The sequence below is a fragment of the Carassius gibelio genome, chromosome A14, assembly GCF_023724105.1.
Source record: "Carassius gibelio isolate Cgi1373 ecotype wild population from Czech Republic chromosome A14, carGib1.2-hapl.c, whole genome shotgun sequence".
Lineage (NCBI taxonomy): Eukaryota > Metazoa > Chordata > Actinopteri > Cypriniformes > Cyprinidae > Carassius > Carassius gibelio.
The window spans coordinates 19,061,718-19,190,397 of record NC_068384.1 but is presented as its reverse complement, the minus strand read 5'-3'; the positions used below and the strand labels follow the sequence as shown (position 1 = coordinate 19,190,397).

Sequence of the window (128,680 nt, the reverse complement as noted above, 5' to 3'; positions counted from 1 at the left end):
AATAGTCCAGAAGTTTAATACGTCTATTTGCTTATCTCAGATACAAGAGCTTTATTTTTATGTTTACACATGCAAGGAATTTGACTTCCAGTGCAGAATAAAGAACAGAAATTGTGCAGACATAGGCTACATTGGAATTAGACAATAACATGGAATATAGCACAATAATATGACCTGGAAGATTCAAACTAAATATATAATTTCATACATTTCAGAGTTTAAGCTGGCATTATATGTATTTTAAACCATATTTAATCAACATATGTATTGTTTCATTTATTTTTAAAAAATGTTGTCTTTTTAGGTGTCCTTCAGGGAAACTCCAAATGTCTATCTGTGTCTCAGTACAGCTGGGCCTCTGACCGGATCTCACATTTGTTTGAGTTTGAAAATGTGTGCACTGCAAGATATTGCTTTAGCAAAAGTAAAGTACTAATCTTTACTCCTTTCTCTTCTTCCCTCTTTTTTTGTTTTGTTATTGTGCTCTCCCTGCATATGCTGTGTCCGCAGAGCACACTCAAGGTAAGACCATGACATTTTTTTTTTTTTTGAAGTCAGTAAAAAGATAGCTAAAGTTGTTTTAAAAGAATTAGGATATGAAGTTCTTGATAATGCATGAGACCAAGTGTGTGTGTGTGTGTGTGTGTGTGTGAGAGAGAGAGAGAGAAAGAGAGAGACAGAGGGCTGAATATAGAATAGAACTTTCGGAACACTGGGTTCTGTTTCTGTCCTCTTGAAGTGTCCCGTAAGCATTCTTGCTGATGTCATTCTGCAGTATCCCAACACACACGCCTGCGGCACTACTCCATCTATCCATTCTCTCTCGTTAACCTTTACTTTGAAATCTGCATATTGCGGTTTACACATCCACAGATCCATAAAACTTCAACCACTGAGGATATACATAGATTATATTTAAGCAATTAGGTCACAGGTGTAGGGAGCAGGTGGATTATATTTTCTGTGAGAATTTTGCAGGTTAACGGATTATAGAGAGAATAGGGGTCAAATAGGTTTATCACAACAGCAGGTCACTAGATTACTTCAATGTGTGTGGGGTTACTTACACGTTTATATCGTTTGGTGACAACATTGAACAAAATAAAATAAAATATACAGAAGTCAGTATACAATAGTATATGGTATTGTATGCCATCATATACATCTCTCTCTCTCTCTCTGCCCCTGTTTATATACAAATGTGTGTGTGTGACTACAAATGGATTCTGTGAAATTATTCCTAAATCTGAGATGAATTTAAATAAAATGTTTATTAATACAACACAAAATAGGCAGCTGAATAACACTCTAATAATGTACAAATCATGCACCATATAATAAATATTACTGCCTAGTTTCTTGTGTGTGTGTGTGTGTGTGTGTGTGTGTGTGTGTGTGTGTGTGTATGTGTGTGTGTTATCAGATCGCTCTGCCCTTGCTGAGTGGATTGTCTCCTGTCTTAACATTATGCCAGCTGCATTTTCATTTCCTCTTACATGGATTGTGTGAGAGATGTGTGTGTTAGTGCATGAGAGAGCCATGGTTTCTTTGTTTCACAACTGACTCGTAAATGAAAATCTCCACCTGGTGGCAGATCAGTGTAATGTTTTATTGTGTGTATTTAACTGTGCTTGCACTAGCTTTTTACATTGCCACCAGTTCACACTTAAGCAGTGTTTGTCAATAAGATATTTTTTTTTTTCTGATGCAGTATGTTAGTGTGTCAGAATTGATTTGGTTTAATAGGTGATGACCTATTTACAGCAGTGTGTGAGTGTGTGTGTGTGTGAGAGAGAGATTTATGCTTCAACTGTCCTATGTGAAACACCCTCTCCTCATTGCTGGTTTCTCTGAGGGTGTGGCCCATACATCTGTGAACAAAACCAGGCCAAATGTAAATCAATACTCGTACCTCATTGGACGATTATTCTCTTGAGAGTCTGATAGACATAAATCTGCTTAAATCACCACACTCACCAGCAGAGCTGTGCACGGCAACACCTCGGCCAATCAAATAGCCGGGAGCATCAAACAGAATTGTGCTTAACCAATCAGCTAATGACATAGCTGTAGCTAAGCCAATCAGAGCTTTTGGTCAGTGTGAGCAGCTGGTGCATCTTTCAGCAGAGGCTGTTTCAACAATAGCTGCTTTAGCCTTATTACCTAAAAAGCCTATTTATGGGATTGTAAGGGGTTTTATTTTTTTATGCACAAACAAAAACACATTTTATATGTTTCAGTTTCTTTGTTTTTGTTCCGAACTCACAAACTTTGAAATACACTGTTGCTGTTCATTCTTTTAAACTGTGTAAATGCATATATTAAATCTCTTTTTATTGTTGTCTATATGGTGATTTAATACACACATACTTTTAAGTTATTTATTTATTTTATTGTTATTTGTTTCTAAGCAGATATAAGAATTTGTCAGTTCCATATTTTTGTTTATCTTTTTTTTTTCCCTTATAAGAAGTTTTTCACTGTTATGTTTTAATAATATGCTTTGTCTACACGTGTATCAGCCCTTAGGTTTTGACGGCACTCCTCTTTTCTCTAACTCAGTTCGAAAGACTTGAATGATTGTTGTTGTTGCTGACCTGTGCATTCTGACAGATAAAAGGGGTTTTTTTTCTAAAGAGAATGGGACTTTCATAAGTCTTATTTGAATGTCTAACATTAACAAGTGAGATAGAAATGACTGAATTTTCATGCAGCTGTCCGAAGTCACCTCTGATCCTTAATTAGAGTTTCAGACTTTGAGCTGTGTTTTGTTGTGGTGTGCAACACATATCTATGGGCATCATTATTGTTAATTAAATGTATCACTATTTATTAAAGTGAAGCTTAGGTAGTGTGCATGTACAGTACTGTATGTGTCTGGACTGGTTACTGTCTCTTTGACGTGTCCTGCCCTTTCACATTTCCATCAGAACAACTGTGTAAAGCAATCTGAGCACAGATTTTGAAACAAATGATTAAACTCTAGTTGGAATAAAATTCTCTCCGAGTTTAATCTTTCTCAAGATGTCATTCGAGCTTGCCTGTGTGTGTGTTTGTGTGTGTGTGCTCAGTTAATATTAACACGGTGGAATTAATTTGCTTTCGATTAAAAATTTATCAAAACCAGAATTTAATCTGAAATATTCTATTGATTTCATTGCATTAGGATGTGAAAGAAGAACAGAAAGACAGTGAGGGAAAAATGCATGAAATGGATTGTAAGATATGTGTATTGTCTGTGGGATGGATGTTTTTTTTTAGAATGAATTTTTTTCATGGACATAAAACTTAACTTATGGCTTGTACCAATTCTAAGTGTTGGTCACAATTTCATCCAGCTTGTCTGCTTCTTACAAAAGACGACCAAAACTGAATTATTTCCATCTCCTCACAGATCTGTATATGACATTAAGAGAAAGCAGCTGTTTCTCTCTCTCTCTCTCTCTCTCTCTCTCTCTCTCTCTCTCTCTCTCTTTCTAAGACCCTGCAGTTTAATCATATATTCTGTGCCTCCATCAGTACTAGATTTTTAAATGAAAGTTTAGATCCTCTTAAAGTCACTCTCTTGATCAGGAGAAAAGCATAATTTTGCAGTAGCTCCTCAACATAGTACATACTGTAAGTGTCCTGTGGGAGTATGTGTGCTCTCTTCTATAGAAACGACTCTGTTTCAATGTACAGCTAGCTCATATACCCATCTTCCGTAATGTGACACATTTACATTAAAACAGAATATTCAACTAGAAATAAAATGTAGGATGAGAAACCTTTCCTTTTGTTCTTCCGTAGAAAAAAGAATTGTTACATTTTGATAAACAATTACAGAGAGAAATATTTTGTTTCTTAGAAATAATGTGCACCAATGAATAATTCACATTAGCACCAGGAGTGTAAACTGGGTTAATTGTGAATCCATACTGGAGTACTGTAATCTGTTGAATGTTTAATATTCAGTAGGGTGTGTTAGCAGTGTTTTTGGCTCACAGCAGAAGCGTGCTTGTGGGGGAGGTGACAGAAGTCAGCAGGAACATGTCTCTCTGCTGCAGTAGCTACACATCACTGCTTGAGCTGACCGGCTCTCCAGAATGTACAGTGTGTGTGTGTGTGAGAGAGAGAGAGAGAGAGAGAGAGAGAGAGAGAGAGAGAGAGATGCAGGGAGACTCATTATAATTTCCTCATCCTGACTGTCATATTAATGACTCCCTTTTAATGTTAATATTCATAAGATGAAACACTGTGATTTATAGCTCATTTGATCAATTGTCCCTAGTATCGCCCCTCTGCCTCACTCTCACTCAAAGTGGAATGGGGTCTCGGAAAAAGCCCCATCCTGCTGTAATGCAGTTTCCGTGACAACAGGCATACTCTGCAGAGTGGGTTCTCCACTGCCTGACATCATCACCCCTCCCCCTTTCTCCTCTCTGTCTTTCCCAGGCACAAGCATACATATAATGTATGTGCATATATAAACATAACTGCCTTTTTCTCTTACAGAATCCTGATTATATGATAAATAAGATGGTTTATACACCAACTTCTGTCTCTATTTTTAATTCATCAGATTACACTACCACATTCAGATGTGGAAGACCCTCCCTCACACATGCACACACAGGCACACACATCTAACCCCAGCCCCACCCTTGATGAAATCACACTATCCAACCACCCCCTCTGGTGTTCACATTGCTTCCACGCATCCTTGGGGATTTATTAATGTATTATTAATTTATGTATGTATGTACGTATTTATGTATGCATCTATTTATGTATTCATTTTTATGTATGTACACACAGACACAGAAAGGTCAGAATTAGCCTCTGGTTAATGAATACTCCATAGTATGATTAAACTCTGTATTATGCATTCAATATGCTTAATTTCAATAATGTTTATACACATACAGTTTTAATTCTCTGTTATTAAACACTGAGAATCGATCCAAGGTTAATTTTACTTCAATGTAAACAAAGGTTAATGAACCTATTAACTCAGTGCACCTCAGTTTATGCTCTGTTGCATGAACCATGTTTGAGTAATATAAATATTAACTGTAAGTAAAAGCTTATTTTCTTCTTCTTCCTCTTTTTTTTCCTGGTTTCATTATCAACATACCTGTTTATTCTTCCTAATAAGTGTCTTCCACTATATTTAATCGAAGTGAAAGTAAAAACAAACAAACAAAAAAAAATACCTTAAGTCGAAATTTGTTAGGACCTGCATATAGAACTGAAAATTACACATTTCATTCATTAATTTTCAAGTATTTCATATAAAATTTGTTCATTTTCAGTTATGTTTATCATCCTTTTTTTGTGACTTTCACTTATTCTTATGAGACTTATTCTAATATATTTGTATATCTTTTCAGGACTTGATAATTATTTAATAAAAATTAAGAAAATTGAAGTTAGTTTTCAGAAAAGACTCTGCAACAAGACTTGCTGTTTCTGTGGCCTAGTGTCATGTGCATTTGTATTTTTGTTGCCAGTGAAGGAGATTATGATTATTAATTTTTGAAATCATTTTTGATGGAATAGAAATAGGGCATAGGAGTCTGCAAGCAGAACCTAATCCCTGGATTACACAGAAACTGAACATAAATTTCATCTCTACTTATCTCTCTCTTCCTCTGTCTCATTCACACACATCTTTAGGAATCATGCTGTGAGATATTTAGCAAGGATGCCCCACTTTTACATGATTTATTTTTTCTCACATGCACACTTGTTTATAAATTGGCTCGTTCATATAGAAAAATATGAAAAAAAATGAGATAAGATTATTTGTGTGTGTACAATAGTGACTATTCTACTGGTATTATGACTTTCTATGTGTATGTATATATTTGCATGGTGGCTGCAAAAAGAGCAGGAGCACATAATGTGAGTGAAAACATTAAGTGGTTTAAGAGAGGAGAGTCAACATGCGTGCTTTGGTTTGATTCTTAGTTTAACCTTAATGCACACGCATTATGTAAGTTTAATTCTTTAAAAAGAAATATTGTGCAGTATACAGACTTTTATATTTTGTAATTAAATTAAATGAATATATATATATATATATATATATATATATATATATATATATATATATATATATATATATATATATATATATATATATATATATTAAAGCATTACTGTCCAAATAATGCATAACTGAAACACACACATACAACATTTTGCTCTGCACTATTCAAATGTTGTTGAAAAAAAAAAAAAAAAACTTTTAATATTGTTTTTGTTTGTTTGTTTTTGGTCTCCATAAGTCTGACCAGTCTGACTCCATCCTCCACGCTGCAGTAATTTAATTTAAATAACGGAAGAGGATAATTAATTAATAACCATTTATATGAATTTTATTTCTTTCTTTTTTTCTTTTTCTTTTTTTTACTTTCTCCTATCATAGTTTAATGTGTGGTAACAAATATTAGTAAGGGCAGTGTCTCTTCTCTACAGGAAAGCTCATTTATTACTAGTAAATATGTATCTGCTACACTACATTTATTATTATTATTATAAATATTATTTATTATATACATTTATGTATTTATTTATTCATTGTAAACTGTAATATATCTATCTATCTATATAGTGTCTTAAGACAGCAAGAGCTAACTTTTGTAGTAACATTTTATGTTTATTAATTGTTCATCCTTATAATAGAAGAAATAACCTTGTATACTACACAGCAGGTACTGCTGTTTAATTAGGCAGGAACCCTATTTCTCTCGCAATGCATTAGGTGCATTTGGTGACGTTTGGGTTGCAGAAAATACATACTTTTTTTTTCTTTTTTTTTTCTTTGTGTGTGTGTGTGTTCCTGCCATTAGTTATTCAGCTATTGTTCAATGGAGTATGTTACAGAATACCAGAAGTAAACAAAATGCAAGAAAAGTACTGATCTTTAAAATTTTCACATTAGATTTAAAGTTTCAGGTGACAGCTTTTCACAAGTAACTTGCAAATGTTATGTCTAATTGAATTATATTTTGTTTTATGTAAGGCACCCAAATTTCAGATGTTTAACTGAACATCCTGAAACTTGACATTGAAAATCAGAATCAACAGTAAATATATAGTTTTTAATTTAAAATAGACTGATCATAGACCATGTTCAGCAATGTTATAAGTGTTTTGCTCACAATTTGTTGTAATTAAAACGTCTTTATAAGGACACATGGTTATTGTAATGTTTTATGCTGAAATGTATTTGCCTGACGTGGGTAAAAACGGGTGCAATTTGTTGTTAGACCATACTTTGTCTACATGAAATAAAGAGAAGTAAATTAAGTAAAAAGTAAAACAAATTATTTGGTCTTGGTAATATAAAAGGTAAGAAAAAAGTATTCAGTGTCAGTAGTACTCTATTAAAGTGCAAATTCCTCAAATTAATACTTAAGTCGAATATATCAGTGCAATTTCTCAAGTGTTTTACACTCATGTAACTTTTAAATTGAATCATTACCTGCAGTTAATGTGGAGGCCACTATGTGTCACTCTTGTTCCACTGGCTGTGTTAAAGGCGTGTCTCTTCTCCTCCTCCTCATCATGACCAGCCCCCTCTCTCTGTCTCTGCTCTCTCTGATTCTCTCACCCTCTCCTTCGTATATCTCTTGTATTTAACCTCTAGAACGTCGGGCTCGGATGTGAAAAGCCATCTAGAAATATTTGGAATATTATTTGCGGTTTTGAACCAGCTTTGAGGATTTTTGACGGATGCAAAACTTCCATAATTTTGGATTTATTGTCGCTATGGTTTTATCCTGAACACAGAAGTGGAGCTTTGGTTGTTTCCTTTTGTCTCTGGTGCCCCGAAACGGATCCTATATTCAATTGAAATTAAACTCAATTTTCATTAATTTTGATGGCAATTTTCAGGATTATTGGGGAGAATAAATAAGCAAACATGTTTGTATCTACACAGAGGCATTTACTCGCCTGCTTCTCATTTGCTTTGACCTGTCAATTATTGGAGGCTGCAACCGGACAGATCTCATACAGTGTGTCGGAGGAGGTGAAAAAGGGAACCACAGTCGGTAATATAGCTAAAGACATTAACCTTTCAGTAAAAGATCTGCAATCCAGGGACTTCCGTATTGTGTCAGGCTCTAAAAAGCAGTATTTTAGTGTAAATATAGAGACGGGCGTTTTGCAGGTGAGCGAAAGAATCGATCGAGAGGAGCTTTGCGCAGGCGCAATCTCGTGCTCCGTTAATCTGGAAGCCCTAGTGAACAGTCCATTACAGCTCTACCGGGTAAGAATAAACATTCTCGATATTAATGACAACTCTCCAGTGTTTCCAATGAGCTCTGTAGTGATTAATGTCAGTGAAAGCACCGCACCTGGTGTGGTCTTTCCACTGGAGAGCGCGCATGACGCAGACATTGGAGTGAATTCAGTAAAAACGTACAAGCTTACATCTAATGATTACTTCACCTTAGATGTACAAACTCAAGCTGATAAAACGATCTTCGCAGAGTTAGTGCTTCAAAAAATTTTGGACAGAGAGAAGACTCCACGGCTTGAGCTCACAGTGACTGCGGTTGATGGCGGATCGCCTGCCAGGACCGGAATCGTTGTGATCGAAGTTAATGTGATAGACACAAATGACAACGCTCCAGTTTTTAGTAAACCATTATATAAAGTTTCCATTGCCGAGCACGCGCCAATTGGCACCACTGTAACTAGACTACAGGCTCGAGATCTAGATGAAGGATTCAATGCGGAGATAGTTTACTCCTTTATCAGTCGAACACCCCAACATATTTTGGAGATGTTTGAAATTGACGCGCAAAGTGGAGATGTTAGAATTAAGGGTGATGTTGATTATGAGGAGAAGGCCGCTTTTGAAATCAGAGTTCAAGCCACCGATAAAGGTCCAGTGACTATGGCAGGTCATACTAAGCTTTTAATAGAGGTCCTAGACATTAATGATAACCCCCCAGATGTGACTGTAACATCACTTCTTAGCCCGGTAGAGGAAAACGCGGGAAGGGGAACAGTAATTGCCCTAATGATGGTATCAGATCCAGACTCAGGTAAAAACGGAGCAGTACGCGTTCGCCTTGCCAGCTCCAGTCCATTTAAATTACAGTCATCCTTTCAGAACTACTATTCATTAGTTTTAGACGGCGTTCTGGATCGGGAAAACGTTACAGAGTATAGCATTAAAGTTATTGCTGAAGACGAAGGGTCACCGCCATTGTCCAGAGTTAAAGTAATACAGGTTCAGGTCTCTGATGTGAATGACAATCCGCCTCGCTTCCCAAATTCTGTAGTTTATGCATATCTGCGCGAAAACAGCAAAGTGGGCTCCATTATATCCACAGTAAGGGCCTCTGATGCTGATATCATGGAAAACGCACACATAACATACTCTTTACTACAAAGCTCTGTCACTGGTACTCCTGTTACAGCGCTCCTTAAATTAAACTCATTGACGGGAGAGATTGAGAGCATGAAGTCGTTTAACTATGAGGAGATAAAAACGTTTGAGTTTAAAGTTCAGGCCACAGACTCTGGTGTTCCTCCGCTCAGCAGTAACGTGACTGTAAATGTTTTTATCCTGGATGAGAATGACAACAGTCCCGGGATTCTCGCGCCCTATTCCGAGCTCGGTTCCGTTAACACGGAGAACGTTCCCTATTCTGCTGATGCGGGCTACTTTGTGGCCAAGATCAGGGCTGTAGATGCAGATTCTGGTTACAATGCGCTGCTGTCTTACCACATCTCTGAACCCAAAGGAAACAATCTGTTCCGAGTCGGAACCAGCAGCGGGGAGATCAGGACTAAGAGGAGAATGAGTGACAATGACCTGAAAACTCACCCGCTGGTCATTTTGGTTTGTGATAACGGAGAGCCCTCACTGTCAGCGACTGTGTCTATCGATGTTGTGGTTGTTGAAAGCGCAGGTGACGTCAAGACCACATTCAGACATGCGCCGATAAAGGAGGAGAGTTTCTCGGATTTAAATCTGTATTTGCTGATCGCCATTGTGTGCGTGTCCGTCATCTTTTTACTGAGTCTCATCAGTTTGATGGCTGTAAAATGCCACAGGACAGACAGGAGTTTGGGCAGGTACAGCACCCCGATGATCACCACTCATCCTGACGGGAGCTGGTCTTACTCCAAATCTGCTCAGCAGTATGACGTGTGTTTTAGCTCGGATACACTGAAGAGTGACGTAGTGGTTTTCCCTGCGCCATTTCCGCCTGCAGATGCAGAACTGATCAGTATTAATGGAGGAGACACTTTTACCAGAACACAAACACTCCCTAATAAAGAAAAGGTAAGAGATTAAAGTATTTCCATTGAGATTCTTTATTTTCGTTTTGTAAAATTTGTGTTTTCCTTCATTGTCCTGGTTTTATTGACAGACAGTTACATTAGTTTCTGAGACTTAAAATGTTAAAAGTGGCTTAATGGTTAATAGTTTTTTTTTTTTTTTTTTTTTTCAGCTGAAGTGAGTAGACTTGATTTAATAAAATTTAAATTTTGCGCTTTTGTGGAGCTGTCCGTGGTTCTGAATTGGTCCTGACTTTTTTGATGAACATCACTGCAACTACTTGTTCCTCCTTTTACTATTATGTATGTGTTTTCAATCTTTTTAAATGTGAGCTGATGTTAGCGATGCTGTAAGAATGAGTTATTGTAATGTGCATCTTTTTAAATTAATTTAGGATGATTTTAATATGTTTATTAGTCTAATAGTATAGTTATATAAAGTAATCCTTGCTGTAATCTAGTGGAATTTGATAATAATAAAACTATATGTTGCTCTAGTGAAATCTAATTAAGTATTTTTAAAATATCGGTGTAACTTTCTATGAAGCCCATATTAATATTACATTAAAAGGGCATTCTTAAGGAATTACAATGAATGCATAATGCAATATAAAAATAAAAAACCTTATAACATGTTGTATCATCTCATACATAATCATAACAACACTTAAAAAAACATTGCAATACTTACGCATCTGTGGTTATAACTTTTAAGAGAATGAATGATTATTTAGAACACATAACTGAAATCAACTTAATTTATAATGTATTATCTCATACTGTAACATTATTTAAGATCCTACATCTTGTGAGAGGTAATGTGTATTTAAGTATTTTAGAATGTTTCCTGTGAGGTTAATATTCATTTTGCTGTGAAATAGTTTAAGATCAGTTGTTGTACTTTCAAATAATAAAAAAAGCAGTTTTTTTTTTTTTTTTTTTTTTTTCAAATAGTTCCCTTAGTTTATTGACTATAAGATGATTTTACAACTACATGCCAACTAACTCTCATTTAGATTATTGGTAGATTTAGGTTAAGGTTAGGTTTGGTAGAATAAGTTGACTTATTTGCAATTTTGCTTATAGTCAGTTGATTGTCTGTTGGGGAACCATCAAAATAAAGTGTTAGCAGATATTTAGCCGGCTTACTACTGATACTCAATTGACTGCAAGTTGACATGCAGTTGTCTAAAAGTACCATCAAAATAACCATACTAAGTTTACAATAAAAAATGGTTCAAAGCAATTGTGTTCACATTAATCTGATCTGATGTCTGATTTTCTCGCTGTTTTAGAAACAATTATTATTATTATTATTATTATTATTATTATTATTATTATTATATTATTATTATTATTATTATTATTATTGTTATTTATGAGTGGTAATTATTTATGATTATTATTATCTATGACCACTTATACATAATAAGACCACGTAATAAAGCATTTTGGATGTTTTCATGAAAACTTTGTTCTTGTCATTTTACAGTAAAAACACTAATATTCTGTATATAAGTTATTGTGCAGATCTTAAAGGCAAGATATGACACTTGTAATACATTATAACTATGGGAAAGATAATTTGTTGTAATTTAAGTGGATGCAACATGTTCATTGTGTTATAAATAATTATACTCGTAACATCTATAACCACAAATAAGTATTATAAAACACTAAAACTGTCCTTATGATTATTTATGAATGATACAACATATTATATAAATGTATGTATTATTCATTCATTATAATGCCTTAAGAATAGGCTTATGATATATTATAAATACGGGCTTCATAGGTGTTTCCAACATATCTCTTAATATGAAAAATGTATAGAGAATATGCAAATGCAAACTAGTTCGTGTTTTGATGACGAAAATGTCCCCATATCCTCTCATATATTGGACACACCAATAATAATAATAATAATAATAATAATAATAATAATAATAATAAATAAAATAATGTATTAAATTATCAGTTTAAACAATACAAATAACTTCATTTTTTATATGATGATCTGTTTGTGGTATTATGGTTTTTGCTGGATATTAATTCATTAATCCGCGTGGTGTCACTATAGCCCGTTGAATTTCGAGCTGTCTCCAGTGTCTGGAAGCCCCTCCCGGTTTAAATTGGGAGGAGATTTCACACGGCTTTGTTTCAGACAGACTGGACGTTTAACAGAGTGTACGAAGGACTCCTGTTTTCTCTTCGCTAAAATGGAATATTGTCTAATATTTCTTTATTCGCATTGATGAACTTGGAATACGGTATTTTATTTCGTGGATACTGCACGGGATTCACTGAATGTAATGATGTTTGCGCCGTACAGAAGGAAATCTATTGTGGCCTGTATCGTGCTCGTTGTTTTAGAGTGTTGTTGGGACGCGGTATCAGGGCAGCTCTCTTATTCTGTATCAGAGGAGGTGAATCTGGGAACATCAGTGGGAAATATCGCTAAGGATCTCAACCTAAATGTTCAGGAACTGGAGTCGCGCATGTTTCAGATTGTCACGGGATCCAAGAAAAAATATTTCGAGGTAAATCTAAAAACTGGGTTTCTTTATGTGAGTGAAAGAATAGACAGAGAGGAGCTTTGTGCCAAAGCACCAAAATGTACAGTCAATGCAGAAGCGGTTATCAACAATCCACTGAAGCTTTATCAAATAGAAATTAATATTGTGGATGTAAATGACAATTCTCCGTCTTTCAGCGAGAAATCACAAACGCTAGAAATAGCTGAGACCACCACTTTGCCTGGTGTTAGATTTCCTCTCCATCACGCTACAGACGCAGATGTTGGGAAAAATTCAATAAATACTTACAAGCTTAGCGTAAACGACTATTTTTCTTTAGCTGTGCACAAAGGAGGGGAACAGAGTTTGTCTGCTGAATTAGTGTTGCAGAAAGCTTTAGATCGAGAGAAACAGCCTGTGATCACGCTCACATTGATCGCTGTAGACGGAGGAACCCCATCTAAAACAGGCACATCTCTTATAATTATCAAAGTTTTAGATATTAATGATAATGCTCCTGCTTTCAGTAAGCCCTTGTATAAAACAACCGTCTTTGAAAATGTGGCTATTGGAACGACAATTGTGGTGTTAAATGCGACAGACTTTGACGAAGGTACTAACAGTGATATTATTTATTCAATAATTAAAAGAGATCAGAATAAAATCCTGCAGATTTTTGAAATTGAGCCGAATACTGGTGCCATCACAGTTAAAGGCAATATAGATTTTGAGGAGAACAATGCATTTGAGATCCGCGCACAGGCCAGTGACAAAGGACAGCCTCCGATGTCCACTCACTGCAAAGTCCTGGTGGAGGTGATGGATTTTAACGACAACGAGCCAGAGATAATCGTGACGTCACTCCTCAGTACAGTGAAAGAAGACTCCAGTATTGGCACTGCTGTCGCTCTCGTGTCAGTGATTGACAGGGACGGCGGCAAAAACGGTGTAGTTAATTGTGTTGTGTCTAACAAGGTGCCTTTTAGACTTGAGACGAATTACAAAAATTCTTATTCTCTAGTGGTAGATAAACCTTTAGATAGAGAGCGCGCATCTGAGTATAACGTGACTATCACAGCTACAGATGAAGGGACTCCGCCTCTCTCTAGCACCAGTGTCATTACTATACACGTTTCTGATGTGAATGACAACGCGCCGCGCTTTCCAGAGCCCGTCATTAATGTTTATGTGAAAGAGAACAGTCAGATTGGAGCTGTTATTCATACAGTATCTGCATTTGATCCTGATGTAGGTGATAATGCCCGAATAACATATTCTTTATTAGAAAGCTCGAAAAGCGGCCCGGTAACATCCATGATCAACATAAACTCTGATAGTGGAGATATACACAGTTTACAATCGTTTAACTATGAGGAGATAAAAACGTTTGAGTTTAAAGTTCAGGCCACAGACTCTGGTGTTCCTCCGCTCAGCAGTAACGTGACTGTAACTGTTTTTATCCTGGATGAGAATGACAACAGTCCCGGGATTCTCGCGCCCTATTCCGAGCTCGGTTCCGTTAACACGGAGAACGTTCCCTATTCTGCTGATGCGGGCTACTTTGTGGCCAAGATCAGGGCTGTAGATGCAGATTCTGGTTACAATGCGCTGCTGTCTTACCACATCTCTGAACCCAAAGGAAACAATCTGTTCCGAGTCGGAACCAGCAGCGGGGAGATCAGGACTAAGAGGAGAATGAGTGACAATGACCTGAAAACTCACCCGCTGGTCATTTTGGTTTGTGATAACGGGGAGCCCTCACTGTCAGCGACTGTGTCTATCGATGTTGTGGTTGTTGAAAGCGCAGGTGACGTCAAGACCACATTCAGACATGCGCCGATAAAGGAGGAGAGTTTCTCGGATTTAAATCTGTATTTGCTGATCGCCATTGTGTGCGTGTCCGTCATCTTTTTACTGAGTCTCATCGGTTTGATGGCTGTAAAATGCCACAGGACAGACGGGAATTTGGGCAGGTACAGCACCCCGATGATCACCACTCATCCTGACGGGAGCTGGTCCTACTCCAAATCTGCTCAGCAGTATGACGTGTGTTTTAGCTCGGACACACTAAAGAGTGACGTAGTGGTTTTCCCTGCGCCATTTCCGCCTGCAGATGAAGAACTGATCAGTATTAATGGAGGAGACACTTTTACTAGAACACAAACACTCCCTAATAAAGAAAAGGTAAGAGATTAAAGTATTTCCACTGCGCTTCTTTTTTTTCGTTTTGTAAAATTTGTGTTTTCCTTCATTGTCCTGGTTTTATTGACAGACAATTACATTAGCTTCTGAGACTTAAAATGTTAAAAGTGGCTTAACGGTTAATATATATATATATATTTTTTCACCTGAAGTGAATATACTTAGATGAATGGCTTATTGTGATTATTTTTGCATAAAACCAAAATGTTGCGCTTTTGTGGAGCTGTCCGTGGTTCTGAATTGGTCCTGACTTTTTTGTTGAACAGCACTGCAACTACTTGTTCCTCCTTTTACTATGATGTATGTGTTTGAAAACAGGCTGCTTTGTATTTTCAAACTTTTTAAATGTGAGCTTATGATAGCGAATGAGTTATTGTAATGTGCATCATTTTACATTAATTTAGGATGATTTTAATATGTTTATTAGTCGAATAGTATAGTTATATAAAGCAATCCTTGCTGTAATCTAGGGGAATTTGATATTATAGAGCTGCATGTTGTTCATAGTAAAATCTAATTAAGTCTTTTAAAAATATCGGTGTAACTTTCTATGAAGCCCATATTAATATTACATTAAAAGGTTATTCTTAAGGAATTACAATGAATGCATAATGCATTATAAAAATAAAAAAACATAATAACATGTTGTATCATCTCATACATAATCATAACCACAATTAAAATAAATTGTAATACTTACGCATCTGTGGTTATAACTTTTAAGAGAATGATTATTTAGAACACATAACTGATACCGTATTAAATCCACTTAATTTATAATGGATTATCTCATACCATGACATTATTTAAGATCTTACTACATCTTGTGAGAGGTAATGTGTCTTTAAGTATTTAAGAACGTTTCCTGTGAGGTTAATATTAATTTTGCTGTGAAATAGTTTACTTTCAAATGAAAAAAAAAAACAGTGTTTTTTTTTCTTTTCTTTTCAATAGTTCCCTTAATGTATTGACCATAAGCTATTTTCCAACTATATGCCAACTAACTCTCATTCAGATTATTGGTAGATTTAGGTTAAGGTTAGGTTTGGTAGAATAAGTTGACTTATTTGGAATGTTGCTTATAGTCAGTTGATTGTCTGTTGGGGAACCATCAAAATAAAGTGTTAGCAGATATTTAGCAGGCTTACTACTGATACTCAATTGACTGCTAGTTAAAAGTGAAGTGACATTCAGCCAAGTATGGTGACCCATACTCAGAATTTGTGCTCTGCATTTAACCCATCCGAAATGCACACACACAGAGCAGTGAACACACACACACACACTGTGAGCACACACCCGGAGCAGTGGGCAGCCATTTATGCTGCAGTGCCCGGGGAGCAGTTGGGGGTTCGATGCCTTGCTCAAAGGCACCTTAGTCGTGGTATTGAAGGTGGAGAGAGAGCTGTTCATGCACTCCCCCCACCCACAATTCCGTCCGGCCTGAGACTAGAACTCACAACCCTTCGATTGGGAGTCCAACCCTCTAACCATTAGGCCACGACTTCCCATGCAGTTGTCTAAAGAGTACCATCAAAATAACCATACTAAGTTTACAATAAAAAATAGTTCAAAGCAACTGTGTTCACATTAATCTGATCTGATGTCTGATTTTCTCGCTGTTTTAGAAACAATTATTATTATTATTATTCATGAGTGTTAATCATTTATGATTATTATTATCTATGGCCACTTATACATAATAAGACCACGTAATAAAGCATTTTGGATGTTTTAATGAAAACTTTGTACTTGTAATTTTACAGTAAAAATACTAATAAGATGTATCTAAGTTATTGTGCAGATCTTAAAGGCAAGATATGACACTTGCAATGCATTATAACTATGGGAAATATAATTCATCGAGTTTATGTGCAACATATTCATTGTATGTTATAAATAATTATACTCTTAACATCTATAACCACAAATAAGTATTATAATACACTAAAATTGTCGTTATGATTATTTATGAATGATACAACATATTATATAAATGTATGTATTATTCATTCATTATAATGCCTTAAGAATAGGCTTATGATTTATTATAAATACGGGCTTCGTAGGTGTTTCCAACATATCTCTTAATATGAAAAATGTATAGAGAATATGCAAATGCAAATTAGTTCGTGTTTTGATGACGAAAATGTCCCCATATCCTCTCATATATTGGACACATCAATAATAATAATAATAATAATAATAATAATATTAATAATAATAATAATTTATTAAATTATCAGTTTAAACATTACAAATAACTGCGATTTTTATATGATGATCTGTTTGTGGTATTATGTTTTTTGCTGGATATTAATTCATTAATCCGCGTGGTGTCACTATAGCCCGTTGAATTTCGAGCTGTCTCCAGTGTCTGGAAGCCCCTCCCGGTTTAAGTTGGGAGGAGATTTCACACGGCTTTGTTTCAGACAGACTGGACGTTTAAGAGAGTGTACGAAGGACTCCTGTTTTCTCTTCGCTAAAATGGAATATCGTCTAATATTTCTTTATTCGCATTGATTAACTTGGAATACGGTCTTTTATTTCGTGGATACTGCACGGGATTCACTGGATGTAATGATGTTTGCGCCGTACAGAAGGAAATCTATTGTGGCCTGTATCGTGCTCGTTGTTTTAGAGTGTTGTTGGGACGCGGTATCAGGGCAGCTCTCTTATTCTGTATCAGAGGAGGTGAATCTGGGAACATCGGTGGGAAATATCGCTAAGGATCTCAACCTTAATGTTCAGGAACTGGAGTCGCGCATGTTTCAGATTGTCACGGGATCCAAGAAAAAATATTTCGAGGTAAATCTAAAAACTGGGTTTCTTTATGTGAGCGAAAGAATAGACAGAGAGGAGCTTTGTGCCAAAGCACCAAAATGTACAGTCAATGCAGAAGCGGTTATCAACAATCCACTGAAGCTTTATCAAATAGAAATTAATATTGTGGATGTAAATGACAATGCCCCAACTTTTAGTGACAAAACTCAGTATTTAGACATCGCAGAGAACACTTCACCAGGCGTAAAATTCCCTCTTTCTTATGCGTCTGATGCGGATGTAGGAAAAAATGCAGTGAACACATATAAACTAAGCCAAAATGAATATTTTTCTTTAGCTGTGCACAAAGGAGGAGAGCAGAGTGTCTCTGCCGAGCTAGTTCTACAAAAATCGCTAGATCGAGAGAAACAGCCTGTGATCACGCTCACACTGACCGCTGCAGATGGAGGAAATCCACCGAGATCAGGCACATCTCAAATAATTATTAAAGTTTTAGATATTAATGATAATGCCCCTGAGTTCAGTCGCCCTTTATATAAAGCTAGTCTTGTTGAAAACTTGCCAATTGGTACCACTGTGATCATTTTAAACGCAACAGACAAAGATGAGGGTACCAATAGGGAGATCGTTTACTCACTTAGAAAGAAAGATCAAGATCACATTTTAGACATTTTTGAAATTGAGCCGAATACTGGTGCCATCACAGTTAAAGGCAATATAGATTTCGAGGAGAACAATGCATTTGAGATCCGCGCACAGGCCAGTGACAAAGGACAGCCTCCGATGTCCACTCACTGCAAAGTCCTGGTGGAGGTGATGGATATTAACGACAATGAGCCAGACATAATCGTGACGTCACTCCTCAGCACAGTGAAAGAGGACTCCAGTATTGGCACTGCTGTCGCTCTCGTGTCAGTGATTGACAGGGACGGCGGCAAAAACGGTGTAGTTAATTGTGTTGTGTCTAACAAGGTGCCTTTTAGACTTGAGACGAATTACAAAAATTCTTATTCTCTAGTGGTAGATAAACCTTTGGACAGAGAGCGCGCATCTGAGTATAACGTGACTATCACAGCTACAGATGAAGGGACTCCGCCTCTCTCTAGCACCAGTGTCATTACTATACACGTTTCTGATGTGAATGACAACGCACCGCGCTTTCCAGAGCCCGTCATTAATGTTTATGTGAAAGAGAACAGTCAGATTGGAGCTGTTATTCATACAGTATCTGCTTTTGATCCAGATGTAGGTGATAATGCCCGAATAACATATTCTTTATTAGAAAGCTCGAAAAGCGGCCCGGTAACATCCATGATCAACATAAACTCTGATAGTGGAGATATACACAGTTTACAGTCGTTTAACTATGAGGAGATAAAAACGTTTGAGTTTAAAGTTCAGGCCACAGACTCTGGTGTTCCTCCGCTCAGCAGTAACGTGACTGTAAATGTTTTTATCCTGGATGAGAATGACAACAGTCCCGGGATTCTCGCGCCCTATTCCGAGCTCGGTTCCGTTAACACGGAGAACATTCCCTATTCTGCTGATGCGGGCTACTTTGTGGCCAAGATCAGGGCTGTAGATGCAGATTCTGGTTACAATGCGCTGCTGTCTTACCACATCTCTGAACCCAAAGGAAACAATCTGTTCCGAGTCGGAACCAGCAGCGGGGAGATCAGGACTAAGAGGAGAATGAGTGACAATGACCTGAAAACTCACCCGCTGGTCATTTTGGTTTGTGATAACGGAGAGCCCTCACTGTCAGTGACTGTGTCTATCGATGTTGTGGTTGTTGAAAGCGCAGGTGACGTCAAGACCACATTCAGACATGCGCCGATAAAGGAGGAGAGTTTCTCGGATTTAAATCTGTATTTGCTGATCGCCATTGTGTGCGTGTCCGTCATCTTTTTACTGAGTCTCATCGGTTTGATGGCTGTAAAATGCCACAGGACAGACAAGGGTTTGGGCAGGTACAGCACCCCGATGATCACCACTCATCCTGACGGGAGCTGGTCTTACTCCAAATCTGCTCAGCAGTATGACGTGTGTTTTAGCTCGGACACACTGAAGAGTGACGTAGTGGTTTTCCCTGCGCCATTTCCGCCTGCAGATGCAGAACTGATCAGTATTAATGGAGGAGACACTTTTACCAGAACACAAACACTTCCTAACAAAGAAAAGGTAAGAGATTAAAGTATTTCCACTGCGCTTCTTTGTTTTCGTTTTGTAAAATGTGTGTTTTCCTTCATTGTCCTGGTTTTATTGACAGACAATTACATTAGTTTCTGAGACTTAAAATGTTAAAAGTGGCTTAATGGTTAATAGTTTTTTTTTTTTTTTTTTTTTTTCACCTGAAGTGAGTAGACTTGATTTAATAAAATCTAAATTTTGCGCTTTTGTGGAGCTGTCCATGGTTCTGAATTGGTCCTGACTTTTTTGATGAACATCACTGCAACTACTTGTTCCTCCTTTTACTATGATGTATGTGTTTTCAATCTTTTTAAATGTGAGCTGATGTTAGCGATGCTGTAAGAATGAGTTATTGTAATGTGCATCTTTTTAAATTAATTTAGGATGATTTTAATATGTTTATTAGTCTAATAGTATAGTTATATAAAGTAATCATTGCTGTAATCTAGTGGAATTTGATATTATAAAACTATATGTTGCTCTAGTGAAATGTAATTAAGTATTTTAAAAATATCGGTGTAACTTTCTATGAAGCCCATATTAATATTACATTAAAAGGGCATTCTTAAGGCATTACAATGAATGCATAATGCAATATAAAAATAAAAAACCTTATAACATGTTGTATCATCTCCTACATAATCATAACAACACTTAAAAAAACATTGTAATACTTACGCATCTGTGGTTATAACTTTTAAGAGAATGATAGTAGTTATTATAATGCAGCTTCTGTCAAGATGATTTATGACTTTGACCTTTGACCTTTTGACAGGTTGAACTTCCGGTAACCTTATGATGGATGGGCGGAACTTTCCGACTTCAAGGGTTAACCTATGACCTTCCCACGCATCGATCATGCGGTTTTGACAGAAAGTTTTACCCTATTGACCTAATTAGTTCTAAATCATGGTTTTGACGGCTAGTTTAAACGGAAGATGAAAGACTCCTCACGCATCGATCATGCGGTTTTGACAGAAAGTTTTACCCTATTGACCTGTTAGTTCTAAATTAAAACGGTATATGAAAGACTCCCCAATCATCGATCATGCGGTTTTGACAGAAGTTGTTTGAAGTTGTGTCAGTTAGCTTGTTTGAACTTTATCCCAGTTTGTTTGAACTCTGTGTCAGTTAGCTTGTTTGAACTTTATCCCAGTTATAAGGTTATGTGTCTGTGTGTGTGTGTGTGTGTGTGTGTGTGTGTGGATATACGGCTTCTCCCCCTCCCATTACGTTTATGAGCGGTGTATAAATGGGGTCGGTGTGTTCTACATTTATATATATATATATATATATATATATATATATATATATATATATATATATATATATATATATATATATATATATATATATAAAAAACATCCTATAATTTATATATATAAAACAATTAAAGGTTGAAAACACATTTTAATTATTTCACATTTATATATATATATATATATATATATATATATATATATATATATATATATATATATATATATAAAACATTATATAGTTTATATAATATACATAATCTAAAAACAATTTAACTAAGGTTGAAAAAACATTCTGTTCTTTTAAAAAAGGTTATAAATTAAACTGTATAAAAAAATATACTGAAACCGACTGTTTCAGATAAACAAGATCCAATGTTTTTTTTTTTTTTAGAGAGCAGAAAGGAGGTATTTTCACACACCTTTGATCCAGCGTCTGTGTTTGCACGCCACAGTGCACACTCGTCGGAATTTACTACAAAATCATAATATCTTCAAAGCCATTTTTTAATTAAAACCAAACATATCTCACGCGGGAGTACCATGTTTTTGACAGTTTTCTGACGGTTCACCTATGAATTACGGTTGGTGCACGGCTAGCATCTCTTGTACCCCTCTCTCTCTCTCCCTCTCTCTCCCTCTAATGCCTGTGTACACACATTCGTCTCCAAGTCTTATTTTCTTCTTTTAATGAATATAAACACATTATACATTCACAAACAATATAAAACAAAACATTTAGATTAGTTTTGTTCATCACTAAAAATATACATTTTACCAGGATCGGGGAAAAATATATAACTGAACAGAATGAAGAATATGGTCTATTGAGGAACCCGGACGTGTCATTGACACAATTCAGTTAAATTCATTTCACATTATTTGTTGCAAGACATTTTCTATATTATATTTAAAACCTTTTATATCCATCTTTATATCATATCTTTTTCAAAAAGCTGTTTAATTTATTTATTTTAACCGTACACCTACAGTACCACCATACAATAAAATGCTGCATGCACGTACACTTTTAAGCGATCTGAATTATGACTAGCCTATAAATTTCATCATAAGCCACACGTACCTTGTTATATCACTATAATATCCACGGCGCTATACAAATTTGTATTCTGATAAACCATATAAACAAGCGGACATACGCATGGACATATCAAGTTAAAAAGAGACTTATCTCTATTTTAAACAGTATTAAATTATATATGACGACATGTTACTAAACCAAAACAAATAATTTTATCATACATTTTTTTAATCATATATTCAATCAATACTTATACAACATATTCAAACACATTTTAAACATATTTTAAACAAAAACTAATCATAAACGCAGCCTTCTCAAAATTACAGACATGTACAATCATGCTGATCACATATTATGGGATATTCAGACTTTTAGCCACTAATACGTTTTAGGATAATGAAAAACACCAACGTCTGAGGGGTGTCAAAATATCTCCTGTCCCCAAAACCCACTCAGACTCCAGGGGTTAAAGAATATGAAAATAAATTATTATATAATGACATCAGGCTACTAAAGCAATTCATTAAACAAAAAAAGGTATTCAACATTTAAGATAATCAAACTTATAAAACACACCATACTCTTCTTTTTTTTAAGAGATAACTTATTTTAAATGTGATAGCATAGTATATATACAATAAACATTTCTGATGATACATATAAAAAATTATCCCTTACATTTTTAGACCAGTGAGAGATGTCCAAACATGAATGAAATATCCCCAAAATAAAATAATACGACTTAAAAAATAAAATAAAAATGATTAAATCATAAACAGAATCTCACAGGTCCTCGTAGTGAAATGTATGTGAGACCTGAGGGGCTGCTTCACACACACCCCGCGCAGGCGAGGGTGGAGTTCCAGACCGCATGATCAAAGTGTACATTAGAATGGATAGAATGGTGTACATTATTTCAAAGCTAACATTAATGTAATTTTTTTTAATAATCAGTACCCCCAGTACATCTGATGTAATTTATTACATCTGTTTAAATGTTTCTTAATTCAACAAAATGATGATATATATTACCTAAAATATTTTATATTTTTATATAATATTATATAATAAAAAATTATTTATATCATATTATATCATATCATATATATGATCATATTATATCAGATGCGTCATGCATTAATCACTTTAGATTCTTTAAAGTTCTTATTTTTAGCACCATCTTCAAAGTTTTCATACTCTCTCTCTCCCTCTCTCTCCCCCTCACACACACACACACACACACACACACACACACTCACTCTCTCCCCCTCTCTCTCACACACACACACACTCTCTCCCTCTCTCTCTCTCTCTCTCTCTCTATCTCTCTCTCTCTCTCTCTCTCACTCTCTCTCACACACACACACACACACACACACACACACAATGAAACATGAAGCCAAAGTCTTTCTGTATGTTTTAAAAATAAAACTTAAAATATTGATTTTGCTTTAAATCTATGCTGAGGAGCTCGTTTGTTTGTCACAGTATAGACTGTGAAGTTTAGATGAAGTTGCTTTATCTTTTAGAAGAAAGACCCTCGATCGTATTCAACCATTAAAGATGGTTCAGGAAAGACCCACGCGTCCTAGAGATGTAATTTATGTGCGTTGCTACGGTCGTAAACCTTTCACATATCCACGGTACTTTCAGACACAGAGCAGGAAAGACATTCGCAGGCCCTCTGCTTAGCCGTCCCAAAATGCCTCCATTTAAAAGCAAAAATATTAAAATGACCGCCTGTACGTCTAACAGGCTGTAGTTCTATTTTATATGTTTTGTATTAAAAGTACTTACTTTTGTATTTAAATCCTTATTTAAAACAATATATTTAACCGACAGTATCCCCCCAACGTGTGTTTTCCATCAGTTGTTTGCCCTTCAGCCTTATTACGTTGTGCTTTTCATTTACTGTAAGATCGCTTTACAATAGTGTAATGAAAGTTAACTTTTCTTAAAGTTTATAGTTGTATTTTACTGTATCCCCATCCTTCTATCCTGTAGATTGTATGCGTAGTGTAAAATAACAAATATGCATCTTGCTTAAAGTCAATAAAATAATTACACCTACAATTGTAAACGTGTTTAAACATATTGTGTGTCACTAAAGCAAGGCACAGCGTCTATCGTCTTATTTTTAAATAACCCGATGACCGGCATAGTTTCTTCATATAATTTATACACCCGACTGCTTTTCTTACACGAGTAGAAAACTCTGTCTCTTTGGATGTGTTTGGCAGAAACATAATTTCTACATCAGAATTTTTTTTAATGTACGACTGAACTTTTCTCATTCGACAGAAATACTATTTTCAAATTATTTACCCGGCCTCTAACACTCGGTGTAAATGTTCTTACCTAGAGCATAAAACATACGCTTTGACTATTTTGTAGGCATCGTGTGATGTTAAATGGTTTACTAAAAAAAAAAAAAAAAACTGTAATCACCGGCAGCTGTGATTTTCAAAATGAAAGAAATGTACGAGCTGAGGACGTTTCAACTATTATCATCATTTCCTTTTGACCCAGATAAACCGGTAATTAATTTTCTACGCGAGTGTCACAATATACAGTTCTCATACTATTGGTGTAAATAACCGTGCTAAAACATTTCTGACTGTTTTTGCAGGCCAGCAGATCATGTGAAGGGTGTTTCACATCTAAGAATCACAATGTTTTGTAAATGACATTTTTCTTACACCTCGATATTTAGCCGTATCAAGATTTTGGAGGTCCGTTCACAATTTGTTTGTCGGATCCTACGTTTTTATGCGATCTTTGTGCGGCGTCATCGTAATAGGAATAAATGAAAATTAAGAAATTAAGTTACAGTTTCTCTCTTCGAGATATTTATTTTAGCTCAACTTTGTGTCTGTCCAAAAGTGTGATCGCATGAAGCATCGAAGCAAAAATGAAGTCTAGCTGTTTTACACTTAAAACTATTACAACCTAAACAAATCAAACGGTACACTCGTTTAAGTTTGAGCGCGTTAAAGTTTCCACACTCTTGTGAGATACATTTTATCCATAACCTTTTGTGTATTCGAGCGACCAAACCACTAAGATAGATAGTGTAGCAAGAAAACTAACGTTTACAACGCATATTGAATTCAGAATACAATTGTTAAAGTATTTTTTTTTTTTGTTAACTGTTGATTTGTAAATTATATTTTTATTACTCCGTTAGATTAAGTCATCGGGTTCGGATAGCCGATGACACAATTCACATTTTTATTTTTAAGACTCCTGTAAGTTCATGCTAAATCTCGCGTGGGAAAGAGAGCGGGGTGAGCGTATTCTATTCATTTAAGAAAAATTGCCCAAACTTTTTTATTATTTTGACAAAACAAAACACGACGACATTAAACAATGTAATCAGTTCCTACGGCCATCTTCTTCGATTCAAATAAAGCAACATCTCTAGTGTACGTGTGTATGTGCTAAACATCTTTGCTTCTCCACTTCTCCAGATTTGTTAGATGGGCTACCGTTGTAATACAAACACATTTGAGAACTACGACGTTCTCACTTTTGTAACGGTTATAGAAAAATGCCGTACACACTTTTGCATTTCATAATTCAGTGATTTTAGCTGTAATGGTCACATAAGACAAAAAATTGTCAATGTGTGACTCGTAAACATGTATAATTTTATTTATTTATTTATTTTTACCAGAGATAGTCGACCGATCTGTTGACACGTTGTTTTGCAGTTTTCTGATGAAGAGTTTTCCCTGACTGCGGTCAAACATACACTGCCTGTGCATAGGAATTTTACAGCATGACAATATTGCCCCTACATCTAGAGTTCTTGTTCATATAGCGATGACCACATTCACATTGTTTCAGCATTTGCCGCTTTACATTAAAGAGTAGGCCTATGCGTACTCCCCTTTGGTCATAAGCATTATCATCTACCGTGCGCTGAGATGTTTCTGCTTTGTCCACTTTTGACGGATTTGCTAGAGGGACTATATCACCTTGTTGTAACGTGATTACGTTTAAGATCCATAAGATTGCACTACATTCAGCTGAAAAGGTTATAGATATAGTCTTTTATACAGGAAATGTGTATCAGAATAACAATGACCTAATAGTGAAATCCACTCTTCTAAACTATTGTGAAACTTTTAATGTTGATCCGGCCCACCAGCCGTGTATCTTTTTCATTGTTTTTTAGATAAAGACTGTTCTCAGAGTTTGGTCAAACAGACAAAAACATGAACAAAATAGAGTACAAGATGATTAAATGATTGTCAAGAGAGTGTTTAAACTGAGATTGTGATACACTTTAGAGCTTCTTCTGGTCTACCTGTGTCACAAAGACAAATAATAGCCACTACGTCGACTTTTAAAATGAGCCTTACCATCTTCTGTTATGACTCTTATACTTAATACAAACCCATCTACTACACTAAAGTTAGACATTAAAAGTCATGGATGTCATGGATGTGGTATTTTCATCGTATGCATCTCTAAACAGTACTTCAATAAATAAACCGCTGTTGATAAGTCGTTCATTTAAGTGAGAGGCGGGATGATTTTGACCGTTTTAGTCATTGATCGTGCTTAAGGTCTGATCCGGAAAACGCGCTACAACTGTAACTGCGCTGTCACGTCTAAATAACCCGCTCTTCTTTAAGAAAACCGCGAGGCGAGCAGTTTCTGACATCCATTAATTCACTTCATTTTTTTCACCATCGCAAATGTTTTGTTTAGCATACATGTTAGTTTTAGTCAGTTACATAGGCGTCACGCATGAAGTTTATAGTTATTTTAAATAATTATGATAGAGTTACAGGTTTAGGTTAGTGGGGTGCCTGTAAGCGGTGACCACTTTGAGCATCGGAGACGACGGTGCTACTCAAACAGCCCATATCTTTATCTTTTAACAAAAACTATCGTATTACGCGTTACTAAGACAAAATCTGTAACGGCGTTCATTAATATGTTGAAATGAAAATAAACATACAAAACTTTATAATGACCGTATAGCCTAACACCGCATTGACAAATGTTTGTTCTAACGCTTTCGCCCAAAAATTGCTAAATTTCTTAACGGACGCTAGAGCGAACTGTAAACCGCACACTTTCTCATCGCATTACGCTAAGAAACTGCACATGGTTAAAGCTATTACACCATAAACTGTCTAAAGTTGTTAATGTACAAGTACAGTAAACTATTTCTACAAAAAATATCATTGCACTACTGTTTTTGCATATAATACATCGTTCAACAATACTTTTGCACACTCATTCGACTGTATTTATTACCGCCGTTCTCGCATTCCTGCTGTTCATAATGTATATATAATCCTTCATTGCTCCGTTCATAATGTACATACGATCCCTACATTGCATTCATATTTATATTCTGTATATACTCTGATCAATATCGTATATAGCAACTACACTGTATATTCTGTATAGCTTTACTTACTCTGCACTTTTATGTATATAAAACACTATATTCTTGCACTTCTGGTGAGATGCTAACTGCACTTTATTAGCTCTGCATAATGACAATAAAGTTGAATCTAATCTAATCTAAACAAGTACAGAGCTAATAAAGTGCAGTTAGCATCTCACCAGAAGTGCAAGAATATAGTGTTTTATATACATAAAAGTGCAGAGTAAGTAAAGCTATACAGAATATACAGTGTAGTTGCTATATACGATATTGATCAGAGTATATACAGAATATAAATATGAATGCAATGTAGGGATCGTATGTACATTATGAACGGAGCAATGAAGGATTATATATACATTATGAACAGCAGGAATGCGAGAACGGCGGTAATAAATACAGTCGAATGAGTGTGCAAAAGTATTGTTGAACGATGTATTATATGCAAAAACAGTAGTGCAATGATATTTTTTGTAGAAATAGTTTACTGTACTTGTACATTAACAACTTTAGACAGTTTATGGTGTAATAGCTTTAACCATGTGCAGTTTCTTAGCGTAATGCGATGAGAAAGTGTGCGGTTTACAGTTCGCTCTAGCGTCCGTTAAGAAATTTAGCAATTTTTGGGCGAAAGCGTTAGAACAAACATTTGTCAATGCAGTGTTAGGCTATACGGTCATTATAAAGTTTTGTATGTTTATTTTCATTTCAACATATTAATGAACGCCGTTACAGATTTTGTCTTAGTAACGCGTAATACGATAGTTTTTGTTAAAAGATAAAGATATGGGCTGTTTGAGTAGCACCGTCGTCTCCGATGCTCAAAGTGGTCACCGCTTACAGGCACCCCACTAACCTAAACCTGTAACTCTATCATAATTATTTAAAATAACTATAAACTTCATGCGTGACGCCTATGTAACTGACTAAAACTAACATGTATGCTAAACAAAACATTTGCGATGGTGAAAAAAATGAAGTGAATTAATGGATGTCAGAAACTGCTCGCCTCGCGGTTTTCTTAAAGAAGAGCGGGTTATTTAGACGTGACAGCGCAGTTACAGTTGTAGCGCGTTTTCCGGATCAGACCTTAAGCACGATCAATGACTAAAACGGTCAAAATCATCCCGCCTCTCACTTAAATGAACGACTTATCAACAGCGGTTTATTTATTGAAGTACTGTTTAGAGATGCATACGATGAAAATGCGGTGTTAGGCTATACGGTCATTATAAAGTTTTGTATGTTTATTTTCATTTCAACATATTAATGAACGCCGTTACAGATTTTGTCTTAGTAACGCGTAATACGATAGTTTTTGTTAAAAGATAAAGATATGGGCTGTTTGAGTAGCACCGTCGTCTCCGATGCTCAAAGTGGTCACCGCTTACAGGCACCCCACTAACCTAAACCTGTAACTCTATCATAATTATTTAAAATAACTATAAACTTCATGCGTGACGCCTATGTAACTGACTAAAACTAACATGTATGCTAAACAAAACATTTGCGATGGTGAAAAAAATGAAGTGAATTAATGGATGTCAGAAACTGCTCGCCTCGCGGTTTTCTTAAAGAAGAGCGGGTTATTTAGACGTGACAGCGCAGTTACAGTTGTAGCGCGTTTTCCGGATCAGACCTTAAGCACGATCAATGACTAAAACGGTCAAAATCATCCCGCCTCTCACTTAAATGAACGACTTATCAACAGCGGTTTATTTATTGAAGTACTGTTTAGAGATGCATACGATGAAAATACCACATCCATGACATCCATGACTTTTAATGTCTAACTTTAGTGTAGTAGATGGGTTTGTATTAAGTATAAGAGTCATAACAGAAGATGGTAAGGCTCATTTTAAAAGTCGACGTAGTGGCTATTATTTGTCTTTGTGACACAGGTAGACCAGAAGAAGCTCTAAAGTGTATCACAATCTCAGTTTAAACACTCTCTTGACAATCATTTAATCATCTTGTACTCTATTTTGTTCATGTTTTTGTCTGTTTGACCAAACTCTGAGAACAGTCTTTATCTAAAAAACAATGAAAAAGATACACGGCTGGTGGGCCGGATCAACATTAAAAGTTTCACAATAGTTTAGAAGAGTGGATTTCACTATTAGGTCATTGTTATTCTGATACACATTTCCTGTATAAAAGACTATATCTATAACCTTTTCAGCTGAATGTAGTGCAATCTTATGGATCTTAAACGTAATCACGTTACAACAAGGTGATATAGTCCCTCTAGCAAATCCGTCAAAAGTGGACAAAGCAGAAACATCTCAGCGCACGGTAGATGATAATGCTTATGACCAAAGGGGAGTACGCATAGGCCTACTCTTTAATGTAAAGCGGCAAATGCTGAAACAATGTGAATGTGGTCATCGCTATATGAACAAGAACTCTAGATGTAGGGGCAATATTGTCATGCTGTAAAATTCCTATGCACAGGCAGTGTATGTTTGACCGCAGTCAGGGAAAACTCTTCATCAGAAAACTGCAAAACAACGTGTCAACAGATCGGTCGACTATCTCTGGTAAAAATAAATAAATAAATAAAATTATACATGTTTACGAGTCACACATTGACAATTTTTTGTCTTATGTGACCATTACAGCTAAAATCACTGAATTATGAAATGCAAAAGTGTGTACGGCATTTTTCTATAACCGTTACAAAAGTGAGAACGTCGTAGTTCTCAAATGTGTTTGTATTACAACGGTAGCCCATCTAACAAATCTGGAGAAGTGGAGAAGCAAAGATGTTTAGCACATACACACGTACACTAGAGATGTTGCTTTATTTGAATCGAAGAAGATGGCCGTAGGAACTGATTACATTGTTTAATGTCGTCGTGTTTTGTTTTGTCAAAATAATAAAAAAGTTTGGGCAATTTTTCTTAAATGAATAGAATACGCTCACCCCGCTCTCTTTCCCACGCGAGATTTAGCATGAACTTACAGGAGTCTTAAAAATAAAAATGTGAATTGTGTCATCGGCTATCCGAACCCGATGACTTAATCTAACGGAGTAATAAAAATATAATTTACAAATCAACAGTTAACAAAAAAAAAAAATACTTTAACAATTGTATTCTGAATTCAATATGCGTTGTAAACGTTAGTTTTCTTGCTACACTATCTATCTTAGTGGTTTGGTCGCTCGAATACACAAAAGGTTATGGATAAAATGTATCTCACAAGAGTGTGGAAACTTTAACGCGCTCAAACTTAAACGAGTGTACCGTTTGATTTGTTTAGGTTGTAATAGTTTTAAGTGTAAAACAGCTAGACTTCATTTTTGCTTCGATGCTTCATGCGATCACACTTTTGGACAGACACAAAGTTGAGCTAAAATAAATATCTCGAAGAGAGAAACTGTAACTTAATTTCTTAATTTTCATTTATTCCTATTACGATGACGCCGCACAAAGATCGCATAAAAACGTAGGATCCGACAAACAAATTGTGAACGGACCTCCAAAATCTTGATACGGCTAAATATCGAGGTGTAAGAAAAATGTCATTTACAAAACATTGTGATTCTTAGATGTGAAACACCCTTCACATGATCTGCTGGCCTGCAAAAACAGTCAGAAATGTTTTAGCACGGTTATTTACACCAATAGTATGAGAACTGTATATTGTGACACTCGCGTAGAAAATTAATTACCGGTTTATCTGGGTCAAAAGGAAATGATGATAATAGTTGAAACGTCCTCAGCTCGTACATTTCTTTCATTTTGAAAATCACAGCTGCCGGTGATTACAGTTTTTTTTTTTTTTTTTTAGTAAACCATTTAACATCACACGATGCCTACAAAATAGTCAAAGCGTATGTTTTATGCTCTAGGTAAGAACATTTACACCGAGTGTTAGAGGCCGGGTAAATAATTTGAAAATAGTATTTCTGTCGAATGAGAAAAGTTCAGTCGTACATTAAAAAAAATTCTGATGTAGAAATTATGTTTCTGCCAAACACATCCAAAGAGACAGAGTTTTCTACTCGTGTAAGAAAAGCAGTCGGGTGTATAAATTATATGAAGAAACTATGCCGGTCATCGGGTTATTTAAAAATAAGACGATAGACGCTGTGCCTTGCTTTAGTGACACACAATATGTTTAAACACGTTTACAATTGTAGGTGTAATTATTTTATTGACTTTAAGCAAGATGCATATTTGTTATTTTACACTACGCATACAATCTACAGGATAGAAGGATGGGGATACAGTAAAATACAACTATAAACTTTAAGAAAAGTTAACTTTCATTACACTATTGTAAAGCGATCTTACAGTAAATGAAAAGCACAACGTAATAAGGCTGAAGGGCAAACAACTGATGGAAAACACACGTTGGGGGGATACTGTCGGTTAAATATATTGTTTTAAATAAGGATTTAAATACAAAAGTAAGTACTTTTAATACAAAACATATAAAATAGAACTACAGCCTGTTAGACGTACAGGCGGTCATTTTAATATTTTTGCTTTTAAATGGAGGCATTTTGGGACGGCTAAGCAGAGGGCCTGCGAATGTCTTTCCTGCTCTGTGTCTGAAAGTACCGTGGATATGTGAAAGGTTTACGACCGTAGCAACGCACATAAATTACATCTCTAGGACGCGTGGGTCTTTCCTGAACCATCTTTAATGGTTGAATACGATCGAGGGTCTTTCTTCTAAAAGATAAAGCAACTTCATCTAAACTTCACAGTCTATACTGTGACAAACAAACGAGCTCCTCAGCATAGATTTAAAGCAAAATCAATATTTTAAGTTTTATTTTTAAAACATACAGAAAGACTTTGGCTTCATGTTTCATTGTGTGTGTGTGTGTGTGTGTGTGTGTGTGTGAGAGAGAGTGAGAGAGAGAGAGAGAGATAGAGAGAGAGAGAGAGAGAGAGGGAGAGAGTGTGTGTGTGTGTGAGAGAGAGGGGGAGAGAGTGAGTGTGTGTGTGTGTGTGTGTGTGTGTGTGAGGGGGAGAGAGAGGGAGAGAGAGAGTATGAAAACTTTGAAGATGGTGCTAAAAATAAGAACTTTAAAGAATCTAAAGTGATTAATGCATGACGCATCTGATATAATATGATCATATATATGATATGATATAATATGATATAAATAATTTTTTATTATATAATATTATATAAAAATATAAAATATTTTAGGTAATATATATCATCATTTTGTTGAATTAAGAAACATTTAAACAGATGTAATAAATTACATCAGATGTACTGGGGGTACTGATTATTAAAAAAAATTACATTAATGTTAGCTTTGAAATAATGTACACCATTCTATCCATTCTAATGTACACTTTGATCATGCGGTCTGGAACTCCACCCTCGCCTGCGCGGGGTGTGTGTGAAGCAGCCCCTCAGGTCTCACATACATTTCACTACGAGGACCTGTGAGATTCTGTTTATGATTTAATCATTTTTATTTTATTTTTTAAGTCGTATTATTTTATTTTGGGGATATTTCATTCATGTTTGGACATCTCTCACTGGTCTAAAAATGTAAGGGATAATTTTTTATATGTATCATCAGAAATGTTTATTGTATATATACTATGCTATCACATTTAAAATAAGTTATCTCTTAAAAAAAAAGAAGAGTATGGTGTGTTTTATAAGTTTGATTATCTTAAATGTTGAATACCTTTTTTTGTTTAATGAATTGCTTTAGTAGCCTGATGTCATTATATAATAATTTATTTTCATATTCTTTAACCCCTGGAGTCTGAGTGGGTTTTGGGGACAGGAGATATTTTGACACCCCTCAGACGTTGGTGTTTTTCATTATCCTAAAACGTATTAGTGGCTAAAAGTCTGAATATCCCATAATATGTGATCAGCATGATTGTACATGTCTGTAATTTTGAGAAGGCTGCGTTTATGATTAGTTTTTGTTTAAAATATGTTTAAAATGTGTTTGAATATGTTGTATAAGTATTGATTGAATATATGATTAAAAAAATGTATGATAAAATTATTTGTTTTGGTTTAGTAACATGTCGTCATATATAATTTAATACTGTTTAAAATAGAGATAAGTCTCTTTTTAACTTGATATGTCCATGCGTATGTCCGCTTGTTTATATGGTTTATCAGAATACAAATTTGTATAGCGCCGTGGATATTATAGTGATATAACAAGGTACGTGTGGCTTATGATGAAATTTATAGGCTAGTCATAATTCAGATCGCTTAAAAGTGTACGTGCATGCAGCATTTTATTGTATGGTGGTACTGTAGGTGTACGGTTAAAATAAATAAATTAAACAGCTTTTTGAAAAAGATATGATATAAAGATGGATATAAAAGGTTTTAAATATAATATAGAAAATGTCTTGCAACAAATAATGTGAAATGAATTTAACTGAATTGTGTCAATGACACGTCCGGGTTCCTCAATAGACCATATTCTTCATTCTGTTCAGTTATATATTTTTCCCCGATCCTGGTAAAATGTATATTTTTAGTGATGAACAAAACTAATCTAAATGTTTTGTTTTATATTGTTTGTGAATGTATAATGTGTTTATATTCATTAAAAGAAGAAAATAAGACTTGGAGACGAATGTGTGTACACAGGCATTAGAGGGAGAGAGAGGGAGAGAGAGAGAGGGGTACAAGAGATGCTAGCCGTGCACCAACCGTAATTCATAGGTGAACCGTCAGAAAACTGTCAAAAACATGGTACTCCCGCGTGAGATATGTTTGGTTTTAATTAAAAAATGGCTTTGAAGATATTATGATTTTGTAGTAAATTCCGACGAGTGTGCACTGTGGCGTGCAAACACAGACGCTGGATCAAAGGTGTGTGAAAATACCTCCTTTCTGCTCTCTAAAAAAAAAAAAAACATTGGATCTTGTTTATCTGAAACAGTCGGTTTCAGTATATTTTTTTATACAGTTTAATTTATAACCTTTTTTAAAAGAACAGAATGTTTTTTCAACCTTAGTTAAATTGTTTTTAGATTATGTATATTATATAAACTATATAATGTTTATATATATATATATATATATATATATATATATATATATATATATATATATATATATATATATATATATATATATATAAATGTGAAATAATTAAAATGTGTTTTCAACCTTTAATTGTTTTATATATATAAATTATAGGATGTTTTTTATATATATATATATATATATATATATATATATATATATATATATATATATATATATATATATATATATATATATATATATATAAATGTAGAACACACCGACCCCATTTATACACCGCTCATAAACGTAATGGGAGGGGGAGAAGCCGTATATCCACACACACACACACACACACACACACACACAGACACATAACCTTATAACTGGGATAAAGTTCAAACAAGCTAACTGACACAGAGTTCAAACAAACTGGGATAAAGTTCAAACAAGCTAACTGACACAACTTCAAACAACTTCTGTCAAAACCGCATGATCGATGATTGGGGAGTCTTTCATATACCGTTTTAATTTAGAACTAACAGGTCAATAGGGTAAAACTTTCTGTCAAAACCGCATGATCGATGCGTGAGGAGTCTTTCATCTTCCGTTTAAACTAGCCGTCAAAACCATGATTTAGAACTAATTAGGTCAATAGGGTAAAACTTTCTGTCAAAACCGCATGATCGATGCGTGGGAAGGTCATAGGTTAACCCTTGAAGTCGGAAAGTTCCGCCCATCCATCATAAGGTTACCGGAAGTTCAACCTGTCAAAAGGTCAAAGGTCAAAGTCATAAATCATCTTGACAGAAGCTGCATTATAATAACTACTAATGATTATTTAGAACACATAACTTAAATCAACTTAATTTATAATGTATTATCTCATGCTGTAACATTATTTAAGATCCTACATCTTGTGAGAGGTTATGTGTATTTAAGTATTTTAGAATGTTTCCTGTGAGGTTAATATTCATTTTGCTGTGAAATAGTTTAAGATCAGTTGTTGTACTTTCAAATAATAAAAAAAAGCAGTAGTTTTTTTTTTCTTTTTTTTTCTCGATAGTTCCCTTAGTTTATTGACTATAAGATGATTTTGCAACTACATGCCAACTAACTCTCATTCAGATTATTGGTAGATTTAGGTTAAGGTTAGGTTTGGTAGAATAAATTGACTTATTTGCAATGTTGCTTATAGTCAGTTGATTGTCTGTTGGGGAACCATCAAAATAAAGTGTTAGCAGATATTTAGCCGGCTTACTACTGATACTCAATTGACTGCTAGTTGACATGCAGTTGTCTAAAAGTACCATCAAAATAACCATACCAAGTTTACAATAAAAAATGGTTCAAAGCAATTGTGTTCACATTAATCTGATCTGATGTCTGATTTTCTCGCTGTTTTAGAAACAATTATTATTATATTATTATTATTATCCCTTTAACTGCCCCACCAAGAAAAAAGCATTTGAATTTTTTTTTGTTTGCATTTCTTATCTCCTTATGTCATTAGTTACCACACTCAATGTATTTTTTTTCAACACGTCCCATAATTTTTTAAATATCGGCCTCTACCAAATGGTTGATATGTCACTTTATGGCAAAAGTACCGGAATTCATACACATACTATGGAAATCAGAAAATATGAACTATAATGAATGATCAGAAAGTTATATTTCTCAGCAAATAGTACATTCTGACAGCAGAAAGGATTATCTGAAAACATTAGCTTAGCTTTTCTACGTTTACCATAAAGTGACAAATCAACCATTTGGTTGAGGAGGCAGTTAAAGGGTTATTATTATTATTATTATTATTATTATTATTATTATTATTATTATTATTATTATTATTATTATTATTATTATTGTTGTTTTTGTTATTTATGAGTGGTAATTATTTATGATTATTATTATCTATGACCACTTATACATAATAAGACCACGTAATAAAGCATTTTGGATGTTTTCATGAAAACTTTGTTCTTGTCATTTTACAGTAAAAACACTAATATTCTGTATATAAGTTATTGTGCAGATCTTAAAGGCAAGATATGACACTTGTAATACATTATAACTATGGGAAAGATCATTTATTGTAATTTAAGTGGATGCAACATGTTCATTGTGTTATAAATAATTATACTCTTAACATCTATAACCACAAATAAGTATTATAATACACTAAAACTGTCCTTATGATTATTTATAAATGATACAACATATTATATAAATGTATGTATTATTCATTCATTATAATGCCTTAAGAATAGGCTTATGATATATTATAAATACGGTCTTCATAGGTGTTTCTAACATATCTCTTAATATGAAAAATGTATAGAGAATATGCAAATGCAAACTAGTTCGTGTTTTGGTGACGAAAATGTCCCCATATCCTCTCATATATTGGACACACCAATAATAATAATAATAATAATAATAATAATATTAATAATAAATAAAATAATGTATTAAATTATCAGTTTAAACATTACAAATAACTGCATTTTTTATATGATGATCTGTTTGTGGTATTATGTTTTTTGCTGGATATTTATTCATTAATCCGCGTGGTGTCACTATAGCCCGTTGAATTTCGAGCTGTCTCCGGTGTCTGGAAGCCCCTCCCGGTTTAAGTTGGGAGGAGATTTCACACGGCTTTGTTTCAGACAGACTGGACGTTTAACAGAGTGTACGAAGGACTCCTGTTTTCTCTTCGCTAAAATGGAATATCGTCTAATATTTCTTTATTCGCATTGATGAACTTGGAATACGGTCTTTTATTTCGTGGATACTGCACGGGATTCACTGGATGTAATGATGTTTGCGCCGTACAGAAGGAAATCTATTGTGGCCTGTATCGTGCTCGTTGTTTTAGAGTGTTGTTGGGACGCGGTATCAGGGCAGCTCTCTTATTCTGTATCAGAGGAGGTGAATCTGGGAACATCGGTGGGAAATATCGCTAAGGATCTCAACCTTAATGTTCAGGAACTGGAGTCGCGCATGTTTCAGATTGTCACGGGATCCAAGAAAAAATATTTCGAGGTAAATCTAAAAACTGGGTTTCTTTATGTGAGCGAAAGAATAGACAGAGAGGAGCTTTGTGCCAAAGCACCAAAATGTACAGTCAATGCAGAAGCGGTTATCAACAATCCACTGAAGCTTTATCAGATAGAAATTAATATTGTGGATGTAAATGACAATTCTCCTTCTTTCAGCGAGAAATCACAAACGCTAGAAATAGCTGAGACCACTTTGCCTGGTGTTAGATTTCCTCTCCATCACGCTACAGACGCAGATGTTGGGAAAAATTCAATAAATACTTACAAGCTTAGCGCAAACGACTATTTTTCTTTAGCTGTGCACAAAGGAGGAGAGCAGAGTGTGTCTGCTGAATTAGTGTTGCAGAAAGCTTTAGATCGAGAGAAACAGCCTGTGATCACGCTCACATTGATCGCTGTAGACGGAGGAACCCCATCTAAAACAGGCACATCTCTTATAATTATCAAAGTTTTAGATATTAATGATAATGCTCCTGCCTTCAGTAAGCCCTTGTATAAAACAACCGTCTTTGAAAATGTGGCTATTGGAACGACAATTGTGGTGTTAAATGCGACAGACTTTGATGAAGGTATTAACAGTGATATTATTTATTCTATAATTAAAAGAGATCAGAATAAAATCCTGCAGATTTTTGAAATTGAGCCGAATACCGGTACCATCACAGTTAAAGGCAATATAGATTTCGAGAAGAACAATGCATTTGAGATCCGCGCACAGGCCAGTGACAAAGGACAGCCTCCGATGTCCACACACTGCAAAGTCCTGGTGGAGGTGATGGATATTAACGACAACGAGCCAGAGATAATCGTGACGTCACTCCTCAGTACAGTGAAAGAAGACTCCAGTATTGGCACTGCTGTCGCTCTCGTGTCAGTGATTGACAGGGACGGCGGCAAAAACGGTGTAGTTAATTGTGTTGTGTCTAACAAAGTGCCTTTTAGACTTGAGACGAATTACAAAAATTCTTATTCTCTAGTGGTAGATAAACCTTTGGATAGAGAGCGCGCATCTGAGTATAACGTGACTATCACAGCTACAGATGAAGGGACTCCGCCTCTCTCTAGCACCAGTGTCATTACTATACACGTTTCTGATGTGAATGACAACGCGCCGCGCTTTCCAGAGCCCGTCATTAATGTTTATGTGAAAGAGAACAGTCAGATTGGAGCTGTTATTCATACAGTATCTGCTTTTGATCCTGATGTAGGTGATAATGCCCGAATAACATATTCTTTAGTAGAAAGCTCGAAAAGCGGCCCGGTAACATCCATGATCAACATAAACTCTGATAGTGGAGATATACACAGTTTACAATCGTTTAACTATGAAGAGACAAAAACGTTTGAGTTTAAAGTTCAGGCCACAGACTCTGGTGTTCCTCCGCTCAGCAGTAACGTGACTGTAACTGTTTTTATCCTGGATGAGAATGACAACAGTCCCGGGATTCTCGCGCCCTATTCCGAGCTCGGTTCCGTTAACACGGAGAACGTTCCCTATTCTGCTGATGCGGGCTACTTTGTGGCCAAGATCAGGGCTGTAGATGCAGATTCTGGTTACAATGCGCTGCTGTCTTACCACATCTCTGAACCCAAAGGAAACAATCTGTTCCGAGTCGGAACCAGCAGCGGGGAGATCAGGACTAAGAGGAGAATGAGTGACAATGACCTGAAAACTCACCCGCTGGTCATTTTGGTTTGTGATAACGGAGAGCCCTCACTGTCAGCGACTGTGTCTATCGATGTTGTGGTTGTTGAAAGCGCAGGTGACGTCAAGACCACATTCAGACATGCGCCGATAAGGGAGGAGAGTTTCTCGGATTTAAATCTGTATTTGCTGATCGCCATTGTGTGCGTGTCCGTCATCTTTTTACTGAGTCTCATCAGTTTGATGGCTGTAAAATGCCACAGGACAGACAAGAGTTTGGGCAGGTACAGCACCCCGATGATCACCACTCATCCTGACGGGAGCTGGTCTTACTCCAAATATGCTCAGCAGTATGACGTGTGTTTTAGCTCGGATACACTGAAGAGTGACGTAGTGGTTTTCCCTGCGCCATTTCCGCCTGCAGATGCAGAACTGATCAGTATTAATGGAGGAGACACTTTTACCAGAACACAAACACTTCCTAATAAAGAAAAGGTAAGGCTAGTTTCTTGAAGCGCATATATTTACATTGAGTAAATATCAGATAAGTTTTTATTTCATCATTATTATTATTATTATTATTATTATTATTATTATTATTATTATTATTATTATTATTATTTCTTATATAATTTAGCATTTGCTCACGTTTAAGGTCATAGGCATAATGAAGTTTAGAACTTTTATTATTATTATTATGTCTAATTTCTTATTCTATTGTCTTTCTAATGTATTGTTTTTTATGCTATTATTCAACTTTTCATCAACAATATGTATTGCATTATGTTTCTATATGGGTATAAATCCAGTTTTGATCTATTGTATAGGCCTAACATGTTTTCACAATGTTTATTATTATTATTATTATTATTATTATTATTATTATTAATTTATTTATTTATGAGTTTATAATATGACAATACAATATTTTACTGAATTTGTATTGTGCCAATTTGAATTATTGACAAGTGTCATTTAACAAAACTTGAATATTATGTGGCATTAATCATAGTTCTGATTTAGATTTTTTTGTTGATGTTGTTGAATATTAAACATTTGAGATTTAACTCAAAAAATAATGTCTGCAGTCTGACAAAGAACAGCAGAACCTATTCACTATAATCAATACTGTCTACACTGAATGTGAAATTCCCAACAGCAAACTGTTTCCCCCTTATTCCTGACATAGTCCAATCTCTTGCAACGGGCGCTTTGTCTCTTCAAGCTGTCGTGTCCGTATATATACACGGTGTTGTGCCGCGCAAAATCCAGTGTAGGAAATATCACTGATTATAATCAATGGGCTCTGCTGTCTTTTTTGCTCTCATTCGCGTTCTTTGTAGACATGGTGGCATGCTAATCACTTTCACACCAAATGTACTTCACACTTTCACACCAAATAAAAAAAAACAAAAACCAGAGTCTGTTTAGACAAATGTTTCACATGGTAAGAATGCTAACCTAGCATATAAGTATATAAACCATAATTTGATTCGAACACTCACCAGAAAACTACGAATTGGCCAAAATGCTTCCTTTGACTTTTCGGAGATCATCTCTTCCCTGTGGATTACCTCTGACCTACTTTCTCTAAGATCAGAATTTCTACTTATTGGATTTTAGAATATTGAATTTAATTTTACAAATTTCCTCTTCATCTTGAAAACTTGAACGTTTTATATATAAAAAAAGGATATTTGCAGAGTAAGATTTCAGAACAAACAATTAGGTTTTTGAAAATACATGTCTACAACTCTGCCATCAAAAATATTAAGTTGTGTTAAATAAAAAAAATAATAATATTCAAGTTAAAAAAAATCAGATTCAGAACTATGTTAAATGCCACATCATCTCCAGTTTTGTTAAATGACACTTGTCAATGATTAAAATTTACACAATACGATTTAAATTTGTTTTGTCATATTTTACGCTCCATAGTTTAGCTGGTGGCAATCAGTAACATCTTATTTTTATCAATATCTGATTAATTTTCTACGTTATCCTATTAAAATGATATTTGTAATTTTGAGATCAGAAAATGTTGGGTATTTTCAAGCATTGAGCATGTTTGTCCACATGGTGTCAGTGGCAACCCGTGTAAATTATTTTGTGTCTTTGTAAAGCTCCTCCTTTGTTTGGGCAGGGATCCTCGCCTCGTCAGAGGTCTTTGTTCGAGAGGACAAGGCTGCCTTAGAGTTGCTATGTCGGTGTCTTTGCGAAAGCAGTAAGCCTATGGAATATATGAATGATATATTTTTTGTTTAATCGACAGTTTTAATAACAAGAGGAAATATGGACCTAACGGATGATAGCTGGAGCTTTAAATGGATTATTGTTGTGTTTTTCTTTAATAACTGGAATAACGCAAACGGGCAGATCATGTATTCTGTGTCGGAAGAGGTGAACACAGGGACCACGGTAGGAAATTTAGCAAAGGATCTAAACTTGAATATACAAGACCTTGAGAGGAGAGGATTCCAGGTCGTCACAGGACCTAACAGAAGATATTTTGATCTAAATGCAAAGAATGGTATTCTCTTCGTTAGAGAAAGAATAGACCGAGAGGAGCTGTGCGGTCGGAGCTCTAAATGCGCATTAGAGTTGGAGGCCATTGTTAGTTCGCCGATGAACATATACAGATTTGAGGTAAATATTTTAGACGTTAACGACAATGCACCGACATTTCGCACCTCAAATTTGTATCTTAATATTTCTGAACAGACATTTCCAGGGCAGAGATTTACATTACCGAGTGCATTCGATCTCGATGTTGGAGTTAATTCAATAAAAAGCTATAAACTGACTCCTAATGAGCACTTTTCTTTGGATGTGCAAAGCGGAGGAGATCAGAGTGTATCTGCTGAATTAGTGCTGCAGAAAGCTTTAGACCGAGAGAAACAGTCGGTGGTCCAGCTCACACTGACCGCTGTCGACGGAGGAAAGCCTCCAAAATCTGGTACGACGCAGATCATAGTTAATGTAGTAGATGTGAATGATAATATTCCTGTGTTTGACAAGCCACTTTATAAAGCGAGGATACCAGAAAATTCACCGCAAGGTGCTTCTGTGATCACAGTGAACGCGAAAGATGCAGACGAGGGGCTTAATGGTGAAGTAATTTACTCCTTTATAAATCATGATAATGATAACACTGTAAATGCTTTCTCTATCAGTCCAGTTACTGGTGAGATAACCATAAAGGGCCCTATAGATTATGAAGAAACTGCTGCAATTGAAATTCGTGTTCAGGCCGAGGATAAAGGCCAAAATCCGCGAGCATCCCATTGTAAGGTCTTGGTGGAAGTAATTGACTTAAATGATAACGTACCAGAAATAAGCGTAATGTCTTTGGCTAATGAAGTGAGAGAGGATTCGTCTCCAGGTACAATGGTGGGATTAATCACAGTAAAAGATGGCGACGCTGGTAAAAATGGTGTGGTGAAGCTCAAAATAAAGGAAGCTGTGCAATTTAGATTAGAGAATACTTACAAAAACAGATATTCGGTAATGGTTAACGGTCCGCTGGACAGAGAGCGCGCATCTGAGTATAACGTGACTATCACAGCTACAGATGAAGGGACTCCGCCTCTCTCTAGCACCAGTGTCATTACTATACACGTTTCTGATGTGAATGACAACGCGCCGCGCTTTCCAGAGCCCATCATTAATGTTTATGTGAAAGAGAACAGTCAGATTGGAGCTGTTATTCATACAGTATCTGCTTTTGATCCTGATGTAGGTGATAATGCCCGAATAACATATTCTTTATTAGAAAGCTCGAAAAGCGGTCCGGTAACATCCATGATCAACATAAACTCTGATAGTGGAGATATACACAGTTTACAGTCGTTTAACTATGAAGAAACAAAAACGTTTGAGTTTAAAGTTCAGGCCACAGACTCTGGTGTTCCTCCGCTCAGCAGTAACGTGACTGTAAATGTTTTTATCCTGGATGAGAATGACAACAGTCCCGGGATTCTCGCGCCCTATTCCGAGCTCGGTTCCGTTAACACGGAGAACATTCCCTATTCTGCTGATGCGGGCTACTTTGTGGCCAAGATCAGGGCTGTAGATGCAGATTCTGGTTACAATGCGCTGCTGTCTTACCACATCTCTGAACCCAAAGGAAACAATCTGTTCCGAGTCGGAACCAGCAGCGGGGAGATCAGGACTAAGAGGAGAATGAGTGACAATGACCTGAAAACTCACCCGCTGGTCATTTTGGTTTGTGATAACGGAGAGCCCTCACTGTCAGCGACTGTGTCTATCGATGTTGTGGTTGTTGAAAGCGCAGGTGACGTCAAGACCACATTCAGACATGCGCCGATAAAGGAGGAGAGTTTCTCGGATTTAAATCTGTATTTGCTGATCGCCATTGTGTGCGTGTCCGTCATCTTTTTACTGAGTCTCATCAGTTTGATGGCTGTAAAATGCCACAGGACAGACAGGAGTTTGGGCAGGTACAGCACCCCGATGATCACCACTCATCCTGACGGGAGCTGGTCTTACTCCAAATCTGCTCAGCAGTATGACGTGTGTTTTAGCTCGGACACACTGAAGAGTGACGTAGTGGTTTTCCCTGCGCAATTTCCGCTTGCAGATGCAGAACTGATCAGTATTAATGGAGGAGACACTTTTACCAGAACACAAACACTTCCTAATAAAGAAAAGGTAAGAGAGCAAACACGTTATTCTGTTTGCTGTGTTTTAGAGCTGCTGTTTTATTTTCTTGCATTATTCTTGCTGTATATGGATTACACACACGTGTGTGTGTGTGTTTGTGAAAAGTGGGGACATCCCATAGACGTTATGGTTTTTATACTGTACAAACTATATATTCTTTCGCCCTACCCTACACCTAACCCTAACCCTCACAGGAAACTTTGTGCATTCTCAAAAAAATAAAAATAAAATAAAAATAAATAAAAAATAAAAAATGGGGACATGGGTTGTGTACTCATACGTCACACTCTCCTTTTTTATACCTGTGTTATACCCATGTCATTATACAAAGTTGTGTCCTGATATGTCACAAAAAAAAATGTCCCCACATATATGTATAACGTGTGTTTTTGTGTGTCAAACTGAGGGAAATTTACTTATTAACCATTATTTTTATATAATTTAAATGTTTCTGTTGCTCAAAAGCTTAAAATGTTATTATTATTATTATTATTATTATTATTATTATTATTATTATTATTATTATTATTATTATTATCGTCTTTTCCACTTACGCATTCTGTCCGTGTTGCTGAAAACGTTAAAGCAAAAATACTATTGACCTATTGTTGGCAATTAGTAGGCTTATTTGCTATTTGATTCTCATTTGCATTCACAATATGATCTAAATATTTTAATTTGCATGTGACTTCTGCCCAGTCTCCTCCTCCTAAATAATTTGTGCTGTCCATGGTGCTGATAGCGTTGACCATAAATGACATCATGATCATGCATTTCACACCGTTGGCTTGATTTATTTGACCCTTTCCAATGTTGCTTTTGTTTAAAAATTTCGTTTGGCTGTTTTTAATTGTAGCATGTCAAGAACATGAGCGTTTGTGTTTATGGACTTTTTAAAACTCACTTCACGCTGATTAAGCCATGAATAAATATAATGTTAGTAATGAAATATATATCAATTTTAAATAATTTTATTTTAAAATAATTTTATTAATTAATTTATAATGAAGTCGTGCGATTTCATTAGTTTGTCCAGAGACATTTTTGCTGATGTTCAGCAAAATGGAGACAGACTTTGTCCAATTCACTTCAAACATATTTACCCTCTCAATATTTCATTGTAATTTCCATACTACCTAGGTATAACCACAAGGTGTCATCAGCGACCTGAGTAAAATTATCTATTTTCTTTCTCTTTCTCTCTCTCTCTCTCTCTTTGCGAGACTCCTCCCCGTTTTGGGGGCAGGACGTTTGAGCTTCAGAGGTCTTTGTTCGTGACAAGCCACAATATAGATTTTCTGGATCGCAGTGCAGAACAGTTATTTATTTTACTACAGCGGTTTGTGGATGTTTTAATGTTTTTAGTTTTTCTGTGGATGTGCTGCTGACTGATCATGGCGAATTCACTAAAGGAACGAAATATATTGTGGATATATATGACTGTATTTTATTTTCTTTCGAGGATATCTTCCGGGCAGATTGTGTATTCTGTGTTGGAGGAGGCCAGTCTGGGGACTACAGTAGGCAATATAGTAAAAGATTTAAACCTTAATTTGCAAGAACTGGAAAACCGTGGATTTCAGATCGCTTCTGGACCCAACAAGAGGTATTTCGATGTAAATATGAAATCGGGAATACTTCAAATTAAAGACAAAGTAGACAGAGAGGAGCTATGTGATCGTAGCTTAAAATGTTCCTTAGAATTGGAGGCCATTATTAATTCGCCATTGAACATGTACCGATTTGAAGTAAATGTATTGGATATAAACGACAATTCTCCAACATTTCACTCTTCATCGTTACAATTAAATGTATCTGAAGCGGCATTTATAGGGGAAAGGTATGCATTACCAAACGCTTTTGACGCGGATGTGGGCAGTAATTCGGTAAAGAGCTACAAACTCAGTCCAAATGAACACTTTTCTATTGATGTTCAAAGCGAAGGGGAACAGAGTGTGTCTGCTGAATTAGTGCTGCAGAAAGCTTTAGACCGAGAAAAACAGCCGGTGATCCAGCTCACACTGACCGCTGTAGACGGAGGAAAACCTCCGAGATCAGGTGCAATAAGTATAATTGTTAATATCATAGATGCAAACGACAATATTCCTGTCTTTACAAAGTCTCTTTACAAAACACGAATTCCAGAAAATGCTCCCATTGGAACTTCCGTTATCACAGTACACGCGAGTGACGCGGACGATGGACTAAATGGAGAGATTGTATATTCATTCACTAAACACGCCAATGATAAAAATATCAAGTCATTCGCAATCGATCAAGTTTCTGGTGAAATAACAGTTCATGGTAAATTAGACCACGAATCAAATAATGCTTTTGAAATACGCGTGCAAGCGAGAGATAGAGGTCCGCTTCCAAGAGCAGCTCATTGTAAAGTACTGGTCGAAATAATGGACATTAACGACAATGTTCCTGAAATATCTGTAACGTCTCTTGTTAATGTTGTGAAGGAGGATTCACAAAAAGGGACAATGGTTGGTCTGATTACGGTAAAAGATGATGATTCTGGCGAAAATGGATCTGTAAAATTGAAAATAGTCGATTCTCTTCCGTTTGTATTACAGAACACTTATAAGAATAAATATTCTATGGTTGTTAACGGGCCTTTAGACAGAGAGCGCGCATCTGAGTATAACGTGACTATCACAGCTACAGATGAAGGGACTCCGCCTCTCTCTAGCACCAGTGTCATTACTATACACGTTTCTGATGTGAATGACAACGCGCCGCGCTTTCCAGAGCCCATCATTAATGTTTATGTGAAAGAGAACAGTCAGATTGGAGCTGTTATTCATACAGTATCTGCTTTTGATCCTGATGTAGGTGATAATGCCCGAATAACATATTCTTTACTAGAAAGCTCTAAAAGCGGTCCGGTAACATCCATGATCAACATAAACTCTGATAGTGGAGATATACACAGTTTACAGTCGTTTAATTATGAAGAGATAAAAACGTTTGAGTTTAAAGTTCAGGCCACAGACTCTGGTGTTCCTCCGCTCAGCAGTAACGTGACTGTAAATGTTTTTATCCTGGATGAGAATGACAACAGTCCCGGGATTCTCGCGCCCTATTCCGAGCTCGGTTCCGTTAACACGGAGAACGTTCCCTATTCTGCTGATGCGGGCTACTTTGTGGCCAAGATCAGGGCTGTAGATGCAGATTCTGGTTACAATGCGCTGCTGTCTTACCACATCTCTGAACCCAAAGGAAACAATCTGTTCCGAGTCGGAACCAGCAGCGGGGAGATCAGGACTAAGAGGAGAATGAGTGACAATGACCTGAAAACTCACCCGCTGGTCATTTTGGTTTGTGATAACGGAGAGCCTTCACTGTCAGCGACTGTGTCTATCGATGTTGTGGTTGTTGAAAGCGCAGGTGACGTCAAGACCACATTCAGACATGCGCCGATAAAGGAGGAGAGTTTCTCGGATTTAAATCTGTATTTGCTGATCGCCATTGTGTGCGTGTCCGTTATCTTTTTACTGAGTCTCATCAGTTTGATGGCTGTAAAATGCCACAGGACAGAAAGGAGTTTGGGCAGGTACAGCACCCCGATGATCACCACTCATCCTGACGGGAGCTGGTCTTACTCCAAATCTGCTCAGCAGTATGACGTCTGTTTTAGCTCGGATACACTGAAGAGTGACGTAGTGGTTTTCCCTGCGCAATTTCCGCCTGCAGATGCAGAACTGATCAGTATTAATGGAGGAGACACTTTTACCAGAACACAAACACTTCCTAATAAAGAAAAGGTAAGATCATTTTTATAAAAATTGAGGAAAACACATTATTCCCTTCGCTGTGGTTTAGAACTGATGCTTCTTTTCTTGAAATTTTAGTGCTGGTTATCATTTTTTTCATATCAAGATTGAGGGGAAGACATATTTTATTTATATTGAGCATATGTTTAGAATGTAGTTTTGGCGTGGTCGTCTATTGCGCTAAGGTCCTCTGTCCGTGGTGCTGAAAACGCAAACATGAAATCCGATGTTCTTTCATCCTAGATTGTCGTGCATAAATTTGAGCGAATTTAGCCTTTGTTTCGTTTGCGAGCTATATATCTAACTGCTGTCCTCTCTGTTGTCTTGGCTGTTTATTGTTTTGCTGTGATTACAAAATATTGTAATTATTCATTTAGAGTGCACATATAGATTAGTGTTTACTCTTACAGTAATATGTATTTGGACCTGTTTGTAGTACTGAAGACTTGGCGCCCAAACATCAAGATAGCAGATTTTGTCACATCCGATTATAAGACCTAATTTTTCTTGTCGTCAGAATCACATCATTTATTTGTTGCAATACAGAACAAATAATAATAATTTAAAAAAAAAAGAACAGTAGAGAGATCAGTATATTTGGTAAGTTTGGTATAGTATTTTTTAATGAAACTTAATTTTCCCTGATTGTTATTGTATTTAAATGCAGTGTGAACTGACAAAACTTACAAACATAAAACAGTATGCAGTTTTGTTTTTTGTGAGTTTTCATTTTCCACTAATAACACTGTTCAACAATATAAGTCAATATTTTGAATTTATTCTATTGTGATTTTAAAGATATTGGCTCCCTTCTTACTGAATTATCTTTGCCTCAATTTGTCCGCGCGGTGTCGTTAGAGACCGAGATTTTATCTTACCTCAGCAATGCAAAGCTCCTCCTCAGTTAGGGAGGATTCAGTTTATCATGTGGGGCTTTTGTTCGAGAAAGGGCCCAGTACAGTCTCTGTTTTTGCAAGAGCTGTGAGGAATTACGGCGTTGTTTGGTTAATACCGAATGGATGAGACCGATTTATTGAAGGAATTATGAAAATGCCGAAACACGGATTTAAATGGTGGATTTATTTTATTGCAACGTTTTCAATTTGGAATATTGCCGATGGGCAGATTGTGTATTCGGTATCGGAGGAGGCTGATCCGGGAACCACAATGGGAAATATAGCGAAAGATCTGAACCTAAATCTTCAAGAATTAGAGCATCGTGGATTTCAAATCGTTTCAGGCCCAAATAAGAGGTATTTCAGTGTTGATTTAAAAACTGGTGTTGTTCTCGTCAAAGAGAGAATAGACAGGGAACAGTTATGCGGAAGGAGCAAAAAATGCTCTCTGGAATTAGAAGCCATTGTTAACTCCCCCTTAAACATGTATCGACTGGAGGTGAATGTTTTAGACATAAACGATAATTTTCCTACCTTTAAGTCCCCAAAGACGGAACTAAATATTGTAGAATCAGCCTTCCCGGGAGAGAGATTTACATTACCAAGTGCGTTTGACGCGGATGTGGGCAGTAGTTCGGTAAAGAGCTATAAACTGAGTCCGAATGAGCATTTTTCTCTGGATGTTCAGAGCGGAGGAGAACAGAGTGTGTCTGCTGAATTGGTGCTACAGAAAGCTTTGGACCGAGAGAAACAGCCGGTGATCCAGCTCACACTGACCGCTGTAGACGGAGGAAAACCTCCCAAATCAGGAACATCGCAAATCATTATTAATGTTGAGGATGTTAATGATAATATTCCCGTTTTTAGTAAATCTCTCTACAAAACACGAATTACGGAAAATGCGCCCCAGGGCACATCTGTTGTCACGGTCCATGCTAGTGATGCTGATGAGGGTTTAAATGGAGAAATAATATATTCATTTATAAGCCATGATGAGGATAGTGTGGTAAACGCTTTTACCATTGATTCTGTCAGTGGTCTAATCTCAGTTAAAGGGATTATTGATTACGAATCTAGCAATGCTGTAGAAATTCGTGTCCAAGCAAAAGATAAAGGCCAGAAACCAAGGGCTGCTCATTGTAAAGTTTTAGTTGAAATTGTTGATGTTAATGATAATGCACCTGAAATTTCCGTGACATCTCTTGCTGAAACAGTGAGAGAAGACGCTGCTGCTGGTACAATGGTGGGATTGATCACTGTTAAAGATGAAGACGTAGGAAAAAATGGCGCAGTGGTTCTTAAGTTATGCGATTCTGCATATTTTCGTATACAGAACACTTATAAAAATAAATATTCTCTGGTTGTGGATGGATCTCTAGACAGAGAGCGCGCGTCTGAGTATAACGTGACTATCACAGCTACAGATGAAGGGACTCCGCCTCTCTCTAGCACCAGTGTCATTACTATACACGTTTCTGATGTGAATGACAACGCACCGCGCTTTCCAGAGCCCATCATTAATGTTTATGTGAAAGAGAACAGTCAGATTGGAGCTGTTATTCATACAGTATCTGCTTTTGATCCTGATGTAGGTGATAATGCCCGAATAACATATTCTTTATTAGAAAGCTCGAAAAGCGGTCCGGTAACATCCATGATCAACATAAACTCTGATAGTGGAGATATACACAGTTTACAGTCGTTTAACTATGAAGAGATAAAAACGTTTGAGTTTAAAGTTCAAGCCACAGACTCTGGTGTTCCTCCGCTCAGCAGTAACGTGACTGTAAATGTTTTTATCCTGGATGAGAATGACAACAGTCCCGGGATTCTCGCGCCCTATTCCGAGCTCGGTTCCGTTAACACGGAGAACGTTCCCTATTCTGCTGATGCGGGCTACTTTGTGGCCAAGATCAGGGCTGTAGATGCAGATTCTGGTTACAACGCGCTGCTGTCTTACCACATCTCTGAACCCAAAGGAAACAATCTGTTCCGAGTCGGAACCAGCAGCGGGGAGATCAGGACTAAGAGGAGAATGAGTGACAATGACCTGAAAACTCACCCGCTGGTCATTTTGGTTTGTGATAACGGAGAGCCCTCAATGTCAGCGACTGTGTCTATCGATGTTGTGGTTGTTGAAAGCGCAGGTGACGTCAAGACCACATTCAGACATGCGCCGATAAAGGAGGAGAGTTTCTCGGATTTAAATCTGTATTTGCTGATCGCCATTGTGTGCGTGTCCGTCATCTTTTTACTGAGTCTCATCAGTTTGATGGCTGTAAAATGCCACAGGACAGACAGGAGTTTGGGCAGGTACAGCACCCCGATGATCACCACTCATCCTGACGGGAGCTGGTCCTACTCCAAATCTGCTCAGCAGTATGACGTGTGTTTTAGCTCGGACACACTGAAGAGTGACGTAGTGGTTTTCCCTGCGCCATTTCCGCCTGCAGATGCAGAACTTATCAGTATAAATGGAGGAGACACTTTTACCAGAACACAAACACTCCCTAATAAAGAAAAGGTAAGAATGTAAATATGTAGCTAAATACGATGATTTTTCTTTTTTTCTTGTCTTTTTTATTTATTTATTTGTTTTTATTTTGTTAGCCGCTGCTGCTTTTTGCTGTCCATGGTACTGAAACTCTTTACTGTTATTGATCATGCGTGGCTTTGCGTACCATCTAGGTGTTTCAACTGATTTCAGTCTTCTCTTTCATCTTCATTTTCCTGTTCTTCATCCTAATGTTGTTTTTGTCTTGTTGGATTTTTAAAGAAAATAAAAATAAATAATACATTTAGATAAAAAAATAAATAAGTTCCCAGAGTTTAATGGTTAAGAGATTTTTTTTTTTACTCTTTTACTGCTAAAACACATTTTTAGTAGCCTACATCTGTCTACAAAACAGTTGAATATCAAGTTTCCTTTTAAACTGATTTTTATTTATTATTAGTTGCCTTTTCTGGAAAAACCTGTCATAATCATACAACGTTTACCGCGCCCATTCAGCAGTTTATATACATGATTTGAGTTGTATATTATTTCTGCTCTTCCACTAGAGGTCCTCATCAGTCCATGGTTAATCTTTTTACATTTGTGTTCGCGTGTCTCCGCCTTGTTTTTCGCAGAGGGTGTAGCTTCAATGGCTTTGTTCGGACAATGCTACAGCTCTCAGTCTCCTCTCTGCTTTAGTGGATACAAATACGAAACTAGAACGAAATGCTGATATCTTGATGAATATTCCGTTTAAAAACAAAGACAATATGGCAATAGCTTTGGTCCATGATTGTCTTCCAAGGATTATTTTATATGTGTTGTTTTTCTTTGGGAGTATAGCCGACGGGCAGGTTGTGTATTCAGTGTCGGAGGAGGCAAACCCGGGAACAACAGTCGGTAACCTTGCAAAGGATTTTAACCTGAATTTACAGGATTTACATAATCGAGGATTTCAACTAGTAACTGGAACAAATACGAGGTATTTCGATTTAAATACAAAAACTGGAATTCTTCATATTAAAGACAGAATCGATAGAGACGAACTGTGCGGACGGAGCTTGAAATGCTGTCTCCCTTTGGAAGCTATTATTAATGTGCCATTAAACGTTTACCGTTTTGAAGTAAACATTATAGATATAAATGATAATACACCTACATTTCGCTCTCCTGTGAAATATTTTAATATATCAGAGTCGGCATTTCCAGGGGAAAGATTTCCATTGCCGAATGCGTTTGACGCGGATGTGGGCAGTAATTCGGTAAAGAGCTACAAACTGAGTGCGAATGAACACTTTTCTCTGGATGTTCAGAGCGGAGGAGAGCACAGTGTGTCTGCTGAATTAGTGCTGCAGAAAGCTTTAGATCGAGAAAAACAACCAGAGATCCAGCTCACAGTGACCGCTGTAGACGGAGGAAAACCTCCAAGGTCAGGGACGATAAATCTAATTGTTAATATTGAGGATGTGAATGATAACATTCCAGTGTTCAGTAAACCACTATTGAAAGCTCGAGTCGTAGAAAACGCACCGCTTGGCACCTCCGTAATTCAAGTTCACGCCAGTGACCCAGATGAAGGACTAAACGGTGAAATCGCATATTCATTAGTGAGCCAAGATAGCGATAGTAATGTAGATGCATTCTCGATAGATTCTGAAACCGGGCTTATAACAGTGAAAGGCACTGTAGACTACGAAAGAGGTGCTGCTGTTGAAATTAGAGTACAAGCTAAAGACAAGGGCCTTAAACCACGAGCCGCATACTGCAAAGTGTTGGTGGAGATAATGGACATAAATGACAATACACCTGAAATTTCTGTTACCTCCTTAGTAAATACTGTTAAGGAGGACGCAGCTAATGGTACAGTGGTTGGTATGATAACTGTACTGGATACTGATGCGGGAAAGAATGGGGACATTCAGCTTAAGGTTCACGATATGTTGCCATTCAAAGTTCAGAACTCGTACAATAATTATTATACTTTAGTTGTTAACGGGCCTTTAGACAGAGAGCGCGCATCTGAGTATAACGTGACTATCACAGCTACAGATGAAGGGACTCCGCCTCTCTCTAGCACCAGTGTCATTACTATACACGTTTCTGATGTGAATGACAACGCGCCGCGCTTTCCAGAGCCCATCATTAATGTTTATGTGAAAGAGAACAGTCAGATTGGAGCTGTTATTTATACAGTATCTGCTTTTGATCCAGATGTAGGTGATAATGCCCGAATAACATATTCTTTACTAGAAAGCTCGAAAAGCGGTCCGGTAACATCCATGATTAACATAAACTCTCATAGTGGAGATATACACAGTTTACAGTCGTTTAACTATGAGGAGATAAAAAAGTTTGCGTTCAAAGTTCAGGCCACAGACTCTGGTGTTCCTCCGCTCAGCAGTAACGTGACTGTAAATGTTTTTATCCTGGATGAGAATGACAACAGTCCCGGGATTCTCGCGCCCTATTCCGAGCTCGGTTCCGTTAACACGGAGAACGTTCCCTATTCTGCTGATGCGGGCTACTTTGTGGCCAAGATCAGGGCTGTAGATGCAGATTCTGGTTACAATGCGCTGCTGTCTTACCACATCTCTGAACCCAAAGGAAACAATCTGTTCCGAGTCGGAACCAGCAGCGGGGAGATCAGGACTAAGAGGAGAATGAGTGACAATGACCTGAAAACTCACCCGCTGGTCATTTTGGTTTGTGATAACGGAGAGCCCTCACTGTCAGCGACTGTGTCTATCGATGTTGTGGTTGTTGAAAGCGCAGGTGACGTCAAGACCACATTCAGACATGCGCCGATAAAGGAGGAGAGTTTCTCGGATTTAAATCTGTATTTGCTGATCGCCATTGTGTGCGTGTCCGTCATCTTTTTACTGAGTCTCATCGGTTTGATGGCTGTAAAATGCCACAGGACAGAAAGGAGTTTGGGCAGGTACAGCACCCCGATGATCACCACTCATCCTGACGGGAGCTGGTCTTACTCCAAATCTGCTCAGCAGTATGACGTGTGTTTTAGCTCGGACACACTGAAGAGTGACGTAGTGGTTTTTCCTGCCCAATTTCCCCCTGCAGATGCAGAACTGATCAGTATTAATGGAGGAGACACTTTTACCAGAACACAAACACTTCCTAATAAAGAAAAGGTAAGATAACTTAATACAGTATTTATTTTACTGGTAAATTAAGTCTTTTGATTTCGAGCTACATATCTAATCGACATCCTCTGTTTTGTCTTGGTTATTTGATATTTCGTTTATGGTTACTAAATATTGTAGTTTTTAGTTAAGAGTGCACATTAAACACGATAGACATGGTAAACATTACATTGCTCGATATTTGTTTATCGTTGGTGTAATTGGATCTCTTCGTGGTGCTGAACACTTTGCATCCAAACTTATTGGTAACAGTTATTTTTTCCCGTCGTATTACACATATAATGCGTTTTTATCTTGGGAATTAAGATTTTATATTATTATGCAATACAGGTCATCAATCAATCAATTCAAATTTTTATTTTTTTGTACAAGGTGATACATTTAGCTGAATGCAGAGCAAACTTCTTTAAAGCACAATTTGTGTCTCTTTGTGTTTTTTAAGCAAATATATTTCAGATATATTACATATTTTGTTTATCGACCGTTCAATTGAAATAAAACGTGAAAATATATATCAAATTGTTTTATTCTGGTTAGCTAGTTAGTTATTTGGTTGGTTAAAAAACGTTTTGCTTTCTTGGTGAATTTTCTATTTTATCCGCGCGATGTCAGCATCTGCCTGTTGTTTGAGCGTTCCTGACAAGATGAGGCTCCTCCTATTTTTCTTTTTTTATCTTCCTGGATAAGGGCTTTGTTCGTCATACGCCATTGTCCTCGGGCGCAGTCCACTCGCTGATTTTGCACAAAAAAAAGGGTTTACAGACATGCTGGAGAGTTTCTGTGATTTAGCATACACGGAAATGGTTTGGTAAAATGGCTTTAAAAGACGGGCATATTTTGAAAGTGTGGATATTTTCTCGTATCTTTCTTCTATTTGGGATATTTGCAGATGGACAGATTGTGTATTCTATAACGGAGGAGGCAAATCCAGGCACGACAGTTGGAAATTTAGCTAAGGATTTTAACTTGAATTTACAGGACATCGAAAGACGTGGATTTCATATCGTGTCAGAGACCAACAGAAGGTATTTCGATTTGAATTTAAAGACTGGTGTTCTTCACGTTAAGGAGAGAATAGACCGAGAGGATCTATGTGAACAGAATGCGAAGTGTTCTTTACCTCTTGAAGCAATTGTTAACGCTCCTATGAATATGTATAGATTTGAGGTGAACGTACTAGATATTAATGATAATCCACCAGTATTTCTTACCTCAAAGACAACACTAAATATTTCAGAATTAGCTTTTCCAGGGGAGCAGTTCGCTCTGCCGAGCGCGTTTGACGCTGATGTGGGCAGTAATTCGGTAAAGAGCTACAAACTGAGTCCAAATGAACACTTTTCTCTCGATGTTCAGAGCGGAGGAGAGCAGAGTGTGTCTGCTGAATTAGTGCTGCAGAAAGCTTTAGATCGAGAAAAAGAGCCATTAATTCAGCTCAAACTCATCGCTGTAGATGGAGGAAAACCTCCAAGATCTGGAACAATGCAAATAATCGTAAATGTGGATGACGTCAACGATAACATTCCTGTTTTCAGTCAATCATTGTATAAAGCGCGTGTAAATGAAAACTCGCCACCTGGTACTTCTGTTGTTACAATTCAGGCCAGCGACCCAGATGAGGGTGTAAATGGTCAGATTGTCTATACTTTAGTTAACCACGGTAATGATAAAAATGTAGAATCGTTTTCAATAAATCCTGAAACTGGAGAGATTACTGTGAAAGGTGACGTAGATTACGAAAGAAAAAATGCTGTGGAGCTCCGCGTGCAGGCAAAAGATAAAGGGCAGAAGCCTAGAGCTGCTCTTTGTAAAGTGCTACTGGAAATTGTTGACATTAACGATAATGTTCCAAAAATCTCTGTAACATCTTTGGTTAATAATGTCAAAGAAGATGCTCCGATTGACACAATGGTTGGCATGATAACCGTCACTGATAATGATGCTGGTAAAAACGGACAGGTAACGTTAAAAATACAGGGCTCTGCTCCTTTTAAAGTTCAGAACTCGTACAAGAATTATTATACTTTAGTTGTTAACGGGCCTTTAGACAGAGAGCGCGCATCTGAGTATAACGTGACTATCACAGCTACAGATGAAGGGACTCCGCCTCTCTCTAGCACCAGTGTCATTACTATACACGTTTCTGATGTGAATGACAACGCGCCGCGCTTTCCAGAGCCCATCATTAATGTTTATGTGAAAGAGAACAGTCAGATTGGAGCTGTTATTCATAAAGTATCTGCTTTTGATCCTGATGTAGGTGATAATGCCCGAATAACATATTCTTTAGTAGAAAGCTCGAAAAGGGGTCCGGTAACATCCATGATCAACATAAACTCTGATAGTGGAGATATACACAGTTTACAGTCGTTTAACTATGAAGAGATAAAAACGTTTGAGTTTAAAGTTCAGGCCACAGACTCTGGTGTTCCTCCGCTCAGCAGTAACGTGACTGTAAATGTTTTTATCCTGGATGAGAATGACAACAGTCCCGGGATTCTCGCGCCCTATTCCGAGCTCGGTTCCGTTAACACGGAGAACATTCCCTATTCTGCTGATGCGGGCTACTTTGTGGCCAAGATCAGGGCTGTAGATGCAGATTCTGGTTACAATGCGCTGCTGTCTTACCACATCTCTGAACCCAAAGGAAACAATCTGTTCCGAGTCGGAACCAGCAGCGGGGAGATCAGGACTAAGAGGAGAATGAGTGACAATGACCTGAAAACTCACCCGCTGGTCATTTTGGTTTGTGATAACGGAGAGCCCTCACTGTCAGCGACTGTGTCTATCGATGTTGTGGTTGTTGAAAGCGCAGGTGACGTCAAGACCACATTCAGACATGCGCCGATAAAGGAGGAGAGTTTCTCGGAATTAAATCTGTATTTGCTGATCGCCATTGTGTGCGTGTCCGTCATCTTTTTACTGAGTCTCATCAGTTTGATGGCTGTAAAATGCCACAGGACAGACAGGAGTTTGGGCAGGTACAGCACCCCGATGATCACCACTCATCCTGACGGGAGCTGGTCTTACTCCAAATCTGCTCAGCAGTATGACGTGTGTTTTAGCTCGGACACACTGAAGAGTGACGTAGTGGTTTTCCCTGCGCAATTTCCGCCTGCAGATGCAGAACTGATCAGTATTAATGGAGGAGACACTTTTACCAGAACACAAACACTTCCTAATAAAGAAAAGGTAAGGTATTCTTCATTACACGTGATGAAAACGCTTTAGTTAGAGCTTCTGTTTCTACTTTGAATTGTTTGTGTTGTATATTGCTTATTCAAATTGATATAACGTTTGAGGGAAAATAAGAATCCGTTTTACCTTATTTCTCCCAAATATAATCTACTTTGGTTGCACGGAGGTTTAAAGTGTAGTTTTTACATATTTTTCACTAACGCACTCTGTCCGTGGTGCTGAAAACGCAAATATGCATATGTTCTTTTAGGGCATTAGTGAGTTGATGAAAAGTTGTATTCATTAATTGCATTAGAATTAAATAATAAAATTATTATTATTATTATTATTATTATTTTATTTAAGGTTGAAATTTGTGATTACGTAGTCTCTTTGAGAGAAGCGCTGCTTTGTTTACAGAAGTGGTCCCATTAAAATGCATGTTGGTAGTATGCCATATACAAACATAAAATCGTGCTATTGACACTCGGAAATTGAATTTGGCTTGCAAATGATACACACGTGTTTGACGTGCATACAATAAGCAATTTTCTAGTGCAAATGATAAGCATCTGCTCCACAAACCTGATCCTACACACTGCATATCATATGCAAGTCAAAGTCAAGTTCTGCATATAAATAGTACGCTAATGATACGCACTTTCATGGTATCGGATTGTACCGTGGCAATAGCCCTATTTCAACTCTTCCATTAGCAGAACGAGACCGTGTATTTGCGCTAGTGTGCTTTTGTTTTTGTTTAGGCCAAATTGGGCCAAAATTGTGCTGGTAATCTTACCTGTAAAACGGAAAACAAACGAATGTGCATTCTTAAAATGTCAACACTTCAAAAATATAATAGCCTAGAATTGGTTATGATGCAGATAAAATGGCAATATCATGTATCGTTTTAAATCATACTTTTCTTAAAAAAAAATATGTAAAGGATGAATTATTAGGTTTATCATTTTATAAAACCTATTTTTTTTTTTTTTTTTTTTTTTGGTCAAAACTTTAGCGCATGTAGTGCGTGTTTATAGAGAATGTGTTATGTTGCAAATCAAACAATTAGGATATATATATATGTATATATATATATATATATATATATATATATATATATATATATATATATATATATATATATATATATATATATATACATACATACATATGTATATTTTTTTTTTATTTTTTATTTTTTTTATGAGTACTCCTGGAACATTTTCAGCACATGTTAACAATACACTGATAATAGCCTATTGATAACTGTGATCAGTTTGGTTACTAAAATAATGAAATGTCAATTTTATGTCATTTTATGTCTAATAACAATAGCTATATGAAATCATTCTGAATATATATATATATATATATATATATATATATATATATATATATATATATATATATATATATATATATATAAATGAATAAAAAAATAAAGTACACATGGAAATATGGCATTACATTTTTGAAATATTTACTTAAAATCTCAGGAGAGGTTCTTCAAGTTAACAATTTAGGCCACATGGGTCGGGTTATAAAAACGTTTGAAACCCTGCCCTTAAATAAGCACTAAATTTCCGTTCAGGCCTTATTGTGTCTCGTACCATTTTTTTTTTTTTCATTTAAATAGCCTTGTTAAGTGTGTGCCATCAATGCCACTGTTATAATTAGATAGCGAGTCTGATGTGGACACATCCTCCGTTCTAGGCATTATCAAATGTATTTTAATAATATGCTCTTATAACCGAAAGATTAAACAGCAAAATTATTTTTTTAGAAACAGTTTAGATTGCAGTTGTCCGCACGATGTCACTAGCCTTCCATTTTTACAGGACAATCTTCTTGACTCCACTAAGCTCCGCCTCATTTTGTAGCTTCCCGAGCAGAGAGGCTTTGTTCAGAATTCGCCATTGTGTCTAGAAGCTGCTGCAGCGCGCAGTTTCCTGTGGATATTTCCTGGGTGACTATGCTATCGGATTTGTATCACTTTGGCATAACCAGAAGGTTTAGAGAAAATGGCGTCCAAAGATCAATCAAGATTTCGGGTTGGGATTTCTGTGTGCTTTCTGTGTTGGCTTTGGAATAAAGCGGGCGGACAACTGGTGTATTCGGTGTCGGAGGAAGCAAACCCAGGCACTACAGTTGGGAATTTGGTGAAGGATTTTAATCTGAATATTCAGGATCTTGAGGTACGAGGGTTTGATATTGTTCCGGGACCAAACAAGAGGTATTTCGATTTTAATACTAAAACTGGAACCCTCCATGTCAGAGAGAGAATTGATCGAGAAGAGATTTGCGAGCAGAATATGAAATGTTCTCTGCCTTTAGAAGCCATGATTAGCTCGCCATTGAATATTTACCGATTTGAGATAAATGTTTTTGACATTAATGATAATGCACCAGCATTTCAGACATCAATAACAAATTTGAATGTCAGCGAATCAGCTATTCCAGGGGAGAGATTTCCATTACCAAGCGCATTTGATGCGGATGTGGGCAGTAATTCAGTAAAGAGCTACAAGCTGAGTTCAAATGAACACTTTTCTCTGGATGTACAGGGTGGTGGAGATCAGAGTGTGTCCGCAGAGTTAGTGCTGCAGAAAGCTTTGGATCGAGAGAAACAGTCTGTTATCAAGCTCACGTTGACTGCTGTAGACGGAGGAAAACCTCCCAAATCTGGTACAACAGAGATTATAGTTAACGTTGTGGATGTTAATGATAATATTCCTGTTTTCAGTAAGTCTTTGTATAAATCCAAAGTAACCGAAAATGCAGCACGTGGTACTCACGTGATAACTGTTCAAGCAATTGATTTAGACGAGGGTGTGAACGGTGAAATCATTTATTCGATAATCAATCATAACAATGACAAAAATGTTGATGCCTTTTCGATAAACTCAGAAACAGGTGAAATTACTGTAAAAAAAGATGTGGATTACGAGCAGAAAAATGCAATTGAACTCAGAGTACAAGCAAAAGACCGAGGTTATCCCCCGAAAGCAGCACACTGTAAAGTATTGGTCGAGGTCATGGATGTCAATGACAACATTCCGGAGATATCTGTGACCTCTTTAGTGAGCACTGTTAAAGAAGATGCTCCAATTGACACAATGGTGGGAATGATAACTGTAGCTGATAATGATGCTGGTAAAAACGGACAGGTAACGTTAAAAATACAGGGCTCTGCTCCTTTTAGAGTTCAGAACTCGTACAAGAATTATTATACCTTAGTTGTTAACGGGCCTTTAGACAGAGAGCGCGCGTCTGAGTATAACGTGACTATCACAGCTACAGATGAAGGGACTCCGCCTCTCTCTAGCACCAGTGTCATTACTATACACGTTTCTGATGTGAATGACAACGCGCCGCGCTTTCCAGAGCCCATCATTAATGTTTATGTGAAAGAGAACAGTCAGATTGGAGCTGTTATTCATACAGTATCTGCTTTTGATCCTGATGTAGGTGATAATGCCCGAATAACATATTCTTTAGTAGAAAGCTCGAAAAGCGGCCCGGTAACATCCATGATCAACATAAACTCTGATAGTGGAGATATACACAGTTTACAGTCGTTTAACTATGAGGAGATAAAAAAGTTTGCGTTCAAAGTTCAAGCCACAGACTCTGGTGTTCCTCCGCTCAGCAGTAACGTGACTGTAAATGTTTTTATCCTGGATGAGAATGACAACAGTCCCGGGATTCTCGCGCCCTATTCCGAGCTCGGTTCCGTTAACACGGAGAACGTTCCCTATTCTGCTGATGCGGGCTACTTTGTGGCCAAGATCAGGGCTGTAGATGCAGATTCTGGTTACAATGCGCTGCTGTCTTACCACATCTCTGAACCCAAAGGAAACAATCTGTTCCGAGTCGGAACCAGCAGCGGGGAGATCAGGACTAAGAGGAGAATGAGTGACAATGACCTGAAAACTCACCCGCTGGTCATTTTGGTTTGTGATAACGGAGAGCCCTCACTGTCAGCGACTGTGTCTATCGATGTTGTGGTTGTTGAAAGCGCAGGTGACGTCAAGACCACATTCAGACATGCGCCGATAAAGGAGGAGAGTTTCTCGGATTTAAATCTGTATTTGCTGATCGCCATTGTGTGCGTGTCCGTCATCTTTTTACTGAGTCTCATCAGTTTGATGGCTGTAAAATGCCACAAGACAGACAGGAGTTTGGGCAGGTACAGCACCCCGATGATCACCACTCATCCTGACGGGAGCTGGTCTTACTCCAAATCTGCTCAGCAGTATGACGTGTGTTTTAGCTCGGACACACTGAAGAGTGACGTAGTGGTTTTCCCTGCGCCATTTCCGCCTGCAGATGCAGAACTGATCAGTATTAATGGAGGAGACACTTTTACCAGAACACAAACACTTCCTAATAAAGAAAAGGTAAGACATAACATAAAAAGCAATTTTGAAAAATGTGTTTAATATTAATTTGTCAGATACAATTGTCCAATGTGTAAAACGTAAAAAGCTATATATATATATATATATATATATATATATATATATATATATATATATATATATATATATATATATATATATATATACTGTATATATATATATATATATATATATATATATATATATATATATATATATATATATACTGTATATTTCTAAAATGTATAGATATTAAGAATAAAAAAAATAATAATTCAACTGATACTATCATTATAGTTGTTTCTTTGAAGCCACTTGGTGTCAGTAGAAGTGTTTTGCAATCTTTGTGCGCGCCCACGTTGGCTCCTCCTCAATCTCTTTCTGTGCGCGCTCATGCGATTTACTCTGTTTCGTCTTTGTGACTGTATGCACTGAAACAAAATAGCATATAGGTCATTATAACCAACATATGGAAACTATTTTATTAATATTCTTTTTGCAGTTATTGGTGGAGTTTACAAAATAGATGCGTAATGGCTCAGGAAATTGTTCTTGACGGGACCGTTGTGTGTCTGGTTGTGCTGCGCTTGCTGTCTATAGCTTCAGCCCAGATCGCATATTCCATTTCAGAAGAGGTGAACACGGGGACGTTTGTTGGAAATATCGCAAAGGATCTTAATTTGAATGTTCAAGAACTGGAATCACGTGGATTTCATATCACCGCAGTTTTGGGAAGAAAATATTTTGAGGTTAATTTGAAAACTGGTGTTCTGTTCGTCAGCGAAAGGATCGACAGGGAGACATTTTGTCCCGCCTCACCGCAATGTTCAGTGAATATAGAAGCCATTGTTAATAATCCGTTAAACCTGTTTCGCGTTGAGATAAATGTTTTAGATATTAATGACAATGCTCCGTCGTTTCGTGTTAGGTCTAAACAATTTAACATATCAGAGAATGCCTTTGTTGGAGACCGATTCCAGTTGCCGAGAGCATCGGATCCTGATGTTGGAGCGAACTCGGTAAAGAGCTATAAGCTGAGTCCGAACGAGCACTTCACCCTGGATGTACAAAGCGGAGGAGAGCAGAGTGTGTCGGCTGAGTTAGTGCTGCATAAAGCTTTAGATCGAGAAAGACAGCCTGTGATCCAGCTCACATTGACTGCTGTAGATGGAGGAAAACCTCCCAAATCAGGTACGATGCAGATAGTCATAAATGTGCAAGATGTGAATGATAACGCACCCGTGTTTGGCAAAGCTCTTTATAAAGTGCGTCTTGTTGAAAATGCATCAGTGGGAACATTAGTCATACATCTGAGTGCCACTGATTTAGATGAGGGTGTAAATAGTGAAATTATTTATTCTTTAGTTCACCAAGACAGCGATGACCAAACAAACAGCATTTTTAAAATTGATTCTTCCACCGGCGTGATTTCAGTGCAGGGCATTGTGGATTTCGAGCAACACAATGCTTATGAGATTCATGCTCAGGCTATAGACAAAGGTTCCAGTCCGCGATCCGCTCACTGTAAAATATTAGTAGAGGTGTTAGATATAAACGACAACGAGCCAGAAATATCATTAACGTCGCAAATAAACACAGTAAGCGAGGATGCTAAAAAAGAAACAACGGTTGCTTTGATAACGATATCGGACAAAGACTCGGGAAAGAATGGGAATACGCATGGGCAAGTGGTAGGTGATGTTCCTTTTAAATTACAGTCCTCGTATAAGAATTATTATTCTCTTGTAGTGGATGGGCCATTGGATAGAGAGCGTGTAGATCGATATAATGTCACAATCATGGCATCAGATGAAGGGACCCCACCTCTTTCTGCCACTCGTGTTTTCACAGTGTATGTTTCTGATGTTAATGACAATCCCCCACGTTTCCCAAATCCTGTCATAAATATCTTTGTAAAAGAAAATGGCCCCAAAGGCCAAATACTTTACACTATTTCAGCCGTTGATCCTGATGTAGATAAAAATTCCAAAATAACATATGGATTATTACCACTTCATAAATCTGGAAATACATATTCTGTTGTAAGTATAAACCCTGATAGTGGAGATATACACAGTTTACAGTCGTTTAACTATGAGGAGATAAAAACGTTTGGGTTTAAAGTTCAGGCCACAGACTCTGGTGTTCCTCCGCTCAGCAGTAACGTGACTGTAAATGTTTTTATCCTGGATGAGAATGACAACAGTCCCGGGATTCTCGCTCCCTATTCCGAGCTCGGTTCCGTTAACACGGAGAACGTTCCCTATTCTGCTGATGCGGGCTACTTTGTGGCCAAGATCAGGGCTGTAGATGCAGATTCTGGTTACAATGCGCTGCTGTCTTACCACATCTCTGAACCCAAAGGAAACAATCTGTTCCGAGTCGGAACCAGCAGCGGGGAGATCAGGACTAAGAGGAGAATGAGTGACAATGACCTGAAAACTCACCCGCTGGTCATTTTGGTTTGTGATAACGGAGAGCCCTCACTGTCAGCGACTGTGTCTATCGATGTTGTGGTTGTTGAAAGCGCAGGTGACGTCAAGACCACATTCAGACATGCGCCGATAAAGGAGGAGAGTTTCTCGGATTTAAATCTGTATTTGCTGATCGCCATTGTGTGCGTGTCCGTCATCTTTTTACTGAGTCTCATCAGTTTGATGGCTGTAAAATGCCACAGGACAGACAGAAGTTTGGGCAGGTACAGCACCCCGATGATCACCACTCATCCTGACGGGAGCTGGTCTTACTCCAAATCTGCTCAGCAGTATGACGTGTGTTTTAGCTCGGACACACTGAAGAGTGACGTAGTGGTTTTCCCTGCGCAATTTCCGCCTGCAGATGCAGAACTGATCAGTATTAATGGAGGAGACACTTTTACCAGAACACAAACCCTTCCTAATAAAGAAAAGGTAAGCCTTTCTACCTCTGCAGAATCATGGCCCTTTTTCTATTGCCTGAGACTGAGAACTCTCCATGGTCCTGAAACACACTAAGCTTAACCATAGTTTGAATCTGTCCAGCAACCATGTGCTGAATTGACCAGTACTTTTTATGGTGCCCATGGAATATCACATTTAATGTTTGGCCAAACAATACAGATACGTTTCAAGGGTTTTTCTCATATTTCAGCAGTAATTTATCTAAAGTGTTTTTTTTGTTTGTTTTTTTTCGCCACTTGTATTATGCAGAAATCACTAAAACAGTTTCTAAGTCTGAACATGAGTCAGATGGCTGTCACGTGGAGTGGATTTATCGTTGCCTGTGCCATGTTGGTTAAGGAGGCCATGCCTGGCTTCTGTGTTCTCCTTGAATTATCTCTGGCAAGGAAAAACTAGCATCTTATTGAACACATACCCCAGCTTTAAATTCACTTTAAATTCACTTTGTAAGCAGCGTTCTGCAGATTAGAATTTTAACTGCAGTCCAGCAGCACTCTCTCTCTCTCTCTCTCTCCCTGCAGCTGAGGCCTCTCAGCAGGGTAGGAGCAATACAGATAATTTAAACAGCCTAAAATTTGGAAAAGGGCTATGTTACATCTCTATATGCGGTGCCATTTGCAAATTAAACCTGTATTTCATTTCTTAAATGGTTTGATATTGTTAATGGCCAGTTGAATGCTTTCTCTCTATCATCTTTATGCTTTTAGGTCGATCTGGTTGTGTTTGTCTCTGCTGTACACTTAGACTGCATTAGTTAAGTGCATGAGGATGATTTAAATAGTCTCTAACCAACATATTAGATTTCTACATCTGATCATACTGTCTGGTTTAGATATATATTTGTCTTAATGTTATCTCCTCTGCTGTTTTACAGTACACCTGCAAGTTTGTGCTTTACTGTGTTTTGTTGTGTTAAGCAGAACCACACAAAGCAGAATTTAGATCTATTATTGTCTCTGCACTGACTGAGATTTTCCTTCTAAGCAGATGCATGTTGACTGTGTGGTAGAAAACGAGGGGGATGGGAGAGGGAAAGAGAAAGGGAGGAGAGTGGGGGTGTTGAGGAAGGAGAGATGGGATGGGATAAAAGGTAGAGGGGAAAATATGAAGAGAAGGAGAGAGAGACATGCAGTGGGGGGAGGGGCCGGTAATTTTCCATTCTGTGCTGCAGGAGCCCATGATTTGCAGGCTGAACTCATAGTTCTGACATCATCCCTGTCAATCACATTGAAGCCCCGCCCCGTGCTCTATTTCTGCTGAGGATTAAGAGTCACTGTAGCAACAACCACAAACACAGTCATGCTGTTTATAGTCTATATGTGTTTGTTTGTGATAGTTTGATGTGAGAAGAGGTTGTGCATTTGATATTTGTTGACCAGCAATATTAGTAAGGGTGTCAGCAGCAACGTTTTCAATACAGTTCTGAACTTACTCTGGATGCAGATCATTAAATTGATTTCAGAAGCACATTTCTGAGATACAGTTGAGCTTTTGCTTTACATTTTAGTAATATGCCTTAATTCAAAGAGGTCTACTTAAATGAAGAGAAACTCAATTCAACATTAGTTGTGCTGCAAGGTAGATTTATTTTTCATAATAAATTCTTTTGTAGTGAAATATAAGACCATGTCATTAGAACAATTTCATTTAAAAATTAAATTTCACACACACGCACACACACACACACACACACACATATATATATATATATATATATATATATATATATATATAAAACCCCTTCATAGTAATGTCTAATTTCCTACAGTTTAGAGCTAGAGGACTTGACCCACGATTTATTGTCACAATCACTGACCAGGCAAACACAGTAACATAGACAGCAGCAAGAAACAGTAACATATGTCTTTTGTTTCCTTTACTCCTCTTTCTCCCTCACTTCCTATCCAAACACACGCCGTAATGATGTTACATTGCAATCTTGGCACTTAGTGTCTTATCTTATTCTTTCATCATCTGGTTGTCATGGCGACCGGCTCTGTTTCTTTACAATTACCCAATGCTGCATTTTGCCACACCCACACACACAGTGAGACAGAGACAGAGAGAAAGCAAGGGGGGAGAGAAAACGGGAAAGAGCATGCAGAGTCTGTGTGAGCAGAAAGGGTGTGGTGAGCTGGTATGGTAAATGAACAGAAGAGAGAGCCAGCAGAGTCAGAGCATGTTTATGATAAAGAGGGAATGAAAGGGGAAGCAGGTGGTATCAGGGCAAACAAATGCGGGTGTCAGGGAGACAATAAAAACCTGATTCGCTGAATTAATTCACTTTCGGGAGTGTGAGTGGAGAAACAGCAGCCGCTGGGAGTTTAGCCACTGATTAAACATGACATAATTTGTCAGACGCTCACTGAGAGACAGAGAAGAAGAAAGTGAGGGAGAGAAAAGGAGTAGGAGAACATGATGAAACATGGGCGGCACTCGTGTTGTTTAAAGGATGTGAACCCTGATTGTAGTTCAACATGTTGTGTGTGTATATACACACACACATATGTATGTATGTGTATATATATATATATATGTGTGTGTGTGTGTGTGTGTGTGTGTGTGTGTGTATGAAAGCTTGTTCTCCTCTGAAGTTGTTTTAATTGTATTATTAATTGTTTTAATTGTATAACTTTCCAGCTCTGTCTGTGCAGAGGACTACTGAGGCTTGTCTGCATTGCCTGATAGCTTTGTATAGAACTCCACAGGCGTATATTTTAGAATCAGGCTTCTGAAGGGCAGCTAGTGATGAGACAGCAGGGTTTATCAGGGTCCCAGAGGTTGACTGTTTTGTGTTTAGTAAAATCATGGACTGTTCTCTGACAGAGAAATGTAATGGAGGGGAAAGTACACACGCTTTGGGATCACAGATCCAGGGATCATGTTGGTTTACAGAAGCAGAAAGTATTTTGGGTGCATTTAGCTGTGCCTGCAGAGAATAAAACAGAGAATTCTGGATGTTTTATTCATTTTGCATTACCAAACGTCATTTTCAAGATTTTGTACAGTTTTCAAGTTTTTTATTTTATTTTTTTATTTATCTAGCCTTTGTATTTCTTGAGAGTTTTAATTATTAGAGAAAGAATGTAAATATTTGTTCTGGGAATTATTTAATTTGATTAGAGTTACAGTTCACACACACACACACACACACACACACACACACACACACACACACACACACACACACACACACACACACACATATATATATATATATATGTATATATATATAATGTTAAGTTGCAAATAAAACTGATTATTGGAGTGTGTTTTAAAAGAAGATAGTATTTTTTCTATTTAATCTAATGTTTAGTTTACTAACAATGGAAATTGTAGATTGTTTCTACGTATTGTTTTATTTTTGAGTTTTATTGTTTTATTTTTTATTTTGAGTATACATTGCAATGGATACAGATGTAGAAAGACAAAAAAAGGATACATTTATTTTGCCTTCTCACTCACTCTTGCCTTTACATTTACACTTGACTTAAAATAGTTTCTTGATTGGTCAGGATGTGTCACTTTATTCTACACACAACAAAGTCACTATTTAAGGGTAGCTAAGAATTGTGTGGGGTGGGGGGGGGGCAGAATAGGTTGTCTTTAAATAGATCTTACTGCAAGGGAAACCAAGGAAATGTCAAGTATTGAGGATAAGAGCTTAAAGATGTTTAGAGATGAAATTCACAAAAAGGGTTTTCTTTGTTATATCCCATTGTCTTTGCCTCATGACAGATACATGCATTCTGGTGGACATGATGTGCAGGCCTGCAGTTCTTCATTGTACCCATAGAGGTCTGACTTTACCCATGCTCTATTTGACAACATCCAGTACATACTGACACACCCAGAATCCTTTCTTCTTCTTCATCTTACAGCCTATATATAATTAATAATTAGATCTCTTAGAAATAAAATAGTAAAAGGTGATGTCAGGAAGAAAAAAAAAAGTTTGGAGAGAAAAAAGTTGAAATGTATAAAATGTGATATTGATATTTTTATGTGTAGCTTATACTATTGCAAAGCTTTCGTCTGTACAAATACATTCAACACATATTCAATTGTGCAATAAAAAGTAACATTTTATAAAATTTATTTGTAGAGTTGTACATTTCTATAAAATACTATTTATAGAATACCTTATACATTTTTATTTAACTATATTGTTTAATTCATTTTTATTCTTAATAAAACATTTATTTAGCATTAAGTAAATATGTTAAATGAGTATAGTTCTAACAAATTATATGGCTTGCTATTTTCATGTGTAGCTTATACCATTGCAAAGCTTTAGTCAGTACACATATCCAAAGTTCTTTACATGAAGTTTTACAATACAAATGTAGAATTTTATCAAAATATTTAGTAAATATATCCAATATTAATTATAATATTAATTATTAAGTAAAACATCATTCATATATATATATATATATATATATATAACAACATCTATTGAAAATATATCATTGTATACATATAGTAGTAAAACTACAATTTGAATGAATTAATGGTTTTGAATAGAGCATGGTAGTCTTCTAATGATGCCATCTTTTACTGTGAATGATGGATGCAGTGAGGTCATAACTTATGGCCCTGGGCAGTGTGACAATGAAGAGGGTAGCCCCAGTCAAATCACAAAACTGACTCACACACATTTTGTAGACAGACAACACTGACTCACACACTCCCATAATGACCCTCATTTCATAAAGTCACATGAGGACAATTCAACATATTTATTATGAAGAAGACACTCTCATAAACCTTTCTACCTTGAACAACTGAGAGAGAGTCTCAAAGATGGAGCTGCAAAGCTCTGTTCGGCATAACAGCTATCATTCCACTCTAATGGATGTCTTTTTAAAAGGGGCAATAACTGTGCTGTAATGATCCACCATTAATATTTCATTATAATGTCATTTATAAAGAGTGAGTAGAGCTGGAAATTAATATATAATAGTAACTCTGGTGAGACTCTGATACAGAGAGGTGATGAGGTCTATCCATTCAATTTATTTCTTTTTCGTTTTTTTTTTTTTTTTTTGAAGCACAAAAATTGGCCCAGACTTTTCGATGTCACTGCATGTAAATAATGTGTATATGTCCTGCTTGCATCTAGAATAGCTAAGGAATAAGGTTGAAGTTAAGGTGTACAGTATAATATTGTACAGACAAAAGGTAAGTGAATAAACGGTTTAGGGTGGCCGATACGAATTGCAGAATAATGGTTTCAGACGTTGATGAAAATTAAATAAATAAATAAAAAAAACTTCCATGACAAATATTCAACCATTGCATAATATTTAAGATATTGGTTTGGATGAAACTCACCTTCAGAAGGAGCAAAACAGTATATTTTTGTTAAGTCTGACAGGTGTCCGTCTGAGCAGAAAGTAAGAGAGATAACTTAATCTAAAACCCTGAGAGAGACAGAAAGCAATTAGCAGAAGACAGCAGATGGATTCTATTCTAACAGGTAAGACAGAGAGATGTCAATGCTGTACAAATGCATCACAGCACAATGAGACACAGAAAATGACAATCTGTGTGTGTGTGTGTGTGTGTACATGCTAGATAGAACTCGAAGGAAAGGCCAGGTGTTTGGATCAGCTTGCATGCATAATTGACGAGATAACCACCAGTTATTTTCTTCTCCTCTTTGAAATGGGCATAAAATTGTTGTGCGTGTCCCACAGGGAGCGTCTGTAAGATGTCAGGGCAGTGCAGTCAGAGCTCACCTTTTCTAAGCAAAATATAAAAGAATACATTTGGTAAATTTGAATGTGCAAAGACTATTTTTTAGCAATTGAATAGCTGTCTGTGGTCTGCTTTCTGAAGTTTGCATAGAATTGAGTAGATTAAATGTTATCTCTCCCACTTGCTCGCTTCTTGTCTCCTTTATTTAGACAGAAGAATCTCATTTAGACATCACAATCTCTTCTTCCAGGGAAACATGGTCAAGACGGCAGCACATAGTTTCACACAAAGATAACTACACATTTTTTTATTTTGTTTTGTTGGAATTAAGTGTGGCTTTCGATACTATTGCTACATCAGTAGGAAAAGTTGGTGGGTATTCAGGGTTGCTCTGCGGTGGTTGGCCTATTATCTTAAAGACAGAACCTTCTCAGTGACCATTGGGAAGTTTTCTTCTTTGTCAGCTCCTTTGGCATGCGGTGTGCCCCAAGGGTCCATTTTAGGCCCACTTTTTTCACTTTACATGCTTCCCTTGGGTGCCATTTTTAAGAAATACAAGATTTCATACTACTGCTATGCTGATGATACAAAGTTCTATCTTGCAGCAAAAACTGACTGCAGTGATTCTCTGGATGTGCTCTACGACTGTATTGAGGAGATAAAAGGTTGGATGGCTAAAAAAAAAATAGCAATTAACCAAATGAAACCAATGAAACCGAAAGCGAAATTCAGATTTTAGGCCACTCTAGGACTTCATCTGTTTATAATTTAGGGTCTCTCTCTGCCAGTGTACAAACCCATGTAGGAAATCTTGGGGTTACATTTGATTCGTTACTCAGCTTTGAGAAACAAATTAGCACAGTGGTAAAAGGCAGCTTCTTCCATCTGAGATCAATTGCTAAACTGAAACAGTTTTTGTCTTACAAAGATCTGGAGACTGTAATCCATGCTTTCATAACATCATGCCTGGATTACTGTAATTCCTTTTACTGTGGCCTGCCTCAGACTGGGTTTTCTCATCTGCAAATTGTCCGAAATGCTGCTATGAGGCTCCTTATTGGAACAAAAAAGAGGGATCACATTACTCCGATTTTAGCGTCTTTAAATTGGCTCCTTGTAAAGTATAGAATTGATTTTAAAATAGCTGTCTTTGTGTACAATGCTTTATCTGGTCTTGCACCAAAATACATCAGTGACCTTCTGACTCTTACTCTTCTCAAAGAGCACTTAGGTGTAGTAATCAGCTTCTCTTAACTGTCCCACATTGTCGCTGTAAAACCAAGGGTGGTCAGGCTTTTTCAGCTGCAGCTCCTACATTTTGGTATAGTTTGCCTGTAAATGTGAGACTTGCTCCTTCTCTAGCCAGTTTTAAGTCTGTTCTCGAATCTTATTTGATTTCTATGGCATTTGATTAATGTCAGTTTAAGGTTTTGATGTCAGTTTGCTCTGATTCTATTTTTATGTGTTTGTTTAAAAAAAAAATCATGTTTTCTATTATGCTTTTTTATATAATATGTTTTGTTGTACAACACTTTGGCATAACATTAGTTTTAAATGTACTATAGACATTTTGAGTTGACTAAATCATTGATAAAAATAGAAATCAAAAGGGGAGCTAAAATGGATCCTCGAGGAACTCAATGCAGATCATTAAGGATATTATTATCAGTAAAAAAAAAAATTATTTGATAATTTAACAATTATTCAAATAGGACTATCATTTTTAGGATATGAAGATTCTCCACCTTTTAACAGTGGAATGATTCTTAATGATTTCCAAATTATTTGTATGGTATTAGAGGTTAAACTTAAATTAAAAATAGAAGCAATCTGCCCTGCCACAATACCAGCAGCCATTTTTATAGAATAGGTCTCAACTTTATCAACACATGTTGATTTTTAGTATATGATTAAATTTAGCTTTTAATGTACAGTGATAATCTGTTGACACCTGCTGATTTTTTCAATGTCTAGTTTCACTAGAGCATTATAAACCAGAGAAGTTTTGTTCAGAGCATATTTAGCAGGATCAATAGATTTCAAAGAGGTATAGATACCAGAATGAATATACTCTGAAGTTAAACCTACAGAAAAATAATTATTAAAAGTATCGGAATATCTACTCTACCCTTAACTACGATTTGGTTGACAATTAAGTGATCTGGAACTTTAATTGATCAACTTGATGTTGATGTAGGTTTAACTAACTTCCAAATCTTTATAGGATTATTTTAAGTTTAATTTACCATAGACAGATATTATTCACGTTTTGTATTTTGTATATATATTTTTATTTAGTGCATTTCTTTATTTTAAGTCTATAATGAGAGTTAGAAGACATGTAGGTGCAGCGTTACTTATAGTCAACAGAATGTTTTAAAGGGACCATCAAAATAAAATGAAACCTATATCTGTTATGGTAGTTTTATTTCTGTTTAGTCACATGCCTTAAAGTCTTGGCTTCAAAAGGTAGGCAGGTGTTTAGGTCCACCTTAGGCGATTATACTTGTTGTGCTTATTACATTAGATGAAACATACATTATAATTTAATCAAATCCCTGTTTTTAACTGAATTTACATGAGCTCAGGTCCTCATCGTTGCAAGTCGTCATTAACAGTCAATCACAGTCACACAAAACACAGTGAAAATCCATAGTCTGGTCACTTCTGCCCAGAGACAACGTGAGCTGGTGGCTCGGATGTGTGAGATGTGTGCTAATGTCTGACGAGAGAGAGAGAGAGAGAGAGAGAGAGAGAGAGAGAGAGAGGGAGAGATACACTGCACAGAGTTTATAGCTTCCAATTTAATAGCCCCACTGGACATTAATAGATACAGTGTCAGGACTGTTGGTGGTCTGATGGAATTTCCACCTGGCCTTTATTGATTAAAGGGATTTATTGTGTCTTGTGAGGTACCATTATTCGTTTGAAGCTTTACATCATAAGGCCTGCAGCAGAACTGGACCCACAGCCATATATGGTATTTTAGTTTGCTTTTTCCATCTTTGGTTTGTTTTGGTTGTGTTAAACTAGTGATGCGTAAATATTATTAAAGACTTTATTGCTTTGGCAGAAAACAGCCACTGGTTCTGCACCCTCTATCTCAACTCCCTCTTGCAAACCTTACGTCCACTTAAGGAGCCTGCTATCAGTGAATTAGCAATGCCCTGTGGTTCAAAATCACTTTCTCCAACGATTATCTTAACCGTGAGCATCCTCTCAATACCCTAACCCTGTATACTTCTTTTAAAAAAATAGTTTTCTTGTTTGTTTGTTTATTATTTTATACTTTCTTGTATCTCTATGATAGCATTTTCTAATCTAACTTTGTTTTGCAGCACTTCTCATGCTGCAACCTTAGAATGAATGACTGTTGTACGTATTGTTATATTTCTCTTATTGTTTGCTGTTGATTATTAAATGGAAACATATGTCAAATTGCATGTAGCATATGAATGTGTGCATTTTTATAATGTTCACATGTATATAGGAGGAAAGAGTCATTATGTTGGTGGGATGGCTTGCATCACAACGTTTATCCCTGCACCTATTTCCTACATAAAAAAATGAACGAATGGATGAGCCCCATGATAAAAGCAAAAAAGGGGGAGAGAGAGAGAGAGTGAAAGGAAATGTGTGGGTGAGGCACAGCAGTAAAATGCTCCATTTGTAATCGGTGACAATTTAACCTGTCAGTTTTGGGGACAGTAGGAAGAGCGAGTGATTGGCCAGCAAGTGAATGCTGAATGCTAAGTATAAAGGCTGTCAGCAGTATCTAATGCATAGACGGTGAGAAGTGAGACGACTTTCTGAGATAAGGCGATAACAAACTAGACAAGACGTTGCAACTCAAATGTACAGTATATGTTCATTAAAAGTCAAATATGTCATTGTGATAAAATATAAGGCTTCGTTCTTTTGTATGGGGAAATGTCATTTACTGTGAGCAATATTCTGAATAGAATCCCATCAAGTCACTTCAGTTGTGCGCTGAGAAGAGGAGACAATGAAAAAAGGGCGGTGGCACTGTTTTTGTGATTGAAAGCAGCCGAGTTTTAAATCGATATAAATAAGAATGTTTTGAAAACAAGACGAATGTTGTTAAAAGCGAAATAAAGAGATAATTTACTTACTTGTTTTTTTATTATTATTATTATTATTCGTGGCGCATCTGGCTGTTAATAGGCTTGTCGACGTTTTTGTTCGAAGGTGCTGAAATGCAGTGAGCTTCGCTGGTTAGCGCGGGTTGCTCCCATCCCCCGCCTTTACAGCACAGGGTAAGGGAGGGGGACAGGAGAGAGAGAGGGAGCGATAGGCAGCACACTTGTGAGGGGAAACAAGAGTCAGCTTCGCGGGGAGGAGAGAAGAAAAGAATCGCTGGGGCGCAAAAAAAAGAGAGAACATGGATGAAGCAGGAAAATATCTGTTTAAAAAGGCAGCGCAGCGGAGGCTTTGGTCATCCTGCACATAGTCCGCCCGTTTTTTGGATGCCGTGGTTTGGAGCTGTTGCGCGGGGAGCTCTCAAGGCGGAAAGCGGTTTTTAAATCGTCTGTGGATGTTGCCAGTTTGCGATGGCTGTTGCAGGGCGATGCAGCTCCATAAAAGAGAACGTGCCTCTTTATTTTTGTTTCTTCATTGTTCTACTAAGTGTCCTTACAAATGCACAAATTCGCTACAGCATTCAGGAGGAGCTGGAGAGCGGCACTGTCGTTGGTGATCTTGTTCGGGATCTTGGGCTGGATCTGCGAAAGCTTTCGGCTCGTCGTATCAGAATCAGCTCAGACAGTGCGAGGCGATACTTCAGCATCAACCACAAAACTGGTAAGCTTGTTATTAGCGACCGGATTGACCGCGAAACGCTCTGTGAATTCAGCGGCACCTGCACGCTTAGTCTCGACGTGGTGTTAGAAAACCCATTCGAACAGCACAACGTGGATATTGAGATTTTGGATGCAAATGATAACTCGCCGCTTTTCCCCCGAGACGAGTACCAGTTGGAGATCTCCGAGGGCGCACAGCCAGGCACGCGGTTTTCTATTGAGGGCGCGCAGGATTCTGACGACGCCTCAAATTCCGTGCACCATTATCGCCTCACCTCGAACGAACACCTGGCGCTCGATTCAACCAAACCACCTGCAGACGGAAAACACATAGAGCTCGTGCTGAAAAAACCTTTCGACCGTGAACTTTTGCAGTCGCACCAGTTTCTACTCACCGCTACTGACGGTGGATCTCCTCCGCGCTCAGGCACAGCTAAAATCAACGTGCGCGTTTTGGATACCAATGACAACGCGCCAGTCTTCGGCAGTTCCGTATACAAAGTGAAACTGCGGGAAAACTCTCCTGTTGGGGCGCTCGTAATTAAATTAAACGCCACTGATAGAGATGAGGGCACCAATGGCGAGGTGATTTACTCATTTAGCTCTTACACACCGGATAGAGTGAGGCAGGTGTTTTCTGTAGACACAGACAGTGGAGAAATTAGAGTTAAAAGCAATGTGGACTTTGAAGAAACCAACAGCTATGAGATGTATATTCAGGCAGCAGACAAAGGCCAAGGGGCCGTAGCAGTGCACTGTAAAGTGGTGGTGGAGGTGCTGGATGTAAATGATAACCCTCCTGAGATTGTGCTCTCCTCTTTGTCAAGCCCAGTTCGGGAGGATGCCCGTGGAGACACCGTGGTGGCTTTAATAAGTATAAATGACAAAGACTCTGGACAAAACAAACAGGTCAGCTTGGACATCATCACCCCGAATCTACCTTTTAAAATCAAATCATTCCGAAACCATTACACCATTGTTACCTCTGCCTTCCTGGACCGGGAGACTATACCGTCATACAATGTCACAGTTACAGCCACAGATGGTGGAACGCCACCTCTTTCATCATCAATGACAATACGAGTTGAAGTGGCAGATGTAAATGACAATCCACCCCGTTTTGAGCAGCCTTCATACACTGTTTATGTTTTAGAAAACAATGTGCCTAGTGCACCTCTGTGTGTCATCAAGGCAACAGACCCCGATGCCGGCGAAAACGCTCGCATCACATACACCGTCCTAAATGACAACAACCATGGTATTTCAGTGTCATCGTATGTTTCTGTCAAACCTGCCACAGGTGAGGTGTACGCACTGCGATCCTTTGACTTTGAGAAGTTGCGTGAGTTTCATTTCCAGGTTAAAGCTCAAGACAATGGTGTGCCACATTTGAGCAGAGTGGCAACCGTCTATATTTACATCATGGACTCCAACGACCACAGTCCTCAGTTTGTTCGCCCGGCAGCAAACGGCTCACTCTCCACAGAGACTATTTTGCGTAACTCAGAGGCGGGGGTCCTTGTTTCACGTGTGCTGGCTTGGGACTTAGATGCTGGAGAAAATGCCTGGTTGCTATACAGCCTCCATCACCCACCGGAATTGGACTTGTTTAAGGTGCACGAGTACACAGGTGAAATCCGCACAACACGGCGAGTAAATGAGGACAATTCTACTGTCTTTAGCCTCACAGTGCATGTACGAGATCATGGTTTGCCTCCTCGCTCCACATCTACAACGATCAACATTGCCGTCATGGAGATCCCACCCAAAGTGGCCCCAGACCCAAAACGCATTATCAGGCCACACGACACAATGATATTCTCCCATGTAACCCTGTATCTTATCATTGCCCTCAGTGCAACCACCTTTGTTTTCTTGCTTACCATCTTTGTCCTAGCAATTGTCCGATGCCATGCCTACTGCAGCCAGCCAGATGCTTGCTCCTGTTCGCCTTGCTGTGTGTCGAAGAAGAAAAAGAAGACGACAATGAAGAAGGCACCCAAAGATGGTGGAGGTGGTGGTGGGGCTGCAGGTGGTGGAGATGCAGGTGGAGGTGGGGGCGCTGCTGGCGGGGTCACAGTCCACCAGCAGTCTGCTATGATGCGGAGAGACCTGAAAGTGGAGCCACACTACATTGAGGTCCGAGGAAATGGCTCTTTAACCAAAACATACTGCTATAAGACCTGCCTGACCGCCACCTCAGGAAGTGACACTTTTATGTTCTACAATACGGGCCGGCCGTTGAGTGGCACTTGGGGCTCGGGGGCTGACCGTTTCTTCACAGGACAGAGTGGGCAGTTCGTGCGCAGACTGAGCATGCCCGATGCTACGGCAATACAGGTGTGTGCAGTGCCCACACTGTTATAGCATCCATTAAGTGACTCATCCATCTATCCGCCTCATCCATCCATGAAGAGAGGAGAAATTGTCTTCTCTTCAATAATGCGGTACCTTTTCACTCCCCAATATGATGATGAGTTAGGAGTAGTCCAAATTTTTTTTTTTCTTTCAAATACAATAAAAACATTGTGTAGAAACATATTTCACTCAGAAATTGCAAGTAAATTTCACAATTATAAAGAGACAACAACTAAAACAAGACACAATAATCTTTTTTTTTTACAGTTTAATAAAGTTGTTTAGTTGAATTGCTTGCTTTTTGCAGTAGAGCTACATGCCTGTTTCAGCAGTGGAAGGCACAGGTGTGTTTTTTATGTATAATTGGGCTCAGTGATGTATTCTGTTATTTTGGAGCATTTTTACTTTTTCTTTTTGTGCCTCATTAATTCACAGCAGCAGTCTTCAGTGTGCACTGCAGAATACATGCGTGTGCAGTTTTGATGATTTAGAGTATCAGACCCTCTTTCCACTTGTTTACAGCTGTCATCAAATTGCATTTCATTAGTTATGAATTTAGAGAAAAACACTGTGTAGGGTCCACTCACAATGGCCTGTCAGAAGGATTCCTGGGTCTTACGGGTCTGGATTTAGGTTTGGCTAATGGTTACTTGCATGTAATTATGACTAATTAATTGTTAATATAATAGTTAGTAAATTTAGCATGTGTAACAAGGACAACTTTAAAATAAAGTGTTACCAAAAAATAAATAAATTGTAAAAAAAAATAAAAATAAAAAGGGCACAATGTACTTTATTAATATGAAAACAAAATCCAGGTTTGTTACCTTTATGTAGAATTTTGCACTTCATTGCTATGTGTTTTGAGGGTTAATGGAAATGTCTGTGAAAGTAATAGATAATTTCCTGGCAGAAAATTAACTACTGTGTGTGTGTGTGTGTGTGTGTGTGTGTGTTGTAACACTTATTTTCCCCTATTTCTAGATCTTAACAGTGTTTATCGTATTGTTATTGGAATTAAATATTTTTTTCCCAGATGCACTGAGACCTTTAAAAATATACCAAACATGAATTGTCATACTCTTCGATTTTGTTCACTCTGAAGTGTCCTGAGTTTCGAAGAAGAGGAGGGGGAGAGACAGAGACAGGGATAATTAATGAAGGAACCAGTGAACTGTTGATGTTAACTTCATGGGAAAGAGTTCAGATGTTGATTCTCATGAGAGTTCTTTGTTTTCTCGGACAGTGGCCTCCTCTGTGTTCAGATATCTTGGCACCAGCCTTAGAGCTCTGGTTTTCTGCTTTCTCTTTCCCTCTCTCGCACATGTTCTCTCTCCTTTTCTCTCTTCAGCCTGTTCTGCAATGCGCTGTTTCAGGACAGCTGGGTGTGTTTATATTTAGAGGTCTGAAGCTCAAGCAACACTCCAGTTTCTCTGTGCCCGCAGTTAAATCTCAGTTTAGCCACACAGCTTCACTTTGGACATCATCCACGGAAATCAACTCATAGGCCTTTAATCTGGTAACACAGGTTAGCTTGATTGGTTCTCTGATAGATAGATAGATAGATAGATAGATAGATAGATAGATAGATAGATAGATAGATAGATAGATAGATAGATAGATAGATAGATAGATAGATAGATAGATAAACCCTGTTAAATTGACTTGCAGCTGCTATAGATCATAGTTATGCATCATTCCCAACAGATGAAATTAATTTCTCATCAGCGAATCTTTTTGGCAGTTTTGTCAGTCTTTCAAACCTTAGCATGACCACCAATTTGTTACAAATGAAGCCTTGCCTATCTGTTCTGTTAGTTCACCAGAGACCATTACAAACTGAGTGCATTTATGTGATGTTTTTTGATCTGGTTCAGGGATTTCTGGATGTGAAAACTGTTTCTCTGTGTGAGCGCCTCTTATTTGTGAAGTAATTACTGGCTCATTTCACCTGTTCTCATTAAATGTCAGTCATGTTTGTTCTCCCTGTGTGTGATTAAGTAGCGGTGGAGCTGAGCTCTGTATTTCCGGTGGCTGATTGGGTCATTTGTTTTGGAAAGAAAAGGAAGAAAGGATTGTGATTGGTTGATGCAGTGGTGTGAATACTGTATCTAGGCAAGGTGCTGTCCACTCAGAAGGGAGCTAAGAGGGAGAGAGAGAGAAAAAATGAGGAAAAAGAGAGTAAGGAACTGCTGGTGAGACGAGATCAGACTAAACTCATTTTCTGCTTCTCCTCACACACAGACATACACACAAGGTGATAAATCAAAGACATGTGAGGTGGAAAAAAAAAACAGATCCCTATTTTCTTTGCTCAGCAACACTCTCTGTCTCCATACTCACGATATTTGATTGTCTGTAATTTTCATCCAGAATCTTGTAAATGTTACTATACAATCAGTTGATTAATCAGATTACATGCATGTTAAACCTTCTGGGTTTGTTATTTTTGTTGTTGAATTTTCCTTTTTTAGTTACATAGTTTTACCTTGATATTGGAGGTTTGGTCATTGGAATGTGGTCATTACAGACCTGTTGCATTGATTTGAGACTGATTTATATTCAGCCTTTCTTTATAAAATGTTTTATTTGACAGCTTGTACTCCATCACTGAAAGGTTCATGCTAGGGTGAACATCAGTGTTGGTAAATGGAATGTCTTGGTATATGGTTTATTTGCGTGTTGCGTGGAGGAAACGCAAGCCCTGCTGATTACACTGCAAATTGGATTTCACATTGATATATGTCCTCCAGGAGATGTTTGTGAGATAGAAAATGGGTTATAAAATAGGGAGCACTGATGCCATGCCTGTTGTGTTTTTTTGTATCTAAACAAGCCAAAACAAGCTGAAATGTTCTGCTGTGTAATTTTAATACAGGGGATTTTACAGTAGTTGTAAATTAGATTTCATATCACACCTGGGTGACCATAAATATGTACCCAAATCAGAAGGCAAAATACATATTTTAATATTTTATCATTTATTGTAGAACTTTGCTTTTTTTTTTTACATTTATTCACTTTTAGCAGATGCTTTTATCCAAAGTGACTCATGAATTTCTATTTTAGGACACACACACACCACATATATATAATATTTTTATTTATTTATTTAATTGTTTATTTTGCATTTAATGACAAGCAAGCAGTTTCCCCATATTATCATTAATAAAAATAATGTTGCAATGCCAAAAGTCTTTATGGTGCCAAAAACAAGCTTCATTTACTTAAGCGAGATACAGTTTCTTGTTTCTGTTCTTTTGATTTTGGAGTGAAATATGACCTTGATGTATGTTTGAATGACAATCACTCACCTTGGGTATTTTGGCTGCAGACATGCCTCAGTTTCTCTCTCCCTGAGGAGTCTCATTCAGATTGATCTCACCCCTCTGTTACTGCTCCTCCAGGGTTTAATGACCTTGTTTCGTCTCTATTGTCTCTATTCGTAGAGTGGATATGGTTGATTTAGCTGGTTCAGATATTTTGGATGATGAGCATCTCAAATTAACATTGTTGTTTGTGTGTCTATATGTGCAAAAAAAAATAATGTCTTTCATAAATGGATAGCCACAATCCTGCAGCCAACATGACCATATGACTACACTCCAGCATGATTAATTAATGAGACGATATTGGTTTTTCTTATACGTCCCAGTGCTTAATGTTATCTCTTTCTCTCTCTTTTTCTGTCTTTGTCTTTCTCAGCCTAAAGGTCCCGGTGCAGACTGGAGATATTCAGCATCCCTTAGAGCAGGAATGCAGAGGTAAGAATTGATTTCATTATTGTCTTTCCATCATCTGCTGAATATTCCCTATTAGTTTAAAGGGGTTAATTGATTAATTAGTTTTGACAAAAAAAAAAAAAAAAAAGTACACACAGGCATTACCCATAAACCACTGGGCCAGGCCGTGGGTATATAGTTATCCACCACTCATTGTGAATCAACCAGTGGTCTGATATAGATGTAGCAGCCACTGAATGACCAGTACAGCTGTGCAACGACAATTGTCATGGAAGCAGAAGTAGGTCATATGAGGCAACTGAAGTATTGCCCATAGCCATGTCGGCAAAATGATGGCAACGAAAGACATTGCAGAAACAACAGACTGGGCAGCACATTCACATATGCCAGTGCTATGGGTGTGTGTGAATGAATGACGTCCGATCTTCATTAGTGGTTCACTGATTCCCTCCTAATTACAGCTTGTTTTAATGAGAGCTAATGTAGCCACGCAAATCATTATCATGCATTAAATCAGATTCCTGTTTTACAATTTATGTGCTTAGAGAAACCGGTGCAAAATTAATTTCACATTGTGATGCTCTTGCTTTCTCTGGCTTGATTTTAAGGCAGATTTATACTTTCATTGGTAGTTTCTTTGTAAAGACAGTAGCTTAATGTTTACTAATGCTCATTTTTAGAGTTTCGAAATTGAATAAACCCTAAAGCCAATATAATTTTTTTTATATTCAAGTGTGTTACTTTAATAAGTGATCAGAATGTTTTTTAAGAAACATAGGGATCCACGTCATATCCAGAGACCAGAATTATTTAAACTGCTGCACCTTAGTAACATGTTAGCAATGTGTGAATCAGAGTGAGATTTGCAAGGGCAAACATTACCTTTTTTATTGTTGCTGTCCTTAATGTAAGACTTTTTCACACCATAGACAAAAAGGTTTATTCAGAAATAGCTTTTTGAATGATAAACAAATAAATGATAAGTGGAGGAGACAATAACTTTGATATGCAGGCAGAAATGAACAGGAGAGAGGAGAGGCAGACGGGGAGAAAGCGAGAAGGAGGATGTTTGAACATTAGCTGAGGATCATGTATTTGGTCCAATGTTTCTCATTAATAATGTATTAAGCCTTAGTGACTGCTGCTTCACAGCTCTTTAAAATGGCTTCTACACACACACACACACACACACACACACACAAACACACAGCATGTAATAGTAACCGCCTGACCTTGGACTGCAAACATTCATCAGAGAAAGACAGAGAGAGGAGGCAACTAAAATGGTGACCCATTCTGCATGCTTTCTGTTGATTGCTGGTTGATTGCAATAGTTAGAAATGTCAGAACATATTAATTCTTGGATCATGGGACACTGAAGACTGGAGTAATGATGTTGAAAATTCAGTTTTGCATCACATGAATAAATTACATTTTTATAAATATATTAATTTAGAAAAAAAATAATGTAAAATTGTAATTGTATTTCACAGTATTACTGATTTTACTGTTTTAATTTTTTATCAAATAAATACAGCATCGGTGAGCATAAGAGATCAATCAATCAATCAGATAATGACCAGCTGATTGTAGGTTTTCCCCACTTATCATATAGATGCTTACCAAACAAATTAATAAATAGAATTAAATATTGGGTTGATCTAAAATATTTTTATTAAGTAAGTCTGTGGATTTATTTGATAGTCATGAAACTAGTTTAGGAAATCGATTGCCAGGGACAAGTCAATTATTATAAGTTTAGTGTTCATACAAAATTATTTTTAAAAGGTTTATTATTTTAGAGAGACAAGTTAAGTCCCACATAGAAAGCAAGAGAAGAATTCAACAGCTACCTTCTGAAATGCATTTCTCCCCAATATTTTAAGACTGTTGATGTTGCAATGTTTCACAGTGAGCTAATCCTTTCTTCACACATGCAGCCACACACACAGCAACAGAGAGAACACAGGAAGTGATAACACCCTTTTCTACACACCTGCTTGGTTTGATTTTCTGCCACTGGCGATTTTTAAGGCTCTTTCCTGATGCAGACACACAAACCTGGGTGTATGTAGAGTCAACATAAAAAGGAGTCAACACAATTGTACTTCCATAATATGCCATTTTTCCAATTGAAGCAGGAGGATCTACTGCACAAATTACAGTGATAGATTTGTGTGTGTGTGTGTGTGTGTGTGTGTGTGAGAGAGAGAGAGAGAGAGAGAGAGAGAGAGAGAGAGATTTTCACATTGGTGTGAAATTTTGAGTGCACAGGAGTGTAAGCATTAATTTGTGACTGCAAAGAAGAGAATGGCCTACTCCTTAAACTCTAATCCTATCTTCTAACAAAAAAGACCTACATATACCTAAGGTCTATCATTTAGGCAGGTCAAACCAAAACCCTACTTTAACTCCACTCATTGTCCATTTATAATCTGGGACATTATCTACAGAAACATCTTTTCTCATAGAGTGAGATCTGAGACTATTTGAATATTGAAAAAATGTACATTAATGTAAAGCACATCTTATTTCTTGATATGTTCTTAAATTTAAGACCCATAAATAGTGCAGAATCTAGAATTATGATTCATCATAGTAGTAGTAGTAGTAGTAGTAGTAATCCTGAAGCCTTTACAAGTATTAATTTAACAAAGTTATATTGTATGGAGTTTCAATCAAATCAAGGTTGGTTAACTGATTTTTCTTTTCTAATAGTTTTAATCTGAAAAAAAAAAACATTATCTTTTGTTTGTGTTTAGTTCAGTCCATATGGAGGAGTCATCTGTGATGCAGGGTGCTCAAGGAGTTCTTGTTCAGAACTGGCCCACCGCCTCTAGTGCTCCCGGTAAGATATCAAACCTAAACACTTTATGGCAAGCATTGCATCAACTAAATTAAAATGTCTGATGATCTGAGCTGCTATCCACATTAACTGTATATCTCTATACTCAACTCGTGATATATTTTTATTTCTACCAAGGAATGTTTTGAGAAAAATTTTAGTCCAGGTTGATACTTAAGCATAAATGAAAACCCAGATTAAGGCTACAGATCTAGAGCAACCAATAAGCAATACAATTTTCCTCTGGGTGTTCTGGCAGGACTGTGACACTGTATTTCGCAGTTTCACTGGCATTAACCCTCAGGACCATCTATCACTATCAAACCCTGTCCCAATCTAGAATATCACTCTCTTCTTTTCTGTCACACATCATTCTTACACTTGCATGCTTCTTTCCCTGCAGTCTCCTCTGCGTTGGCCTCTTTTGCTGAGCCGAGCTGCTGCAGTCATGCAGGAGACAAGGATTATGACCTAGCTGAGTAGTTCAGGGAGCAACTCAGAAACCACTGCAATACATTAGTGATACCGCAGTCTGCTTTTTTGTGTTGAACAGTAACAGTAAATATAACTTCATAATGGCAGCAAGCCACTCAAAAATTGTAAATGAACCCAAAGATTTATCATCATTTGCTCACCCTCATATTGGAAAGTGGATTGTGATACACCATACGATTACAGCATTTGAAAGCTTTGTATGAGGATTGGAATTTGAGATCTGCACTGGTGGGAAAAGTGATCTGTAAATAATGACATTAATTTTGGGGTTTATAGGAATACAACTTTTTCTGTATTTGGAGCTTGATAGTATAAATCACTCTCCACTTTCATTGTGTAGAAAATAAGAGAGTTAATTTTTATTTAGACTTTATGCTTCATGTCTTATTTAGTGTTTCATGGAATAAAGACATCAGTACAAAGTTAAAACAACACAAGGGTGAGTAAAAGAAGCAACATTTTCATTTTTGGGTGAACTATTCCTTGAAAACTGCTATTGTACATTTTCCCACAGTCTGATCACAATGGAATCCCTTGGTTTAATGTTGGATTATATTCACATTCCCCCTCGCTCACTGTGCGATTCACTCATGGTAATTAATCCACAATATTAGATTTCATTTCTATTTTGCCCATCTAGTCTCTTTCTCACACTCCAAATAATTGAAGAATCACACAGTCTTTCTGTAGATGACAGAGTCTCAGTTATTAATCAGAGATGTCTGCACACACTCTAAAGTGCCCATAGACAGATCACCACAACCATCAGGGCAAAACATATTAAGATAAAATATGATTTTAAGTCAGAATAAACAAGAACAGGCTCAGAATAACAAATTGTGGCATGCTTTAAGCTTGTATTTGTAGCCATATAATATTGATGTGGTCTATTGTAGAACATTATGTTGAGCAAATAAACATCAAGTTACACAAATGTGATTAATTTTAGTATTACAGCAAATCAGATTTGCTCTTGTGGTGGCATTTATGTGAACTCTTCTTGCAAATACCATCATTTTGACTTACATGACATTACATCAGCAATAAACCTCTCTACCATTTTGTCTGGATTCATTTCCTGGGTCATAAGGTCATAGGTAGCCACCCAGTTACAATTAATGAATATTTAATTTTCTAATTAACTCCTTGTGAGGATTACGGATGTCTACGTTGAGGCCAGACCCTCTTGGATGGAATGATGATGTAACTTCTGGAGGTGTTCAAAATAATGAAAGTAATTTAGTTTCAATAAGATGAAAGAGAGAGAAGACAAAATGGGCGCAATTACTCTCGTGATGAAAGAGCAATTTGCTTCTAATTAAGTTTCTGATGATGACTGGAAAATCAATCAGTCTCCATCTTTCTTTCTTTCTTTCTTTCTTTCTTTCTTTCTTTCTTTCTTTCTTTGTTCCAAACATTCCAAACAATTGTTCCAAACATACTTTCTTCTAATAAAACTCAAAGAATAAATGTAGCAAACTTTTTAAAAAAAACTGAGTTTAATCTTATATATCTTAAAAATGAATTTGATATTGTTTAAATTAGTGAAAGTCATTAAAAAACATGTTGCCATGATTCATTTATCATATTATTTTTTACAGTGTTTAGTGTTTATACCATATGGACCACTTTTATTGTGTTTGCTGAGGTTTGGAGCTTGACAGATGGACAAAGAGCTTGATCAGTAAAGTATAGCATTTGGATTTTTGGCTGAACCAACCTTTTAAGACAACACCATCAATTTTGTTATCAGCAGGTAATTGGCAGTTTAGGTGGTGATTTAAATGTGAGTCAGTCAGTTGTTCTGTGGTGGTGTAAAGCAGTGCTGGTTTGTTTTATGTTCTGCATTTTAATGAGCTTCATTTTAGCTTTTGCGTGCAAAACACTGGAGAAGCCAACGCCCCTGTCTCTCTCTCTGTCTCTCCGTTGTGTGTGAAACAGATGGGCAAAGCTACCAAAGCGTAGATCTACAGAATTAAAGTAATGAAAAAAGGATAAAGCATTTCGGTCTCACTCTCGTTTTGTTTTCGTGTCTGCACATTTTCTGCCTCGTTGTTTTTTTTCCGAAATGCTGTAAAGTGAGAGAAACAGTGTGATAGAGGCAGAGGGCAGGTAGACAGCCTAAGGGAAAGACTTGACAGAAAGAGTGAGAATGAGGAAAAAAAAGGTGACCAAGGGGGAGAGTGAAAGAAAACAGGAGGGGGCTGTGACTGCCTCTGTTGCTAGGGGAGAGAATTATTTGACCATCAGAGGGAGAGAGAGAGAGAGAGCAAGAGAGAGACAGCGTTCTGTATTAGTTTCCATCAGTGTCTCTGCCACAGTCAGATTTCACTGAAGGAGGCAGTTTCCACAGCAACAATACATACCATGAACAAGGTGCTGGAAGAATAGAGGGAGGGTGAGAGAGAAACAAGTGAAGGAGAAATGCAAAATGGAGAGAGAAAGAGAGGAGAGTGGCTGAATGAGAGAGTTGAGAGACGTCATATAAAATAACACATGAATAAATCTGTGCATGTAGGAGGAAGGAGGAAGTTCAGAGGGATATGGACAGATGAAGAGTGGACAGATGTATGAAAAAAATAGAGAAATATGAGAGTTCGTAATGCTTTGGTAATACTTTTGTCATTGCAGTTAAGCATTTTGAACTGAGAGAAAGATATTTTTCTACTGTGAATGCGATTCTTGGGCTGTAACAGGTTGGGTGAAGATGGATAAATGGAGAGATGAATGGATGGGTGGATGAGTGTGTCCTATCCTGATCTGCCTGTTTAAAGATCATCTCTACAGGTGGGCCAACCTGCACAGCCCACAGGATCTCATATCAGCTACGATGCCATATGGCACATTGAAACACTTGCCCACAATGCAAAACACATTCATACTCAGAAACTGACACAAATGCATTTACTGTACCTACAATGCAACATGCATGATTATTATTATTATATTTTGTTTTATCGACAACAATCAAATTTAATTGAATTGAATAAAAAAAGAGTGTAAATAAAGACAACAGTCAGAGATATAGACAAAAACAAATAATGTCAACAGGTCTCACTGATTTCCAGTAATTTTGTAGTAATTTTACGATTTTGGATTTAGCAGTCACTGTAGTCAGTCAGTGAGACGGAGGAAAGGATGTGCTGGAGGGTGCGAGTGTGTTTGTGTGTTGTTGGTCTAGTGGAATTTTTCAGAACATGCCAGGTGCTTTAGTCAACTCAAGGGGTAAACTGAGGACAATCTTTTTTCTTTTTTTTTTTTTTTTTTTTTTTTTGGCTTTGAGACATGAGGTTTTGAGACATTGATTGATTGATTTATGCATCTATGCTTTTATTTATGCATTTATTTATGCTTTTACCGATGCATTTACTTGTGCGTTGATGTGTTTGTGTGTGTTTGCTTGACTTTAATGGAAAAAGGGTTATTGAAAGCATTATAGCATAATTCTCAAAACATGCACTACTCTTATTACAGAGAGCACATGCACTGCAGTCTTGGCAGGCTCATGAGAAAGCTTGTGGTGCCATCTGGCACATATTTTATCAGAATTACTAGAGCCTGACGTACCACACACACACACACACACACACACACACAAAGAGACACATGCAACAATATGATTATATTTATTGTGCACAGACAATCAGTACCACATGCACATATCTAATTAATATTTAGTGCCCACAAATCCTTTATTATTCGCACACACAGCTAATGAAATTACTACAATTTTCTGTTTAATATTTAATGTGAAAGCATGCAATTTACATATATGGACAGTAAATAACAAATTGTGAACTTTGATGGCAAATAGATAGAGCTGTAAAACATGTACTATAATCAAAACAATTTCAGGCTAGCTGTCTGTTTGTGAAATCAGCCAATATTCTGTGCTTCATGCAGCAAAACACAAATCTGCTGTCATCAGCTGTTACACAAACGCACACATATAGTCAGTCAGTCTCCTCCTTCAGGAGTTTAGCATTGGAGTTTGGCTCATATTTATCTGTATATCTGTGTTATCTGTATGCACCAAGGGTCTGAGAGTAACGCAGTTTCAATTCTCTCTATGTATGTGCTGTACATGTGGAAGAATTGACAATAAAGCAGATTTGACTTGACTTAATATTCCATCCTCAGATTACCCTTCCTCACCTCCTCTTCTGCATTATTTAAGACGGCACTACTCCTTGAGAAAGGAGACAGATACAGAGATATACAGTATAGAGAGTATATGGGAGGGGGTCAGCAGACTCATGTTGTTTTCTTAATGATGAGACGATTCGATGTTCTCCCCATCATCTTTTTATGAGCTAGATATTTCACTGGCCATAATAATCATGCCCTTGTCATGCAGCTTATTAAACCGTTGCCATTATCTGCCAGCCAGACGTGTGTGTCTGTTTAAAGACTGAATTACATGAAAGGTCAAGGCAAGGTGAAGATAATCGGAGGATATTGCTGTCATGGTTAATGTGTTGGGAAATTACTCTGAAACTGTATTTTGCAAAGATACAAGCTACTCACAGTTTTAAAACAGTTGAAACAGCCTGTAGAATAATGCAGAAATAATGAATTATTTTTAAAAAGTTATCTCATCAAAGTCCTGCCTAGTTTTTTAAATGGATAATTTGATAGTTTTGAAACCAGTGTAAATGTAGATAACTTAATAGCATTGCTACTTTTAGTAAGTTATTCCCTAGCACTAGTGAATTGTTTGATGAAATGAAAGGGCATGGATAGAGGAAGATTAGACATGATGAAATAATATAAGCGAGAGGGAGCAAAGAAGAAACAAAGAATTTGGGCGTTTAGTTGTTTTGTTACTGAGGGATTTGGAAGGGTAGTCAGTTCCCTGAGGACTCATAATGCATGCTGCCTGTTTCTTCCTTTCATTTCAAACTAACAAAGCTAAATACAGACCTTCTTTCACTTACAGATATCATAGTCAATGTTTCAGAGGTTGTAATCCATCTTAATCTTCACCGCAACATAAACTATAGACAAAAGGCAAAGTGCAAACAAAGACTTGCACACAGATATGATGCCAAAGGTGTCTGTATTAAATGAAATAATAATTATAAATGAGATTACTTGCTCATCAGACAGAGAGAGAGAGAGAGGGAGAGAGAGATTTTCAGCACTGCATGACCCAGACAGCAAGCAGTTTCAGCCCAGGTCTGGCCCACATCTGGCTGGATTTCATGGGGGCCAGATGTGGGCCGGATCTGGACCAACACTATGTTGCTGTCTGGAGAGGGTGTCAAGCATAGATCAGGCCAGCTACCACAGTAATTTACATTTAAAGACATGAGTACATTGCATTGCACATTCACATTACATGATTACATTATATTATTTCCTAATGCTTTAATTATTGACTGTCAAATAATGCTGTTTTCATTTCTGTTTTTGTTAATCAACATGTGACTTATTATAGATTGTAATAGATGGTCTCTTTTTCTTTCATAGACAATGAGGGTGGAGAGGTCTCTCCCCCTGTAGGTGCTGGAGTGGACAGCAACAGTTGGCATTTTAGATACGGGCCGGGGCCAGGAGGCCCTCCACATCTGAAACCCGGTGAGGTTCCTCCTGAAGCTTTCATCATCCCTGGTTCTCCAGCCATTATTTCCATCAGACAAGGAGACGGAGACGACAAGAGCGATTTTATTTCCTTTGGAAAAAAGGAGGAGGCCAAGAAGAAGAAGAAAAAGAAGAAGGAGAAGAAGGATAAGCGGGAGAAAGGAAAAGATGATGATGATGATGATTAGAGAGACAGCGGAAACAGTTAAAGCAAGAGCTGTTTTGTTTTGTTTTTTGTTTTTTTAAGACAGAAGTCTCAACGAAAGTCTGTAGAGCAAAACTTATTTTTATCAATCCTAAAATCCATATTTGAGGCTCAAACAAATATTTTCTGTTGGATTCAAGTGAAAAATTTGATTTTCTGTCACCTCCGATCTCTTTCACGCAGATAGCTTCCCCTTCCTATTATTTAAGTAATTGATTAATCTCGCCTTGAGTTGTTACTTGATTGATTAATATTCTCCCATGCCTCACCCACACTATTCTGCATAATATGTCCTTCAGACTCATGTTGGTACATCTGTCTTATTTATCCTTTTGGTTTTTGTTTTCCAATCTTTTCGATAGGGAGACAAAATCTGATTGTTTGTAAGCTGTGTGCCGCTTCACTTGTGCTATCGTGGTAAAATGGAGAAAAAATAATTGAGATTCAAAATTGAGTTAAGTTGGATATAATGGAAGCAGGACACACACTGCTGTAAATATGCAGTTTGGGCACCGCTGTATGTAAAGCAGTAAAGATGCTATATTAACGCTTTTGCTCGTTCACTTCTCCTGGTGTGGGATGGAAGAAACATCCTTTAAAACAAGAGACACTGATACATTTTCACTTATAAAAATCGCACATCCTGGACAAATGGGGGGAAAAAAGTACATCAAATGATGCACTTTTATTTTGTTGCTTTAATTATGTTACCAGCAAATGTTCTCCAAGGCATAGTGTATATGTGAGAAAGTAGTCTCATATATATACACACATTCACATATATAGACACAGATTTAGTAAACAGGGTGAACAATCAGTCCATATCTGTAGCAACTACCAAAACTTATCCTGCTTGGAATTGTTTCTATCCTGGTTGGCCTTTTGATTAACCAGCAGTTGGACAAGTCAATATCATGTAAAGCTCATAAAAATCAGCTCTTCAGGAGCCTGGTTATGTGCTCTGTTGTTAAAGGGATGATTGTTTATGCATTATGAACAGTATTACTGTTAATTCACCAAACCTCAGACACCTTCAATCCTATAAACTATCCTTAAATATCCCGTGAAGAAAAGGCTTAGAGGTTATGTCATGATTTTTTTCTGTGGCATTGCCTCATACCTGTAGTTTCCCGACTGTCCTTGACCTTGTCATCCCAACCCTAATTCTGTGCCTGCTTTCTCAGCTCAGTATGTCATACACAAAACCTAGTTGCCTCCTTTCTGCTTGCTGTCTGGAGGACCAACACACCCTAAGAGCAAAGAACGCAAAATATTATCTAGGGGTTTTCAAATTTGATGGGTAGGGTTTTTTTCGTGCACAGTTTTTATAAGCTTTAGGTGAACTTTATTGCTACTGTACAGAGCTTCTGTCTGTCTGTCTCTTCTTGATCTCTCTGCTGGATAGGCTAGCTCTAGACATTGTGGTGTACTCATGTAGTATGGAGAAATGCAGACGACGCCTGTCAAGTCCCCCCCACCGCAGAGGAAAGAGGCTCCCCCCGCCGCACTGTAATATGTAAATGATCCAGTGCTGTCCAATCAACTTCAGCTCTGCCTCTGTATTAGGCAATGTATTTTTTCTGGTCTCTAAACTCATCGGAGATTAGTAGAGAAGAACTTTGGGGTGAAAATAGTGGCTTGCCAGTTTGATCCGATGTTGAAGGTGAAGTGTGTAATTTCTGTGCCATTAGCAGCACCTAAAATATTTTTCCCCCCGTCTGCCTTTAATAGATCCAACTATTGGTTTTGAGCTCTGTCAGGCTGTTTGGGTTGCTCAAACAAACAGAGCAATGTTTTCAAAGACAAATTCAGTGTTTACACTTGAAAAAAGTATCTAAACCTCAGAAAATATACACATCATCTGTACATTGTTATAAAAACAACCAAGTGTTATTTATCTGATATCAATAAGACCGGACTGTTGTCTCCACTCCATGCTTTCTAGTGTCTGGTTACAGTGACACGTCTGTGTCTTGGTTCCTTCACTTGCCTGCCTACCTTGTTGCCACAAACCCAAAAATGTCTCAAACCGATGTCACAATTACTCAAACGTGACTGCTGCATGACTTTACCAGAAATAAAACACGTACTATATAGAGATATATATGAATATAGATATAGATGGCTATGATTTTACTATTTTTGTTTATTCTTTTTATTCATTAATCACACAAGAGATTTGTGTATGCACCATCTATGAGCCTTTTTCATACTGACACCTCTGCACCGACTTACAGTGGACAGTTATGACGTTACTAAACCTTGGTATTTGTAAATGCTCTATAGTGTGATGCCCTGAAGCTCTTGGTTTTGTCCTATTCTTTTCATTTTTGTTTTATGAAAAAAAAAAAAAAAAAAAAAAAACTTTTTGTGTTTGGCTTTGACATACCGATCAAACTAGCACTGTATAATGTAGCTAAATTATGTATGATGATTCTATCCCTACTCTTTCACTTCTTTGACAAAGGAAAAAAAAAAAAAACAGGAAAATCATCCTGATGTACAATACAATATATGTAGTTTATGCTTGTATCTAGTGATTGTTCATGCTGTCATTATTTCTTATTGTCTGGTGGTGATCAGTAGGTGGCGCTGTGCTGTCCAACTGAATGGCGGTCATCTGTTGTAAAACCCTCTTTTCTGTACACCTGTTCATCAATATGTGATGGTGAATTAGTGACCTTCATTCCATTCTTATTTTCTCTTCTTTATTATATATTTTTGTTTCATTATGATGGAAAAGTGGTAATGTGTTTTGTTTATAAATCACAAAATAAATAAACTTTCCTTTCTTAAGAATGTGACATATTTGTCAGTGTTTCTGTGTCCATGAGCCAATTGTTTATTGTTGTTTTGGTGTACAATAAAATCTTGAATCAAACTGTAAAGCAGAACATTTACTGCAAGGAAGTCTGCAGAAGCAAGATAATGATTGAGATAAAAAAAATAAATAAATAAAACAGCTGGCTCTGTCCTGATATTTTGGACCATTTTATAACATTTCATGTCCACTGATGATTATGACATACTTTTTCTTATAAATTTCTTCAGAAACAGATTTTATCCATTAAGAGAATACAGATAATATCTCACATATTTTGTGGCCCGTTTATTAAAAAAAAGGTCAGTAAAGCCGGTTCTGTGATTAATAGTTCCGGTAAATCTCCATCACATGCTTTCAGACGGAAATTATTCAGATGCATTTACAGTAATAAACAGAGCCGTAGATCACTAACAAGCTATGCTATATCGCGTTCATTAGATGAATTGCATTCGATTATGAACGCAATATTGCATTGCTTTCCAGTGTACCTTTTTTATTAATGCCATGTATGTTTTTGTTAATACAGCACATAGCACTAGTCAACTAAATGTATGTAACATGGCAAAGACTAATGCACTTTTGGTAGTTGAATATGAGGGAAATGTCATTCTGGAATTGTTGTGGTCTAATGTGATGTTAACGTTCTTGTTCATGAGGAAATGTTATTTTTTGATGTAATTAATTTATACAATTAACAAAATGACACGTTGAATTAATTTTGTAAGGGTGACTATTGAATGTATTTTTAGTCCATTTTCTGTATATAAGATTAGTATTGACCAAGTTCAGAGGCTATCATAAGTGGATCAACTTACTATGTTGTGTATTTTCATCACTTTCAATATGAAAAAATAACTTTAATATTGATTCAATGGATTTATTGCATTTTGAGAAGAAAAAGCAAGTGTCATGGATTTATCGCATTTTGGGGAAAAAAATAATACAATTGTATAATAAATCTTTGAAAATTAAAACCTGGTTATATAATGTTATTAAAACCTTAAGATGCTACAGTATATGTGAACGTTTGAAACAGAAAATAGTGGTTTTCATCTTGCCACTATCTTGGTAATGAAAACACATTTTTACTCAAATTGATCAACATTGCATTTTGGAACCAAACTCTTTATAGATAGATAGATAGATTATTTATATAAATATTTTATTTTGTAATGCAGTACTTAAGACACCAAGACACATATTTTATCTGTATCAGCTTTGACAAGCAGTCAGATAACAAGTGTGGCTGTATGTGTGGAGGCTCAGATTCACCTCACTTATCTCCACTCGTCTGCCCCCTGAGTGTTCTTCTTTGAACAGTAATCATGATTATAACTCACAGAGATTTACTAATGCAGACAGCTTGTCTGAAATCCTGCTCTGTCCAGTAGTTCATGTTAAAGATGGCACTGTTTTCTGCACCTCTGTGAGGTTATTAGAAGGTCACGTTAAAGATGGATGTACCACTCATGCATTGCTGTTATTTATTTTATTTTTTCCTTGATGCTACTTCCAGCCATTTAACATGTGACATCTGAGAAAAGGTTATGATGTTTGTGCTGATCCATCTTTTCAAAATCCTCTTTAATCTAACATCAGAGAAAGTGAGCAGGTGAGAGTGTCTGTGTTGGTGCATAAGGGAGGTTCAAGGGTTCAGCTTGTAATTCTGTCTTCATATAAATATATATTTCTTTCTCAGCATCCTCTCTTTTATTTGATCTTGGAGGCTGTTTCTATGGTTACTACAATGAGGGACGAATTTCCATGGCAACACTTCAATTCAGAATTGAGTGTCTGAACAGACATAAAGGCGAGAATAAGGAGATATAGGTACTAAAACAGATTGTGGTACTATTATAGACAATCTCACAACTTCATAGAGTTCCATAGACTTCATATTTAACTTCATAAAACTAGAGTTATTCTCATGAGAGTATCTGTATACCCCACCTCGAAGCAGTTCTTTATGGGACCAGTTTGTGTTTTAAATATCCTTTAATTTCTTCTGCTTGTGGTGAGAAACAAACAAATAACATTATAATGAGACAGTAATGGCCAAAGGCAGTAGAGCTGGTCACAAATGGAGCAGTAATAAATATAGAGAAATAGATATTAAACTGAAATTCAGCACAAGGAGATGTCAATATACAGCGAAACAGATGAAAAAAGAAAAGAAAAGTTGCTTGATTAATTAAAGAAGTATCATACATATAAATCAAGTATATTATTAATACAATTATATACTGTACAGTGAACAAAGGCTATTGCTGAAATTTCCAGAGCGTAGGACAAAATATGCATGGGTAGGTCACACTTTTCTTTTTAATTCAATGAAATGTTTTACATTTTAAACTTTTACATTTAAGAAGACATCTAGATACCTAAAATATTTATTTTCACTTCACCTTTAATTCCTGGACATTTCAAAATCAGTTTATTTCCAGCTGTAAATTTTCAATGTTGGCATTAATATTCCTCTGTAAGTACCAATTTCATTAAAGGTAATCAGACCCATCAATGGCTGATTCACATCTGCTGTCTGAAGTAAGGTTTTCTGGATTTTATGCTTCATGATTTTAGCAGTAGATACATTTTGTACAGTAACAGCTAAGCCTGTGGGACGCCTGTCTATAACAGTTCATCAAGGTGCCTCTGTCGGTGAGTGAGGTAAGTGTTTTTTTGTTTTTCTTTTTTTTTCTGTTCTGCTCTTTTAAGCTCAAATGACTCAGCATGAATTTCCTGCTGAGACTATAAGCACTTGCAAATCAAAGACACAGTGACGGCTAAATGAACAGTTGCCGTAAATCAGAGATGAACCTCTTGCATAAACTCGCATCCACATGGGGAATGGAATAAAAGCACAGAGCATTCACATTGATGTGCACTTTCAATCACAACAGGAGGGCTGTGCCAGCTAGTGTATTGTGTATGTAAGTTTGTGGGTTTAAGAAGTAAAAGTGAAGAGTAAGAAATATAGTGTAAAATTTAAGAGTGCAAAGGAAGACATATCTGAGGCAGCTTTTTGAACATTCCCATGAACATGACAGACAAATAGAGCTGGATTGTATTGAAATGTGAAAATAAAACGTAAATAAAAATTACATTTAAAATGTTTAAAAGTTTACAGATAATATTAGTATAATTTGGTATTATAAAGCAAGGGCAAGGAAAATTGCTTATATAATCACATACTCCTATATTAAAATAAAATTAAAAAGTCAAATGGTAAATTTATAGTTTAACATTGAAGCTGAAGGTTGTAACAGAACAGCTTTCATAACAGAATATTTTTTTGTATTAGTATTCTTGCCAACTGATGTGGTAGATGCTGTAAGTGTGTTTTCCCCCCTTACAATGATCATTCAAACTGCAGGCATCCATGATAAATAAATTAAAGGGTTGCAGTTTAAATGTTAAAATTATTAAATTATTTGGAAGATAGAATAGGCCTAGTTTCATTTGAATGCTTATTTGAAAAAAAAATTATAATAATGAAATAAAGCAAAAAAAAAAAAAAAAAAAAAATATATATATATATATATATATATATATATATATATATATATATATATATATATATATATATATATATATATATATATATATATATATATATATAAATAATAATAATAATAATAATAATAATAATAATAATAATAATAATAATAATAATAAAATTATTAAAAAAATAAGGAAACTTTTATGAATATTTCATTTCTTTTTAACCCTCTTCTCAACATCTGGTATATGCTGTACTATCAATGATACTGAACACATTTTGTGGACTAAACAGCGCCATCGCCTGTAAGCATTTCACTCACGATCCGTGTGTGTTTAAGGTTTATGGATTCAGAATAAGGAAATAATAAGCTAAAGTCTGATTTTACCCTCCTCTTTATTGCCTGATTTATACCTTTATTATTAATTGCGAAATGTAAAGACAAAAATAATTAGATTTTTACTTATTTATTTATTTATTTTATTTTTTTGCATGGTGTGCATATAATGATGAAGCAAATTATGGTGCGTCTTTCCTATTTCTTCATTGGCTGCGTTCCTCTTCGCTTTTAGACCCACACTGGTGAACTTCTCTAGGCTAACTTCCTGTTCATCCCTATTTTCTGTCTTACTGAGCATCCCAGCTGTCATATGGTCATATGATTTTTGCAGATGCTGTATATATATATATATATATATATATATATATATATATATATATATATATATATATATATATATATATATATATATATATATATATGTATATATATGTATGTATATGTATGTATATGTATATATGTATATGTATGCATATGTATATATATATATATATATATATATATATATATATATATATATATATATATATATATATATATATATATATATATATATATATATATATATATATATATATATATATGTAGACAATCAATAACATATGTGTTCAGGCTCAGCCCCGCTCTACATCTGACATGCAGGTGGATGAATTGTTTGACGTGAGACACAGGAGATTAAAATGTAATTCCGGCCTGACTCACTGAGCGCCGCTGCTCTACTCCATCTGCTCCTCTGTTCAAAAGTGGATCACCAAGGAAATATGGCCAGTAGTAAAATATAGCTCATGAATAAAAAAAAAAACATAATGCAAAATACTGTGACATAGCCCGTCCAGTGAGTTCAAATTGTACTAAATCTAAAATAATAACTTCAATAAATGTATTGTGTCTTTTCAATTCACTCTCGGAGTGGGAATCGTGCCCACCTTTCCCCAGGAACTTATTATGAAAAAAAATTATAATAATTACGCGGATTTGTTTCAGGTAGATCTTATTTTTCATTGTTTCATAGTAGGCTTATAACGAGAGTGAGCATGAATAGGTCAGAGGAATATAACTGGAAAAAGAATCGTTATGATCAGGCTTTAATATTAAAAAAGCATTCCAGCTCTGGAGAAATGCCAGACAGTGGGAAGGACTGAAAACAGACACCGGCTTGCTTTATATTTGCTCCAGTAAAACTGTTTTTACTATGTTTCACATAACCAGTATATACTGTTGTTGTAATTTTAGCAACAGGCGAACTGTCTGATGCGCCATCTGTTGGTCATTGCCTGCGCTGGATGAATTTGGGGACACCGCAATGAAGGGAGGTGCGTGTTTGTTCGAGTGTCAATTTCAAAATGTTTCTGAAATCATCAAGCAATTAGTCTTCTCTGGTAAATTAATTTTACATGTATTTATTTTTTTACAGCGTTGTACATTCTAAACATTCTTTACTTTGCCATTTTACATTTTTAATTGTAATCCACGTCAACTGGAGGGAGAATAAGGTATTGTTTTTGATATTTTCGTCGAGTTTGTATTGTCATCAGTGTAGATAGTATTGTGGAATTAACTTTTAAAGATCTGTTAAATCTCAAGGCAGTTTATTTCATGTCAAACATAAAATGGCTATTTATGAGCTAGAGTAGCGTGTGTCGCTGTCCATGGTCCTGAACAGTGAGTCTGGCTTTGAGTATTTATTACAACGCAACTGTATAGTGTTGTGGCACATTTTAAAGTACATTACAGGAATGTGTGCTCTTGAGCCTTGCTAAAGCATAGCACAATGAGGCAGGTCGTTTTGTGAAGTCATTTGATGAATGTAATTTTCTTCATCATTTCAAAGATCTGTTGATACATTATTTACATTTAACTCGCACATTGTCTCTTTTAGGCAGCAACATGATCATTATATTGTGATCTGCTCTCCTTTTTTTTTTTTTACAACTAGATATTTTCGTTTTCATTTTCATTTTGTTTTTAAAACATTTAGTTACGCATCCTTGTCCAGTTAAAGGCATTGTCTCGTGTCACGTTGTCTATAGCAAAATGTATGAGTGTTTTATCGGGTGCATGTTTTATATTCCTCGCTTTGGTATCTTCCACTCAAACACAAGACTCAAAAATGTTAAATCACTTTAATATAAGCCTTTAATAAGCATCTGTCTGGTTGGTGGGGTTTTGCTTTTTAGTGATCTAGCACTATATATAGCCATGTTGCTGTTTTTATATCAACATCATAAAATCCAGTGTTCCCCTTCACTATAAATACGTTTTGAAAGTTATGCAGTTTCTCAATGTAACACACAGTGTCGCTGTTCATCAGCAAAATAATTGAATATCATATTGTACTTTACTCCACCCTGTTCATGATCTTATGTTCAGGGCTTCCAGCTCACATCGTAGGAAAAGTCGTAGACATTCAGTGTCTCTCCAATCTTTTTTACATCTCATTTTCTAAATGTAGTTCACATCTAAGTCTTCGCTCACATATTGATTTTATATCAAGTCGTTTTTGCTTTCTTTTTTCCTCAAAATGAATTTTAGACGCATAGGTGTTGCTGGAGAGATGTTTGTTCTTTTGTTCTTCGTGCTGATGGCGCACGCCGCTTATGGAGACGTGAGCTATCCTTTTCCGGAGGAGATGAAACGCAGATCTGTGATTGGTAATATTGCAAAGGATTTTGGTCTCGATGTGAACAGACTGTCATCTCATAAGGCTCGAATCGATACTTTAGGTAACAGAAAACGATACAATATTTCAATATACGTACAATATAACTCCAATCTGACCATTTTATGTGTCTACAATCAAGTCATGTGAACTGCTAAGAAAAACGAACATTGCCAAAAGAAAGCAGTCATTTGAAAACACAAATAGCAAATTAAGCTAAATTAAATCCACAAATTTTATTAAAGAAATACTCAAGTCTTACCTGAAACGAATCGCTCATTGCTGCACCAAGCCCTTCAAGATCAGCCACAGCGGACTGAGTCTTTTTCAGAGTCAGGTCAGTTCCCTCGTTATAAGATCTGATGAACTTGATGTCACTAGTGCGCGATCCCGTGGTCAGGTATGCGTCATAATAAATCGTTGAAATATTATTATTTATTTTTTTTACACTTTTTTCTGTATGAGGTAGCTATTTCTGCTGTAGCTAAAGCTGTAAAACTTAGTTGTTAGGGATCTTTTAAAGATTTCGAGAACATCTATCCCATTCTTTTGACGAAAGCTTTTGTCAAGCTCCTTAAAACATTTAATCAGTATATGTGTCCTTACGGAGTCTAACATTTGTGATTGTCTGCGATAAAATATTGCATTTTAAGCAGTTCTGCTTTTCTGTTTGAATGTTGTCTTTCTGTGCAGTTTGTTTATAATGAGTTTTAAGTTCATATGTGAGAAACATTCCCTTGAAATCGGTTAAACGTCATTTTAATCTGATTGGAAATGGCATAGGACAGGTTTTCCTTCTTGCTGTCCATGGTGCTGCACTGCCATTTACTAGTGGTTTGAGTATTTTGGTTGTATAGATATCTATCCCCCCATGTTTGTTTGATACATTTTGAATAACATAGTGAGGTCTTCTTTAGCTCTTGCATTTATAATAATATTGCTGCTGGCTTTAATTTTGCTACACATAAATAATAATAATAATAATAATAATAATACACGCGTTCTTTGTGTTTTAACACTCAATTCTGTCTGATATTAAAGTCATGCAGTTTCTTATTTTAACTCATAGTGTCGCTGTTCACCTGCAAAACAATGTGTGTCTCAGTACACATCTCTCCACCCTGTTTATGATGTCATACGTAGGGCTTCAAGCTCCTGTTGTTGTAGAAAATCTTCGACAACGACGGATTGCCTGATAATAGTGTACACCTATCGATTTTTCTGAAATTAATTTTACATTTGTCGCCTTGTATATTTTTATTGTTTTGTTATTGGATTGAATTTGTGCTTAATAACTGAAGCATTTCAAAGGTCTCGCGTTGCTGCTGAGATGTATGGCCTTTTGTTCTTCGTGCTGATGGCGCACACCGCTTATGGAGACGTGAGTTATTCTTTCCCAGAGGAGATGAAACGCGGATCTGTGATTGGAAATATAGCAAAGGATCTCGGACTCGATGTGAACAGACTGTCATATCGCAAGGCTCGCGTTGATAATGACAGTAGTAAAAAACGATACTGTGACATTAATCTGAATACTGGAGAACTGATCGCAGCGGAGAGAATCGACAGAGACGATATTTGTGGAACGAAATCATCGTGTGTTATAAAACAGGACCTCGTGCTGGGAAATCCTTTAGAGTTGCATCGCTTCATTCTCCATATTGAGGACATAAATGACAATTCACCACATTTTAAAGAAATTGTTAAATTCGAAATACGGGAATCGGCACTTAAAGGCTCTCGTTACTTATTAGATGAGGCTTATGATGCGGATATTGGTATGAATGCAGTGCAGTCATATACACTTCAAAACAATGAACACTTTCTTCTTAATATACTAACCAGGGAAAATGAAAGAAAATATGGCGAGCTTGAGCTTTATAAAGAGTTGGATCGTGAGAAGCAGAAAGAGCTAACATTAATTCTCACTGCAGTAGACGGCGGGACTCCACCGAGATCAGGTACTGTAGCCATACACGTCACTGTGCTGGATGCTAATGATAATGCTCCAGTATTTAGTCAGGCCATCTATAAAGTCAGTCTGCCTGAAAATTCTCCTGTAGATACTGTAGTGGTGACAGTGAGTGCTACTGATGCTGACGAGGGACAAAATGGAGAAGTGACCTATACATTTGGTCATTTGTCTCAAAAGGTCCTGCAATTGTTTTTCCTCGATTCTGTATCTGGTGTGATTAAGCTAACCGGAACGATTGATTATGAAGAGGAGATTACAATCGAACTTCCCATTCAAGCTAAAGATGGTCAAGGGTTAGCTAGTTATTCCAGAGTAGTAATAGAGATCGTTGATATTAATGATAACGCACCTATAATAGGAATTAATTCTCTTAACAATCCCGTTCCTGAGAATGTGTTACCCGGTACAGAGGTTGGCATCATTAATGTGCAGGACAGAGACTCTGAGAATAACGGACAGGTACGATGCTCCATTCAGCAAAACGTCCCATTTAAACTCGTACCTTCAATCAAAAATTACTATTCTCTGGTGACCACAGGTGAATTAGACCGAGAGCTGCTCTCTGATTATAATATCACAATTATTGCTACTGATGAGGGCTCTCTGCCTTTATCTTCTACTAAGAATATTTACTTAACTGTAGCTGACGTGAATGATAATCCACCAGTATTTCAGGAACAGAATTACAGAACTCATCTGCAAGAAAATAACAAACCGGGTTCCTCTATTTGTTCAGTATCAGCTACAGACCCGGACTGGAGACAGAATGGCACTGTAGTTTATTCTCTGTTGTCCTCTGATGTGAATGGTGCATCAGCGTCCTCCTTTCTATCTATTAACGGAGACACCGGGGTCATTCATGCCGTGAGATCGTTTGATTACGAACAGTTAAAAAGTTTCAAAGTGCTTGTGTTAGCCAGAGACAACGGTTCTCCACCTCTAAGCAGTAACGTGACCGTGAGTGTCTTCATAACGGATGAGAATGACAACTCCCCTCAGATATTATACCCCTCTCCGGAAGGAAACTCCTTCATGACAGAGATGGTACCCAAAGCTGCTCAGGCGCGCTCCCTGGTCTCCAAGGTGATCGCTGTGGACGCGGATTCTGGTCAGAACGCGTGGCTCTCGTATCACATTATTAAAGCGACCGATCCGGGACTTTTCACTATCGGTGTCCACAATGGAGAGATCAGGACGCAGCGGGACATTTCTGAATCTGACAGTATGAAACATAACCTCGTTGTGTCCGTGAGAGATAACGGACAGCCCTCTCTCTCAGCCACGTGCGCATTGTATTTACTTATATCAGACAACTTGGCTGAAGTTCCAGAACTGAAAGACATGTCTCGTGACGAGAGCAGCTCCAAACTGACGTTTTATTTGATCATCGCGCTGGTGTCCGTTTCCACTTTCTTCCTGACCTTCATCGTCATCATCCTGGCCGTGAGGTTTTGTCGCAGGAGAAAGCCCAGACTTTTGTTTGATGGAGCTGTAGCCATTCCCAGCGCGTATCTTCCTCCAAATTACGCAGAGGTGGAGGGCGCGGGAACTCTCCGCAGCACTTACAATTATGACGCATACCTGACCACGGGATCGCGCACTAGTGACTTCAAGTTCATCAGATCTTATAATGAGGGCACGCTGACTGCTGACCTGACTCTGAAAAAGACTCAGTCCGCTGTGGATGATCTCGAAGGGCTTGGTGCAGCAATGAGCGATTCGTTTCAGGTAGGACTAGAGTATTTATTTGTAAAATATTTGGTGGATTTAATTTAAGTTTAATAATTGTTTTCAGTTGACTGCTTTTTTATGTCTCATTCTTTTGACAAATGCTTTTGTCAAGCTCATTAAAACATTTCATCAGTCAGTATATGTGTCCTTAAACCAGTTTGCCATATGTAATTGTCTGCGATAACATATTACCGTTTAAGCAGTTTTACTTTTCTATTTATGTATTGTCTTTCTGTGCAGTTAGTTTATAATGAGAAGTAAGTTCATATGTGAGTAGCATTCCCTTAATGTTAATATTCTACACGAAATTTTAATCTGTTTTGAAGTGGCATGTTTTCTATGTTGCTGTCCATGGTGCTGCACTGCCATTTTCTACTGGTTTGAGTATTTTTCTTGTGTAGCTCTCTATTCCTCCATCTTTGTTTAACTGATTGATTGATTTTGAATAACATACATACTGTGGTCTTCTTTCTCTCTAGCACTTAAGAGAATGTTGCTGCTGGCTTTAATTTTGCTACACCGTTACTTAACAATAAAATAACTTGCTAAATACAACATACGTTCTTTTTATGTTTTAAGACTTAATTCTGTCTGATAAGAATGTCATGCAGTTTCTTATTTCAACTCATAGTGTCGCTCTTCACCTGCAAAACAATATGTGTCTCAGTACACATCTCTCCACCCTGTTTATGAAGTCATACACAGGGCTTCAAGTTCCTCTTGTTGCAGAAAATCGTTGACAGCAGCTGATGGCCTGACATAGTATACTTCTCTCGATTTTTCTGAATTTAAATTGTACATTTAAATTGTTTTGTTGTTGCATTTAATTTTTTTTTATTAATATCTGAAGCATTCCAATGAATTTGTGTTGATTGTGAGATCCTTCGTGTTGATCCGTGAGGTTGTTTGATTATGAACGAAAGGTTTCAAAGTGCTTGTGATAGCCAGAGACAATGGTTCTCCTCCACTAAACAGTAACTTGATCGTTAGTGTCTTCATAGCGGATGAGAATGACAACTCCAGCATCATGACTACAGCATCAAATTTGTAGAGAATAAGCCTCGGAGAGCCCTGGATATTAAGGGTCAGAGCTGATGATGCAGATGAAGGGCAGAATGTTAGAATCCTGTGTTCTCTTTCAGAAGATGCAGCCTCTCATCTTTCCATCAATGCAGAAACTTGTGAGATATTTACTCTGCGCCCCTTTGCTTACGAAACATCCACTCACTTCCATGTTGAAGTTATGGCACGTGATGAAGGCAGGCCATAGTTCACTAGCACATGCACTGTCCAGATTTTTATTGCAGATCAGAATAACAATGCTCCAGCTATCCTTTACCCACTTTAGTTTGATTGATACTTTGCACTTGACATTGCGCCTTGAGCTGCTCCTGCAGGTTATCTGGTCACCAAAGTGGTTGCGAACGATGCAGACGCAGGGCATAATGCATAGCTGTCCTATAGAACTGTTAAAGCCACACAGCCTAATTTGTTCTCCATTGGACTGCACTGTGGGGAAATGAGGACACTAAGGTTGTTTGCAGAAGATGACAAAATCTAACGAACCTTGATAGTCTCTGTGAGCAATAATGGTATTGGTTTTTTGTCTGCAACTGCAACTATCAATATTATGATAGAAAATGGCTTGCCTATCATCGATGAGGTCTTTGCACATGGCACAGATAAATCACATGGACACAGTGACCTTACTTTATATTTAATAATGGCTCTGGCAGACATGTCAAGTCTTTTCCTTGTGCTCATCTTTGCCATGGTCTAAATTCCTTACATTTATATATATATATATATAGCGCTTTTCTAGGCACTCAAAGCGCTTTACATAGACAGGGGGTATCTCCTCATCCACTACCAGTGTGCAGCATCCACCTGGATGATGCGACGGCAGCCATATTGCGCCAGAACGCCCACCACACACCAGCTTACTGGTGGAGAGGAGACAGAGTGATGAAGACAATCAGCAGATATGGGGATTGTTAGGAGGCCATGATGGTCCGAGGCCAATGGGCGAATTTAGCCAGGATGCCGAGGTCACACCTCTACTCTTTTCGAAAGACATCCTGGGATTTTTAATGACCACAGAGAGTCAGGACCTGGACCTAAATGAGATTCTGTAGATACCGATACATGTACCATTCAACTGCAAACTTACCAGTTTTTCCTACTACCTACAGAGCACCTGGCTACTCTGATGTGAGCCACATCAATACTCTGCAGAAAGATGATCGAAATAATTCATTCTTAACCACAGGCTCATGGAAAGGACACTTGAGATTTGGTTTTTACTTCATTGGTTTGGACATGCTCGTCGCATGTGGGTGGCCACAGTACCACACGTGCAAAGGTCTTAGTGCTAAATAAACTCTAACCCAGATGGTTTGACGCTGACAGTCATACAAAATCCTTAGCAACAAATTGGACAGAAAAGCCTTTAATCAAATAAATGAAAAATGTTAATTATTATAATCCCTCAATATAATGTTGTATGTTCTATTCTGCTTTAAATTTGCATGTGACACGATTTGTTTTACATACACACACACACACACACACACACACACACACACATATATATATATATATATATATATATATATATATATATATATATATATATATATATATATATATATATATATATATAACGTGTGTGTGTGTGTGGCTTGAAAGGATTTATTCACTTTATTTAGTAATCAGTAGTATTTCAACTTTTTACTTTCTTTCATATGAGCACTCTTCTATTTCTGTTAATCACATTTATGATTTCATCTTCAGTTCTTTTTCTGTACTCTTGATCTTTATGTTCTGAACAGTTATGTTCATGTTCAGTTTATGTTCCAGTTATACATAAGCTGTTGTTTAATGTTGTTTCCTTTCTTATGTTATTGTAAAATTCAGTCTTGAATGTGCACTTCTGAACTTAAAATTCAAATAATAAATATTCCTTATGAACCATTGTATAACGTACATGTGTGCATGTATTATTTTTACAGAGATTAATTTTATACCAATAGATATTAACCTCTACGTATTTAGTTATTATATTACAGCCTCTGGAGGTGTCTATATAGACACTTTGGATATTTTAACAGTTACCCTGAGTAGTGCTGTTTATGCGCATTATGTCCTTTAATGATTTTAAGTTCTTGGAAAGAAGTAATGATTTTAAGTTCTTGGAAAGAAGTTGTGTTGTAAAATTTGTTTATGTAAAGGGGCACAATCTGAGGTTCTCTCGAATGGGAAATAATAGTGTAGTCCATGTAACATTCCACAATCTTCCTGGTTTTCCGATGTCTCTGACATTTTTAATCAGAGATTTTATGTTGTCTTTGCTCAGATAAGTTGTCTCTTAAAATAAGCAGTGTGATGTCAGGATGTTTTTGCATATGCTTATCTTTCAAAACAGGTAGCATAAGACTGTAATGTGACCTGTTACCTTCAAGTTCAAATCTGAAGGATTTCTTTATTCTAGTATAAAGATACACTGGTCATACTTGCTTTCAGTTTCAGTAAACCCCAGGTTAAAAGTAGTCCATATGTTAGAGTTAAGAATAGTGTGAAAGATCTAATGATGGTGCTTTGTGTTGTTCTTCATTTAACATTTAAATTACATTTGTCAATAAGATATATTGCCATGAAATAGTTATTAAATTTACAGATGAGCCTAAAAATGTGAAGTTTATGACTGTTTTAGTCATTCCCAAATATCTAACCATAACTTTGAATCTCCAGACTCATGACTTGAGCTTCTTACATGGGATAAAGGATGATTTTGTCTTGTCACGTGTAAATTGTGTATTGGTTTTCACTGGGTCTGTATGATTAAATATACAGTCAAAATGGACAGTAATGTTCTCTCTGAGCAGCCATATGTTTGTACATTTGTGCACTGAGCTCATCTGCAATGAATAACACATAATGTATTTAACTGGACCATAAATATGAGCATACATTATTATAAGAGAGAGCTAGATAGATAGATAGATAGAGAGAGAGAGAGAGAGAGAGAGAGAGATTGTCTGAATTTCCAAATTATTTCACCTAATTGTCATGCTGAGCTTCATTTAGGAATTTTCTTTTGACATTAGTATGGATTCAATTAGGATCAGATCTAGTGATGGTTAATATACTGCTTAAAGTTAAGAGTGAAAGTTATGAATTTATAACCCTGAAAAACAATTATATGGAATATATCCACATAGTTATATGCTATGGTAATAAATCTGTAATTCATACCTGTATCCACAGAATGCTGTATGTTTCCCAGACAGTGACTGTGTGCTTTTTTAAATATTCACCCATGTGTGCTTCATTTCTTTTGGGCAGGCCTACTTCTGCTGTACACTGCTGCACACGTGAGAATGGTTCTGTGTGTATGAGGAAGAGAAAATGAACAGCAAAATATTATAACATACACAGACCATATGAAATCCAGTATTGCTTTGTCATATAATCCGATTGTCATATTAGTGGATTTGCACAGACAGCAGAGATGGGTTCATGAACAGCTATTGTAGAGATTTTAAGGACAGAGGCATAAATATGTGTCTCCACACTCCTGTGTTGCTCAGTGAGCACTGTTAAGATGGAGATCATGATGACACCATTCTTTCTGTTGGTACGTCATAGTTGTCAGTGTGTTTTAAGCTGTTTTAAAAAACCCATTTTATGTGCACTTTGGTCTGTGATGTTTTCCCCCTGCTCTCTCTCTCTCTCTCTCTCTCTTTTATTTATATTTGCCATCTAGTGTGGCTTTGATTTATTTTTATTTATTTATCTATTTTTTATTTTATTTTATTAATGGTAATGCCAATGAAAGCATCAGTATTACTAATGTGTACAGTGTAAGTGCTACAAACAAAGTGCATTTTAAACTTTCTTTTCTCTTTTCTTCCTTCAACGACCTGCTGTCCATCCTAATGATTGGAAACTAATCAATCACCTTTAAGGTAAGAAAATGTTTACATTTTAAATTTTATAACTACTTTTGTTATGTAAAATACAGTTGTCAATTCACAGAATACTTTTTAGACTTTCATGCATATTTTCTGTATTTTTCTTTCTCTCTCTTTCTCTCTGTCTGTAATTTACATTTTCATGTCTCCACCTCTCCTACACGATTTTACTGATGAACTGTTTAATCATGATCAGTTCAGTTCAGTAACTGAATGTTATCATACACTATGTGCTGTGCTCCATCTTGTGGTTGTTCACTTAAACTGTGGCAGAGAAACTGCATCATCTTACTGCAGGAGTGTGTATGTGTGTGTGTGTGTGTGTGTGTGTGTGTGTGTGTGCCCTATATAGGTCTCTGGCTCTCCTCTCCTGCTGCAGCAGTGTGTCACTATGCTTTAAGGCTGGACTCTGGCCTATTTTAAAGCATTAAAATCCATCAGGCCTCATGGGACACACAGTCAGTCTGAATATTGGAGTCTCATCACACATAATATGTATGACTATGCAGCAGCTTTAGTGCTGCTCATGTTTTATGCATCTGCACAGCAGTGGTATCTACATGTCCAAATCAACTACAATATCCAAAACCACATAATGGCACAAAAATACAACTTAAATAAGGTTACATTAGTTAATGCATTGGACACCATGGACTAACAATATTTATTTTTTTACTAAGTGTGTGTGTGTGTGTGTGTGTGCGCGCGCGCGCGTGTGTGCGCGTGTGACAAGTGTATGTGTGACAAGTGTGTGTGACAAGTGTGTGTCACTGGGGCATAAGGTATTAATATGCATAAATTAAATACAAAGGTGTATTTTTTGAAAAGGTTACACCCCAATGACTGCTTTTGTACCTTATTTCTGAGAGTGTAGCTCACCGTCTTTCTTCCCTTGTGCTGGACAGTCCAGTAATGCTGTTGTGGTGCTTATTGACTGTGGGAGGTGCTGTTGCCCAGGGAGACAATATGAGCAAAAGAGCTGCATACAAAAGGCATTGCATCAACCGGCACAGGGAAATACAGATACCCGTTGAAATAAATTTTAATAGGAAATCTAGATTTTGAATCAATTCAAAATTATGAAATAAACCTTCAAGCAAAAGACCCAGGTGGGTTCGCAGGTGCCAGTTAATTAGTTATAGGTGTTGTAGATATTAATGACAACAGCCCAGTTATAACAATGACATCTTTTTTTTTTTTTTTTTTTTTCTGGTCAAATACAAGAAGATTCTCCACCAGGCAAAGTTGTAGCTTTAATAAGCATCCAGGATTTAGACTGGTAAAAATGGACAGGTCCACTTACTGTACTTTTGTCACCGATGCACCACTAGACTGAGAAAAAGTTTCCAGTTTTAACCTAATGTTAGTTGCGTTGATGATGGTAGCCCCTCATTATTTAGTAAAATTACTGTTTCTTTAGATATTACTGATATTAGCAACAATAATCAAGCCTTAATTCAGCATGGATATAAAATGTATATATAAATCTCCCGGTGTTTCTCTGCTGACTCCTAAAGCAACAGACCCTGATGCAGGACAAAATGTGCGTATGGCATATTATCTGATAGATACAGATGTAAATGTTTCTGTATTAATGCAGACAGAGGAATATCCACGCGGTGCGATCATTTGATTACGAACAGATGAAAGATTTTAATATACATTTGAGAGTGCAAGATGGAGGGTCTCCACCTCTTGGTTCAAAAGTTATCAACAGTTATCATTAACGTTTCAAGACCAGTGTGACAATGGGCCTCAGGTTCTGTATCCGGTCCAGTCTGGCACTTCGGTGGTGCCTCGTTTGGCAGATGTGGGTTATCAGGTAACTAAAGTGGTAACTGTTGATGTGGACTCTGGCAAGAATGCCTGGCTCTCATTTGATGCTGTGAAATAAAGACTTACTGTTATAGTGGAGGACAACAGACAGTCCTCTCAATTAGCTACAGTCAATGTTAACATAGCAGTGGCGGAGAGCTTCCCTGAAATTTCGACGGAGTTCAGTGATTTTCCGCACAACGAATACAATGATAATCTGGCTATTATCTAGTCTTGGCCTTGGCTGCAGTCGCATTTATTTTTATAATGTGTTTAGTTGTCATACTATCTGTTAAAATCTACAGATGGAGGCAATCTCATTTGTGTCATCAATCATATCTCCCGGTTATTCGGTACTATCTGCAGACACTGTTGGCACAGAAACTCTGCAGCACATGCATAATTATGAAATGTACAGAACCACAGACTCCAGGAAAAGTGGTGTTAAATATTTTGGGCCCATTAGACATTGTCTGAAGAGTGTTGACACCAGTGGAACCAAAACAAATCCAAAGGAGAAACGCAGCATCGACTGGACTGAAGCGGGCAGCACACTGGTGATTCTACACGATGTGATTATTATTATTTTTTCCTAAAAATAGCTTTCAAAGGATATTTTACAGTAGTCTGCGATGTTGTCTATTATAGCTAAAAGTTACCTTTAAACGGCCTGTGTAGTGCCGCTGTCCATGGTGCTGAAAATTATAGCCTCGATCAAATCATTCTCATCCTTCCTATCATGAATTTATATATATATATATATATATATAGAGAGAGAGAGAGAGAGAGAGAGAGAGAGAGAGAGAGAGAGAGAGAGAGAGAGAGAGAGATTAGTACAAAGGATATCATTAAATTGGTAATACAGTACATCACATACATCGTCCTTTGCTTTGGCTCACTTTGAACAGCAAGGGCCGCTGTTGATCAGTAAAACATTTGATGGTGTGCTTCGTCATTCAGAGTCTTCATCCCTTCCCATTTTCTTGCATTCTGGCAAATGAGGGCAAGGCTGCATCCACATTTTTATTCAGGGTTGCTCTAAGGTTTGCAATAAATTTTCCATTGCATCATTTCTTCAAAACATCTTGGATTACATCTCAATTTTTTAACTTATTGGATTTACAATTAGTTAACCCTGGATTATGGTTCAGATGGTTCATCGGTCTTGGCAATGGAAAATTCTGTGGCTATTATCGATGTTATCTTCTTTTTATATTTACACTGCAAGAGGACAGATACGATATTCGATTCTGGAGGAGATGAAGAAAGGCTCACTCATAGGTAATGTAGCACAAGATCTGGGGCTTGATTTGAAAAGGCTTCGTACGGGTCGAGCGCGTATCGTGACCGGAGAAAGCACCCAGTACGCTGAGCTTAAAACAGACAAAGGGCTTCTAGTCGTGAGTGAGAGAATAGACCGAGAACATCTTTGCGGCGACGTCACACCATGCAGCTTTAGCTTCGAGATCATTCTAGAGAACCCAATGGAACTACACCCAGTTACTATTGAAATATTGGATGAAAACGATCACGCGCCATCCTTTCAGAACAAAGAATTAAAATTCGAAATTAGCGAGTCTGCAGCGCTGGGATCACGTTTTTTATTGGAAAGCGCAGATGACCACGACGTAGGCGTGAACTCACTGCAGAATTACATTTTATCGCCAAACAATAATTTTGTTTTAAAGCAACACTCAAATCCAGACGGCAGTAAATACGCGGAAATGGTTTTACAGAAAGCGTTAGACTGGGAGGAGCATCCTCATTTATCTCTAAAGCTGATCGCTGTAGATGGCGGAAACCCGCAGAGGTCTGGCTCTGTTAATATAGAGATTACTGTTTTAGATGTGAATGACAACGCACCCGTGTTTAACCAGACCGTCTATAGGGCATCTGTGGTGGAAAATGCACCAAAGGGCACTTATATTACTACAGTTAGTGCCGCAGATGCAGACGCTGGTTTAAATGGGCGAATAACGTACAATTTCTACAAACAAAAAGGAACCGCCTCTCAGTTATTCAATATCGACAGCGACACTGGCATTGTTTCTGTTGCTGGAGAAATTGATCATGAAAAAGATACTAAATTTGAACTTACAGTCGAGGCTAGGGATCAGGGTGGGTTAACTGATTCGAGTAAAATTGCGCTTGAGGTCATTGATGTAAACGACAATGCACCTGTCATCAATACAATGTCTTTCTCGAGCACAGTATCTGAAAATGCTTCACCTGAGACCACAGTTGCAATAATAAATGTTAAGGACTCCGACACTGATGATAATGGCAAGGTCAGTTGTTTTATCGAAGGATCTGAAGATTTTACAATAAAATCGACTTTAAGAAATTATTATTCTTTAGTAATAAATGCTATCTTAGATCGTGAGAAGTTGTCAGAGTATAACATCACTGTCATCGCCACTGATTCCGGAAAGCCTCCTTTAACAAGCAGAAAAACTTTTAAATTGAAAGTGACTGATGTTAATGATAATGCCCCAGTTTTTCAGCAGAGTGTTTATAATTCATACTTGCTAGAGAATAATTCACCTGGTGTTTCTGTTCTAACGATCAGAGCTCGTGACCCGGACGAAAATCAGAATGCACGTATATCTTACATTCTGGAAGAAAATGACTTTGGCGGTTCTCCTGTAGGAACGTATGTTTCCGTTAACGCAGAGAGCGGAGTTGTGCACGCAGTGCGAGCTTTTGATTATGAACAGATCAAAAACATTAAAATAACAATTATAGCACAGGATGGCGGCTCTCCTCCGCTTTGTAGCAACGTAACAGTGAACATTTTCATCCAAGATCAGAACGACAACGCGCCTCAGGTTCTGTATCCGGTCCAGTCTGGCGCTTCTGTGGTGGCTGAAATAGTGCCTCGTTCGGCAGATGTGGGTTATCTGGTGACTAAAGTGGTGGCTGTTGATGTGGACTCTGGACAGAATGCCTGGCTCTCATATAAACTGCAGAAAGCCACAGACAGGGCGCTGTTTGAAGTGGGCTTACAGAATGGAGAAATAAGAACTGTACGCCAAGTGACAGATAAAGATGCTGTGAAACAAAGACTCACTGTTGTAGTGGAGGACAACGGACAGCCCTCTCGATCAGCTACAGTCAATGTTAACGTGGCGGTGGCGGACAGCTTCCCTGAAGTGCTCTCGGAGTTCACCGACTTTACGCAAGACAAGGAATATAACAATAACCTGACTTTTTATCTCGTCTTGGCCTTGACCGCAGTCTCATTTCTTTTCATAACATGTTTGGTCGTCATAATATCTGTTAAAATCTACAGGTGGAGGCAATCTCGCCTTTATTACAAGTCCAATCTTCCAGTTATTCCGTATTATCCACCACGTTACGCGGACACTGTTGGCACAGGAACTCTGCAGCACGCCTATAATTATGAGGTTTACAGAACGACCGATTCAAGAAGGAGTGACTGTAAGTTTGTCAGACCTGCAAGTCAGAACGTGTTGATAGTGGATTCCAGTTCTACACTGACAGTTCAGCGCCCTCCCAGCGAGAAAAACATGCTGGATGAATTAGATTCTCCGGTAGAGGTGAGATATTATTATTATTATTACTGTTGTTGTTGTTGTGTACTCGGTTAATATAATATGGTAATGTGATAAGCTTTGAAACTTTGCATGAATTCATTCAACGTTGTTTTTCATGTTGCAAGGACCTGTCACATTTTACTCATGTATCGTTACATGTCTGCGTGGAACTTGTATATATTTCAGCACCTCCTCAGCGCTGCTATCGATTTATATTAATTTTTCTTAGCATTCTTTTATTTTCTCTTTTGAAATGTATGCGTTCGGTTAATGCTTATTTTAGACTCTAAGGGCCGCTGTTGGTCAATGAAATACTTTAAGTGCAGTAGGCTTGTCTCACAGTAAACCATGGACCCACCCCATCAGTGCGCACTTTGACGCAGTACACCTCTCTTTCATTCTTCACGGGTTGGTGAGAGGGTGATTTCTCTGCCCTTTTTTCTTCTTCCTAACGAATACAAAACGTTTTTGTAATCCTGCCTTGGAATATTCATCTATCATATTGGAAAAGCAGTATGGCTGTTAAGGATTTTTATAAAAATGGATGCGCTCGATGGCGTGTTGTCTTCCAACCGCAGTGGCAAGTATTGTTTTTCATCTCGTGCTACATTCCTTTTGCCATCTCTCAAATTCGCTACTCCATCCCTGAAGAAATGAGTAAAGGCTCGCTTATTGGTAATGTAGCACAAGATCTAGGGCTCAATTTGAAAAGGCTTCTTACGGGTCGAGCGCGTATCGTGACCGGAGAAAGCACTCGGTATGCAGAGCTCAGAACAGACAAAGGACTTCTAGTCGTGAGTGAGAGAATAGACCGAGAACAGCTTTGCGGCGACGTCACGCCATGCAGCTTTAGCTTCGAGATAATTCTAGAGAACCCAATGGAGTTGCATCAGGTTACTGTCGAAATCACCGATGTTAATGATAATTCTCCGGTGTTTGAAAATAATAAAATCAGTTTTGAAATTAGTGAATCGGCAGCTCTTGGTTCGGGTTTTGCTTTAGAAAGGGCGTATGACTCTGACGTAGAACTGAATTCTTTGCAAAATTATATTCTCTCACGAAATGATTATTTTGTTCTTAAACAAAACTCAAACCCAGACGGCAGTAAATACGTTGAGATGGTTCTTGATAAAGCGTTAGACCGGGAAGAACATCCTCATCTATCCCTGAAGCTGATCGCTGTAGATGGCGGAAGCCCGCAGAGGTCTGGCTCTGTTAATATAGAGATTACTGTTTTAGATGCGAATGACAATGCACCTGTTTTTAACCAGACAGTCTATAGGGCATCTGTGACGGAAAATTCTGAAAAAGGTACTCCTCTAATCACTGTAAATGCGACGGATGCAGATAGTGGGACAAACGGACAAATACTTTATTCGTTTTCTGATATAAAAGAACAATTTAAAGACATTTTTAACATTGACGGGAATACAGGTCAGATAACTGTTATAGGTGATGTTGATTTTGAGAAAGATAAGCGGTTTGAAATAAGAGTTAAAGCTAAAGACCAAGGCGGTCTGACAAGCACAAGTAAACTCATAATTGATGTAACTGACATTAATGATAATGCACCTGCGATAAACGTGATGTCTCTCTCGAGCCCTATATCAGAAGATTCGCCTCCAAGTACTACTATTGCAATAATTCATGTAAAAGACGCAGACTCAGGAAGAAATGGACAGGTTATGTGTTCTATTGATAAAAACTTCCCGTTCAGTATCAAATCGACCCTCTCGAACTATTATAATTTGATCACAGATGCCTTTCTTGACCGGGAAACTCAGTCAGAATATAACATAACAGTGATTGCGACCGATTCAGGTTCACCTGCACTCTCCAGCTCAACAACACTACGCCTTAAGGTTTCTGACATCAATGATAACGCGCCAGTTTTCGATCGAAATAGCTATTCAGCACACATACTTGAAAATAACGAACCAGGGCTGTCGATATGTAGTGTAACTGCGAGAGATTTAGACTGGAATCAGAATTCAAGATTGTCCTATTTTTTAGAAGATACTCAAATTGGTGGAGTGCCGATTTCCTCTTACCTGTCCATAAACTCCGAGAATGGCATAATACACGCTGTTCGTTCATTTGATTATGAGCAAATTAAGCAGCTTAGTTTTGTTGTAAAAGCGCAGGACGGAGGAAATCCTCCTCTCAGCAGCAACGTGAGCATGAAAATAATGATTCAGGACCAGAATGACAACGCGCCTCAGGTTCTGTATCCGGTCCAGTCTGGCGCTTCTGTGGTGGCTGAAATAGTGCCTCGTTCGGCAGATGTGGGTTATCTGGTGACTAAAGTGGTGGCTGTTGATGTGGACTCTGGACAGAATGCCTGGCTCTCATATAAACTGCAGAAAGCCACAGACAGGGCGCTGTTTGAAGTTGGCTTACAGAATGGAGAAATAAGAACTGTTCGCCAAGTGACAGATAAGGATGCTGTGAAACAAAGACTCACTGTTGTAGTGGAGGACAACGGACAGCCCTCTCGATCAGCTACAGTCAATGTTAACGTGGCGGTGGCGGACAGCTTCCCTGAAGTGCTCTCGGAGTTCACCGACTTTACGCACGACAAGGACTACAACGACAATCTGACTTTCTATCTGGTCTTGGCCTTGGCTGTAGTTTCGTTTCTCTTTATCGTGTCTATCATCGCCATACTGTCAGTCAAATGCTACAGATGGAGACGCGAGCGGATGTTTTACAAATCAGGAGCGAATCTTCCAGTTATTCCGTATTATCCGCCTCTTTACGCAGACGTAGGGGGCACAGGAACTTTACAGCACGTGTACAATTATGAGGTTTGCAGAACCACTGACTCCAGAAAGAGTGATCTGAAATTCGGCAGACCTTGCAGTGAGAGCATCATTAGTCTGGACAGCAGCGGAACACAGACACTCACGCATGCGCAAAGAGAAAAAAACAATCAAGATTTCGATGATCAGGTGAGATTTATTGTATATTTTGTTACATGTTAAAGTTCTTTCTTCTTTTTTCCCTATCTTTCGTCAACCGATGCTTTTGTGTATTTCTGTAAAAAAAAAAAAAAAAAGTTAATTAATTTACCAAGTAAGGTAATTCCTAACAAATTGAAACTACATCTCATTCTGTCCTTTGTTATTAAGATAGTTATCATATGATTTATGTCATATATTAATTTTTTGAAACCATTGCGTAGAAAATATGTCTTGATTCGCTGACCATGGTGCTGAAATGCTGTCAATGGGATATTTTAGTTACTCTTTGTGACTCTTTGTTTTGCATCCAGTATTTCTTCCTTAAAGTATTGTTTTCTCATGTTGCTTACGTTTTAAACACATTATTTTGTAATTTGTATTCGTGAATGTTTTTCCTCTATACTAAAAAAAAAAAAAAAAAGATTATGAATACACGACATTTTTAAGACTAACCAATTTAATCTCTAGGATACAACCATTGCAATCCAAATATATATTATGTAATATATTTATAGTGTAAATAGTTAATATATTTTTATATGATGTATATTTTAGACTTCTGAAATGTTTTTATTTTATGTTGTTTAATTTGTCGCGTTTTGAACGCCAGATGTCTTAATAAGAATAAAAAGTACCTATACATGTGTATTAATTTCTGTAGTTCATCAGACTGGACTCTTAGTGCCGCTGTTGGTCAATATGTGAGTTTAGAGAGCAGATCTGCTGCAGTTCCACCCCCATCATCTCCATATTATTAGAGAGAGACAGAAGCGGTGAGCACAGGCTGAGAAGCAGAAAGAAGGGAGATCCCGGAGATAATGAATTAATCATAATTTTTAGGATTTACAGACTTTTTATCACCACTTTTCACTTTGGATATTTTCATAATTTACTTCAGATTTTTGGATTAATTTGTTTTCTGCCATAATCTTCTCTTCCGTGGTCTTCTGCAAAATGTCTGACAGAACAATGGCGCGGCAAGTACTGCTGTTTATTTGGTTTCTCTCTCTCAGTTCAGCTCTCGGGCAGGTCAGTTACTCCATTCCTGAAGAAATGGCGAAAGGCTCTTTAGTCGGAAACATAGTGCAGGATTTGGGTTTAGATTTAAAGAGACTGAAATCTGGTAAAGCGCGTATTTACACAGGAGACAGCGCTGAATACATCGAGCTGAATAAAGAAAGAGGAGTCCTCCTTATCAAAGAGAGAATAGACCGAGAGGCGCTGTGCGGACAGACAACGCCTTGCGCGCTACATTTCCAGATTATTCTCGAAAATCCAATGCAGTTGTACCGCGTTACAGTTGAGGTCACAGATATAAATGACAATGCACCAATGTTTAGTAAGGCTGAGATGAGATTTGAAATTAATGAATTGTCTTCATCAGGTGCCAGATTTATACTGGAGAGGGCTATAGATCATGACGTCGGTCGAAATGGTATGCAGAGTTATTCTTTAGAGCCGACAGATAATTTTGTTTTAAAGTTTCAGAATCTCCCCGATGGAAATAAAGCCGTCGAAATGGTTCTCCAAACGCCCTTAGATCGAGAGAAAAAAGATCATATCTCTTTACTTTTAACAGCATTCGACGGAGGCGAACCCCAAATGTCTGGTACAATGAAGATACATATTACAGTTTTAGATGCAAATGATAACGTCCCTGTGTGTTCACAATCCGTATACAAGGCTAGCATAGCTGAAAATTCGCCAAAAGGCACAGTTTTAACTACAGTTAGTGCTTCTGATGCTGACCAGGGTTCAAATGGTAGAATATCGTTCTCCATTTCAAGTACAGCGGACAAAGCGGAAAATATTTTTGAAGTAGACCCTGAATCTGGTCTTGTAAAAATTATTGGGGGCATAGATTATGAACTAAGTAAGTATTATCAGATTGATGTTCAGGCACGAGATGAAGGCGGTCATACTGATTCGTGTAAAATAATTGTTGACGTTACTGACACAAACGATAATAGTCCCATTATTAATATTATTTCAAAATCAAGCCAGATATCAGAGGACTCAAAAACTGGCACTGTTTTAGCAATACTAAATATTCAAGACGTAGACTCGAGTGAAAGTGGCAAAGTTAATTGTCACCTAAATGAAAATGTTCCATTCGTCATTCAATCTTCGCCCGATGGGTTCTTCAGTTTAGTCACAGATGGTGATTTAGACCGAGAGCGCGAGTCTGAGTATAACATCAGTGTGACGTGCGCGGATGAGGGCGTGCCCTCTCTCTCCAGCAGCGTCACTCTCTCCTTACAGATATCAGATGTGAATGATAACGCGCCTGTCTTTGACAAGAGCTCATATGAGGCCTCTGTTCAAGAAAACAATATTCCGGGTCTTTCCATATTCACAGTCAGAGCAAGAGACGCAGATTTTAACCAGAATGCCCGTGTGTCTTATATACTGGAGGACTCGTCGGTAAACGGAGTGCCGGTGTCCTCTTTAGTGTCCGTTAGTGCTGATAGTGGAGTCATACATGCAGTACGATCTTTCGATTACGAACAGATCAAAGATTTCCAGTTCCGCGTAAAAGCGCAAGACGGAGGCTCTCCTCCTCTCAGCAGCAACGTGAGCGTGAAAATAATGATTCAGGACCAGAATGACAACGCGCCTCAGGTTCTGTATCCGGTCCAGTCTGGCGCTTCTGTGGTGGCTGAAATAGTGCCTCGTTCGGCAGATGTGGGTTATCTGGTGACTAAAGTGGTGGCTGTTGATGTGGACTCTGGACAGAATGCCTGGCTCTCATATAAACTGCAGAAAGCCACAGACAGGGCTCTGTTTGAAGTGGGCTTACAGAATGGAGAAATAAGAACTGTACGCCAAGTGACAGATAAAGATGCTGTGAAACAAAGACTCACTGTTGTAGTGGAGGACAACGGACAGCCCTCTCGATCAGCTACAGTCAATGTTAACGTGGCGGTGGCGGACAGCTTCCCTGAAGTGCTCTCGGAGTTCACTGACTTCACGCACGACAAGGACTACAACGACAATCTGACTTTCTATCTGGTCTTGGCCTTGGCTGTAGTTTCGTTTCTCTTTATCGTGTCTATCATCGCCATACTGTCAGTCAAATGCTACAGATGGAGACGCGAGCGGATGTTTTACAAATCAGGAGCGAATCTTCCAGTTATTCCGTATTATCCGCCTCTTTACGCAGACGTAGGGGGCACAGGAACTTTACAGCACGTGTACAATTATGAGGTTTGCAGAACCACTGACTCCAGAAAGAGTGATCTGAAATACGGCAGACCTTGCAGTGAGAGCATCATTAGTCTGGACAGCAGCGGGACACAGACACTCACGTATGCGCAGAGAGGAAACGTGATCAATGAACAATTTGATGAGCAGGTGAGAATTTTTATTTTCAGTTTTTGTAGCAGTTTACAAAATTTTTGACTGAAAAAGCATTCTAACCATACATACATGAATCCTAAGTGTTTCCAGTTTTGCATGAAATAACAAGCAAGTTGCTACTCACATAATTAGGCTGTTGTTTTCATGACGGCATAGTTGCTGTTGTTTGAAGTATTCCCCTGTTATTTATTGTCTTGTGTTAATGTCACGGATCTGATGTGGGTTTTCTCCTTCTTCTGTATTTATTTTGTTACGTTGGTTTTAGCATTAGGGCTTTAATGTAAGATTGTGTGTGAGATAAATATAAAATAGTTATATAATTGTAAAATTATTTTATCGGTATTAAAATAATCTGGAGAATCTCGCATAGCTTGTTTTGGACACTTTTCTGTCTCAAAAATTCCAGAAATAATCTTTCTACTGTTTTTATTATTATTATTATTATTATTATTATTATTATTATTATGCTATATACATATTTTGCAGTTTATAAATCGGCAGTGTATGGAAGCATATGGGTAGCATTATTCAATTTGGGATGTAATATGCAAAATGACAATGCAATATGTAAAATGGCAATGCATTTCTGTATTTACATTTACATTTTCCAATACATCTGTGCAACGTTTGCTGCAAAATGAAAATTAAAATTAAATTACATAATTTTCATTTGCCATTTACTACACCAGTTTTAATATGTAAAATGAATATTAATTTTAACGCTTTCTAAGTTGCAAAATTAAAATGAAAATGTATTACAGAAATGATTAGATATGTCTAACATGTTAAAGCAAAAACTGTGGCAAAATGATCATTTAAATGCTATTTTTCTTAATTGCATTAACACTCACAGTCAAGACACTTACGATTGCATTTTCATTCGGTGTCCCGCAATGAATGTAGCAAAACTCAATGTGCACATTGAAAATGCATTCCGAGCCGATCACGTGTCCCCGCCCTCGCGCCACGTCAATCATTGTGTGAACAAGGCGGGGCTTACAGAAGGTCAGAGACTCAAGTCTCAAGAAGAGGATTCAATCAAGTGAGACAACATGGACAAGACAGTTGGTCCGTGTATGTTTTGATCATTTCGGTTTATGGCTTGGCTTCAATATTTCATTCGGACTTGTGGGCGGAGCTGAAACGCTGCTTTCATCTGATTGGTCAAATCGGATCGGTTTTCATCTGACAGCCTTCAGCTGAAATGTCTGAAACTACACTCACTGTTAATTAGCATAATATTTGAATCAGATGTAGCTGGGCACATAATTCGTGCTGCTGAGACCTGCAAATTATTTCTAGGTTGTAGTATTGTATGAATATTGTCCCACTGATAAAAACAGTGCAAACAGTTCTGCCCCTTTGGATAACAGTAAAGTGGAAATAAATATAGTTAAATTTATGAAATAAAATTAAATAGGATTTTTTGGGAAGGTAAGTCTGGCCAGTTATACAAGCAACACGAGTCGGACGAGTCTAAAGATATGAGCTGAATTGGCTGAAACATTAAAGTTCTAGTCTGTGTCAATTACTCTCATAATAAATAATAATAATAATGTTAACTGTATTTTTCGGTATAAGTTGCATCAGTCCAAAAATACGCCATGACGAGGAAAAAAACATATATAAGTCGCACTGGACTATATGTCATATTTATTCAAGACCAAGAGAAAACATTACCGTCTACAGCCGCGAGAGGGCGCTCTGGGGTAGGCTACAGGAGCACTGAGCAGCATAGAGCTAATTTTACTATTTTTATTTAGAAATGTAACTATATTCATTTTTACAATTATTTATTAATGTCACACACACACATACCTAGTGCCTTATGACTTAAACGATGAGAGTGGTAAATGTTACAGACATGGAACTGTTCAGTCTATTATTGATTTTAATTTCCACTTCACTGTTATCCAAAGGGACAGAACTATTTGCACTGTATTTATCAGTGGGACAATATTCATACAATACTATAACCTAGAAATAATTTGCAGGTCTCAGCAGCACGAATTTGCCCAGCTACATCTGATTCAAATATTATGCTAATTAACAGTGAGCGTAGTTTCAGACATTTCAGTGCTTCACTCGCACTGACTCTTATTCTGCCTGAAAGAATGACAAGACCGAGCTGAAGGCTGTCAGATGAAAACCGATCCGATTCGACCAATCAGATGAAAGCAGCGTTTCAGCTCCGCCCACAAATCCGAATGAAATATTGAAGCCAAGCCATAAACCGAAATGATCAAAACATACACGGACCAACTGTCTTGTCCATGTTGTCTCACTTGATTGAATCCTCTTCTTGAGACTTGAGTCTCTGACCTTCTGTAAGCCCCGCCTTGTTCACACAATGATTGACGTGGCGCGAGGGCGGGGACACGTGATCGGCTCCGAATGCATTTTCAATGTGCACATTGAATTTTGCTACATTCATTGCGGGACACCGAATGAAAATGCAATCGTAAGTGTCTTGACTGTGAGTGTTAATGCAATTAAGAAAAATAGCATTTAAATGATCATTTTGCCACAGTTTTGCTTTAACATGTTAGACATATCTAATCATTTCTGTAATACATTTTCATTTTAATTTTGCAACTTATAAAGCGTTAAAATTAATATTCATTTTACATTTTAAAACTGGTGTAGTAAATGGCAAATGAAAATTATGTAATTTAATTTTCATTTTCATTTTGCACCAAACATTGCACAAATGTATTGGAAAATGTAAATGTAAATACAGAAATGCATTGCCATTTTACATATTGCATTGTCATTTTGCATATTACATCCCAAATTGAATAATGCTACCCATATGCTTCCATAGCAGTGCGATTTTTAGACTGTTTTGAAGAACTTTCAAATATGCTTGTGAACACCAGCAGAACTCAAATACAATCGCAGTAACTGGCCATGGTGCTAAAAGGTTCAGTCTTGGATTCTTCTGTCTAATTTCCCCCCCTTTCATCCGTTCGTCAGAGCATATCTTAGAACTTTTGCGTCTTTCCAGTCTCTCAATGTGTTTAGAATTTAGAAGGATCGCATTCATTCAGTGTTATGTATTTCATGTTTCTGTCTACTGTTCAGTTAAGGGCACATCTAAGTTTGTGCTAATTCAATATCTTAGCTCATTTATTTATGTAGTTTTATATTTATTTATTTATTTATTTATTTATTACTGTTATAATTTGTTTAAAGGAAATCCTGCAATCATAACTTATTTTTAGATAATGGTATGATGATTGACAATCGAAACGGCTGTATTTTAACTATTTTTTACAATGTGGAATAATTCGAAAACATATATCGTAGCTTAGAAAAACAAATAACACTGTGTATTTGGACATTTCTGTAGTTCATCAGACTGGACTCATAGTGCCGCTGTTGGTCAATATGTGAGTTTAGAGAGCAAATATGCTGCAGTTCCACCCCCATCATCTCCATATTATTAGAGAGAGACAGAAGCTGAGCGCACAGTCTGAGAGGAAGAGAGAAGACAAATAACGGAGATACTGTATTTATAATACTTATTTCTGAAATCACATGCACATGTGTTAGTTGTCACCTGGGATATGTACATCATTTTATCCAGCTTCTTGGATTGAATTGTTTGTTTTCTGCTTGAATCTTCATTCCGTGGTCTTCTGCAAAATGTCGGACAGAACAATGGCGCGGCAAGTACTGCTGTTTATTTGGTTTCTCTCTCTCAGTTCAGCTCTCGGGCAGGTCAGTTACTCCATTCCTGAAGAAATGGCGAAAGGATCTTTAGTCGGGAACATAGCACAGGATTTGGGTTTAGATTTAAAGAGATTGAACTCGGGTAAAGCTCGTATTTACACAGGAGACAGCGCTGAATACATCGAGCTGAATAAAGAAAGAGGAGTCCTCCTTATCAAAGAGAGAATAGACCGAGAGGCGCTGTGCGGACAGACAACGCCTTGCGCGCTACATTTACAGATTATTCTTGAAAACCCAATGGAATTCTTTAGCGTTACAATTGAAATAACAGATATTAATGACAACACTCCCAGTTTTGAAAAGGGAATGATTGTTTTTAAAATCAGTGAATCAGCTGTTTCAGGATCTAAATTTATGTTAGACCCTGCTATAGATCTCGATGTGGGAATCAACGGCCTTCAAAGCTATACGCTAAAACCTACTGATAATTTTAATCTTATGTTTAAAAACCAACCAGGAGACGGGAAAAACGTCGAAATGATTCTAAAAAAGCCTTTAGACCGTGAAAAACAGCATGATATAAAATTAGTTCTCACAGCCATTGATGGGGGAGATCCTCAGTTGTCTGGCAGTATAGAGATACACGTTACAGTTTTAGACGTAAACGACAATGCTCCTGTTTTCTTGCAGTCAGTTTATAAAGCAACTGTAACAGAGAATGCGCCAAAAGACACTGTAGTGTCACAAGTGAGCGCAACTGACGCAGATGAGGGTGTAAATGGTAAAATAGAGTATTCTATTGCAAACAGACAGGATGATGCCAGGCAGTTATTTGGCATCAATCAAGATAGTGGCCAAGTTACAGTGGTCGGAATAATAGACTTTGAAAAAGCCCGCAATTACGAGATTCGTGTTCAAGCTAGTGATCATGGTGGTCTGACTGATTCTTGTAAAATCATAGTTGATGTAATTGATATCAATGATAATAAGCCATTGATCAATATTATGTCCAAAACAAACGTGATAGCTGAAAATTCCGCGTCTGAGACGGTGGTTACGATGATAAATGTTCAGGATCTTGATTCGGGAGAAAATGGGAAAGTTCAGTGTTCAGTTAATGAGAACATTCCATTTACTTTGAAGTCCGCAAATGCCAATTTCTTCAGTTTAGTCACAGATGGTGATTTAGACCGAGAGCGCGAGTCTGAGTATAACATCAGTGTGACGTGCGCGGATGAGGGCGTGCCCTCTCTCTCCAGCAGCGTCACTCTCTCCTTAAAGATATCAGATGTGAATGATAACGCGCCTGTCTTTGACATGAGCTCATATGAGGCCTCTGTTCAAGAAAACAACACACCGGGTCTTTCCATATTCACAATCAGAGCCAGAGACGCAGATTTTAACCAGAATGCCCGTGTGTCTTATATACTGGAGGACTCGTCGGTTAACGGAGTGCCGGTGTCCTCGTTAGTGTCCGTTAGTGCTGATAGTGGAGTCATACATGCAGTACGGTCTTTCGATTACGAGCAGATCAAAGATTTCCAGTTCCGCGTAAAAGCGCAAGACGGAGGCTCCCCTCCTCTCAGCAGCAACGTGAGCGTGAAAATAATGATTCAGGACCAGAATGACAACGCGCCTCAGGTTCTGTATCCGGTCCAGTCTGGCGCTTCTGTGGTGGCTGAAATAGTGCCTCGTTCGGCAGATGTGGGTTATCTGGTGACTAAAGTGGTGGCTGTTGATGTGGACTCTGGACAGAATGCCTGGCTCTCATATAAACTGCAGAAAGCCACAGACAGGGCTCTGTTTGAAGTGGGCTTACAGAATGGAGAAATAAGAACTGTTCGCCAAGTGACAGATAAAGATGCAGTGAAACAAAGACTCACTGTTGTAGTGGAGGACAACGGACAGCCCTCTCGATCAGCTACAGTCAATGTTAACGTGGCGGTGGCGGACAGCTTCCCTGAAGTGCTCTCGGAGTTCACTGACTTCACGCACGACAAGGACTACAACGAAAACCTGACTTTCTATCTGGTCTTGGCCTTGGCTGTAGTTTCGTTTCTCTTTATCGTGTCTATCATCGCCATACTGTCAGTCAAATGCTACAGATGGAGACGCGAGCGGATGTTTTACAAATCAGGAGCGAATCTTCCAGTTATTCCGTATTATCCGCCTCTTTACGCAGACGTAGGGGGCACAGGAACTTTACAGCACGTGTACAATTATGAGGTTTGCAGAACCACTGACTCCAGAAAGAGTGATCTGAAATACGGCAGACCTTGCAGTGAGAGCATCATTAGTCTGGACAGCAGCGGGACACAGACACTCACGTATGCGCAGAGAGGAAACGTGACCAATGAACAATTTGAGGATCAGGTGAGTTTTGTATTTCATAGACTGCGTAGCAGCTTCCTTTTTTATTTATTTTTTTTTTTTTTAACAGCAAAAGCGTTCAAATCGTTCATTTTACCTAAAATAAGGAGCAAGTTTCTATTCACACAATTAGGCTGTTGTTTTCATGATGGAATCGTAGCTTTAGTTTGATGTCCCTGCTATTTATTTTCGCGTGTTAATGTTACAGATAAAAAATATGGATTTTCTTCCACTTTCTTATTCATTTTGTTACACTGGTTTCACTTTAGTGTTTTAATGAAATATTTGTTTCATTTCAAGTTTGAAGGAGTTTTTCTTGGTCAAGTATGCATACTTCAACTTCCTTCATGTAACGTGCCCAAATTATTCGAGGTGTATGTACAATAGTTACATGATTCTAAAAATATTTTATCGGTTGTTAAATAATATGAAGAATCTCGTGTTGCTGCTTTAAACCCATTTGCGGTCTTCAGAAACGGCTAAAATAACAATATTTATACTCTAATGTTAAGTGGGTTTATCCGACTTAATCCATATTTTACCATTTTTAAATCCACAATTTAAAGGCTGTTTTGAAGATATTTTATATATGCTTGTGAAGACCAGCAGAACTCTATTCAGTCATGGTAACTGGCCGTGGTGCTGAAACTGTCAGTCTTGGGTTCTTCTGCCTATTTTCATTATCTCCGTTCGTTAGAGCACATCTTCTAGAACTTTTGCGTCCTTTCAGTCTCTCAATATGTTAAGAATTTAAAAGTATGATATTCGTCCATATTTATATATTTTAAGTTTATTTCTACTGTTCAGCCAAGGTCGGACCTAAGTTTGCGCTACTTCAATATCTAGACCTTTTCATTGTTTTATTTATTTGTTTGTTTACATATTGTTACATGTATAATTTGTTTAAATGAAATTATGCAATCATAACTCGTTTTTTAATTTATTTTTTACTATTTTTTTATATTTATATGTTGATTGGCAATCGCTGTGTTTTAATTATTTTTACAGGGGGAATAATTCTAAAACACATATCGTAGTGTAGAAAATAAAATGCGTCTATTTGGTCATTTCTGTAGTTCATCAGACTGGACTCTTAGTGCCGCTGTTGGTCAATATGTGAGTTTAGAGAGCAGATCTTCTGCAGTTCCACCCCCATCATCTCCATATTATTAGAGAGAGACAGAAGCTGAGCGCACAGTCTGAGAGGAAGAGAGAAGACAAATAACGGAGATACTGTATTAAGTAACCTTTTCTTTGACATACAAACTGTTTGCTGGCTCTAGTTACTCTGGATTTAACACGATTTCCTCCAGCTTTTTGGATTTATTTATTTCCTTTTTGTCCTTCCGTGGTCTTCTGCAAAATGTCGGACAGAACAATGGCGCGGCAAGTACTGCTGTTTATTTGGTTTCTCTCTCTCAGTTCAGCTCTCGGACAGGTCAGTTACTCCATTCCTGAGGAAATGGCGAAAGGCTCTTTAGTCGGGAACATAGCGCAGGATTTGGGTTTAGATTTAAAGAGATTGAACTCGGGTAAAGCTCATATTTATACAGGAGACAGTGCTGAATACATCGAGCTGAATAAAGAAAGAGGAGTCCTCCTTATCAAAGAGAGAATAGACCGAGAGGCGCTGTGCGGACAGACAACGCCTTGCGCGCTACATTTACAGATTATTCTTGAAAACCCGATGGAATTTTTTAGCGTTACAATTGAAATAACAGATATTAATGACAACACTCCCAGTTTTGAAAAGAGTACGATTATTTTTAAAATCAGTGAATCAGTTATTTTAGGATCTAAATTTATGTTAGAGCCTGCTATAGATCTTGATGTGGGAATCAACGGTCTTCAAAGCTATACGCTAAAACCTACTGATAATTTTAATCTTATGTTTAAAAACCAACCAGGAGACGGGAAAAATGTTGAAATGATTCTAAAAAAGCCTTTAGACCGTGAAAAACAGCATGATATAAAATTAGTGCTCACAGCCATTGATGGGGGAGATCCTCAGTTGTCTGGCAGTATAGAGATACACGTTACAGTTTTAGACGCAAACGACAATGCTCCTGTTTTCTTGCAGTCAGTTTATAAAGCCACTGTAACAGAGAATGCGCCAAAAGACACTGTAGTGTCACAAGTGAGCGCAACTGACGCAGATGAGGGTTTAAATAGTAAAATAGAGTATTCAATTGCAAACAGACAGGGTGATGCAAGGCAGTTATTTGGCATCAATCAAGATAGTGGCCAAGTTACAGTGGT

The 128,680-nt window shown here is 37.3% G+C and overlaps 4 protein-coding genes and 3 pseudogenes across 38 annotated transcripts in view; all 7 read left to right on the top strand.

Annotated features, from left to right (window-relative positions):
* Positions 1–7,583: 7,583 nt before the first annotated feature.
* Positions 7,584–93,484, top strand: LOC128027753 (protocadherin alpha-C2). 29 transcript variants are annotated; one of them, XM_052615584.1, is made up of 7 exons: positions 17,542–18,608; positions 38,521–38,956; positions 56,670–57,390; positions 61,779–61,989; positions 81,515–81,573; positions 84,315–84,400; positions 90,365–93,484. In XM_052615584.1, the coding sequence occupies exons 1-7, from the start codon at positions 17,592–17,594 to the stop codon at positions 90,661–90,663; spliced, it is 2,829 nt and encodes a 942-aa protein (XP_052471544.1). In that variant the 5' UTR covers positions 17,542–17,591; the 3' UTR covers positions 90,664–93,484. The 29 variants fall into 29 exon arrangements, 28 of the variants coding, with proteins under 28 accessions (XP_052471550.1, XP_052471547.1, XP_052471549.1 ...); XM_052615587.1 differs by lacking the exons at positions 17,542–18,608; positions 38,521–38,956; positions 56,670–57,390; positions 61,779–61,989 and adding exons at positions 7,630–9,917; positions 14,617–14,782; positions 51,068–51,278; XM_052615589.1 differs by lacking the exons at positions 17,542–18,608; positions 38,521–38,956; positions 56,670–57,390; positions 61,779–61,989 and adding exons at positions 7,631–9,917; positions 14,617–14,782; positions 54,187–54,397.
* A 7,663-nt stretch (positions 93,485–101,147) lies between these two features.
* Positions 101,148–110,575, top strand: LOC128027094 (protocadherin beta-12-like). The gene is made up of 2 exons (XM_052614403.1): positions 101,148–103,705; positions 110,441–110,575. The coding sequence occupies exons 1-2, from the start codon at positions 101,333–101,335 to the stop codon at positions 110,573–110,575; spliced, it is 2,508 nt and encodes an 835-aa protein (XP_052470363.1). The 5' UTR covers positions 101,148–101,332.
* Positions 110,576–111,547: 972 nt separating this feature from the next.
* On the top strand, positions 111,548–114,363 carry LOC128027093 (protocadherin gamma-A12-like). Its single transcript, XM_052614402.1, has 2 exons — positions 111,548–114,056; positions 114,337–114,363. Exons 1-2 carry the CDS (start codon positions 111,639–111,641, stop codon positions 114,361–114,363), a joined length of 2,445 nt encoding a protein of 814 aa, XP_052470362.1. The 5' UTR covers positions 111,548–111,638.
* Positions 114,101–128,680, top strand: part of LOC128027743 (protocadherin gamma-A11-like) — a 90,131-nt gene continuing 75,551 nt past the window's right edge. For 3 of the 7 annotated variants that reach the window (XM_052615570.1, XM_052615568.1, XM_052615572.1), the window contains exon 1: positions 114,436–116,860. In XM_052615570.1, coding sequence (XP_052471530.1) covers positions 114,569–116,860 — 2,292 coding nt within the window. In that variant the 5' untranslated portion in view covers positions 114,436–114,568. Of the gene's footprint in view, positions 117,005–128,680 lie in introns of all 7 variants that reach the window. The other 4 variants (XM_052615575.1, XM_052615574.1, XM_052615573.1 and 1 more) reach the window with 4 other exon arrangements.
* On the top strand, positions 117,788–120,350 carry LOC128027751 (protocadherin gamma-A5-like; annotated as a pseudogene).
* Positions 123,723–128,680, top strand: part of LOC128027752 (protocadherin gamma-A11-like) — a 48,328-nt pseudogene continuing 43,370 nt past the window's right edge.
* Positions 127,497–128,680, top strand: part of LOC128027064 (protocadherin gamma-A11-like) — a 2,528-nt pseudogene continuing 1,344 nt past the window's right edge.

Bases quoted from the DNA above. Each gene is read 5' to 3' on its own strand.
- LOC128027753 (XM_052615579.1), top strand. From the start codon at position 75,203: ATGGCTGTTGCAGGGCGATGCAGCTCCATAAAAGAGAACGTGCCTCTT. The intron at 77,792-81,514 runs GTGTGTGCAGTG...TGTCTTTCTCAG, and splicing joins CCGATGCTACGGCAATACAG to CCTAAAGGTCCCGGTGCAGA. The intron at 84,401-90,364 runs GTAAGATATCAA...TTTCTTTCATAG, and splicing joins CACCGCCTCTAGTGCTCCCG to ACAATGAGGGTGGAGAGGTC.
- LOC128027094 (XM_052614403.1), top strand. From the start codon at position 101,333: ATGTATGGCCTTTTGTTCTTCGTGCTGATGGCGCACACCGCTTATGGA. The intron at 103,706-110,440 runs GTAGGACTAGAG...AATGGGCCTCAG, and splicing joins CAATGAGCGATTCGTTTCAG to GTTCTGTATCCGGTCCAGTC.
- LOC128027093 (XM_052614402.1), top strand. From the start codon at position 111,639: ATGGTTCAGATGGTTCATCGGTCTTGGCAATGGAAAATTCTGTGGCTA. The intron at 114,057-114,336 runs GTGAGATATTAT...TGCTTATTTTAG, and splicing joins AATTAGATTCTCCGGTAGAG to ACTCTAAGGGCCGCTGTTGG.